Below are 144,179 nucleotides of genomic sequence, written 5' to 3' on the forward strand. Positions count from 1 at the left end.
TCTGGGAGGTTTACGATAGTCTTAGGTCAGGTTTTTTACTCCCAGACCACGTAGTCGGGAATGCGGGTTAGTTAATGATAATCATAACAGTACTGACGGGGAATTACCCACCTCTGACTTGGATGGCTTCTCGATTGACAACAAACCACTGGGCAAATTAAAATGTGTGTTAATAAATGCCAGGAGCTTGGGTAATAAAGATTTTTTAGAAACTGTGATAGTTGTGGAGGGCTTGGATCTTATAGCCATTACAGAATCTTGGGCAAACGATGGGGATGAATCTTTCTTACACATCTCAGGATACGATGCTTTTTTGAGAAATAGATCTGATAGGAAAGGGGGGGGGGAGGCTAGAGAGTGTAACGTGCAGAGAAGTGATATTGAAACCATATGGGTTGAACTTGAGAACAAAAGACGTCATAAGCTTATTGTTGGGGTTTGTTACAATCCACCGAATGGGGATCAAAACTACATCGCCAAAATGCATGATGAAACTTCCTACATGTGTAAGCGAAAGAGGGTTCTCATACTGGGGGATTTCAATTACCCGGGTATTGATTGGGAGAACCTTTCATCTGGAAATCAGTATGAAAGAGACTTTCTTAAGTTGGTGCTCGAAAATTTTTTGTATCAGAAGCCACTAGGGGTACTGCTATTTTGGATTTACTTCTTACTAGTTCTGAGGATCTAGTTGAACATGTTTCGGTGGGGGAAGAGTTTTCCTTCCAGTGATCATCGTATCGTCAGATTTCACTAACTTTTCCTCGGGTAAGGTTGATAATAAAAGACTGGTTCCTTGTTTTCGGAGAACTAACTTTGATGTTTTGAGAAGAAGGTTAGCGGAAGTTTTCAAAGACCGGTTGGAATCAGTAGGGGTGGTAAGTCAATGGGAAGAATTTAGTACGAAGCTGTCCTCTGTTTTGCACGACGTCATACCCTTTGTTCGAAAAAAGCGTGTTTCTACATCACACCCTCTATGGTTCACGGAAGGCGTGCGGAACCTTTATCTTGAAAAGAAAAGAGCATTCAGAGAGTATAAAAGTGGACGAGGTGACCTATCATTGTTTACTGATGAAAGAAGACTGTTGAAGAAAGCGATAAGGGATAGTAAAAAGGAAGTTGAATCTAGGTTGGCAGATAAAATTGGCTCTGACCCAAAATCATTTTTTCGATACGTCAATAATGGATGTAAGGGGACAGTTGGCCCCCTCTCGATAGGAGGCTCTAGGTTAGAGAGCAATGTTGGCATGTGTAATGCTTTCAATGACTTTTTCGCGTCGGTTTTTAATGGAGATAATGATATTCGATATACGGATGTTGCATGGGGTAATAAAACGCTCAACGATATTCAAGTAGAAGACGTGGAGGTCCTAAATCTTCTAAGAAATGTATGTGCAAGCAAAGCACCAGGACCAGATGATATCTATCCCAGGGTTCTCAGGGAAGGTGCTAATGAATTGTTAGGGCCAGTCGCACAGATATGCAGGAGTAGTGTTGCTGAGGGTATCGTCCCAAGGGATTGGAAACTGGCTAACGTTGTTCCGATATTTAAGAAGGATAGTAGAGAAGTGGTGTCTAATTATCGTCCAGTGAGTTTGACGAGCTCCCTCTCGAAAATTTTGGAAATTATCATCAAAAGGCAGTTTGTGAAGTGGATAGACGAGAATAATGTATTGTCGGATAATCAGCATGGGTTCAGGAAGGGGTAGTCATGTGTAACTAACCTCCTTTGCTTCTATGATTACGTGACTAAGGCTTTGGGTAAGAGCAAAAATGTCGACGTTGTTTACCTTGATTTCCAGAAGGCATTCGATCGGGTCCAACATGGCAAACTCTTGAAGCGTTTACACGAGATTGGAATAGGGGGCAACTTGCTGAATTGGATAGAATCGTGGTTAAGTTATAGGTCGCAACGAGTTATGGTGAACGGGGAATTCTCTGGTTGGACATCCGTCACAAGTGGAGTTCCTCAAGGAAGTGTCCTTGGCCCCATACTTTTTTCACTTTTTATCGATAAACTCGATCAGGGTATCGATGGGATTACTAGCAAATTCGCAGATGATGTGAAGCTAATGGGGGTAATCGGGAATGAAAGCGATAGGGAGTTGCTCCAGACCAACTTAAACAAGATTGCAGCATGGGCAAATGAATGGAGCATGACGTTTGGCGTAGATAAGTGCATGGTCGCTCATTTTGGTTCGAACAACCCACGGTTCTCTTACGAGTTGAATGGTGTCACTATCCCCGATGCAACTAGAGTCACCGATTTGGGAATTCTCATTGACGAACGACTTAAGTTTTCTGAACATTGTTCAGCGGTTGTCAAAAAAGCGAATAGAATGCTTGGTCTCATTTTCAAAAAGGTCTCTTCGCGTTCTCCTAAAGTCATTCTTCCGCTTTTTCGAGGCTTAGTTCGTCTTGGACTGGAGTATGCTGTAAGGTTTCGGAGACCATGCCTACAGAGGGACATAGACTTGGTTGAAGGGGTGCAGAGAAGAGCTACGCGTGTCCTTATTGGCACACAGGGCTTGAGTTATGAAGAGAGACTTCATTTTTTGAATATGTTTACATTGGATGAACGCAGGTGTCGAGGAGATATGATCGAAGTGTTCAAAATTTTCAATGGGATGGATAGGATGGACCATGAACTTTTAGTACACTGTCAATTGACTGGTTTTACAAGGGGGCATCAGTATCGATTGGTGAAGGACAATGCAAGGTTATGGTGTCGCAGGGAATTTTTCTCTAATAGGGTTGTTAATAAATGGAATAGCTTACCCCCGGAGGTAGTAAATTGTAACACAACTGACACGTTTAAAAAGAAATACGATAAACATGTTGGGGTAAATCGAGAAGCTGTCCATTCTTAGAATAAGACAACCTTAAGTATTCTTTATGGGCATTGTATAATATTTTATCATGTGTATATATTATTTATAATTTTTGTTAATTGCATTTTTAATTGGGTTACTGTATTTTTTTAACATATGACAACCATATTTTTATGGGCATCTTTTTATCAGCCACCTCGTTGGGCATTTTGCCTGTTGTGGCGTTGTATTTGTAAGTAATTCATTAATAATTTCATTTTTTTTTTAAGGAAACTTACACACGTGCCGTTGATATTTGTTAACATTGAATTTGGATAATAATTCTGATTGGAAAATATTTAGATAATTCAAGAAAGTGTATTCTATGTGTCATCTTGAATTTAAAATCATGTGTTAATTAATTTTTTTAATTTTCTTTGTCATAAGACGAAATTCTTCCTGTATCATTGATTACGCGTCGAAGTATGTCATGTGACCTATCATTGGAACGCGGAATTAATCCCATCTAATGATAAAATTTGATTTGTATTTTTTTAATGATGTGTGTGCGTAATTACGCATTTTCCTTTTTGTATAACATTTAGTGCATTGTCCTTGGGATCAGAAGAGTCTCCCCGTAGGAAGAAAGTTTCGTTCAGGGCGTTATTTTTGTCCAGATTTTAGACTTGCCCTTTCACCTTAATTGGTCAAAGTGATGTCGTAAAAATTTACGCCAAATCAAAGTGTGCGCATTTCGAAGCCACGCCCACTTTTCAATTTACTTATACCCACGAAACGTCGGTGGGATGGTTGTCTTCCGTTTCCACTCGTCGAAAAAAAAACGCGTTCCCTTTGATGTTAGTAATGTGAAATCGTTCTCGCGAGATGTTGCTGTTCGCTACCGCAGTCGTTTTCCCATTTTGTTGCGGAGGCGATCCTGAAGCCTGTCACCATGTCCAGAACAGAGCCTGAGAGCGTTCTATGCCAGCTGAGAAGGATCCGGAGAGTTTTGTCCTATCTTGGATAGGCCGCCTGTTTCCCGATGTCCCTCGAACTTGACTCGAGATCCAAGAACTGTGGCAGTTACCTTTAGAGGATATGAACACTGACCCCTGGGTGACAGAACGTCGAGTCATTCGGAATTTGTAAGTATGTGAAGTTATTTCTTGGTTTTCTCTCTCATTCACCATTTCTTTTTTTTTTCTCGTGGCAGTGATCTGGGAATTTGTAAATTCTTTTGTTAATATCATGATTCATTGAGGTTAGATCAAACTTCCCCCCCCCCCACGTTGAAATTTTCGGTTAAGTATAAAGTTCTTTAAGGTGTCTTAATTCTAATGATCCCTATGACAATGCAAAATTTCGGGTTGATTTTGATATGTTTGTTTCGCTGTTTAAAGTAAAGGTTTGTTAAATGTTGATGTTGGAAAAGCATTTTTTCTGCAATGAGAGACTCTTTTGAATTTGCTCAATGTCAGTTTTTGAAGTATTTTAAATGATGCTGCTGTATTGTTAAAATATCTCATTGAGGAAGAAAAGTAATTAAAATTTAATTATCTTAACTATTATAAATGTGTATGTGTGACTTGTAGTAATTTGGTTCTTTTTACTTGTTTTCATGTGGTAAAACCTAATTAAGATGGAACTCTAGCACTCCCCGTAGATAAGGGTTATTTTGTGTTCAAGGTAACCACGCTCTGTATGCCCTATTCGAATCACTGGCCTAGGTGTTTAAAGATAATCATATAAGGAGCATAATGGTCATAGTTCTCGTAAATAATATTGTTTTGGTGAAATAGTGTCTCTTTGGGAACTAACATGATATAATATATTAGTGCTGTGGTTGTGCAAGTTAAAATTTTCAGAGAGTAACTTGAGTAAGAGAACATATAACATATTGGTGCCGTGTAATTTTTTTTGTGATAGAAAAAGCAACATCAGAATAGCACTTTCCTAAATAAGATTCTATGGACTGAGGAAGCAACATTTACTCGTGAAGGCGTCTTTAACAGCCATACCTGGGATTTTTCAAATCCCTATGCAACACGTCCAAATGCTCATCAGGTTCGTTGGGGAATTTATGTTTGGTGCGGCATTATAAACAACAATCTTCTGGGACCATATCTGCTTCCACAACGTCTGATTGCTGAAAACCGCTTCCCAGATTTCCTTACCTTGGCTATCTTGCGAAATCTTTGGCTGCAGCATGATGGGGCACCGGCCCATTACGCATCGAATGTTCGCGAGTGGTTAAAATCAAGAATACCCAAATCGGTGGATTGGCCGCGGTGGCCCAATACAGTGGCCTGCTAGATCTCCTGATCTAAACCCTTTAGATTTTTTTTATGGGGCCATCTTAAAGCGCTTGTGTATAGGCATACGCTTGACTCGCAAGAACACCTCGTAGCCGCCTTGCATGCGGCAGTGACACCGTCCATGCTGGAGCGGGTTCAGTTCTCCATCCCACGCCGTGCTTCTTCATGTATCTCAATAGACGCATAGAGATATCCTTGAGAAAAAAAAATCAGAGTTGAATAGTGTGAATCAACAGACCAAATTCGAAACCAAAAATTATTTTGAATACGTCAATTCGTAATGTAATAAGTTTGATTGAAAGTTTCTGATTGAATCGTTATTATTTTACTGTTTCCACTAAGTCACACTTCGTCAAGCTCTACCACTTTTACATCCCCCGTTGAAGCTTTTTACAAGTAACTGTTTCGATGAAAGTTCAAAAAAAAAAAAAAAAAAATACTGCCGTTTTATTGATCAACATTGTAATCTGATTAAAAGAACAACGTAAAATAATGATCGCGCAGTAAACACGTACGCACCTTCCCTCAGAAAATCAGACTTAATAGTGAAGGTAAAAAAATTGCACATTTTGGCAAAAAGTGTTGATTTGTATACAAATCTTGCGATAAATTTGCCAACATAGAAGAAGCCAATACGTAATAACAAGGTTATAGTATCACACTACATGGAGAGAAAAAGTGCCAATCGTGAAGGAAGAAGGCCGAACTTGGCTTCAATGGGATTGAATATTTCAGTTCATTTTTAAGAAGTGACAACCCGCTGCTGGCAGAGAAATGCACATTGGTTCGGTGTTTGGCATATAACTGACCGTTAGAAAAAACACGTCACAAAATTTCCTAAATAAAAATTAAGGAGTCATAACATACAAGTTTTACAGCAAAAAAAAAAAAAAAAAGAGGGGCAAATAAAAATAAATTTGCATAACAAATTTTCCCTTTTCTCAAAAATATAGACGTAGAAGTGGTTCAGAAATTACAACTTTTGATGTGTTACCCAGCATCATAAGAATTCATAAAATAATCAATCCACATACATGGTTTCTGTTGCCACCAAAGTGTTCTAAAACCTTCAAGTTTCAGTCAAAAATATAACTCATAACAGCATCACATAAATTATAAAAATTCTAAAAGTGATATTCATTCCCCCTCCAATTATTCAAAATAAAAACCACAGCTGACAAAGATTTTTCTTGCAAAATTATTTATATTTGCAGCAACTCTTGATCCATTTTAAACGAGAGGTGAATAAACACATATACAAATTCTTTAAAATTAAGTTTTTCCGTTATACTCAGAAAGAAATTGTTGCAAAACGGGAGCAAATTTCAGGACATATAACACGATGTTTGGCGATTGAGCACTCGTTATTTTTCGACATTGGCGATTTAATACTTGTTATTTGGCGAAACTTACAAATGAACTCGTAATTCGGCGGACTAGCTCTTAGTCAGGAAATGAATTTTTTTCCCCCCCACGAAACATCGAGATTTGACACAATGACGATCGACCATAGTAATTTCTGCTGCTTGCAGTGGCGACTTTTTTTTTCTTTTTTTGAAAACGGAAACCGCGGTCGGCTGTTGAGAAACACTGAACTAGAGTAAACTATCTTCAGCTATAGTATTAAGGATGTGATCGGGGTTTCACGACGAGAGTCCGATAATTTGAATAAGGAGCTGCGGTTACCACAATCCGATTTTCGGGGACAAATTCGAGAGAAAATCCATACGCATTCAATTTCAATCCTCCAAATTTTGTAGAGGACTGAAAGTACTCTTTCAAATTTTACGTAACTTTTTTTTTCATGAGATAAAATACCGCTTAAAAAATAAAATTTTAATATTAATAAAAATTTTTTTTTTTGAAATACCTCCCCTTAAAATATTGGAGAGGAGTAAAATTACTCTTCAAAATCATTTTCCCGGATAATTCTAAGTGCGACTATGAAAGATGGGAGAAAGGGGTCGTGTTGAAGTACGAAGGAATAAAACACGCTCCCTGGGAAAGAATCGTTTCGTGGCACACGAAAACAAAACTTTTTTTTGTGCCCTTTTCCGAAAATCTGGGAATTTAATGCGCTGACAGCGTCATTGTACACACGAAAGAGGAGAAATACGTATATTTCTCTTTCTCCTCAAAGGCAATGGTTCTCAACCTTTTCAAGCCCGCGGCCCGGTTTCATTCATTTTTGTGAGTCGAAGGCCCGGTCAATCATATGACCAAAGGAAAATGAAACGGCAAACACTCGCGGCCCGGCATGAATGATATCAGGGCCCGGCGGTTGAGAAACACTGCTCTAAATTACACTCTAAATTTTTTAAAACAGCTTTTTTTTATAATTCAACCAATAAGATTACATTTGTGCAAATGCAACCGACAATCTATGAGATTTATTGGTTGGATTTTATCAAACTTTTATAGTGTAATCCCGGCCTAAGGTACATACAAGGCCAGGGCCGCAACTAGGGGGGTGCAGGTGGGTCTGGTGCCGGGGGCGCCGAATTCATTCTTTAACTGCTCCTTCTACATTACAAGGGATGCCGGCTTGCCCCGGATGACAAAGTATCTAGTTGCGGCCCTGTACAAGGCAGGTATAAAAGTATTTCGAGGAGTTACCAAAAAAAAAAGAAAACAAGCGCTATTTAAAGCAGAAAAATACGAAAATACACTATAGGAGCAAGATGTTAATTTTGGCGCAGAGCCACCACCACTGGTAGTATATTCTATATACATATAGATGAATGCTTCCAAGGTTAAAATATTCTATCTGCTTGCGTAACATATCGCCCCTTAGGGCTTTATGTTCCATTAACCTTAACACTAAGTGGTTCCCCGGGAGAAGACTCGTTCGAGTCACTGGATTTTTGTTTATATAATGTTTATTTGGCGATGTTTTCACTGCAATGATATATATACATTGTATGAAATGTGTTTAATATTTCTATATACCTTGTCTCACGGGCGGAAGTATCTACGGGTTTCCGTCCCGTCATCACAATTCCACGATCTCAAACTACCATAGCCTTGTAAGCAATGGGAGAAACCTGATCAACTTCCTCAATCTTGTTGAGCCTGTTTCCACCCATAGAAAAATAATACTGTTCCGATAATTGCAAGCCACGTCTCAATATGCAAATCCATCGAGTGACGTCATAGATTTCTATGTACGCCGAAGGTCAACAGTATGCCGATTGGTCCAACGAAAAACCCATATACACTTGACTGAAGCTTCAGCGTTGCATTCGTTCTTCAACAAGCAGATCTGAGTGTAGAGCAGGAAGCTCTTACCCTAACCTACTAATATCTCATGATATTGTGAGCGTACCCTAACCATGTTCGACTAATGTTTTCGAGTGTAGTGTTTCGTGCTGGTCCGGGTAGTTAGTGACGAGTTCTCACATATAGTTATACATGGTGATGAGATCTCACTAGTGTTTCTGTGTCGTTTTCCTGTCCACTAACGTCTAATCTTGTGTACCGAGTCATCGATGTGCAGATTGGTGAATCGCGATCTTGCCGACATTATCGTCCGATTCCTCGGAGAAGTCAGGATTCTCTTAGCCTGAGTGGAATTGATGCTAACATAATTGGGTGAGGTCTTATGTTATATATCGAGAATTTGGCAACTGTGTCGAATTTATTTAACGAACATAACAAAAAATGGGGAGTTGGTAATAATAGGCAATTTCCAAATTAAATCTTTTTTTTTTCCTATGAGTTTGCCAATGACTTGCATTATGGATGTACGAATCACGGGACGTAGCCTATAGGAGATGCTGCTACACTTACATAGCTTAGATGACAGAGCACTCGTCCGGCAAGTGAGTGACTGAGGTTCGAGTCCCCGTGGGGAAAGTGATGAATTTTCTTCCTTGTAATCTCCACAAATAACCAGTCATTCAATGAATCTTGTAGTTACCCATTATATAGTGCTGCCCAGTCCCTTTCCAACTGAAATTGCAGTATAATATGTATGTACTATGTGGTATTTCTGGAAAAAAATATATAAAGATGTTGGGTTCATGAAGGAAAGAGGGTCTAGCAAGAAAATTTGAAAATTTTCAGTGCTTCTGATTATCTGGAAACTAACTTTCGGGGCTCAGATTTTTGAGAGACTACTGCAAGTCTGAATTAAAAATTTTTAAGGACCATATAGCCATTTAAACTTGGGAAACTGCTTTTAACGTTTGTTGAGAATTATTCATTTGAAAGAGGAAGTTAATACATGTAAGTGAAATGTGGGCAAATTTTTATATCGCTTGATTTAAACTAAAATAAAACATCCATAAATAAAATATATTGCAGCAAAACACTTCTCTCAATAACGTACTGAAAAGCTATTGAAGTATGTTGTTTTTTTTAATAATAAATGAAACAATGCCATATGTATATAATACATGCTTATAGAACATAGAGATAAAACTAACTGAATGGGCTTTTGTCCATTTTCAGCCAATAAATGTTGCATTATTGTCGGCCACATTTTCAGATATATAAGCAGTTTGATATATAAGAGTTTTGAATTATTACTGGATGCAGCGAAGTTCTTTTAATTCTTCGTCCAAGGAGTCATCTCGAACAAGTTGCAAAATATGAACTACAAGCCGTAGAGTATCCCTTTTTCTTTTGTATTCTTCAGAGTTTCAAGTATATCCATCTGAATAAGTAAATTTGAATAAATAAGAAAAATAAAAGCTTGTGGAATACTACTGCCAATAATTAGTCTTAATGAAGCAAATAAGTTCTGAATTTAGCCATATTTAACCAGTCATCTGGCTATGACTGAATTTGTAGTTTCAGCCATACATAACAGTGGTGCCTGTGATGACATACACAGAAAATCCACATGACAGCATATCACACGACTATGACAGAATAATTTGTCATATAGCTACCACCACCTGCATAGACATCCTTCTGGTTTATTTTGCCACTGGATAAAGTTGAATAATTACATTTTAAAGTCTGGGGATATTATTACTAGTCAATGCTCGATGTAATGACCCCCTTTGTCCTGTCGAAAACAAACATATATAATGTTGGGAGGTTCATTATATTGAAAGCAAAACATATATGATAGCCATTATATGAAAACATTTGGGACTCATCCTACCGGTTGTTGTAATGGTTACCATAATTGGGGTTATTATAATGAGTGTCGACTGTATTATCTTTGCCATGCTTTGAAAGGCTGCATCCTCAAGCAATATTTTATACAGGGTGTTGCCTTGAAGTGGCAACAAATTCAGAGGGGTGATATTAAGTATCAAGAGGAACAAAAATTGCCATTAAACATGGTATCCCAAACCATGTTTAGTCAGTGAAAATCATAAAAATACTTATGAAGGGTGTGATGCCAAGTGAGGCAAAAAGGCCAATAACAAGTAGGAAAAACATTTATTTGAAAGCCTGATTATAACAGCGTGGGATGTACAAAATAAAGTAAAAGTACAAAAAAGTAAGTATAAAAAAACATACACTTGACAGGCATGATTACAACACAGCCTATGTAGCACTGTTCAATTTCAAAGTTGACAAAGAGTGATTACAGGAGTTGTTTGAAGTTGTGAAGGTCATTGCACAGCTGACAGCAATGGAGTAACTATTGTTGGATGCATTCAAAGATACTAGGTGTGCTGGCGATATCTGATGCAGTGACAACTATCCGTGTCAGAAGATCCTCCAATGTTTCCACAAGCATCTGATACATGAATGATTTAAGGAGTATCCCCAAAAGTCCAAGGGCTTGAGGTCCGGGGAGCATGGAGGCAAGCAACAGGTCCAGCACATCCAATCCACTTCCTGGGATAGGTACCATGGAGGTGGTTACATACCGCAATGGCAAAATGTGCTGGTACACCATCATGCATGAACCACATGTTCTGCCATGCTGTGGCTGGTGCACCCTGCAGCAGAAAAACAAGGTGCGGTCCAACCAGATGATCTCAGAGGATCCCTGCCAGGATGTTAACACTGAGCTTGAGTTGAACTTTTGATGGGGATTTGCAGATGATTACATGTCATAGCTGCCAACTTTTGAAAATGAAAATTCGGGAGATTTTCACGCAAACCCGTATTTTATGCTAAAACCACTCCCTAATAAATACAATAGGGATTTTTTCAAATAAAATAGGGATTTTCCAAACATAAAAGTTAAAACGTAGGGCATAAAATCCCTACTCAAAAACTGAAGTCAAATTAAAATAGGGAGTTTACACACATGGAAGTTAAACCCCTTGGGAATAAAATTCCTACGCGAAAAACAAGTGAAATTGGAGGCCAAAACTTCAATGATGTAAAAATAAATATTGTGAACAAACATTCTGCGCGAATGACCCCAAAATCATCGGAAGATGAAGGAAAAACCGTCAATTTTTGAAGAACACGTGACTTTTTGTGACACTTGCTTGATGTTTTTTTTTCACTTCACGACTGATGATGGCAGTCTTTCCATGACCGATGTTTATGTCCGTAACACAACTTGTACAAAAAGGAAAAGTCGGCCCCTCTTCTGGAACGTTTGATGAAAGTAAATTCATCATAATAAGTATCTTTAAAATTGATTAAATATGTTTTTACTGATCAGTATTCATGTTTTGTTATATCGCACGTATGTAACTTCAACAAAAGAAATTTTCACCATATGCGCGTCGCTATAATCTTGAATTATTATCCAGGACTATCGGCTGCTAAGCCATTTCCCTGCACGAAAAGACAAACAACTTTCTTGTTACCATCAGAGGGTTTGTAAAACTTCCTTAAAAAGGGAATTTCCCCATTTACGACGTGTGACGTCATTTCGAAAGGGGGAAAAACGAGGCTTCATGCCCCACAAGAAATTCCTTAGGGATTGCTTTCATAAGCGGGGATTTTTTTTTAATGAAGTAGGAATTTTTTAGGGACAATTAGGGATTTTTTGTAATTTTCGTAAAAATTCGGGAGATTTAAGAACTTTTCGGGAGGTCGAGCGATGAAGCTAAAATTCGGGAGATTCCCGAAAAATTCGGGAGACTTGGCAGCTATGACATGTGTGCATTGTGACCACGCCTACTCGCGTAAAGCTGGCTTCATCTGAGAACGAAACAAAGGCAGGAAACTGAATTCCGCAATTTGCGACATCAAGCATCCAGTACAAGAACTCTACCCAAAGGGGATAAGCGACTTTGGCTAGGAGTTCTACCTTCTGCACATGGAATTGGTACATCTTTTGAGCATACAGAACTTTCCACACCACCTCATGCCGAATACCAAGTTCAGCTGCAACCGCTTGTGTAACTATATGGGGAATCAGCAAGCAGTTACAATACAATTAAAAATGTTTTAATTATTGGCGATACCAAAATATTGACCTTCTTGACTTAAACTCTAATATTACTACTAAATATTTAAACTTATTGTGTAGTAAAGGATTCTAGCCATTTATTGAAGGCATAACTAGACCTCGATCAAATACATGTCTTGATCACATATTCACACGAAATTAATCTATTACTAATATATATTCTATTTTTTTCTGATCTGACAGCTTACAAATTATTGTATAATGATCTATGTTTCAGTATACCCACTTCAACTACTATATCAAAACAAACTAATCGTCAGTTTAAAAAATTTGATTATCGGAAACTTCATATTTTTCTTCGAAATTACAATTTTTCATTCAATAATATTGACCCTTCTAATAATTTTGAAAAATTTTTACAACTTGAAACAATAGTACACAATCACACTAGATATATTAATTGTAAAAACAATAGATCGCAGCTGAATCCTTAGATCACAACACCATGAAATTAAGCAAAAACTATTTTAAAACACAAATTTCCATTCAATATCCCATTAAATATAGCCTATAAAAATATTGTAAAACTGGTCAAATCCAAAATAAAATCTGCTAAACTTGAATATTTTTCCTACCAATTTTCAAAATGCAACACTCCCACAAAATACTGGAGATCCATTGATGGTATAATTAATAAAACTGATGGTCATAATAAACTGTTTTCCTCCGATTCTGATCCTATTTCTCGGGCCCAAAACTTTAATTCCCATTTTGTAAATATTTCCCCCACTCAATATCAACATAAATGATTATTTTAAGCAATACATGATATTGAATTGTCACTTAATATACCTTTTTCCAACAACTGCTGATAAAAGTTTAAAATTTTATTATATTTAATGTAATTTTAATAATATAATATAAAGTTTATTATTTGATTATAGAAGTTACCTCTTCATCAAATTGCAAAGTTTTTCACTTATAGTTATAAATAGGAGGTTTTGGACAGTGCGGTAAAAACCCTCCTGTCCAAAACCTTGCCAACCCTGTCTTAAATGGAAGTCATGTCAAGTACTTGCAAAAAAGATCACAACTAGCAATTTAAAAATTTTACTATCTCAAACCTTACTTGAATCAGTCATTTTTACCAACTCTGATAAAGAGTTGGTAGTTTTGTTTTACCTTGTACTTGTTGGTACCTTGTTTTACTCACTCCTACTATATGGTCTAACTGTCTGGGGTTCTGACTACCTTTCAACCCTTTCCCTATAACATAGCTGCCAAGTCTCCCGAATTTTTCGGGAATCTCCCGAATTTTAGCTTCATCGCTCGACCTCCCGAAAAGTTCTTAAATCTCCCGAATTTTTACGAAAATCACAAAAATCCCTAATTGTCCCTTAAAATTCCCTACTTCATTAAAAAAAATCCCTAAGGAATTTCTTGTGGGGCATGAAGCCTCTTTTTTTTCCCCTTTCGAAATGACGTCACACGTCGTAAATGGGGAAATTCCCTTTTTAAGGAAGTTTTATAAACCCTCTGATGGTAACAAGAAAGTTTTGTCTTATCGTGCAGGGAAATGGCTTAGCAGCCAATAGTCCTGGATAATAATTGAAGATTATAGTCACGCGCATGTGGTCAAAATTTCTTTTGTTATAACGTGCGATATAACAAAACACGAATACTGATAAGCAAAAACATACTTAATCAATTTTAAAGATACTTATTCCGATGAATTTCCTTTCATCAAACGTTCCAGAAGAGGGCCGACTTTTCCTTTTTGTACAAGTTGTGTTACGGACATAAACATCGGGCATGGAAAGACTGCCATCATCACTCGTGAAATGAAAAAAAAACCATCAAGCAAGTGTCACAAAAAGTCTGTTATTCAAAAATTGACGGTGTTTTCCATCATCTTCCGATGATTTTGGGGTAATTCGCGCAGAATGTTGTGTTCAATCAGAAACGCTGTGAACAAATATTTATTTTTACATCACTGAAGTTTTGGCCTCCAATTTCACTTGTTTTTTTGCGTAGAAATTTTATTTCCAAGGGTTTAACTTCCATGTGTGTAAAATCCCTATTTTAATTTGACTTCAGTAGGGATTTTATTCCCTACGCTTTAACTTTTATGTTTGTAAAATCCCTATTTTATTTGGAAAAATCCCTATTGTATTTATTAGGGAATGGTTTTAGCATAAAATACGGGTTTGCGCAAAAATCTCCCGAATTTTCATTTTCAAAAGTTGGCAGCTATGCTATAGTCAGCCTCCATAAGAGAATAATTAGAATCATCACAAATAATTTTACTTTATCAATACTACTTCACCATCAATACAACTTCATCAACATCTTAAAATACTCTTACATTACGTCAATTATATTTCTATAAATCTATTCTCCTATTCAAAGGTCAATTCTTGCCTTTAAATACATCTTGATCTTCAAATAGACTAAACAATATGTATTCACTTCCCTTGCCTCATAAAACACTGAAGAAACATTTTACTTATCTCAAAATTCTACAATACATTACTACCAGATATCACTCAAAATACTAATTTATCATCCTTTAAAAAATGTGTCAAGCAATATATGTTCTCACTTGATGATATAGAAAATTTGTTTTAATGTTTTTCTGTTGCTAATATAATCCTTAAATAACGTAACAGTTTAATTTAATTACATGCTGCATCTAGTCGTTTTTACCTTTATTCCAACATCCCAAAAATTTATATTTTTAGTTGCAGCATATAACTGTTTTTAAATTGCACTCTGTTGTCATGAATTTTTATTTTAATTTGAATAATTTTGATTTTTTTTAAATCTGTTTTCCTACTAATTTTTACCAGAATGGGCCATTTTTTGATTGACTCCTTGGTAAATTTTTTTTTTTTTTTTATACTGTTATATAACAATAAATTCGATTTGATTTGGAAAAAAACTTGTTCCTCCATTTCAGGTGTGAGTACATTGAGTTCAGGGTTGGTAAAAAAAAACCAAAAAACCTGGTTTTTTTATAATTACATACATTAAAAACAATAAAATTTCTTAAAAATCATTCAGAACTTCTAATAATTAATTAAAATAAAATGTTTATTAATATAATTAAAAATATTCCCATATTTAATTAATCAATAAATATTTCTTATATTTTAACAAAAACCAACTTTTGCAATTTAATTATTTTTTGCTTAACTCAATGGATTACTGTGTGTTTGAAAATTCTTTTAATATTATTAATCGTGTGTGTGTGTGTGTGTATATATATACACACACAAATGTTTTCTCCAGTTACTTTCAGTATGCTTAATTAGGAAGCTATTGTGCAAAAACTAATAAAAATTGGTGAATATAATGTATTTAATGAAGCATTAATAATTCAGATTAATTAACAATGATTTACGATATACAGGGTGATTATAACTAAGGTTCTAATTTCAAAACACTGTAAAAAAAGATTGTCAGAATGACTTGAAAATTGACATGAATATTCCTGAAGAAATATAATTTTATTAAGTAAAGGAGGAAAAAAGACTAAAATGTAATGACATCGTCCCACACATGGGAAATTTGCTTGCAGAATGGAAACAATAGCCAGTCATGGCAAAATGATAACTTAATTATAGCATTACACGATTTCATAATTCATGGAAACATAACAAAAAGTGAAGTAATTGAACAAATAACTACAACTTACTCAAGAAATGTTAAATATGTTGTCCACAGTGTTCTGGCTATGAGGTGAAAGCACAAAAATTCTTGTTCAACAACGGATCAGAGTATGCCATGGTCATGATGTGGATGCACTTCACCTTTATCAAACCAAACACGCCCCCATGTTAATATTCCTGAGGAACTTCTAACATATAGGGGATGCGCTGAAGCTTGCAATTCACCAAAGTTTGCAGTCTGACCACTGTTCATAACATTTTGAGGTTATGAACAGTGGTACCTCCCACCCCAGCCAGAAGTTGCAAGGGTTAAGGTCAAATGAACTGATGGCTGGCCAAGTGTTATGCAATCCTGTTATTGTCAGAATGGGTCTTCAGCAGCTGCTTTGCTGGTAATGCAATGTGCATCTTGATAGAAGTTGTTCTATCCACATACTGATTCTGTGGAAGTGCCGAAATGATGTGGCTGCACACAATAGATTATACTGCTGGCCATGTACAGCATCATCTACTTGCACATTTTGTAATACTTGCACTTTTTTCTTTCACCAAAGAAACTTTCATTGCTTCAGGAGTATCCATGCAAATTTCCAAGTCAGCCTGACCAATACTTAAAGTTTTGATTCAAAAACTATACAATATAATCACCCTGTATATAGCTGATTATTTTTAATAAATCTGTTACTACTACTATACAGTAGAACCCTGATTAACTGGGCCTAACAGTGAAAGTATAAAAAAAAACTATTGAATATTAAGACAGAGATATACAGTAGGAGATGTGCTGTTACTTATGGGAATGTAAATGTCTGTGAGGTAATGTAACTACTAGTACACTAGTCTTTGTCCTTTAGCGACAGCCGGTGTCTTCATTGGATTATAGGACCACCTGCCCCTAGCATGATGGTATCGTTACTGTTGCTGCTTCTTTGTGAAGGAAACAAGAAACCTTGTGAGATAATACACCATTACATTTAGATGTATGATACAATCCTTATTCATGAATTTGCTAAAGATAAATAGAGCATCAGAATGTAGCCCAAGGTTAGAAAATGTAAGAATGAGAAATTTTGGCTTCTGTATATAACTTTAAATAACTAAGATACTTCATAAAAAAAAAAAATATATAGGCCTATTCAAGCCACTTTTGTGAGACTTTTTGAAAAAAAACCCCACTTACACCATCTTATGCCATTTAAAGATATACCATCAAATTATATCCCAAGAATCTAAAATGTGATAAAAATGAAAAATTTTAGCTAATAATGAACCAATATTGGTTGATATTGATATTTTTCAAGGAAAAAATTATATTTAGACCACTTTTATTTGATTACTTGGTTAAAACCAAACAACCCTGATTGAGTTGTTGCCCTACATCACACCCTCTTGCTTGGAAGGATAGTTTCATAGCTGTGGATCAATCTTCATTAAGATGGTGTGGATAACGCCTCTTCAGATATTGCTCTTGGTACATCTGTGGTGCTAGGCACCCATTGCAACCTGCTTGGCCATAAATCAGATGCATATCCACATATTCTCATTCATATAGTCAGACATGCTGTTTTCAAATGAACTTGTAATACCGTGAATCTCGAAAAGCCTGTTTGCTGCTATTGTTTTTCCCACAGGAATGGGAAATTTGCATAGAGAGGGTTTCTTCTTCTTGACCGCGCTGCATATGCAAGGAGGAAAGGAAATACCAGTGCATTCGTTTTGCCATGCCACTTACGTCAGGCACGGTGAGCCAAGAAATCAGCGATCTACTGATAACCTCTTTCCCTATCCTCTCGACATCTATTTCTGTAATTTTCACCAACTAACCATGGTTTGTGATAACATGCTTTATGGCAATTTTTGTTTCCCTTGATGGCTAATATCACCCCTCTGAGTTTATCTGTATATATATTTTTTTCTATCTACTAATAGCATACAGTAGAGCCTTGATAATCCAATATGGACAGGGATGGGACTGAAGCCACCTTAGACTATCAAAAAACTTGTAAAACTTTTTTTGTTTAATTCATGTTTGTTTCACTTAAAAAAAATGCAAGCAAAGCTGTACCAACATACCTACTGTATTTTTAATTCTTTAATATGATACAGATGTAACAATCTGTTTCAAAAAATGAAGGATGTGAAAGGGCACTTAGATAAGGGAGTGATTGAGGAGAGTTGTGGGTGATGAGATTGATGGTGAATGATGCTGAGGCACTGATAGCTTTCAACTGTCTTCCTAATGATTTTATGTAAGCAATTAAGGGACAATGCCATTGTCGACCATAAGAAAACTGTTTAACTTTCTCAATGACCTGCCGAAAGTTGAAATGGTCTACATCCATTCAATGGAATCTAATATTTTATTCCATCAGTTACACATTATAGGGCTGGGGCTGCCTAGTCACTTTCAAACTAAGAGAAATTACTGTACAATACGTGCATACTACATAGTATTAATGGAAAAAAATTAGGAATTTGCGTTCTTCGAGGGAAAAAAAGAGAAAGGGGCTCTAAAAGAAATTAGAAAAATTTTCAGTACTCCGGATTATCTGAAAACTTGAACTTTCGGGGCTCGGATTTTTGAGATTCTACTGCACAAGGAAAAAATATAACATTTACATGTCATTTTATATAAATTCCAATACAGTCGAATCCCATTATAACGAACTCCAAGAGACAGGAGAAATCACTTCTTAATAACGAAATTTCGTTATAAAGGAATTTGAGATATTTGCATTTCTCCTATGTAAACTTATTTGCGGGATTAGAAAAGTATTCGCTAAAACGAGATTTGCGCTATAATAGTATTCATTAAAACGGGATTCGACTGCACATCATTTTTAACATGAATTGCTGAGAAATATTTTTTTGCATTAATTTTGAACTTGAACAACCCATGCTGTTATTGCATTTAGTTAATTAAGAATTCAACATTTCTACAACTTTCTTGTATTTAGAAACTAATGAGTAATTAATTTTATTTTAAATATAAAATAAAGAGCATCAATTTTCATGTTTGAATTTTTTATAAAATCAAAAAATATATTTTAATTAGCTTCTCAAACTTTCAAAAAAAGTTAATAAAAAAAGGGAAAAAGCATGTGCATCTTTATAAAAAGAGGCACACAGCAAAATTAATTAGACAGATGACTGGTTAACACTCCCATATCTTTTATTGTAGGTAAATTAACATCAAATTCAGTGGATGACATTATCTATGTATTTTAGAGAATGTAAACTCATGGGATATATAAAAAAAGGAATGAGAGAGACTATGTGAAAAAAGAACAAGCAGGTTGATATGAAGTCTCATGGGTGATGTGTTTGGTATATTCAATGAACTCTGCAGGAAAATCTGCCATCTCTGCCAGTTTAATACCTGTCATAAAAAAATACTATTAAAGACATCAACTGCATAAATTAATGCATTATCAAACCTCAATTATAATTTTTCTATTCTATGATTCCTTGAACAAATTTATCCTAATTTTTTTAATGATGTTTAGAGGTTAAGAAGACACCATCAAATCAGGCAAATACATGATAATACAAGAATCCTAATGCATTTCAACACCAATGGGTGTTGTCTTCAGAGAAAAAAATATTTAACCACTACTTCAAACGTGAACAGACATACTTTTTCCATTGAGCAACTGAGCATCAAGATTTGGTATTCAACCCAAGTGGGAAACCCGATTGTGACTAATGGTAAAATATTTTTTCCTCTGAAACACGACACCCACTGATGTCGAAATGCATTAGGATTTTTGTGTTTGCCTTATTTCGTTGGTGTCTTAATATTCTTGGGCAAAGTTGATCAACTCTTCCATGTTTAGAGGTGTCGCAAGTTCAATACTTGATTCATCCTCGTCAGAAACTTTCCTGACAGGGGGATACAAAAGAAACGGCAACATGAAAATATTGCTACTGCAGGGAGTTTAATAGTCTTATTGTAACATATCGCCGCTATGGGGTCATATGTTCCATTCATCACAAATGCCATAAATCCCTAGCAACTAACACTAATTGATCCTAAGGGAAAAGACCAGGTTGAGTCAATATTATACATAAACACATAAATTCCTTGTTATTTCATTGTGTTGAAACTTATACAGAGGGTTGTTAGTAGACATCAAGAGGAACAAGGTGTCGCAAACCACATTGAGAGGGTGAAAAACGCATGCAGGTTTCTACGTCACATGGAACAACAAAAAGTACAATAATAACTACAAAAAGATTTATTTGATTAATTATTACAAGAGTTGTTGGAAGTGGTGGCTGCTGATGTCATTACATAATCTACAACCATAGGAGGAGATAGACTTGGAAGTCTGGGGGGGGGGACACACACACACGATGATGTTAATTCATAAACATTAGATCAATCGACTCCACCTTTGTATCTCTGCCCATGTCTACAACGAGTAAAAACAATTCCCAGATGCGCTCAAAGATATCAAGTATGCTTTTGATGTCGTCTGCGTAATTTAGGTCAGCCGCAAAACATGATTCTGCACAAGCGTCTCTGCTTACATCAGATATGGCGAGTGAACACATTCAGCAATCTTTCCACATCTATCTCTTATTTCCTCTGGACTCAGAGCCTTCGTGCGTTTTTCATGATTTTCACCCTCTCAACGTGGTTTGTGATACCATGTTCCATTGCAATTTTTGTTCCTCTTGATGTTTCTCAAACCCTATAAGTTTGTCGGTCCATTAACAGAACATCCTGTATATATATGTGATGAAAAGAATTGCATTGTTATTAAATACCTTGTCTCAGAGGCAGAGGTACCCATGAGCTTTTGTTCTGTAATAATGGTTCCATGGTCTCAAATTGAAATAGCCATGTTGTAATGTATTGTTAGACCCCCGGCGCAGAAGTCCACTTTTGATTCAATCTGATCGGTGATTTGGGTTAAATATTTTGCTTATCTGTCGGAATATACATAAATATTTACCTTTTTTCCCCCGCAGGTCAGTCAGTTGCAATTATTGTACAATCGGCAATTGCGACTGACTTATCTCAGCCGTCATTTTGGAGTGCTGATTGTTTCAATTTGAAATATATAAATTTCACTGATATTCTGGCTGTGACATATTTTTTTATATCCTGAGACGTAAGGTAATCTGTTTATGCCATGAAAAATACCAGTTCTTTAATGTATAAATAATTGTTTCAAGTCAGTTGCAATCTGCTCTTTCCGATTGAAGCTAACATGAAGTGAATTTGCTAATTAATCATGCCGAGGTAGATTGGATTGGATTTTCAATTTATTGGCGCAAGGACCAATTTGGTCAAACTGCGCCAAAGAAGACATAAAAATAAGAAAGATGTCCTTTTGTCATGTCAAAAAACTAAAACATAAAAAGGAACATGAAACGTAAAACAATGACATAAATTGGTTTATATGACAAATTATAGATTTTTACAATGGCTTTGATGAATTTAAAAATGCGAGATGCATCGCTATTGTCATTTAAAATGTCATGAAGTGAAAGATGATTAGGACCGAAAGCGGTCGTAAAATGATGACGATGATGTGAACAAGTAAAAGCATGAACAATGGACTTTAACAATGAGGGCACTCTGGTTGACTCTCTCGTAATAACAAATATGATTGTGTGAGGCGACTGTGTCCTATGCGTAGCTGGGCAAGCAGAACTTCCTCCTTTCGATTACTCCTGCAGCTCGAACGCCAGTGGCCAAGTATGGGCTTGATGGCACGAAATTTATTATTTATCTGATGGTTCCAATGATCCTGCCAGCGGTGATGCATCACTTCCCGGAGGATTGAGAAGTGGTCACTGGCAGGTACCAAAAGGTTATTGTCAATGTTAGTTGTTGTTCGAGCTGCTGTGTCTACTTTTTCGTTGCCCGGTATTCCTACATGACCTGGTACCCAGTAAAATTTTACTGTGGTACCATGATGAATGAGGTAATGCAGTTCATGAAAAATGGCATGAATGAATGGATGAGTGTGAAACGTACAGGAACACAGTGCTTGTAATGCGCTGAGAGAGTCGCTATAGATGATGCATCGTCGGTGGCGTTTGCGTCGTATATGACGTAGAGGCTGAAGGATTTCGTACAGTTCTGCCGAATATATAGTGTATGTGTCTGGAAGTTTGATGTGTCTGAAGTTAGCAATGTCTCCTCGCAGCAGATGTAGGCACAACCGACATGGCCAGGGCTCTTGGAGCCGTTGGTATATATGGGGAAGTACCTGTTGTACCTACCCCTGTGCCTAAAGAATATCTGTTGATATATGACATCTGCTGTGGTGGCTCTAGGGTATAATGATAATGAAAGAGAGACATCTGGCAGAGACTGCTCCCATGGTGCCAGTTGCCAAGCAATTGTGGCCACGCGACTGATGTCTAATTCTAGTTCTTCCACAAGTGCCCTCATACGAAGACCGTAAGACGGAACACATGAAGGGCGAGCAGCAAAAAGTCTATGAAATGATGGATTGATAATGACATTATGAAGTGGATGACCTGGTAAAGATTTCATTTTAATATAATATTTCAAAGAAAGCTGTTGGCGTCTTGTTGTAATAGATGGCTCGTTGCATTCAACATACAGACTCTCCATAGGGGAAGTCCGGAAAGCTCCAGAACAAATGCGGAGAGCAAGATGATGAACTGGGTCGAGCACACTCAGATAGCTCCGAGGTGCTGACCCGTATACAATGGAGCCGTAGTCAAGCTTTGATCTTATTAGAGCTTTATACAAGTGAATGAGTGACTTACGGTCTGCTCCCCATGATGTAGACGAGATGACCTTCAAGAGGTTCATCGTCTTCATGCAACGAGCTCTCAATTGTGCAATATGAGGTTTGAAAGTAAGTTTTTTATCGAATGTGATGCCAAGGACTTTTGTATTTTCTACTATTGGTATTTGACTATTGTTTAGAAACAATTGTGGGTCATCATGTAGGTTTCGACGCCGACAAAAGTGCATAGTGACAGTTTTGTCAGCGGAGAATGAGAAGCCGTTATTATGTGCCCACTTGCTGATCTTGTTGAGTGCGGTTTGCAATTGTCTCTCGGCTGACCTCATATTCACTGATTGATATGATATCAACAGATCATCCACATAAAGTGCGCCAGTGACAGACAACGGGAGTTGGTTCAACACCCCGTTGAGTCTTAAAATAAAAAGTGTAACACTTAAATTACTACCTTGTTCTTGAATTTGGGGAGCTGATAATGTGCTTCCGATCCGTACCTGGAAGATGCGGCGAGCGAGAAAGTTCTTAATGAAAATGGGCAAGTTGCCCCGCAAGCCTCAATTATAGAGGTCTGAGAGAATTCCGTGCCTCCAAGTACGATCGTAGGCCTTTTCTATATCGAAAAATATGGCTAGCATATGCTCCCTCTTCACAAATGCTTGTCTTATTGATGTCTCAAGGCGTAACATATTGCATGTTGTGGACCTGAACCGTCTAAAGCCGCTTTGATATTTCGATAAAATATTGTTAACCTCAAGGTAGTGCATAAGGCGATAGTTGACCATGCGTTCCATGAGCTTACATAGACAACTGGTCAAAGCAATAGGTCTGTAACTGTTAGGTTGCTGAGGATTTTTTCCAGGCTTCGGGAATGCAAGAACAATGGCTGCTCGCCAGGTGTCAGGAAATGAATGGCTGACCCAGATCCGATTGAATAAAATAAGTAAATGTGACAGTGATTCTGGTGATAGATGCCGAATCATGGAATAATGAATAGCATCGGGCCCTACAGCTGAGTCAGGACATCGCTGCAAGGCCGGCGTCAGTTCATGAAGGGTGAACAATGAATTGTACCCCTCCGGTGTAAAAGGCCGGAAGGTGTACGATGTACGTTCGGCTGATGATTTAATGGGATGAAACGATGGGGGATAGTTCGCATCACTGGAGACAGCGGCGAAGGTATCCGCAATATCCCTCACATCGCTGATAATAGTGCCATTGGTATTTAAAATGGTAATTGGATGAGACTGATAATGACCACTGATTTTTCGGATCCGGTCCCAAATGACTTTAGATGAAGTAGATGAATTGATTCCCGTGGTAAACTTTTGCCAGGACTCGCGTTGAGCCTGGCGCCTGGTTCTTCTCGCTATCGCCTTTGCTTTTAAAAATGCCAACTTGTTGTCATGGGTAGGATACCGCCGGAACCTACTCCATGCTTTCTTTTGTGCTTTAATCGTAAGATTACATTCGTGGTTCCACCAAGGTTTAGGAAATTTAGGAAGTTTCGAGGAGACTTTGGGTATTGATTCATTTGCTGCAGAGATGATACAACTGGTGACAAGGTCGACACAGTGGTCGACGTCGGGTTGCGAAACCATATCCTCCGTGATTTCTGCCTTGACCGTGAAGTCTGCCCATCGGGCGGCCACAAGCTTCCACCGAGGAGGACCCTCAGGTATGCTATGGCTTCGATCAAGGCACTTAACCACTAGAGGAAAATGATTGCTCCCGTGGAGGTCCGGATCAACCGACCAGGACCAGTTGGGCAAGAGTGAAGGTGAGCATAACAATAAATCTATTGCAGTGAAACTATTGTTTGGGGCATGGAAATGAGTGAAACTGCCATCATTCATGATGGCAAGGTCCATGTCTTCTAACAGCCGTTCTACCATTTCCCCACGAGGGGTGTTGCTGTTAGAACCCCATATCATGTTATGAGCATTGAAGTCTCCAAGAAGAAAAAATGGTGGAGGTAATTGATCAATCAGATCTTCTAGATCTCTCTGTAAGATGGTGTCATTTGGTGGCAAATAAATGGAACAGATGGTAATTTTTAGGCCAGTAGAAATTTCCACCGCGATGGCCTGCAGGTTCGTGCGCAGCGTTAGAACGCGCGACGACACGTGATGTGGAACCAGCAGACCAACACCACGGCAAGCTCTACTCCCGTCATCGTAATTGATACGGAACAGGGAATGTCGCCTGATGTTCCATGTCTCCGAGGGCTTCGTAAAAGTTTCCTGGAGTGCCAGGCAAACAGGATGATAGTGATTGATCAAATCCTTGAGATCTTCGTAATTGGATCTAAGACCACGAATGTTCCATTGAATAATGTTGGCCATAAATTGCAAATAGATGTAGACGGTTCAAGGTCTTTGAACTTATTTCGGTCCAATTTCCGGCGAGTAGTACCGGATTCTGTAGGATTATCCAGATCCATGTCACCAATTGATTTGTCATCAAGAAGTGACATGTTTTGTAATGTAGGCTGCTTCTTTGCTCTCTGAATGGCTTTTCTTGAATATCCGGTCTTGAATAGTTTAATTTTAGATTTATTTCCACTATTGATTTTTGGCTTAGTAGCTGTAGTTACTTTGAATGTGTTCGCTGTTGCTTTTCCTGCTTCTTCGGAGGTGGTGGACTCCTTCCGTAATCCAGCAGAGCAACAGCAGCCACAACTATTACACGATTGGTTAGATGATGTTTGAGTTGATGTATTAGCTATTGGTTCAGTCTGAGTTGTTACGGATGCTTTGGTGACTTTGTTAGTCGTATTAGCTGTTGATGGATTTGTTACCATATTAGAGTATGATCTACTAGCTATTGGAGTTTGGTTAGAGATTATACGACGACGTGCTTCAATATATGAGATGTTATTGAGGACCTTGATCTTCTGAATCTCTTTTTCTTCATTCCATTTCGGACACTTTCTGTCAAATGCGGGGTGGTCGCCACCGCAATTGACGCACTTGAATGATGTTGAAGTGCAGTTGTCCGAAATGTGGTCCTTCTCACCGCATTTTGCGCAGGTGGGTTGACTGCGGCACGCCATTCGTGAGTGACCGTATTTTTGGCAGTTGAAGCATCGAACAGGGTTAGGAATGTATGGCTGGATTTTGAGGTTATAATAACCTATTTGGATATCTTTCGGCAATGTTGGGGATGAAAATGTCATCCCCATTATATTACGTGATGGAGCTAGATTGCCATCTTTGCGGCTCATAATATGTTTGGCAGATGTTACGCCTTGAGACGCCAGCTCTTGTGTTAGTTCTTCTTCATCCATGTTAATTAAGTTAGTATCTGAAATGACACCACGTGAATAATTCAGCGTGGGGTGGACTTTGACTGTTATGGGTATGTCCCCGAGAGATGTGAGCTTTTGAATGAGTTCGGCTTGTTTGGGAGTGTTAGTTTCGACGAGAAGGTCTCCTGAACGGAGAGCCTTCACTGATTTCAGAGTTCCAACTGCGCCATAGAGAGCTTTATCTATCAAGAATGGTGATACTTTTGACAGCTGTTTATTGGTATCAGAGCTATGCAAGAAGAAGAATGAGACAGATGATAGATTTGAAGAAGCGGTTTCTGTGACAATTGTTTCACTAAGTGCAGTTCTTTGACGTTTTGGTGTATTTTTTGTTTTTCCCATATTTGAATGGGTATTGTTCCACTCCCACCCACCATGGAGCCCTACGAGGGGACGCGCACACGTAACCGGTGAAGGTTAGTAGCAACGTCAGGTTAGGTGGGAGCTATACACCACCAAAGCAGGCGAGCAGACGCGTTCAAGATCCAAGATCGTCGTGAAGCAGCACCAACAAACTTCAACGACGTCCGGCAGGCCCGGCCCCTCTACCTGCCCAGTAGTGTAACCCCTTCAGCCACCGAGGCGACCACAGCCGATTGACCTGGACGGGGCTAATCCAAGCCTCCCGTTTCGGCTGAATCCGAGGCCAAAGATAGCGCATCAGGCTAACCAGGGTCTCCACGCACGGCAAACACGCAGGTAGACAGCGTCCCAGACAGAGCATACGCTAGAAGCAACGCCCCGTCTGGGAGGACCCCTCCCCGCCTAAGCGGGGTCCACAATGAGGGGTTGGACACAAGACAAACATGTACAGGACAAAACAAGACGCAAGACAAGTACTGCAAGATGTGTAGAAAAAAACATGTAATCTGGGCTATTGAAAGTGTAGGATATGAGCACAAATAAGCGATGACAATGATGTGTGATAGATTTAGCATTACCCAGGGTGCACCACGAGGAGGCCTATCACATTACACCCCCCGACTGGTAATTCACAAAATAATGTTTACTTTGAGCTCTATTACAGACCAAGTGGGGTGATCTCGTTGAAAACAACAGGGCCTTTTACCAATGGCAGTTGTTGCTGATGTCGAGTCATGGTGTTCGAGAGTGTCTGATGATGACTGGATATTGGACAATCCTCTACAACAACAAAGCACTAAGGCTTAGAGGTGAGACAGTTTAGTAAAACTGCCATTGGATAACCAATTGAAGAACTTGGTTAATTCATCTATAACATAGCTTCACGTCTATAACTGACGAACCGGTTCCTGAGGAAAGCCGATGATTTCACGTTGTCAAAGAGAAGACTGAAATGCTCAACTTTATATTGAGAACTGAACTACTGGACTTTTTTAGTGAAATCGGAAAAATTTATTGTAATAAAAACTTTGATTCATAAAATGTTTAGATTGGAAAAATGAATCATATTGTCAAGTAAACCGGTGAACTTAATTGTTAATAATGGTAAAAATAAATAACTTTTATTAGAAATGGCTTTTGTTTTCATTTTGCTGTCTTGCAATTTAGATCTGATATGAATCCGGGAATGCAACATTCATCGTTACAATGTAAACATCCTGGAGAAACCTGATCAACTTCCCTTATCTTGTGGAGACTGTTGCCACTGAAAATGTAATATTATTCAAAAATAATCCATGTCATGTGTCCATATGCAAATAGTTGAATGTCAAATTTTTTCATGCACCGAACGCCAGCCGTACTCGAATGGGTTTGTTTCTGGCGATTACGCTACATTATATAAGATCCAAGTAGATTGCAGTCCAGGCCCGTCATGCAGGACTCCCCCCCCCCCCCCCCCCCGCCTTTTAAAAATACACTACAAATATATGCATACCGTTAATACATGCTCTTTGCCCCTCCCCTGGAAAAAGTTGAAATGACAGCCCTGTGTTGGTCTTTTCTGGTTACCATACACTTAAACCAGGACACTTGACAAATCGAAGAAAAAAATTTGGGCACCAGCAAAATTTCATGGGCACCAAACATTTTTTCTCTGAAAAAATCTGCCCAAAATAGTGTATTCTTTGACTTCAGAACCTTTTTACATGCTACCAGACATCATTCAAAAATTTACAGTAATACACTGAAGAGCCAAAAAAACTGGTACACCTGCCTAATATCGTGTAGGGCCCCGCAGAAGTGCCGCAACACGACGTGGCATGGACTCGACTAATGTCTGAAGTAATGCTGGAGGTAATTGACACCATGAATCTGTAGGAGTAAGAGGGGGTGGAGATCTCTTCTGAACAGCACGTTGCAAAGCATCCCAGATATGTTCGTGTCTGGGGATTTAGGTGGCCAGCGGAAGTGTCTAAAGTCAGAAGAGTGTTCCTGGAGCCACTTTGTAGCAATTCTAGACGCGTGGGGTGTCGCATTGCCCTGCTGAAATTGTTCAAGTCCGTCGGAATGCACAATGGACATGAATGGGTGCAAGTGATCAGACAGGATGCTTACGTACCTGCACCTGTCAGTCGTATCTAGACTTATCAGGGGTCCCATATCACGCCAACTGCACACGCCCCATACCATCAGAGCCTCCACCAGCTTGAACAGCCCCCTGTTGACATGTAGGGTCCATGGATTCATGAGGTTGTCTCCGTACACGTCCATCAGCTCGAAGCAATTGGAGCCGAGACTCGTCAGACCAGGCAACGTGTTTCCAGTCCTCAACAGTCCAATGTCTGTGTTGTCGGGCCCAGGCGAGGCGTAAAGCTTTGTGTCGTGCAGTCATCAAGGGTACATGAGTGGGCCTTCGGCTCCGAAAGCCCATATCGGTGATGCTTCATTGAATGGCTCGCACACTGACACTTGTTGATGGCCCAGCATTGAAATCTACAGCAATTTGCGGAAGGGTTGCACGTCTGTCACGTTTAATGATTCTCGTCAGTTGTCGTTGGTCCCGTTCTTGCATGATCTTTTTCCGGCCACAGCAATGTCGTAGATTTAATTTTTTACCGGATTCCCGATATTCACGGTACACTCGTGAAATGGTCGTACGTGAAAATTCAAATTTCATTGCTACCTTGGAGATGCCATGTCCCATCTCTCGTGCGCCATCTATAACACCACATTCAAACTCACTTAAATCTCGATAACCTGTCATTGTAGCAGCAGTAACCGATCTAACAACTATACCAGACACTTGTTGTGTTATATAGGCGTTGCCAACCGCAGCGCCGTACTCTGTTTGGTTCCATATCTCTTTATTTCGTATGCATGCCTGTACCAGTTTTTTTTGGCTCTTCAGTTTAATTTCCATTGCGCTGTCCTCAGAATTTAAATTATGTTCCACACATAAAAAAATTTAGCATCATTGCCAATTTTTTAGTTACCATGGCAACCTGACTCCTGGGATATAACAAACACTGACGTGAACGATGCCAGCATATATTTTACAAACTGTCTAGTTTCAGGTATAGTAGGAAGCTTGGATTAAATACTTCAGTCATCTTTTTTTTTTTAATCTGATAAATAGCTTGTTTAAATTGTGTGACAGTAATGATTGATATAATTAGCTACATTCACATGGATGATTTCAAAAATATATTGGAACGTAGGATTTATAGCCATCAAAGCCTATCAGGAACAGCTCACCCACACTAGGGGGTTAGTGCACCAACCTCTCTGTGAGTATAAAAAAATGGCTGCCATTCAGAATCGGCAATAAATTGTACTTCCCGGTCTAATTAACCCTTGTGTGCAGAAAATGACAGTGGTGCAACAAAAATGATCAAAAACTTGATTTTTTTAAAAATAATATTAAAAAAACTTTTTACCTCCATATTATTTTCAAAAACTCATAATTTCTGCTAGAGCTTTTTAATCGTGATTATGAAACTCCAAGAAATTGAAAATAACTTGCCATAATTTTCTTCCTTGCATCTACTTCGTTCCAATGAATAAGTATAATCTGGAGCAATAATATATACAAATACAACTCCACAACAGGCAAATTGCCCAACGAGGTGGCTGACTTGAGAACATCATGGATCCCCGAGCCCTTTTTTACCCTACCTACGAGCCCTACCTACTACTGCTACACCACACATGCACCCCGCCCACAACCCCCCAATGAATCGGTACATGCGGAAATGTGCGTGTACGTGTAGTGAAACCTGACGTGAAGATTTTTTTGTTTCTCTGTAATGCTTGTTATGTGTAGTGCTGCCATCTGCCACCAGTTTTTCAAACTATGAGTGAAGTGTTATGATTGAATGATTTTTCGTTGTAGGACTGTTGCTCTCTGTGGCGAGACTTTTTAACGGGAAGATCGGCTCGCATTTGCGCCTTGAAGTTGGGAACCACAGAAAACCAACTTCAGCCGACCACACCAACTTCAGCCTCTCATTGTGTACGACGTAATGCACAGGCAAATGATAGCTGTTGAAAATGCACATAAATTATTATGTATTAATTAATAAATTTAAATAAAAAAATTATATTTGTCAGACTATTCACAATGAAATGCTGAGAAATTGATGAACTATCATTAAGTTCCGTTTATGACCTCAAATGTTCATACTATACTGTCTATACACACAGGGCCCGATCATGACAAATCGGGGCCCTGGGCAAGGATACTTTTGGGCCCCCCCCCCCTAATCTAAAATAGATTTCTCGGGTGTAAAACGATATAAATTGCATATTTTTAGAATTTTTTGTCTGATCAAAAACTTTTGAACATAAAACTGAAAATTTAAACCATTTTGTTTCACGTGTACCCTTTAGTTATCAAGAAATAATAAAGTATGAGACAAATACTAACCACATCAATAAAATCACCAGTTGCGTGGCTAATGCATCACAAAAATGTTTTACCGTGAAGTAATTCACTTTTTTTTCTGCTTTTCATTTTCGCAAAATCAAGAATTACATTACTGAAATCCAATTTTTTTGTTACTTCTCCTTCAATGCAGAGTAATGCTAAAGAGCTTAGTTTTTCCTGCAGAATACTAGAGCGTATAGGAGACTTTAGACGCTTTAACAAAGAAAAGGATCTTTCACCAGAACAATTTGTTGCTGGCAATGTTAAAAAAATTCTTATGGCACTATCAACATTGGAAAATGTCTCTTCCAGCTCTAAACATTTCAGTTTTTTAAACATATCTGCAATATTATATCCATCTTCCACAAGTGAAGAAAATTGCTGTAGCTCTTCAGGAAAAGAATCATCTAAATCCTGAGGGTAGGATTTTTGCAAAGAAATCGCTTTATCCATAAGTTTTGATTTCAACTTCATTTCACTCAGGCAAGCAAACTTTTTCGCTGTGCTATTATACGGCTCTTTACGAAAAGAAAGGTGTGAAATTAAAGCATCACAAACAGCATAATAAATACTTGATTTATAAGCTTCACGAGGTGTCAGGTCAACTTCACAGCTATGTACTGCATGAGGATCTTTGCTTCTTGGCTTTAATTTTTTTCTTGCTACATCGTAATCAACATCCGGCTCACACATATCTCTTGCTAATTTTTCATACTCCTCAAAATTGTCTCTCACATATTGAGTAAATTCAATTAAAGATTGGTACAAAAGTGTGACACGCGTTAAATTCATAGATGATTTTTGAAGTTCCACACTGGTTTGATTAAGCCTTTGTAAAAGGGTATCCCATACAACGATGTTCAGTACAGTTTCCAACTTTTTCAACGTTTTCAAAAGGGATTGTGCCTCCAATTTTGTATATGCAGTTTCATTTTCTTCTGTACCTAATCTGTTAAGAGTAAGTACAATGGCATTATAGTTCTTCCTTAATGATTTAACGGCATGAGCATCAGCACACCACCTAGTACTACTGCGGTTCTTCAATGTTGAAAAATCGCCACGTTTTTTCAGTTCTTCATTTAGTATCTGCCACCTGTGTGTTGATGAAGAAAAGAAAGTATATATTTGTTGCACAAGACAAAAAAACTGCATTGCACCACTGCATGACTCAACAGCATTAACACCAACCAAGTTAAGAGAATGAGCTGCACAAGGAACAAAATCAGCGGAAGGATTTATGCTTTTTATTCGGGCTTGTAACCCAGAATATTTGCCGGCCATATTTGATGCATTGTCATAGCTTTGGCCACGACAATTTAATACATTGATTCCAGCATCTTTTAGAGTTGTTAAAACAATTTCTGCTAGGGTTTCTGATTTATGGCTGTACATTGGAACAAATTTCAGAAATCTTTCCACAGGTTCAGCTCCGACAACATATCGAATCACAAAACACAACTGATCAAGATGAGTAATATCTGGGGTAGAATCAATAATAATTGAGTAGTATTTGGCAAGCAGAATTTCATCAATGATTTGTTTTTCCACTTGTTTAGCCATTATATGAATAAACTGATCGATACATGTTGAGGACAAATAGCTTACATTTCCTTTGCCAGGATTCCCATATCTCTCCAAATGTTTTGAAAGAAATGGATCAAATTTGGCTATCACTTCTAAACAGCCTAAAAAATTTCCATTGTGCCTAGATCCAACAGTTTCATTATCACCAAAAAAAGGTAGACCCCGTATAGCCAAAAATTTCACAACAGCAACAACTCGTTTAAGCACAGACATCCAATACTTCGTCTCCTCTTCATATTGCTGTACCAAAGATGAATCAACTCTTTGTGAGACATTTGCCCGGAGTGACAGATCCATCATGGCTTGCTTATGTGAAGAAGAGTTTTCATGCTCTTTTAATCTGGTAGCAGCATGCTTCCAGTCCCAAAATCCTTCAATTAGCTGACCTTTACATGAGCTGTTGCTATTGGCATGTAGCAATTTGCACACCCAACAAAATAACATTTTCGATGAAGCTGACAAAACCAACCATTTCTTTAAAAGTTTTTCACCATTTCTTTTGGTATGATAAAATTGAGAAATAGTGAGACTTCTCTTCACACCTCCAAAAACTCTTTCAGTCTCCGACAGCAAATCGGTATTTTGAGGAGGGGGATTACATATAAAATATTCCACCATTTCATTATTAATAACAGTCCACATTGCTGGGTCTGGATAAAGAAAATTTTCATTTTTCTCAGTAGCAGCTAGGCTTACACAACTAGGCTTACTATCATCATCATCTTGAATCTCAACATTCCTCAAACATGCTCTGGAATTATCATATTCATTAATTATTGTTTCATCATCAGATTCAGCTTTAGATTGTTCATTACATGGCGCATTGACTTTTGCATGTGCTGCAAAATAATTTTTTAATGAACTAGCAATTTTTTTTCCCCCCTCATCTTTCTGTTTTTTCAACTTTCTCTTTGCAGAGCCAGATAAATAAGTTCGAGAGGACATAATTAAACTTATAATATTGAAGTTACCATTGAGCTATAAAATGCTAAACATGCTGAAAACAAACATTGTTTGCTTTTCTCTGTTATGGATTGTGATGCCTTTACAACGGCTAGCATCGCAGCACCGGTGCTTCTTCTCATCTGAGATTTAACTTTTTTTGGTATCAACAGAAAATTCCCTGAACCGACCAATCGGAACTCATTTTTCCTTTATTAGAAAAAGTAGTATTACAGTTGAATAATAGAAGTTCAATTTCTCTCCCAATAACTGTAAAAATATTTTATTAATGTAAAAAAAAAATTATATTTATAGTTTCTATTCTTTAAAAAGTTTAGATGCATTACAAAAACGAAATTCCTTTTTTTCTAAGTATTTAAGTTTCACTTAAAAAAAACAACTTTTCAGACTTTATTATTATAGATTTGGGGGCCCCCTTCAAGCTGGGGGCCCTGGGCAAAGTCCCGATTTGCCCATGCGATAATATGGCCCTGTATACACAGTCAAATCACATTAATGTGACCACCAGCTCACATCCAGAAAAACAGTTTAGTGCAGTCTGAGCTGCATCAAGATAGTCTGGAAATGGCACTATAAGATGCTGGGACAGGGGCGTAGCCAGAAATTTCGTTGGGGGGCGACCAAAGTGACAGAACAATGGATTTGGCCATCTTTTTCCCTTTTTTCGGTCATTTTCTCACATTTCGGGGGGGGGGGCAGACCCCCAAGTCCCCCCCCCTCGCTACGCCCTTGTGCTGGGACATTATTATATTTATCTAGTTACCATATAATTAAACCAGCACTTAACAAATTGAAGAAAAAAATTTGGGCAAGCAAAATTTCATGGGTGCCAAACATTTTTTTCCCTGAAAAAAAATCTGCCCAAAGTAATGCATTCTTTGATTGGTACTGGACTTGAGAAGCTTTTTACATGCTACCAGACATCATTCTAAAATTTCCAGTAATAATTTCCATCATGCTATCCTCAGAATGAAATTCTGTTCCATACATAAAAAAACTTTAGCGTCATTGCCAATTTTTTAGTTACCATGGTGACCTGACACCTGGGATATATCAAAAACTGACTAGAACGATGCTAGCATATATTTTACAAACTGCCTAGTTTCAGGTATAATAGGAAGCTTGGATGAAATACTTCAATCACATTTTTTTAAAACTGATAAATAAGCTTGTTTAAATTGTGCGACAGTAACGATTGTTATATTTTCACGATGGTTAATTTCTTTTTATGTTATTTGCATTGAGCCAGCATGTGACTCTTCCAAGATTTTATTAGCTACATTCATATGATTTCAAAAATATATTGGGGGGGGGGGGGGCTTTATAGCTATCAAAGCCTATCAGAAACAACTCTTCCCCCCCCCCCCATGTTACTTTCTCCATATCCAAACCAGAGGTTACCAGATAGCTTCAATAAGATTTGTATATGTGTACATAGGTTATGGACTATGTATGTAGGAATGCCAAATCGCTCAAAGAAGGTAAGCTATAGCAATATGTATGTCACTACAACCATCGATATCAATTATAAGTATAGAAACATAAAATTAAAGAAATAAAAGTAAGATATGGGCCCATATATATAAAAAAAATATACATAATTTACTTACTTGAGTGCATTCGGGCAAAGAACTTCTAATTGTGTCAGCAATGAATGGTGAGTAGCAAACAGGGTGAAAGCCTAGAATACAAAAATGTTCAAACTTTTCTTAGATAACAGTTTTATATTAATTTAATAATAATAATCTTTTGAGCCAATTGCCCCATTACAAGGAAAAAAGGTGAACAATTAATAGTTTTATATTAATTTAACATAGTTTAGAAAATTACATGTTTAACCCAACTGCCAAACTGTTAAAATAGCTGAAGTTTCCTGAAGTTAAGAGAGGCTACTAATGTCTCTACTTTAGCACCTCACGCCGCAGTGCGTGAAATAAGGAGGGCAGGGTCGTGTCTCCAGTGATGTAGATGGTAGCATGCTTGTCCGGTATGCAAGAGGGCCTGGGTTCGAGTCCCGGTGGAGACAAGATGACTTTTCTTTCCGAGTTCACCTCAGCATTGTATCCAGAAAATAAATGTTTCCTTGTTAAAATAGCTATTGGTTTGAATTAAGGAGGAAGTTGAACAATGAATAAATGCAAAATTTTAAAAAAGTTCAAATACATAACATATTAAAAGACTCTCTCAAGTGACACACTAACTCGCTGGAGAATTACTTATCAAAATATTTTACATTTTTACTCTTATAGAAAAAGAGATTTTTCTCTTCATTTTAATCATGAATGAAACGAAGGTTTAACTAATATAGGTATAATTTGTTTTAATTATATTACACATACTTCAGACAACATTATTTCTTCACTTACAGCCCATGCGAGCCTCACACCTTCTTCACAGCTGGTGCCTATAATATATTTTAAAGATTATTAAGAGAGAAATGCATTTTCTATTTTTTTTAATACAATTTTTATTCAAAAACTTTTTTTCGGCTCTTTCAATATCACATTCTTATCATTAGATTAAAAAACAGTTTCTTGGTGTAAGCATCACAGTTGGGAAAAACAAGGTAAAAAATTGTTAAATATGTAATGCCTCATCTATATATAATTCCACGAAAAAATAAAGATAAAAAACATCAGAAAATGCTTATTGATGTTTCTGAACAGTTGAAATATTTAATAAATTCTATGTGATCATAAGTCAATTTTGTTTGAAATTGTATTTTTCACAACAAAAATTAACATGGTTGCCTCCTATCAGCATCCAAAATTTTGTTTTCGAAAACATAAGTGCCTCACAAAGGTTTTTTTCGTAGGAATTTGAAAATTTTTACTTCATTATTTACAGCTTCATATCACAATATGCATTTTGTGTATAACATATTTTACTGAATTTTGTATAAGCTTCATTTCATTTAATGACTTTATTCTTATTTTAACTCTTAATTTGTAAATTAAAAAAATTACTTTCATTTCATTAAAAAAAAATAAGTTTATCTTAATTCAAAAAATCTAAGTTTAAAACATAGGCTTCTTAGTACAGAATTTCAAATTTATCTGAAAAACTCTAAAATTTAAATTTATAACTTGTTTATAAATATGGGTACAAGAGGAAGAAAAGATTTTAATTAAAAATAAAAAAACTCACTCTTTCCAAGCTCATCGATGATACCCAACGAACATTCTGAAGAATTGGCTATGATATAGCTAACTTCTTTCATCTACAGGTAAATTAACCAATAAGACAATGCATTACATATTTACTCATGTTTATCAAATTAAAACATGTTTTTCAAATTATGCACATATTTAAAACATGAATTTTTTTTACTCAAAAAAGTTTCATAACTCTCATTTCTCTTTCAAAACAATAAATAAGTTTATATAACAGTTTTTAATTTTCATCTTCTCTTGCAATCTCAAATTTCATTTCAGTTCCTTTTATACTGTTTTTTTAAGAATTATATTTATGACAGTTAAAATCTATTGAGCCCTTTGCATAATATATATAAGATGTCGTAACACAAATTGCAAAAGATGGTATAGAACTACTAAAATGTAAAGTTTGTTTATATATACAGGGTGGTAACTGTCGACCGCCCAATAATTACACACGTGATTCCTTGTGAAAAACTAATATGGAAAAGTGCTTTTCGTTTTTTTGATCTGACCCATAATTAATGAGTTATAACGCTTTAAAAATTGATGAGATCACTTAAAAATCAGGCCAAATTCACCAAATGTATAACTCGGCGTTTTTTTAAACTGCACAATGATATAACCCTATGCAATCGAGAAAGTAAACCAGTTTCTTTTCCATCTTTTGTTGTTTGCACACTTTTCAAATTTTTAAGCGGGTGTTAATTATTACGATTTTATAAGGTTGCAGATGTTTTTGAGTTCATCCATAAGATTAAAAAAAGCTACTGCTACCCCAAAAATTCTGAAATTTTGCTCTAATGTGTTACTCGCCATGTTTGATAAAATGAACTTCGGATTTCGAAGTTAACCCTAGTATTTTTTGAAACAAATATTCAATATTTTCTCATATTTTTGAAAATTTATACATTTTTTCAAACTTTAAAATTCATAAAATTCTAACGGATGATCAAACAAAGTTCGAGATTCATCTCACTAAAAAATACCATATAAATATTTCTGCAAAATTTCATCATTTTCGGTGTGTAGTAGGTTTCTTTCAAGTATTAAATGGATGAGCTCAAAAACTGCAATTTGTGAAAATCGCGTTCAAAGCGTTTTTTCTTGTTCACATTTTTACACTATAATTAACTAATTTTTAGTTTTACTTTGAAAAAAAAATTAACCCGATTGACAAGAAATTTTTTGCATCTGATTTTCACGATTGAATGAAATATTTTGAAAATTAGACTTTTCAGCAGTCATGACACCCCTTAAATGAATAAATCATCTCCAACAATTTTAAGATGAGATTTTTTTTTCCAGTTCCAATTCAGAAGTTCTGGAAGATTTACATGTTGCATGGCTTTTGATTGAAATTCTGCAACACAACAAACATGTTGTGAAATGAAATCGATGAATGAAATCGATCACAGTTACAAATTGTCACGATTACAGTGTTTAACAATTACAGTTTAAAATTTTTACGCCAGCCAGGGGTGGGAAGTGACTAAGTCCATTTCGGAGCAGCAAAATTCGGGATTTGGAGCAGCAAAATATGGGATTCGGAGCAGATATTTATAAATTGGAACAGTGAAATTAACAAGAATATTTTCGTTAACCCTCAACCCTTTTCAAAATAAAACTGCACTGTCTTTTGTTATCAAACATCTTTTCGTCAGCTTGATTTTTGTGTTTTAGGCTTTTGACACCTTGTTTGAAAGAGCGGCTATCATAAAATATTTTGCACCCTTCTATTTAAGATGATTTTTGCTTACTGTGAGCACTATTTGCTGCCTTGAACAGCAGCACTTCAAATGAGATAAAATTTTTTTATAAGTTTTTAGATACTTGGAAAGAAATTGTTGCAAAATGGGAGAGAATTTCGGAACAATCAACTCGATGTTTGGCGATTCAGCACTCATTATCTGGCGAGATTGGCGATATTGACGATTTAACGCTCGTTATTCGGCAACATTAGCGATTTAACGCTCGTTATTCGGCAAAGTTTCTAAACTTTCGTAATTACGGACATGCGCTTTTTACTCCCGGAATGAAAATTTTTTTCACGAAACATTGGGATTTAACACAATGACAATCAACTACAGTAATTTCTGCTGCTTCCAGTGACCACTTTTTTTTATAAACGGAAACAATCGAATTTGCACTTTAAAGCTGAAAGGCATTGCAAGCCATCTTCAGTTCCACGATCACAGACAATATTGGGGTTTCGCGATGGAAAGCCCGATCAGGGGCCGATAGTTTAAGTATAGTGGAATAAAACACGCTCTTCTCTCGTAAAGAAACGTTTCGTGGCTAGCAGGAACAAAATTTTTTTGGCGTACTTTCCGAAATTCCGGGCATACTGAAGCAAAATTCGCTATTTGGCGCAGAAAAATGCGAAAATACGCTATTGGAGCAGGATGGCGCAAGATATTAGTTTTGGCGCAGAGTTCCCACCCCTGCGCTATCTCATTTATGTTATGAATGTGCGTATGAAACAGTAGGCTCTACTCAGAACCATATTTAGAGCAATAAACAGTAAAGACATGGTGATAAAAAATTCTCAAATTTCAAAAAAATTGAGAACCAGGAGGGGGTAATCATGATTTTTCGGAAAAAAATCAACAAAATACACATATAAGAGCAACGGGCGGCAAAATCCTGAAGTCTGTCTCTTAAGAGGGGTGTTTTGGTGCAGTTTGACCTCTTGCGCTACAAAAATCGAAGTCCAATTGAATAAATACGCCCCTGAATAAACCTTCATTTTAAAAAAATTACCAAGTTCTGCGCGAATCATGTAGGCTGGAATAAAAATTTCAAAGTAGTCCATATCTTTCTTGTGAAAAGATGAAGTAAAAATTTATTAATATTTCATCGCGATAAAAAATCAATTGCAGTCAAAAGGAAATGAAAAGTCGTCATTGCAACACGCAGAAATCGGTATGAAAATGTGACTCAATGATCAATAGAAAAATATCTGAGAAACTACTAATTATTTTGAATATGCCAATTCATAAAATGACTAGTTTGATTGAATTTCTGATCGAAGCGTTATTATTTTAGTGTTTCCACAAGTCACCTTCGTGAAGCTACCATTTTTGCAATCTTCTTTGAAGTTTATTACACATGACTGTTTCGATGAAATTTTAAAGTAACTCAAAAAATATTGTCCTGTTTTTCATTGATCAATATGTAATTTGATTAAAACGACAGCGTATAAAAACGATCGCGTAGTAAACAGAACGCACGTATGGCGTGGTAAACAATATGCACCTTCCCCACAAAATGTTGACTTGATAGTGAAAGAGAACAAATTACCACATTTTGGCAAAAAGTATTGATTTGGTTAAAAAAAAATTCAAGTAGATCTCATTTGGCTAACACTTTAAAAATCTGGTGATAAATTTGCCAATTTAGTGGATGGAACTAGTAAGTAATTACACACAACAATAAGGTTATACTATCACACAACATTGAGAGTAAAAGCGCCAATCGTGAAAGAAGAAGGCAGAACTTGGCTTCTAATGGGATTGAATATTTCAGTTCATTTTTAAGAAGTGGCAACCCGCTACTGGCAGAGAAATGCACTTTGGTTCGGTGTTTGGCATATAACTGACTGTTAGAAAAATCACGTCACAAAATTTTAAAAGCTTATAACTCACTTATAACATTCGTTCAATCGAAAAAAGGAAAACACTTTTCCATATTAGTTTTTCACAAGGAATCAAATGTGTAATCATTGGGCAGTCGATAGTTACCACCTGTATAATCATAAGAAAAAATAGAAGGAAATTGCACAATCACTCCTCACTGACAGATCATGCTATCACTTAAACAAATCAGGAATAATTTAAAAAGAAAGGATTTTGTTATTTCATCCATGATTAACTATTTTCATATATTTTTGCGAAATACAAAAAATTACATTTTTTTTAGTACACACCTCTAAAATGAATGCTGAAAATTTGTTTTCAATGCTATCACAACTTCTCATTCTTGTGAGGATATGATCTACCAATCGAAAACATGCATATTCTGCAGGAACATAGCATCCTATTTGAGCTAAAATTTGCAATAGAGCAACTTGCCTCAAATGTGTTATATCTCCATTCTACAGAAAGAAAACAAAGAAAAAAATCTGAAATTTTATTTTGTTTCATGGTGAAACTTGATGTTCTAAAACCTAATACAGCCAAACCTCGTTAATGAGTCACTCTTGGGAGAGCAAAAATATGACTTGGTAAGCGGAGTGACTCATTAAACGGAGTAAGCCATAGCTGTGTCAATTCCTGCCTGAGAACAGTTGGGACTTCCAAAAAGTGACCCGGTAAGCGGAGTGGTGTGTTAACCGGGTGACGCACTGACGAGGTTTGACTGTATTAAAAAAAGTCAAAGAAAATTAAAAAGAAGTTCAAAATGTATACCATATTAGATCCAGTGATGATGACAAAATTATTCTCTGGAGATAAAAACTGAAAGAAAAAATATACCACCCATATTGTTATAAATTCAATTTAATAAATAATCTACATTTTTAAAACACTATATTACAAATACAGGGTGATTATAAAAAAAATATCCTGACATATGGGCCCCTAACTATCATACCATTCACAGAAACTGAATGAAATTTTGGCATAAGGTATTTTGATGTATGCGCTCAAGAATGATATGGAAAACAACAGTGGCACTCTAACAGTTACGGTTACAGTGAGAAAATTTCGAAAATATCAAATGGCAACACCAAGTTCTTTGTATTGGAATGTGATCTCCATTGTGAAAAACCCTAAATAGCGTTCAAACGGCAACTGTAGCATGAAAATCACCGGCGGTAGATAGGCTAAAACTGAGGACAGAGAAGCAGCATAAAATAAAGCATTTTATTGTGTTTCACAAATTTTCCACATGACCTTGTGGAGGACTAATCAGGCTAGGATCTCAGACGAAGAAACGGTGTGACGAATGAAACGAACATTAATGCTCTGGTGCACGGCAAAGTCCTTTTTACTTTTTCCTTGCCTAGCTCCGGGGATTTTCGTGCTACAGGTGCCATTCCAACGCTATTTAGTGTTTTTCAGTATGGAGATCGCATTCCAATACAAAAAACTTGGTGTTGCCATTTGATATTTTCTCACTGTAACCGTAACTGTTAGAGTGACACTGTTGTTTTCCATATCATTCTTGAGCGCGTACCTCAAAATACCTTATGCCAAAATTTCATTCAGTTTCTGTGAATGGTATGATAGTTAGGGGCCCATATGTCGGGATAGTTTTTTTATAATCATCCCGTATTTGCCAAGAATACAATATAATGGCACTGTAAATTAATACAATTTTTAAAACTTTTTACTACATACTGTGTCATTAGAAACAACTGGTACAACTCCAACTTTTTCCAGTATAGGGTGGTGTCCACCTTTTATCACAGTACTTCCTGAAGACTTTGGTTTCACTGTGCACAGAATAATTCAATGCAATATAGATATTAGCTTTCAGTCATTAAATAATATCATTAGCAAAGCATTCAGAATAAAATCATCCACGAGCTAAAAAAAAACATGCATGAATCTTCACTGAGATTTCTATATACTACAGACTTTTTCGATAAAAGATAAACAAAATACAGGCGAACAATTTACTATCATACACAACACAACATTTTGCAAATCATTATGGATGGTGAATCGACTTTTTGTATTGATTTACAGACGTGCCAACTTTTGAAATCCGGAGATTCTCCCGAGGGGGACCCCCCCCCCCCCGACACTCAGACTCGATCAAAAAAAAAAGTTCAACCAATCAAGAAAAAATTACATTCCCCCCCCCCCCTTAAGGCAGGTTCTGCATTGCCTCTGAGCAGAATATAATTCCATGTCAGTCTTTCCGTGCAGAATAGAGAAATCACATCTACATACTGTTCAAAAAATATGCGTTTCTTTTCGTGAATGCTATCAGTGATTCTATCTTAGGTATATGAACTCTTATAAGCTTTATATTTTAGCTTTATTATAGCTTAAAGTTTTTTAACTATAGAAGTCTTTCTGAACACGTTTAATCGGAAAAAACAATTTAAGGTATCCGACTACCTTTCTTGTCACTTTTCTTTAGAATGGTTCTGGAGTGAACTTTAAATACATTTTTTGATATAAAGTGTCTCGAAATGGTGAAAACAGTGACAAATTTTGGTCTATTTATTATATTTTCTATGAAAAAGTCATTTTTATGTCAAATTTTAGGCAAAATTCATGTGATATTCGAAACACGATTGCAAAAAATTATATTAATGAAATGCTTTGTGATTTTCACAGTGCATTTAGCTAGTAATGTTGCAGGTATGAAACAAAATTTAAAGGATTGCATGATATGTTCATAAGTTACACCAAAATATGTTTAAGTACGTGTGAATTTTTTTAAATTTCATCCTACATTTTGTCTATAAAACACTGTAATTCAAAAAATATGTGATAGACCTTAGATTTTGGTTCATAACCTCAAAAATATATAGCAAAATATCACATTAAAATTTCATAAAGATGCAATGCATCAATTTTTACAAATCATGTCACAAAGTCAAGTAAAATGTCAAAAATAACATTCTTCGTAAAACACGTTTGAAGTCTTCATTCGCGTATTACTTGTATGTAAAAATGCAGCACTAAAGTGAACGCAACTTTGATTCTAAGCATCATGTAAACAAAACAAGGCTTTTATAATAAAAAAAAAAATGAAAATCCATATTTTCTTCCAAAATGACGTTTTCAACGTAGTTGGATACCTTAAAAAACTCAAATTACAAAGCTGCCGGCGAAAATACGTGTTAACAGCATGGCTGTTAATGGAATACAATAACGATTATACAGGAATTTTGGCAACCAAGGGCTTCCCCCCTGATAAATGATTGCAGATAAACGCTAGGAAAACAAAGTCGCTTCTTTGCCAGTTGCTTAAATGCGGTCACAGAGACTTTTTTAAGGCTGTGCTCTTGATGGAAATAACCAAGGCTGTTCTCTATGGGTGTTTTCCCTAACGACGATGGTAGCTAATCATTGACGCCACAGCAACGTGAAAGTTTGCATAAGATCTAATTTTCTGCTAAAATCCAGAGAAATTTTAACAAATCCGGAGAGCGGGAAGAAGGATGAAAAATCGGGAGAGTTGGCAGGTCTGGATTTAGCACAAGGATGTTCAATTGGCTGCGATTATTTATTTACTTTGCATTCAAGATTGAGGTTTTCAAGTACTGGTAATGAACTGGCTTTTATACAAATACAACGCCACAACTGGCAAATTGCCCAACGAGGTGGCTGACTTAAGACATCATGGATCCCCGAGCCACTTTTTGGAGGCCCTACCTACTACTGCTACACCACACATGACATGTGCACCCCCCCCCCCACGGAACCCCCAACCAATGTACGTGTGCTTGTAGTGCAACCTGACGTAAAGTTTGTTTCTGTGTAATGCTTGTTATGTGTAGTGCTGCCATCTGCCACCAGTTTTTTTCTAACTATGAGCTAGTGAAGTGTTATGATTGAATAATTTATCGTTGTAGGACTGTTGCTCTCTGTGGCAAGACTTTTTAACAGAGAGATTGGCTCGCATTTGCGCCTTGAAGTTGGGAACCACAGAAAACAAACTTCAGCCGACCACCACTGTGGGGTTCGAACCCAGATCCTCGCATCGCGAGTCCGTCACTATAACCACTCGACCACCACAGCGGCATTATTATGAATTTAGTTGCCTGAATAGAAATATAAATTATTTTAAGCATTTTTGGGCATTGGTGGATATAAAATTGATTTTAAAGTCTATCAGAAAATGTGAAATGATAAAAGTACATTTTTTTTAACTCACCACATTGATTGAGGGAACTGTAGCTTGCAAGGGAAAGCAGAAAATTGATAGCGAACACTGATTCAATCAACTTATATACACAACCCAAACTTTCTTGTATAACTTTCAAAATTTCGCTGACAATACTACGAGAGATTAAGAAAACTTCTTTAACATTATAAGTAACAAAACCATAAGTTCTAAGAAAAGAGGAAATTTTATTTTTTAGCCATATGAAATAATAAAATTTGGGCATTAGAGATGCAATTGGAGTGGTAGAGAATTCTTTACTTACACATTGCTCATCAAGTAAATCTCATTTAATGATTCTTTCACACGATCTTGAAAAATTGAACAAAATATACATCGGAATAAACTTTTGCAAAAAATAAACTTATTTAAAACATACAACAATAAATTAAAATAAGTTTTCAAGTGATTAAGAGTACATATATAGTTTTAAGATAGCCTATAATGCTATTAGAGATGTGCTAAATGTTTCACATGACAATATTTTTTAATGATTTATATATCAACAAGGCGGGTTTAAAAATAAATTATATAACATTTCTATCAAAGTAACAATAAAAATATACAACCCCACACAGTGAGCTTGAAGTGGAAATATTTTTTTTAAAGAAAAATGATATTTCAATTATATAATACCATTTTCTCTCTCTGGAAAACAAATGTAAAAAAAAAATTAATTCGTCAAATTTGGATTGTAGATGAAAAGTTTTTTCATAGACCGCAGCACTATACTGTTCAAGATGGAAAGTAGTTTTTTTATTGTTTATGCTCACTGATACTATCAGTGGCTCTTTGTTTGTTGTGTGGTCAAGATGTTTTTTTGCCAGAAGCAAAGCATTTTTATGATTAAGCAATATTTTTCAACTTATTCGTTTCAGATGTTCAAAAATCAATACCCAAATGTTTCTGTGCCCAATAAGACAACAATCTTTACATTGGTGTCTCATTTTTGAGAAACTGGTAATGTTGAAGTGTAACGTACCCATAGACATCCCCATGGAAGAATCCTAATCTAGTCATTTTTATTACTATTAATTTTTTTTCATCTTACCTTTGTTGTGCCCTCCAATGAATGAGAGGCCATGTACAGAATTTTCAAATTTCTTGAGTTTTTAAGGAAACAGTTATTTTCCGGATATTATGCTGAGGTGAACTCGGAAAGAAAAATCATCTTTGTTCAGAGTTTTTATTTCCCCCCTGCAGATTTTCTCCCCTCTGGTTACATACCAAAAATTGCAGTACTTTTGCAGATATTTGCTGGCATTCAAAGACAGTGTCTATACAACGTAAATTCACCTTGTTCCTATAAGATTACGAATGCACATTTTTAAAAAATCTTAAAAGGATTTGGAATGCCAGTTCAAATTGTAGAACATTTTCCGAGATTGTTAAGAAAAAAGAAACAGAATCTGTAAAAAGTCAACCTTCAATATCCACAGTTTTGTCATCTAGCTGCTATGCGGGTAGTCGCTGTTTCACATCATGAAAATCACAGACGTGTATGCAGAATCAGCTTTTGGAGGGGCACGAGGATTTCTTACACAGAAATTGAGTCACTAACACTCAAAAATAATTTTAAATTAACATATAGTACAAGAATGTATTTTTTTCAAAAATATTTTTCATTTTTGATCTTTTTGGGGGGCCTCCTCATAGCCCCCCCCCCCCAGATTTCGCCTTTGGCAAAAATTCAGGTATGGAACTTGTGATTGCGCAGTGGTAATCGGCTAAAAATACAATTTTCTCAGGTTTTCCAACTTGAGTCGGCTATTCCGTTGAAAAAAACTCTGGTTGCCATGCCGATCACAGTTACCTGCAATACATATATGTAGCCTATACATTAAATTTCAAATCCACACATTACTAATTTTGAGGATAGATACAGGGCCGCAACTGAGGGGGGAGAGTAGGCAGGTCTAGTGCCCCGGGCTTTGGACTTCAGGGGTGCTGGAGAGAATTCACTCTTCATAACTTTTTCTACATTACATGGGGTGCCAAAATAGTGCTTTCCCCGTTTGAGAAAGTATCTAGTTGTAGCCCTAGATAGATGGCACTACTTGCTGAACACAAAATGTGCCAAATGCTGGGCACGCAAGTACACTGATAAGTTTCCCCAACACAAATTTGACATAGCTCCCACACTTAGGTGTGAAAATGTGGCAGTTAAATGGTGACAGATCAGAGTGGTGGACCATCAGGGAGGGAAAATAAAAAAATTATTCTACAACGAAATTGCTTCGCAAGAATTTATATGAATAGGGAAGGATTAGATTGGATTCAAATTTTACTGGCACAAGGACCAATTAGGTCAAGCTGCGTGAAAACAAATGACCATAAAAAACTAAGACAAGACTTGTTCTTGGGTCATTCCACTTCAAATCACCTGCCAAAATGACACCAATAGTCTCAGATTTAAATGATTTTTTTTTATTTGTTGCATTCGCCATCCTTATTAACCATGTGAAATATTATTTGCATATCTCTAAAACTTTTTGAGAAAAAAAATGTTGAAATTTATCAAAAACTGATGCAGATGACTTTTCCGAGGCTCAATTTTTAAGCGGCATTGTTTGAGAAAATAAATCATAACTTTTCTAATTTTCAATATATTCAAGTGAAATTTTCACTAAAGTGTTCACAAAAACATACAGAATATGAATATAATAATGTAATATATAATAAATTTAAATAAATTTAATAAGTTATATATAATAAATAATAAATCATATATAAATCATAATTTTTATTATATATAATAAATTTCTATAATTCATACACTTACATTTGAAATTTACTTGCAAAAAATTATGTAAACTTTGTTTTTGTGGAATTTTTCGTTAGAAAAAATACAATTTTTCAAACATATTTTTAGACCAGAGGCACAGCAGTTACCAAAACAACTTTTATTTTAAATTTCTCCTAAATATATGAAGTAAAATACTGGAGAAATAAAAAATAATAATAATAATGGTTTTTTGACCGTTAATATGTTTATTCTGGCTCGTAACACAAAATTCATCGAAATAAGACTGTAGGATTGGATTGGATTTTCAATTTATGGGCGCAAGGACCAATTTGGTCAAACTGCGCCAAAGCAAGACATAAAAATAAGAAAGATGTCCTTTTGTCGTGTCAAAAAACTAAAACATATAAAAAGGAAAACAAACGTAAAACAATGACATAAATTGTAAAAACTATAATTTGTCATATAAACCAATGGCTTTGATGAATTTGAAAATGCGAGATGCATTGCTATTGTCATTTAAAATGTCATGAAGTGAAAGATGACTCTGACCAAAAGCGGCCGTAAAATGATGACGATGATATGAACAAGTAAAAGCATGAGCAATGGTCAATGGACTTTGACAATGAGGGCACTCTGGTTGACTCTCTCGTAATAACAAATATGATTGTGTTAGGCGACTGTGTCCTATGCGCAACCGGGCAAGCAGAACTTCCTCCTTTCTGTTAGTTCTGCAGCTCGAACGCCAAAGGCCAAGTGTGGGCTTGATGGCATGAAGTTTATTATTTATCTGATGGTTCCAATGATCCTGCCAGCGGTGATGCATCACTTCCCGGAGGATTGAGAAGTGGTCACTGGCAGGTACCAAAAGGTTATTGTCAATGTTAGTTGTTGTTCGAGCTGCGGTGTCTGCTTTTTCGTTGCCCGGTATTCCTACATGACCTGGTACCCAGTATAATTTTACTGTGGTACCATGATGAATGAGGTAATGCAGTTCATGAAAAATGGCATGAATGAATGGATGAGTGTGAAACGTACAGGAACACAGTGCTTGTAACGCGCTGAGAGAGTCACTATAAATGATGCATCGTCGGTGGCGTTTGCGTCGTATATGACGTAGAGCCTGAAGGATTGCGTACAGTTCTGCCGAATATATAGTGAATGTGTCTGGAAGTTTGAAAGATGTCTCCTCACAGCAGATGTTGGCACAACCGACATGGCCAGGGCTCTTGGAGCCGTCGGTATATATGGGGAAGTACCTGTTGTACCTACCCCTGTGCCTAAAGAATATCTGTCGATATATGACATCTGCTGTGGTGGCTCTAGGGTATAATGATAATGAAAGAGAGACATCTGGCAGAGACTGCTCCCATGGTGCCAGTTGCCAAGCAACTGGGGCCACACGACTGATGTCTAATTCTAGTTCTTCCACAAGTGCCCTCATACGAAGACCGTAAGATGGAACACATGAAGGGCGAGCAGCAAAAAGTCTATGAAATGAGGGATTAAAAATGACACGATGAAGTGGATGACCTGGTAAAGACTTCATTTTGATATAATATTTCAAAGAAAGTTGTTGGCGTCTTGATGTCAGTGATGGTTCGTTGCATTCGACATACAGGCTCTCCATTGGAGACGTCCGGAATGCTCCAGAACAAATCCGCAGGGCGAGATGGTGGACTGGGTCGAGCACACTCAGATAGCTCCGAGGTGCCGACCCGTATACAATGGAGCCGTAGTCGAGCTTCGATCTAATTAAAGCTTTATATAAGTGGAGGAGCGACTTACGGTCAGCTCCCCACGATGTAGAAGAGATGACCTTCAAGAGGTTCATCATCTTCATGCAACGAGCTCTTAATTGCGCAATTTGAGGTTTGAAAGTGAGTTTCTTGTCAAATGAAATGCCGAGGAATTTAGTATTTTCTACAATAGGTATTAGATTGTTATTGAGAAACCATTGTGGGTCATCATGTAGGTCTCGACGCCGACAAAAGTGCATAGCAACAGTCTTGTCAGCGGAGAATGAAAAGCCGTTATTATGAGCCCACTTGCTAATCTTGTTGAGAGCGGTTTGTAATTGTCTCTCGGCTGACCTCATATTCACTGATTGGTAAGATATCAACAGATCATCCACGTAGAGTGCGCCAGTGACTGACAACGGGAGTTGGTTCAACACACCGTTGAGTCTTAAAATAAAAAGTGTAACACTTAAAATGCTACCTTGAGGTACACCTTGTTCTTGAATTTGGGGAGCTGATAACGTGCTTCCGATCCGTACCTGAAAGATGCGGCGAGCAAGAAAGTTCTTAATGAAAATGGGCAAGTTGCCCCGCAAGCCGCTATTATAGAGGTCAGAAAGAATTCCGTGCCTCCAAGTACGATCGTAGGCCTTTTCTATGTCGAAAAATATGGCTAGCATATGCTCCCTCTTCACAAATGCTTGTCTTATTGATGTCTCAAGGCGTAACAAATTGCATGTTGTGGACCTGAACCGTCTAAAGCCGCTTTGATGTTTCGATAAAATATTGTTAACCTCAAGGTAGTGAGTAAGGCGATAGTTGACCATGCGTTCCATGAGCTTACATAGACAACTGGTCAAAGCAATAGGTCTGTAACTGTTAGGTTGTTGAGGATTTTTGCCAGGCTTCGGGAATGCAAGAACAATGGCTGCTCGCCAGGTGTCAGGAAATGAATGACTGACCCAGATCCGATTAAATAATATGAGTAAATGTGAGAGTGATTCAGATGAGAGATGCCGAATCATGGAATAATGAATGGCGTCGGGCCCTACAGCTGAGTCAGGACTTCGCTGCAAGGCCGTCGTCAGTTCATGAAGGGTGAACAATGAGTTGTACCCCTCCGGTGTAAAAGGCCGGAAGGTGTACGATGTACGTTCGGCCGATGATTTAATGGGATGAAACGATGGGAGATAATTCGCATCACTGGAGACAGTGGCGAAATGGGCTGCGATGGTATCCGCAATATCCCTCACATCGCTGATGATAGTGCCATTGGTGTTTAAAATGGTGATTGGATGAGACGGATAATGACCATTGATTTTTCGGATCCGGTCCCAAATGACTTTCGATGAAGTAGATGAATTGATTCCCGTGGTAAACTTTTGCCAGGACTCGCGTTGAGCCTGGCGCCTGGTTCTTCTCGCTATCGCCTTTGCTTTTAAAAACGCCAACTTGTTGTCATGGGTAGGATACCGCCGGAACCTACTCCATGCTTTCTTTTGTGCTTTAATAGTAAGATTACATTCGTGGTTCCACCAAGGTTTAGGAAATTTAGGAAGTTTCGAGGAGACTTTGGGTATTGTTTCATTTGCTGCAGAGATGATACAACTGGTCACAAGGTCGACACAGTGGTCGACGTCGGGTTGCGAAACCATATCCTCCGTGATTTCTGCCTTGACCGTGAAGTCTGCCCATCGGGCGGCCACAAGCTTCCACCGAGGAGGACCCTCAGGTATGCTATGGGTTCGATCAAGGCACTTAACCACTAGAGGAAAATTATTGCTCCCGTGGAGGTCCGGATCAACCAACCAGGACCAGTTGGGCAAGAGTGAGGGTGAACATAAGGATAGATCTATTGCAGTGAAACTATTGTTTGGGGCATGAAAATGAGTGAAACTGCCATCATTCATGATGGCGAGGTCCATGTCTTCTAACAGCCGTTCAACCATTTCGCCACGTGGGGTGTTGCTGTTAGAACCCCATATCATGTTATGTGCATTGAAGTCTCCAAGAAGAAAAAATGGTGGAGGTAATTGATCAATCAGATCTTCTAGATCTTTCTGTAAGATGGTGTCATTTGGTGGCAAATAAATGGAACAGATGGTAATTCTTAGGCCTGTAGAGATTTCCACCGCGATGGCTTGCAGGTTCATGCGCAGCGTTAGAACGCGTGACGACACGTAATGTGGAACCAGCAGAGCAACACCGCGGCAGGCTCTACTCCCGTCATCGTAATCAATACGGAACAGGGAATGTCGCCTGATGTTCCATGTCTCCGAGGGCTTTGTAAAAGTTTCCTGGAGTGCCACGCAAACAGGATGATAACGATTGATCAAATCCTTGAGATCTTCATAATTGGATCTAAGACCACGAATGGTCCATTGGATTATGTTGGCCATAAATTAGGTAGAAGTAGACGGTTCGAGGTCTTTAAATTTATTCCGGTCTAGTTTCCGGCGAGTACCACCAGATTCTGATAGATTATCAAGATCCATGTCACCAATTGACTTGTCATCAATTAGTGACACATTCTTGAGGGTGGGACATTTTATTGCTCTCTGTATTGCTTTTCTTGAATATCCGGTCTTTTTAGATTTATTTCCAGAATTAATCTTGGGTTTAGTAACAGTAGGTTTTTTGAATGTGTGCACTGTTGCTTTTCCTGCCTCTTCTTCGGAGGTAGTGGACTCCCTCCGTAATCCAGCAGAGCAACAGCAGCCACAACTATTACACGGTTGGTTAGATGATGATGTTTGAGTTGATGTATCAGCTATTGGTTCAGTCTGAGTTGTTACGGATGCTTTGGTGACATTGTTAGTCATATTAGCTGATGATGGATTTGTTACCATATTAGAATATGATCTATTACCTATTGGAGTTTGGTTAGAGGTTATACGACGGCGTGCTTCGATATATGAGATGTTATTGAGGACCTTGATCTTCTGGATCTCTTTTTCTTCATTCCATTTCGGACACTTTCTGTCAAATGCGGGGTGGTCGCCACCGCAATTGACGCACTTGAATGGTGAATTAGTGCAGTTGTCCGAAATGTGGTCCTTCTCACCGCATTTTGCGCAGGTGGGTTGACTGCGGCACGCCGTTCGTGAGTGACCGTATTTTTGGCAGTTAAAGCATCGAACAGGGTTAGGAATGTATGGCCGGATTTTTAGGTTATAATAACCTATTTTGATATCTTTCGGCAATGTTGGTGATGAGAATGTGAGAATTATGTTTCGTGTGGGAGCTGGATTGCCATCTTTGCGGCTCATAATATGTTTGGCAGATGTTACGCCTTGAGACGCCAGCTCTTGTGTTAGTTCTTCTTTATCCATGTTAATTAAGTTAGTATCTGAAATGACACCACGTGAATAATTCAACGTGGGATGGATTTTGACTGTTATTGGAATGTCTCCGAGAGATGTGAGCTTTTGAATGAGTTCGGCTTGTTTGGATGTGTTAGTCTGGATGAGAAGGTCTCACCAAGCCTTCACCGATTTCAAGGTACCAACTGTGCCATAGAGAGCTTTATCTATTACAAATGGTGATACTTTGGCCAGCGGTTTTTCAGCATCTGAAGAGTGCAGAAAGAAAAATGAGACAGTTGATGAATTTGAAGCAGTTACATTGACATGTGTTTGGTTTGAAGCAGTTACATTGACATGTGTTTGGTTTGAAGCAGTTCTTTGACGTTTTGGTGCATTTTGATTTTTTCCCATATTTGAATGGGTATGGTTCCACTCCCACCCACCATGCCCACCATGGAGCCCTACAAGGGGACGCGCACACGTAACCGGTGAAGGTTAGTAGCAACGTCAGGTTAGGTGGGAGCTATACACCACCAAAGCAGGCGAGCAGACGCGTTCAAGATCCAAGATCGTCGTGAAGCAGCACCAACAAACCTCAACGACGTCCGGCAGGCCCGGCCCCTCTACCTGCCCAGTAGTGTAACCCCTTCAGCCACCGAGGCGACCACAGCCGATTGACCTGGACGGGGCTAATCCAAGCCTCCCGTTTCGGCTGAATCCGAGGCCAAAGCTAGCGCATCAGGCTAACCAGGATCCCCATCTCCAGCCTCACGGGTCTCCACGCACGGCAAACACGCAGGTAGACAGCGTCCCAGACAGAGCATACGCTAGAAGCAACGCCCCGTCTGGGAGGACCCCTCCCCGCCTAAGCGGGGTCCACAATGAGGGGTTGGACACAAGACATAAACATGTACAGGACAAAACAAGACGCAAGACAAGTACTGTAAGATGTGCAGAAAAAAAACATGTAATCTTGGCTATTGAAAGTGAAGGATATGAGCACAAATAAGCAATGACGTGTGATAGATTTAGCATTACCCAGGGTGCACCACGAGGAGGCCTATCACATTACACCCCGGTGGGGGGGGCAGGCAGTTTAGTTCTAACACTTTTGTTTTAGTCTTCCCAATGAAGCAGCAGCAATTACTCTATCACCTGCTGGGATGATAAAGTCTTATAATTAAATAAGACACCAGCTGCCCTCTGAAGGAGAAAGACCAATTTGCCATAGTTCATATCTTCACAGAAGCTATTATTATTTTTTACAATCATCATCACAACAAGAAACATCACATCTTATATATCACCACCAGGCATTATATACATTAGGTTTTCAATTCTACTTTCTTCCATCTGCCTCAGCTACAACAATTAGGTTGTAGCTGGTAATTATTTCATTCTTTGTGATTTAATGCCTCATATTCTGGCTTTTTATCAGCAATTTTAAATTATTTCTTGGGAAAAATATATAGAGGCTTGTGTAAATATTATAATGTAGATTTTTTTTTTCACACAAGTATAACCATTTGATATTTATCATATACATTAAATATATGTTTATTAAAATATATGCTGTAAAAATCAAAGTAATTAAAAAAAATTTAACACTGTTGTGGTAAAATAACTTTATAATTAAGCATGTTAAAAAACTTCAAAAATTAATCTATATATATGATTAATATTATCTGGATTTATCAAATAAAAAATAATTCTTTATGCAAAAATACACTGCTGGCCACCGTAAATGCAACACCGTGAAGGAAGCATGCAAATAATATGAAATTTACAACATGCATTAGCGGAGGTGAGATATGCAAATGATTAGAATTTCAGCGCAGACGCACATCACGCGCGCCTGTGGCGCCACTTCAAAGCGCTATTTAAGGCTTGGAGATTTCGACGATTTGAAGTACGGCAATTGTGTTTTTCTTGTGGTTTTTTCAAAAAAACGATCAATTATGCCTCGTAGAAAACAGCGATCATCTTTTGATCAAGTATCCGAGTTCGACAGAGGAAGGATAGTGGCCTACCGAGATTGTGGATTATCTTTCAGGGAAATTGGTAGTCGTGTTGGACGAAACCAAACAACTGTAATGCGGATATGCGATCGTTGGATGCAGGAGGGTACGACGGACCGACGTGTTCGATCGCATCCACCTCAGTGCACCACTTCACGTGATGACAGGCGTATTGTTCATATGGCAGTGACGGATGAGTGACAGATGGGTATGGAGTGACAGATCGCTCAGCCACATCACGAACCATAGCACAGCACATTCAGTCTGTACCGCATCATCCAGTGTCTGCGCGTACCATTCGACGTCGTTTACAGCAGAGTGGTCTGTCCGCAAGACGTCCATTGCTTCGTCTACCCTTGACGCAGAACCACAGACGTCTCCGCCGCCAATGGTGCGATGAAAGAAAGATGTGGACGGCACAATGGAATGAAATTGTCTTTACTGACGAGTCACGCTTCTGTCTGCAACACCACGATGGTCGGATTCGAGTCTGGAGACACCGTGGAGAGAGGATGCTGAACAGCTGCGTTATGCACCGCCACACTGGTCCTGCACCGGGTATTATGGTATGGGGCGGTATTGGATATCACTCTCACACTCCTCTAGTACGCATTGCCGGTACTTTAAAAAGCCAGCGCTACATCTCCGAGGTGTTGGAGCCAGTTGTCCTTCCTTACCTTCAGGGCTTGCCCACAGCCATATTTCAACAGGATAATGCGCGACCACACGTGGCACGCATTGTCCAAAGGTTCTTCGTCAATCGCCAGATTGAATTGCTTCCCTGGCCAGCTCGCTCTCCGGATCTTTCGCCGATAGAAAACATGTGGTCCATGGTTGCTCAACGATTGACCCAGATTACATCCCCAGCTGCCACACCAGATCAACTTTGGCAACGCGTGGAAGCTGCTTGGTCTGCTGTACCCCAAGAACACATCCAAAGTCTCTTTGAATCAATGCCGAGGCGTGTGGCAGCAGTGATCTCCAACAATGGCGGCTACTCTGGCTACTGATTTTGGCAGGAACCACACTTCACAGAAGTCTATAAATTTAATCATTTGATGCTTGGTCAACATGTTATCTACAAAATAAATATTGTTGCGATATCTCTTGTCTTTCTTGGTGTTGCAATTTGGATGGCCAGCAGTGTATATCAGATTGCAAAAGTTCGTCTTTGTTGCATCATAAGAAATATTTATAGATCAATTAAAAGTGAAATTAATTATTTGGAATTTGAACACTTCTAAGAATCTGAACATGAAGGTTTAATTTGAAAAATTATTTTATTCACCCAAAACCTTTTTTTTCCACCAACTCCCATTTGACACATTACATTAACATTTCTAATTATTTCACGAATTCATTTAATCCTAGAATTTTAAAATTTATTAATTGTTTTGAATTATTGCATTAACTACTCATGAAACTTAATTTAATGAATACTGTAATAAATGTATAAGTGTACATGAAAAATAAAATATAAATTTCTTTTTACTAAGCATGAATCATTATATTAAGTCAAAATGTACAAATATAATTAATGTAGTCATATAAGTGCAATTGTGTTTTGTTACTCGAATGTATTAACTGTCAAAATAATGTTTACTTTTCTAGTCTTCTTAATATATTAATAGGATTAAATTTTAAAAAAATTGAAAATTCATGCTGTGCATCCAAAAAAAAAAGTGTGTAAAAAATTGTGTTAAAAATAAAAAAAATAATAAAAAAATTAAATTTAAATGACTTATTCCCCTCTAAGGTTTGCATTTTTTTTATTCATAATCTGCATTTTTTGTGAGCATTTTAGTGGAAATTTCATTTGAATATATTGAAAATCTGCAAAGTTATATATTTTCACAAATAATATTGCTTGAATGGGGTTAGCCTAAGAGACGTCATTCGTGAGGTTAGAAAACATTTTTTTTTCTCAAAAAGTTTTTGAGATATGTACATGAAACTTTGCATGGTCAACAAGCATGGTAGAAGCAATAAATAAAAAATAATAATTTGAATCTGGGATGATGGGTTGCATTTCAGTATCTAGTTGAATGATTTGAAATCGGAACGATACAGTCGTATTTCGATGAATTTTGTGTTGCGAGCGAGAATAAACATATTAACGGTCAAAAAACCATTATTATTTTTTTTTTTTCCTCCAGTATTTTACTTCATATATTTAGGAGAAATTTAAAATAAAAGTTGTTTTGGTAACTGCTGTGCCTCTGGTCTAAAAATATGTTTGAAAAATTGTATTTTTTCTAACGAAAAATTCCACAAAAACAAAGTTTACATAATTTTTTGCAAGTAAATTTCAAATGTAAGTGTATGAATTATTTTTATTCATATTCTGTATGTTTTTGTGAACACTTTAGTGAAAATTTCACTTGAATATATTGAAAATTGGAAAAGTTATGATTTATTTTCTCAAACAATGCCGCTTAAAAATTGAGCCTCGGAAAAGTCATCTGCATCAGTTTTTGATAAATTTCAACATTTTTTTTCTCAAAAAGTTTTAGAGATATGCAAATAATATTTCACATGATAAATAAGGATGGTGAATGCAACAAATAAAAAAAAATCATTGAAATCTGAGACTATGGATGTCATGGCTGGGTGATTTGACAAGGAATGACCCTCTTGTCATGTCAAGTCAATAGGTGAAACTATGTATGAAACGTAAAACAATGACATGACGCAATGGTCAGATAAAATGTCAGGGAGTGAGAGATGATTCTGACCAAAAGTGGTAGTAAAATAATGACAATGGTGTGAACAAGTAAAAGCATGAGTAACGGTCAATGGACTTTGACAATGTGGGCACTCTGGTTGGCTCTCTCGTAATAATAAATATGATTGCGTGAGGCAACTGCGTCCTATGTGCAACCGGGCAAGCAAAACTTCCTTTTGGTTAGTGCTGCAGCTCGAATGCCAATGACCAAGTGTGGGCTTAATGGCATGTAATTTGTTATTTGTCTGGTTACTCCAATGATCCTTCCAGTGGTGATGCATCACTTCTCCGAGAATTGAGAAGTGGTCACTGGCAGGTACCAAAAGGCTATTGCAAACGTTTGTTGTTGTTCGAGCTGTAGTGTCTGCTTTTTCGACTTCCGCTCCTGATGGGTTTCTGAATTGTGAAACCCAGAGAAGTTTCAGGGTATCCGGCCTATTGACTGCTGATGGGGATGCCCAGTTCTTCCCCATCTTTCAAAATCTGTGTTTTGAAACCCAGAAGCTCTAAGTTCAGGTTGTAAACATGGCAGAAGTCAAATCAAGATGAAGGAACGAACCAAGGAACAGAGTCCTGGAGTTCAGGTCATTGGCAGTCGGCATCCACTAAAAGATCTCCAAATGATCGATGACCAAGGATCAAACTACGGAGATGTCAGAAGGCGGAGAAGAACTGGGTATCACCATCAGCAGTCAATAGGCAGGATACCCTGAAACCCCGGGGTTTCAGCATTCAGAAACCCATCGGGAGAAGCCATCGCCTGCCAGAGCTGAACTGCAAAACTTAGATTTTTTCTTTAGAAAAATTGAAACTTAGTTTATTCAGTTCACAACATTTTTTTAAATCTATGTTATTGTTCCCAAATGGTCCAGTTGAAATGCTTTTAACTAACTTAATGACCTAAGCAGAGAATGATAAAACTACCTAAGCGGTAGAGTAAGTAGTAGTTGACACAGTTTCAAGTAGTTTTGGAAATGTGCTCGTGACAGCATACAACCAGTATTTAAGGGGGAAATTCCCAGCCGCACATGTCAGACAAGCCAATCAACTTCAAGGTCAAATAATTTACATGCAGAAACAAATTTTTGGGGAAAAACAACATTCCAGGATGGCAACACTGAAAACATTAACATTGAAGGTCTATCGGTGGCATACGATCCCGCGGAGCAGTTCCGGAGGGCACAACAAAGGTAAGATGAAAAAAATAAATAGTAATAAAAATGACTACATAAGGACTCTTCCGCGGGAGGAAGTCAATGGACACGTTACAGAAGACTACAGGCGAAGTGGGTGTCTGTCTGTACTGAGCCAGCATGGAATGTGTGAACTAAAGGACAAAACGTTGAAATGTTATACTCTTCACAGAGCCCTGAAGAAATTAGAGTTTAGCACCTGTCATGTTCTGGAGTTGAAAGCTACAGATCAGATCAAATGTCAGAATTCAGTGCACCAAAAACTCATACGTTTGAAAAGTCTCTCAATTTCATGCCAAAAGAAAGTGTGGGTACATTTTTTTTCGAAATAGAGGATGGGAAACTACAAAGATATTTTCCAGTAATTCATTGCACTGTTGGATGAAAATGAACGTTTTTGATTTTTGCAACAGAATAGAGCAACCTGCCATACGTCTAATGAGAAAATGGATTCCCCCACACACTTTTCGATGATCACTTTATTTCAAAAGGATTGTGATCTGGTGATCACATTTCCCCTTATTTTCTTCTTGTGGGGACACCTGAAGACAAATGCACAAGAATAACCCCCCATTTCATCAACTGAAAAAAAACATCTTTTCTGCCCATCATCCCCCTGAGAAAAGTGGTCAGAAACCAGGCAAAAAGAATGCACACTTGCATTCACGCAAAACGCTCACAATTTGATTACGTTGTAACATTTTGAAACAAACTTTGTTTTTGTATCCACAAATGTTGTCTTATTTAAACTATATAGTTTTGATTTATTTCTTGAAAGCATTTTAAAAATAAAATATTTTAAAATGGGTTGCGTGAATTTTATATCACCCTGTATAAATCAACACTTAAAACATAAATTGATGAAAATTTTGTAGTAGGGAGGAATTGAGTGTTTTTCATCTTTAAAGAATATTTCTGTACTGAATTACCTGATATTAAACAAAAACTGTATACTCTAGAACAGCGGTTCTCAACCTTTTCTGACTTGCGGAGCCCTTTTCAGTGAATAATTTCTATGGCGGAGCGCTGCTTAACAAGAGGATTGGATTGGATTGGATTTTAAATTTTCTGGCGCAAGGACCAATTTGGTCAAACTGCGCCAAAACAAATTATAAAAATAAGAAAAATCATCCTTTTGTCATGTCAAAATACTAAAATCATGCATGATAAAAAGCAACGTAAAGCATAAAAAAATGACATGAATTGTAAAAATCTATAATTTGTTATAAAAACCAATGGCTTTGATGAATTTAAAAATGCGTGATGCATCGCTGTGGTCATTTAAAATGTCATGAAGTGAAAGATGACTTTGACCAAAAGCGGTCGTAAAATGATGACGATGATGTGAACAAGTAAAAGCATGAGCAATGGTCAATGGACTTTGACAATGTGGGCACTGTGGCTGACTCTCTCGTAATAAAAGATATGATTGTGTGATACGACTGTGTCCTATGCGCAACCGGGCAAGCAGAACTTCCTCCTTTCGGTTAGTTCTGCAGCTCGAACGCCAATGGCCAAGTGTGGGCTTGATGGCATGTAATTTGTTATTAATTTGATTGTTCCAATGGTCCTGCCAGCGGTGATGCATCACTTCCCGGAGGATTGAGAAGTGGTCACTGGCAGGTACCAAAAGGTTATTGTCAATGTTAGTTGTTGTTCGAGCTGCGGTGTCTGCTTTTTCGTTGCCCGGTATTCCTACATGACCTGGTACCCAGTAAAATTTTACTGTGGTACCATGATGAATGAGGTAATGCAGTTCATGAAAAATGGAATGAATGAATGGATGAGTGTGAAACGTACAGGAACACAGTGCTTGTAATGCGCTGAGAGAGTCGCTATAGATAATGCATCGTCGGTGGCGTTTGCGTCGTATATGACGTAGAGCCTGAAGGATTGCGTACAGTTCTGCCGAATATATAGTGAATGTGTCTGGAAGTTTGAAAGATGTCTCCTCACAGCAGATGTAGGCACAACCGACATGGCCAGGGCTCTTGGAGCCGTCGGTATATATGGGGAAGTACCTGTTGTACCTACCCCTGTGCCTAAAGAATATCTGTCGATATATGACATCTGCTGTGGTGGCTCTAGGGTATAATGATAATGAAAGAGAGACATCTGGCAGAGACTGCTCCCATGGTGCCAGTTGCCAAGCAACTGGGGCCACACGACTGATGTCTAATTCTAGTTCTTCCACAAGTGCCCTCATACGAAGACCGTAAGATGGAACACATGAAGGGCGAGCAGCAAATAGTCTATTAAATGAGGGATTAAAAATGACACGATGAAGTGGATGACCTGGTAAAGACTTCATTTTGATATAATATTTCAAAGAAAGTTGTTGGCGTCTTGATGTCAGTGATGGCTCGTTGCATTCGACATACAGGCTCTCCATTGGAGACGTCCGGAAAGCTCCAGAACAAATCCGCAGGGCGAGATGGTGGACTGGGTCGAGCACACTCAGATAGCTCCGAGGTGCCGACCCGTATACAATGGAGCCGTAGTCGAGCTTCGATCTTATTAAAGCTTTGTATAAGTGGAGGAGCGACTTACGGTCTGCTCCCCATGATGTAGAAGAGATGACCTTCAAGAGGTTCATCGTCTTCATGCAACGAGCTCTCAACTGTGAAATATGAGGTTTAAATGTAAGTTTCTTGTCAAATGTAATGCCGAGGAATTTTGTATTCTCTACAATAGGTATTTGACTATTATTTAAAAATAATTGTGGGTCATCATGAAGCTCACGACGCCGGCAAAAATGCACAGCGACGGTTTTGTCTGCGGAGAAAGAGAAGCCGTTATTATGAGCCCACTTGCTGATCTTGTTGAGTGCGGTTTGTAATTGTCTCTCGGCTGACCTCATATTCACTGATTGATATGATATCAACAGATCATCCACGTATAGTGCGCCAGTGACTGACAACGGGAGTTGGTTCAACACCCCGTTCAGTCTTAAAATAAAAAGTGTTACACTTAAAATGCTACCTTGAGGTACACCTTGTTCTTGGATTTGGGGAGCTGATAATGTACTTCCGATCCGTACCTGGAAGATGCGTCGAGCGAGAAAGTTCTTAATGAAAATAGGCAAGTTGCCCCGCAAGCCGCAATTATAGAGGTCGGAAAGAATTCCGTGCCTCCAAGTACGATCGTAGGCCTTTTCTATGTCGAAAAATATGGCTAGCATATGCTCCCTCTTTACGAATGCTTGTCTTATTGATGTCTCAAGGCGTAATAGATTGCATGTTGTGGACCTGAACCGTCTAAAGCCGCTTTGATGTTTCGATAAAATATTGTTAACCTCAAGGTAGTGCATAAGGCGATAGTTGACCATGCGTTCCATGAGCTTACATAAACAACTGGTCAAAGCAATAGGTCTGTAACTGTTCGGTTGTTGAGGATTTTTGCCAGGCTTCGGGAATGCAAGAACTATGGCTGCTCGCCAGGTGTCAGGAAATGAATGACTGAGCCAGATCCGATTAAATAAAATGAGTAAATGTGACAGTGATTCTGGTGAGAGATGCCGAATCATGGAATAATGAATAGCATCGGGCCCTACAGCTGAGTCAGGACTTCGCTGCAAGGCCGTCGTCAGTTCATGAAGGGTGAACAATGAATTGTACCCCTCCGGTGTAAAAGGCCGGAAGGTGTACGATGTACGTTCGGCTGATGATTTAATGGGATGAAACGATGGGGGATAGTTCGCATCACTGGAGACAGTGGCGAAATGGGCGGCGATGGTATCCGCAATATCCCTCACATCGCTGATGATAGTGCCATTGGTGTTTAAAATAGTGATGGGATGAGACTGATAATGACCATTGATTTTTCGGATCCGGTCCCAAATGACTTTAGATGAAGTAGATGAATTGATTCCCGTGGTAAACTTTTGCCAGGACTCGCGTTGAGCCTGGCGCCTGGTTCTTCTTGCTATCGCCTTTGCTTCTAAAAATGCCAACTTGTTGTCATGGGTAGGATACCGCCGGAACCTACTCCACGCTTTCTTTTGTGCTTTAATAGTGAGATTACATTCGTGGTTCCACCAAGGTTTAGGAAATTTAGGAAGTTTCGAGGAGACTTTGGGTATTGTTTCATTGGCTGCTGAGATCATACAACTGGTCACAAGGTCGACACAATGGTCGACGTCGGGTTGCGAAACCATATCCTCCGTGATTTCTGCCTTGACCGTGAAGTCTGCCCATCGGGCGGCCACAAGCTTCCACCGAGGAGGACCCTCAGGTATGCTATGGCTTCGATCAAGGCACTTAACCACTAGAGGGAAATGATTGCTCCCGTGGAGGTCTGAATCAACCGACCAGGACCAGTTCGGCAAGAGTGAAGGTGAGCATAATGATAAATCTATTGCAGTGAAACTATTGTTTGGGGCATGGAAATGAGTGAAACTGCCATCATTCATGATGGTAAGGTCCATGTCATCTAACAGTCGTTCAACCATTTCCCCACGAGGGGTGTTGCTGTTAGAACCCCAAATCATGTTATGTGCATTGAAGTCTCCAAGAAGAAAAAATGGTGGTGGTAATTGATCAATCAGTTGTTCTAGATCTCTCTGTAACAATGTGTCATTTGGTGGCAAATAAATGGAACAGATGGTAACTCTTAGGCCTGTAGAGATTTCCACCGCGATGGCTTGCAGGTTCGTGCGCAGCGTTAGAACGCGCGACGACACATGATGTGGAACCAGCAGAGCAACACCGCGGCAGGCTCTACTCCCGTCATCATAGTCAATACGAAACAGGGAATGTCGCCTAATGTTCCATGTCTCCGAGGGCTTCGTGAAAGTTTCCTGGAGTGCCACGCAAACAGGATGATAGCGATTGATTAAATCCTTTAGATCTTCGTAATTGGATCTAAGACCACGAATGTTCCATTGAATAATGTTGGCCATAAATTTTAAATGGATGTAGACGGTTCAAGGTCCTTGAACTTATTTCGGTCTAATTTCCGGCGAGTACCACCGGATTCTGTGGGATTATCGAGATCCATGTCACCAATTGATTTGTCATCAAGCAGTGACATGTTTTGTACTGTAGGGTTCTTCTTTGCTCTCTGAATGGCTTTTCTTGAATATCCGGTCTTGAATAGTTTTATTTTAGATTTATTTCCACTATTGAATTTTGGCTTAGTAGCTGTAGTTACTTTGAATGTGTTCGCTGTTGCTTTTCCTGCTTCTTCGGAGGTGGTGGACTCCTTCCGTATTCCAGCAGAGCAACAGCAGCCACAACTATTACATGGTTGGTTAGATGATGTTTGAGTGGATGTATCAGCTATGGGTTCGGTCTGAGTTGTCACAGATGCTTTGGTGACATTGTTAGTCTTATTAGCTGTTGATGGATTTGTTACCATATTAGAGTATGATGTACTAGCTATTGGAGTTTGGTTAGGGATTACACGACGGCGTGCTTCAATATATGAGATGTTATTGAGAACCTTGATCTTCTGGATCTCTTTTTCCTCATTCCATTTCGGACATTTCCTGTCAAATGCGGGGTGGTCGCCACCGCAATTGACGCACTTGAATGGTGAATTAGTGCAGTTGTCCGAAATGTGGTCCCTCTCGCCGCACTTTGCGCAGGTGGGTTGACCACGGCACGCCATTCGTGAGTGACCGAATTTTTGGCAGTTGAAACATCTTACAGGGTTAGGTATGTATGGCCGGATATGGAGGTTATAGTAACCGATTTTGACATCTTTCGGCAATGTTGGGGATGAAAATGTCAGGATTATATTACGTGATGGAGCTAGATTGCCATCTTTGCGGCTCATGATATGTTTGGCAGATGTTACGCCTTGAGACGCTAGCTCCTGAGTTAGTTCATCTTCATCCATGTTAATTAAGTTAGGGTCTGAGATGACACCACGTGAATAATTCAGCGTGGGGTGGATTTTGATTGTTATGGGAATGTCCCCGAGAGATGTGAGCTTTTGAATGAGTTCGGCTTGTTTAGGAGTGTTAGTTTCGACGAGAAGGTCTCCTGAACGGAGAGCCTTCACTGATTTCAGAGTTCCAACTGCGCCATAGAGAGCTTTATCAATCAAGAATGGTGATACTTTTGACAGCTGTTTATTGGTATCAGAGCTATGCAAGAAGAAGAATGAGACAGATGACAGATTTGAAGAAGCGGTTTCTGTGACAATAGTTTCACTTAAAGTAGTTCTTTGACGTTTTGGTGCATTTTTTGTTTTTCCCATATTTGAATGGGTATTGTTCCACTCCCACCCACCATGCCCACCATGGAGCCCTACGAGGGGACGCGCACACGTAACCGGTGAAGGTTAGTAGCAACGTCAGGTTAGGTGGGAGCTATACACCACCAAAGCAGGCGAGCAGACGCGTTCAAGATCCAAGATCGTCGTGAAGCAGCACCAACAAACCTCAACGACGTCCGGCAGGCCCGGCCCCTCTACCTGCCCAGTAGTGTAACCCCTTCAGCCACCGAGGCGACCACAGCCGATTGACCTGGACGGGGCTAATCCAAGCCTCCCGTTTCGGCTGAATCCGAGGCCAAAGCTAGCGCATCAGGCTAACCAGGATCCCCATCTCCAGCCTTACGGGTCTCCACGCACGGCAAACACGCAGGTAGACAGCGTCCCGGATGGAGCATACGCTAGAAGCAATGCCCCATCCGGGAGGACCCCTCCCCGCCGGAGCGGGGCCCACAATGAGGGGTTGGACACAGAAGACAAACATGTACAGGACAAAACGAGACGCAAGACATGTACTGCAAGATGTGTAGAAATAAACATGTAATTTGGGCTATTGAAGGTGAAGTATATGAGCACAAAAAGCGATGACAATGACGTGTGATAGATTTGGCGTTACCCAGGGTGCACCACGAGGAGGCCTATCACATTACACCCCTTAACAAGAGGAGCCCTTTTTAGTATATTATTTATATGGCGGTACCCTTTAGGCCTCTTTCCTTGTTTATCTATCAAATTTATTGATTTATTTTATTATTCTCGAGTGGTCGCAGAGCCCCTGGGAAGTGCAAACGGAGCACCGGCTGAGAACCACTGCTCTAGAACTATAATATGCAAATGTTTGAGGGTATAATTATAAGTAACAAAAGCAGATACACTTATGTCCAATGTGTCAGTATGATATTTAGTCTAAATTAGAAGAGGACCAACGTAACAGTCAGCCACGGCGTTGCAGACTGCACCTTCCGGCGTATAAGCCATACCAGTAAAATGACAAAGAAAATACACAGATTTGTATACGCCATAAGTAAAAATAAAAAACCGGCACTTTATACATTTAACTTTTACCTTGGGCATTGTAATCTTTTTCATAACCTGACAATTATTCAATTTTTATCTGGTTGTGTTTCCAGCTGGAGTGCATTAAAAATTACAGATTAATTTGAAAATTTTCTATCCAATACATTCATAGTTTAAATTTTACAGACAAAACTTTTTTTTTCCCTTCAAATTTTTTTTTGCAATTCTTGTTTTCCTTAGTCCTGATTTGGAAACTCGTGTGGCCACACAGGTTATTACGAGGGATGGCTTCATGCAGACTTCAAGGAGTTTTATTATCACGATAACAATCTTGCTAAAAAGCCAATCACGTGGATCGTATTTACCATTCGCTCCGAAGGTACCTGGAATGGGTAAACGCATGATGGTACCATGATAAGATAAACCAGGCAGATTACCTGTAAATGTGAAAAGTCGCATGCTCAATATTGCCTGATACTCCTATACATCTATAAAATTACACAGAACCTGATTCACCCATACACATATTGTTATTACTTGAGCTACTTTTTTTAACCAGAATATCTGTGGCTCGGCTTGAAGAAATGCCATCTGGTGCCATGTGTAATGTCATCAACTTGCCATCTTAAAATTTAGAGATGATTTCTTCTCTGTTTGAGAAGAAATGCTTCCCTTTCTTTTCGTTGCAACAGATCATGTCCAGGTGTGGAACTCCTGTCAAAGGCACAATAAGAACCCAACTATCCAATACAACAAATTTTTACCCTTGAGAACTATTTGGGTCTTTCTGGCCTAGTCAGTGGAAATTTCGAGGTGTCAATGAGTTCACACCCCACTTCAGAAAAGTTTCAGTACAGTGAGTTGAACCCCAAATATGCATTCTGCTACAATTACAGAGGCCACAACAAAGTAAATTCCCAATGAGATGGTGAAAAAAAATCTTATTACAAACTTTATGAGCAATCTGTGTGCTCAAAAAGGTAGTATGGCGAGAACATTGTAAATCATTTTTGCCATTAACAATAATGCATACAAGTAGTTTATTGAATAGGAAGTCTGCTGCTTGAACCAATAGCTCAATAATGATCCCACATTTACTTTAATACACAATATGTTAACCTTGTCCGCAGGCCGCACAAAATAACCTCGAGAGCCAGCTGTTGGCCACCCCTGGTCTAAATGTAAGGGGCTGAATGCTTTGTATTTATATATATATTTAGAAACCATGATTTGCGCGAGCAACTTTCCGTTTTTCCATGAATTGCATTCTTCTCTGAATTTAAAATGCCAATATTCTGATTATGAGAGAGAAAAAAGAGAGAATTGATAAGTTACACAATCACACTTACCATAGAGTTTTATCTGAAATAACAAAAAATAAAGATAATAAATATAATGCATATACATCTAAATTTCATTAGAGAAAGAGTAAAATATTTATGTGCTACCAAAAAGTGTTACTCATAAAAATAGGCACACTTAAATCACAGGAAATCAAATGATTTACAATTAAATCTAGTTTTTTTTTTTGTCTCAAATGCAACCACACTAATAACATGTCACAGAGGCAAGCCCTGACAAGATTTTCAATCTGGTAAAAAGGCACTTTCATCTATGTAAATAGTATAATCTATAACAGTGGTTCTCAACCTTTTTTTTGTCCATGGCCCCCTTTCAACCATTTCTCATTCCTGTGACACCCTCTTGCGAACATGAATAATTTTCTACTCCCCTTCCCCCCCCCCCGTTTTCCCATTAAAACATAGTTATTCACAAATTGTCTGAAGTATAAATGTTTGAATTTAATTTGATTAATTTTTAATTTATGAAAACAATGAAAAAGCAAAATAAACATAATAGAATACAGTGAAAAAATAGAATAAATTATTTTCGCTCAATGTCATCAAGTTACTGTACTGGATAAAATTTGTATTATTTCTAAATTAGTTTTTTTTTTTTTGTGTAAATGATTATGGTTTCATTGAGAAATGTCAGTTGAAGCTTCCAAAATACGCATTCTTATAATGATATTAATCGCAAAATTCATGCAGATAAAAGTAGTAATGAAGTAGTAGCCATATCAATGAATCACAATTGAAAAGTTCAACCTTTCACATCACTTTCAACAATAATACATGTATCAAGGATATAGGTTCATGATGTAGCCCTACTAAAAAAGAAAAAAAATGAACTAAAATACGTACGAAAATTTTTAAAATACACTGCTGGCCACCGTAAATGCAACACCCTGAAGGAAGCATGCAAATAATATGAAATTTACAACATGCATTAGCGGAGGTGAGATATGCAAATGATTAGAATTTCAGCGCAGACGCACATCATGCGCGCCTGTGGCGCCACTTCAAAGCGCTATTTAAGGCTTGGAGATTTCGACGATTTGAAGTACGGCAATTGTGTTTTTCTTGTGGTTTTTCAAAAAAACGATCAATTATGCCTCGTAGAAAACAGCGATCATCTTTTGATCAAGTATCCGAGTTCGACAGAGGAAGGATAGTGGCCTACCGAGATTGTGGATTATCTTTCAGGGAAATTGGTAGTCGTGTTGGACGAAACCAAACAACTGTAATGCGGATATGCGATCGTTGGATGCAGGAGGGTACGACGGACCGACGTGTTCGATCGCATCCACCTCAGTGCACCACTTCACGTGATGACAGGCGTATTGTTCATATGGCAGTGACGGATCACTCAGCCACATCACGAACCATAGCACAGCACATTCAGTCTGTACCGCATCATCCAGTGTCTGCGCGTACCATTCGACGCCGTTTACAGCAGAGTGGTTGGTCCGCAAGAAGTCCATTGCTTTGTCTACCCTTGACGCAGAACCACAGACGTCTCCGCCGCCAATGGTGCGATGAAAGAAGGATGTGGACGGCACAATGGAATGAAATTGTCTTTACTGACGAGTCACGCTTCTGTCTGCAACACCACGATGGTCGGATTCGAGTCTGGAGACACCGTGGAGAGAGGATGCTGAACAGCTGCGTTATGCACCGCCACACTGGTCCTGCACCGGGTATTATGGTATGGGGCGGTATTGGATATCACTCTCGCACTCCTCTAGTACGCATTGCCGGTACTTTAAAAAGCCAGCGCTACATCTCCGAGGTGTTGGAGCCAGTTGTCCTTCCTTACCTTCAGGGCTTGCCCACAGCCATATTTCAACAGGATAATGCGCGACCACACGTGGCACGCATTGTCCAAAGGTTATTCGTCAATCGCCAGATTGAATTGCTTGCCTGGCCAGCTCGCTCTCCGGATCTTTCGCCGATAGAAAACATGTGGTCCATGGTTGCTCAAGGATTGACCCAGATTACATCCCCAGCTGCCACACCAGATCAACTTTGGCAACGCGTGGAAGCTGCTTGGTCTGCTGTACCCCAAGAACACATCCAAAGTTTCTTTGAATCAATGCCGAGGCGTGTGGCAGCGGTGATCTCCAACAATGGCGGCTACTCTGGCTACTGATTTTGGCAGGAACCACACTTCACAGAAGTCTATAAATTTAATCATTTGATGCTTGGTCAACATGTTATCTACAAAATAAATATTGTTGCGATATCTCGTCTTTCTTGGTGTTGCAATTTGGGTGGCCAGCAGTGTATTTGTTTGAACCATTAATTCCAGAGAAATCACGTACGCAGTAACAAAACTGTTTATGTGAACATAATGATTCATTATCAGGATTTCAAGCCCATCGGAAAATATAAATAATCAGATTTCCAAATAAGAAAATAATCATGAAACAAAAAAGGCTTTCGTGGCCATCGTGTACATTAGTACCAGGGTTGGTAAAAAAAACGTTTTTTTTGGTTTAAACCGGTTTTTTTATTTTAAATAGTATTAACATTAAAAACAATAAAATTTCTGAAAAATCATTCAAACTTCCAATAATTAACTAAAATAAAATGTTTATTAATGTAATTAACACTATTCCCATGCTAATTAATCAATAAATATTTATTACATTTTAACAAAAACCAACTTTTGAAATTTAATTATTTTTTGCTTAACTCAATGGATTACTGTGTGTTTAGAAATTCTTTTAATGTTATTATTAATCATATAATATATAAAGGTTTTTCTCCAGATTTTTAATGTAGATCCAGATGCTTGACAAGCTTCTGATTGCTTTAAATATTCCCATCTCTTTATTTTTTACTACCATTGCATCTTTCATTTTAATATTATTCCACGTCTTTCTGTGACATCTGAAAAAAAAACTACTTCGAAAGTGTCCGTAATATCACTAGGGCGATAATAGAAACAACCTTTCAAAAATGGCGGCTTCCACCCTCGGAATCAAATCGCAAACCAAGAAACAAACTACACCAAAATGTAGCATGTTACTGTCGCTACCACTGCCTCAAATGATATGACACTATCACTTGAACTTTATTACATATACTAGCAGTGAAACGCGTAAATGAGTAGCTTTTGCATATTAACTTAAGTGTTATATTAGATTCTCTCGCCTCTCTGACACTTAACTTCCGATTCCTTATTAATACTTTAGTTTTCCTGGTAAAATGATTTTTTATTTTCCCTCCCTGATGGTCCACCATTCTGATCTGTCACCATTTAACTGTCACATATTTTAAACCCTAAATATGGGAGCTATGTCAGATTTTTGTTGGAGAAACTTAACAGTGAGCTTATGCGTGTGTGCCCAGCATTTGGCATGTTTTGTGTTCAGTAGGTGGTGCCATCTATCTCACGCCATAACTAGATACTTTCTCAAACATGAGGGTGAATTTGGTGTTCCCCTCTAGTCCAGAGCCCAGAACACTAGACCCGCCTGTCCCTCCCTCTCCCAGTTGCGGTCCTGCATCTATCCTCCAAACTGGTAATGCATGCATTTGAAGTAGTTTAATGTATGCATATTTGTGTTGTAGGTCTGTGTGATCGCTGTGGCAACCAGAAGTTTTTCCAAAGGAATAGCCAACTCAAATTTTGAAATCTTTAGAAAATCACATTTTTTGCTGATTACCATTGTGCAATTGCAAGTTCTAAACCCGGATTTTCACCAAAAGCAAAATTTGATTTGGGGAGGGGGTTATAAAGGGCCTCCCTCCCCCCCAGAAATCAAAAATTAGAAATATTTTTATAGAGAATTAAAATATTGGAATAAAATAATTTCTTTTATACTATCTGTGAAGAATTAGATCCTGGTGCCCCTCCAAAAGCCGATTATGTGTACACACCTATGATTTTCGCGATGTGAAACGGTGACTACCGCAAGCAGCTAGATGACAAAACTATGGATATTTAAGGTCTCAAGTTTTTACATATTCGTTTTTTTCCACGATATCAGGAAAGTTTTACAATTTCAAGCGTTCCAATCCTTTACGATTAAAAAAAGTGTGCATTTCGCAATATTGTAGGAACAAGACAAATTTACGCCATATAGACGCGGTCCTTGAATATAGGCAGATTGCCGTGAAAGTACCGTATTTGCCCGTATATAACCGGAAGGGAGAAAATCCGCAGGGGAATAAAAAAAAATCTGAAATTTGAAATTTCTGTACACAGCCTTTCATTCAGAGAGAGAGAGAAGCAACTACATATTCCTCATCTTATTGTTCAACAATCCGCATGTATATTAATACAGTACAGTGTGGAAAGTAGTAAAACAAGTTTGTCAAGGTCGCGCGATGATACATAGTGGAAAAAAAAGTGAGGTTTTCCTCTCTAACTTTTTCTTCTCAGAAGTATAAAAGAATGCGTCTCGGAAGACGTGAGAACAAAATTTTTATGTCCTTTTCCGAAATTCCGGGTATTTGACGCGTTATAACGTGACAATGGCATCTCTGCATCACAGCTGAAGATCATGGATTGCCTTGTGTAGTGGTGCTATCTATGATTGAAAAGGAAAGTTCAAAGTAAATGGTAAACCAATTTTTATCCATTAATAATTGAATTTAACGGTTTGAGAAGCTAGTCAAGTTGGGCGTTCCATGCAGTGGCACACTGAGCAACAAAGGGTTAAGGTGAAAACAACAACTGATGGGGAAAGCTTTGTAGTTCCGGTAGTGGCTACCAGCATTAATCAAGAACAAACTGTGGTACGCGATATTAGGAACATAGGCAATAATTGAGCCCCTACCATATATAAAAAAATTGTAATATGTAATTAAAACATGTAAAAATATATATATAGCCCATGTCTGAAACTAACAAATAATATGAAATATTATTCAAGTCACAAGTTAAATTTATAACTTGGAATAAATTCTAAAAAATGAAATTCTGAAAAAAAAATCAATTTTATCTTCCAGCCAATAAACTATTTGTTGGATTGCATACTTTTATTTATGTGTTTATATACAGTGAAATCTCGCTACATCCATAAATCCCTCGCCAATGATATTTTCTTCAAGTCTTATTTAGCAATGCCTATAGCCTAATATTAAACTGTTGCCTCTTGATACAATGATAATCTCTCTGTAACAATATTTTTCGTGGTCCACAGAGTATCTTTATATCGAGATTTTAGTGAATTTGAAATTAAAAAAAAAAAAAAACATTTTTCCAGAAGAATTTTAATGTACAGCTTTGTGTTTCGCATACTGTGAATATAAGCGAGGGGAAAACACAGTTCCTCCTTGAAAAGATAAATAGTTTCACTGCACCCCTCCCTAATCCCATTCTAAAAATCTTGCATTGATGGTATTTATTGTGATGGTCTAGAACCGATTCATTGTAATTTTTCAATCAAGTGCTTCATTCATTTGAAAGAGCTTTTACAAAGTGAGGATTAGTAGTAGTTGAAGGTGTCGGTCAAGGGGGAAGGAACAGGTCTTTCCTGAAAAAGATCTTTGTCACCACCGCTCAAGGATTGGAAAAAGCTTGACGAATATCTTTGTCATTTCCACTTGACCAGATAAGCACACATACACATTTTAGAGCTTTTTTTTTTGTTCATTATATATTGTATCGTACACATACCGTTTTCCCAATATGTTATGTTCAGTTTTTTTTTGTTGGAATATTTCATTTGGAATTTGTTCTCAGGATTGCACACTTTGATTCAGGTTGTACATTTCATATTTCCATTTTAATTAAATTTTTTGCATACAAGCTGTTATAATTCTACTTCCGCAATCATGTTTTTATTGAACTCAGACTGTTTTTGACCAAACCCAAAAATTATTTTTTGCCCTGACTTGCATTATTTAAAAGATAGACAGGGTTTTTATTATTTTGAATCCCAGGGTAATCAGATACTTGCCTAAAGTACAGAAGGATGTTTAGAAGTGCTGCAAGTTCGATACTTGGCTCGTCCTTGTCAGAAGCTTTCCTAACACAGGGGTACAACAGAAACAGCGATACCACCACAGAAAAATATAGCTACCACAGGAAGTTCCACATCAAGGGGTTCGCGCACCAACCTCTCAAGGAGTATAAAAAAGGCTGCCGTTCGGAATCAGCAAGAATTGTAGGCACGGTCTAATTAGCCCTCATTTGCAGAAATTGACCGCGGTGTGACAAAAATGATCAAATTTCAAATCCCATATCTGTGTTCTAAGGATATTATATTTTAAATCTCGACCATATTCAGTCTACAATATATTCTATTTTTAATTCTGATCCCTTATTTAATCTAAAAAAGGATAATGCCATGTATGGCGTTGAAACGGTAAAAAACAAATAACAAAAACAACATTCTTAGTGATAGGTTATCAATGCTTTTGATTGGCAAGAAACGACATCTAAAAGCATGACTCCATTTCACTTAGCGACTTCTCGTCATGCTGTCGAAGGTTTTTCAAGCCAAAGAAAACATTTTCCAACACATTGCCAAAAGGGTATTATACTATCGCTGTTCCTAAATAGATAAGAATAGCATGTTGACTTAAAAAATATTATGGTCATCAATGGAAAATTTTGAAAGAACCAAAACACCAAGGTAACCAGTTGGTAACAAAAAATCATCAAATTTGTCACTACTCTGCTTATGGAATCTTAGCCACTTTTGGAATGCTTATTTTGGTTATAATGGTTTATCCATTTGTACTGCCACTTTTTCAATGACGCCAGTATATGGAGAATACGCCCGAGTGACATGGTGGTAAGGTGTTCGTCTACCACAGTGAAGGTGCCTTTCACAGTTCCAAGTACAAACTCTGAGAAGGATATAGATAAGATATTTTCCCTAACGAGCTTGAGGCGACAACCGATAGATAGCGTCTTCATTTCCAACCCATCTCATTAATAGCAGTAAATTGCAATATAGCGATATGGCCAGAGTGTGTTTGGTGAAATAGTATATAAAGAAAGATATAGCCTATAGGCTGCATAGCTAGGGTATCATAGACAGTTTCAATAAAAAGCTTTTAGACATGAACAAAAGATCCTTAAAGGAAATTCATGAACACACATTTCATGAAGGTGTGTGAAAAAATGATTTCCACAAAAAAAATATATTAAGGTATTGTCATTATAAGCACTTGAGGTATGATCGAATTTCATAAAGAAACTAATCAAATACAATTAAAAATATAAAATATCACAAGACATTGCTGGTTTAAAATTAATTACTTGGTCCATTGAAATTTGAAGAGGTGAAATGATCATGCAAGGAGGCTAATGTCACGCATTCGCTGCAGTTCTATCTCCTTATTCCTGACTTTTTCTTTTGCCATGAAGAAAAAACTACAACTCAGAAAAACGCACATAATAAGCATTATCAATGAAATAATACTAATCAACACGTAGCCGATGATTCGCAACGACATGCTTTTGGTTTTGCTTGTAACAGACAAGATGAAACTGCGCGCAAAACTTCGTTGCCATACAGTACAAGATAATAATATTTTACAATCAGCTTCGTTGCCACCATCGAGTTATGAATCCCCGTAGTTAGTTTCACGAGCATCAATAAGATGACCATACGTTCCACATTTTCCCCGGGATATTTCCGTTTGTTTGGTTTATGTTGCATTGCTGAGAGCCGCTGTGACGGGATGCTTATAAGAAAAAAAAAACAATCCCTACATTTTTAAATTTCTAATCACCTAAGAGCAGAGGCACATCTCCCTGCCTACGTATATATATATATATATATATATACGTATATAAACATATGTAGTTTCATTTCACGTTCAATTTCTGTTTAATGAGCATAATTCAAAATAACAAATTAATATCACATGAATTTTAAACTTCAAAAATATTTTTTGAAATCGTGTAGAAATATCTTATTACTGTTGGGGTTAGAATTTTCATTACAGAAATACTGACGAAATATGCTTCATATGCATTTATGTCTGAAAAAAACTGATAATGCCTTAAAGAACTAAAATTATCCCGTGTAAATATCAAAGAAACAAATTACCTAAACTTTTCTATTTCTGGTAAAAATAATTTTGGAAAAATAATGTGAGAATGAGGAGTAGTAAAATGCAATTAATATTATTTACATCATCAGTTTTTGCTAAATATGAAAAGCGAAATATGCAAAATCATAAGCATCAAAGTGTTATAATTATGTTCGCATCTAATTATATTGTTAATGTATTATAATCATCAAACAATTATCATTGTTAAGCTACTATTATGAACAATGATTGATTGATACTATTGCTTTCTTGAGAAGCCTAGTAATGAATATACATTTTTTTTAAATAAAGGTTCCCTCTTCGAAACCCAGAAGTTCTTAAACAATGGGTGGAAGCTGTGAAAAGAAGGTCTTGACATCCTGCTAAAACATTTGTTATTTGAGCTTAGAATTTCGCAGCTGACAGCTATAAGTCCTCTTCCCAACGCTATTTGAAAGAACATGCTGTTTCTACTATATTCAATTTTCCACATCGCCCTCAACCTTTGCAGAAGCGACGCTGATCACTTAATATCTTACCAGTGGAGGGCGTTTAATAAGTTATTTTTCTTTGTTTAAGTGGTTTCAAACTTTAAGTACAATCGGCCCCACTTAAATGGTTATCAACAGTTCTGGCACATAATATTGGATTAACCAGTGTATTCAATTATGCAGCGAACAATCAAATTGCCATTGTGCACCATAGTACACAGCTTTTATATTGCAATATGTATATATATATTATTATATATAGTTATAAATATATATATTTATATAATTTTCAAAATCTTTGGCAATTTCTGTGTTTCGCGTAAAAATTAGAAACAATTTTATTTGCAAACTCTATAATGGAAAATTACAGTGAAACCTAACAGCGGCCACTAACAAGACCATCCAAAATAATTTAAGCTTTCTTTCCAGGGCATTTTTATGTTCAGTCCGATAGCTAAAGACGTTCTTGTGAAAAAACTGCCTTGAAAATCAACTTGAATTGTTTTAAAAATTTTTCTCATTGTGTTAATTATATTTTTTCAACTCCGTGTCAAGTGTTCGTTCGGAAATAGTTGATCGGAGGTTACTTGTAATGCTAAGTCTGAGACGGAATCCTTTGGTTTCAACAAAATATGGCAGTAGTTCGGAGGTGGCCATTATAAGAGGTTAACTGTATATGAAATTAATATTTTAATTAGGATTTTTTTTTCTGCAGATTTTTAAAAGGTTGAAAACTGCTGTTCACAATCATGACAACATGGCGAACACTGATGAATCAGATGTTAAAAATGAATTTGAAGCAGCTGCTACAGCATTATCCTTTGTCAACAGTCTACTGGCTACAGTCACTTTGTTAAGGGAGGATTGCTCTAATTTTCCAGGCCAGATCAGTTCTGAAAAGACGAAGTCAGATAGTCCCACCAAAGCTGAACTGAGGCGCAAAATAAAACTGCTCCAGTAAAGATTGAAACGGAGGGACAAGAAAATATCAGATCTTACGTCAATGTTAACAACGGTGCAAAAAGTATGTGGAATGCCCATGCAAACTGTTACTTTGTTAAAAGACACTTTTGGAGTTGTCCCATATGAACTCCTAGTATATCAGCTAAAAAATAAAAATGTGAAACCGAGTAGGAGACGATACACATCGTGTATGAAAGAATTTGCACTTACTTTATATTTTTATTCTCCTTGTGCATATAATTATATATAAATTTGTGAAGAAAGTTTACTCTTCTCCACCCAGCGATGCTGAGATCATGGGTGAGCTCTACCGAATGTTACCCAGGTTTCATGAGCGAAGCTTTCTCATATGTTGAAAATTTTACAGCACAAGGAAGCACTCCTCTGGATTGTGCTCTAATAATTGACTGTCTATTAGGATAGGTCCTGTAAGATTTGATTTGTGTGACTTCATGTTCTTCCATGTCAACTCCCCAATTAATGAATACACAATGCCCTGCTTTCTTCATGTTGGCACCTCTGCTCCCCCCTTGAGCTTCGATTGCATAATTGTGAAAATGCCAATTTAATGCAGTTTTTTTTGGATAGTTTCAAGTTCATTTAAATTCTAATGTATCGCCTGTGAAATATCTTTATTGAAATTTTGGGCCATCACCTGGTCATCTTCCTTAATGTGTTGATTACTGCTGAGCTATGTATGCAATAATTATTACAAAGTCTTAATTAGAGGAAAAAGTGTTCATTTCTGGTACCCTTGCAATGTGAGAAAACATGGCAGTTGTAGTCATGATGAAAATAAATCTAATGAAAATGTTAAAGAATGTTGTCTTATATATGCTGTGAATAATTGCATATGTTGGAAAGGGAAAAATCCCTTCAAATTTAGAGTTTGTCTGTGTAAAATACTAGACAAGGGTTTGCATTGTAACTAAGTAATTATTTGATAGCAAACATAGAGTGCTCTTGTGAATTGTGATTTCAATATTCCAAATTATTCTCTGTGGACCTGTTTGTAAATTGTTTATTGGAAAAAACTTGTATGTGCACATTGTTGTATATATGTTTGAAAAAAATATTAAATACTTTTTTTTCTCTCTAATTTTTATTTCATTTCTTGCATTGAAAGTTCTTTTTTCAACAGTTAATTCGCGGAAATATTCACTGATACGAATTTTCGTAGTGGAAGCCTTCACCAAAATGAAAAACACAATATTAGAAATGTATGTTGTTGTTTTTTTATAAAAAAATAGTTCCTCTTAAGTTTTGGAAAAGAAAGGGCATTTCGTGTACGAAAGTAAGTATTCATTTTTATACTTTTTTTTGAAGATAAAGAATACATAATTATTGGCAGAGAAGTGAAGAAAAACGGAATGTACATGTCTCGTATTTGGAATTGCCCCATTGCATTACCATGGTCAGGAAATGTTTTGCCCGGTTCGCTCCAAAAGGGTGGCCGTGTAGGACGACAGCTCGCGCAGTCCTCACTCCACTTTACTTATAGCTCAGTGGATCAGAAACATACGCTGGAGGGGGTCATAGGGGCTTATGCGCCCCACCCCCAGATGAATTTTTTTTTTTAATTAAAATTTCGAAAGCAAATGCCTTTATATGTTATTATAATCAATTGCTATTAATATTTCAATGCTATTTGAAGGGTAAGAACTCAAAATTTCTCTTTAAGAAATTCATTACGACCCTCTCTTTAAGCCATATATGGTACACCCTTGACCCGCGGACCAAATGTGGCCCTGAAAGTTATCTGATGTGGGTTGCCCCCCTCCAACCCAATTTTGTAAAAACGAACTAAGTGGTACATTGAAAGATCGCTTAAATGGCTCGTGGCACAATTCTCCAGAGCATATAAGTGGCCCGTAGCACATTTGCAGATCACTGAAGTAGGATTTTGGATTTTGAATTTTCCCTGGCGCAAGGACCAACCTGGCCAAACTGCGGCAAAACATGACACAAAAATAAGAAAAATGTCTTTTTGTCGTGTCAAAAAACTAAAACATATAAAAAGGAAAACAAACGTAAAAAAATGACATGAATTGTAAAACTATAATTTGTTATAAAAACCAATGGCTTTGATGAATTTAAAAATGCGAGATGCATCGCAATGGTCAGATAAAATGTCACGAAGTGAAAGATGATTCTGACCAAAAGCGGTCGTAAAATGATGACGATGGTGCGAACAAGTAAAAGCATGGGCAATGGTCAATGGACTTTGACAATGAGGGCACTGCGGTTGACTCTCTCGTAGTAAAAGATATGATTGTGTGATGCGACTGTGTCCTATGCGTAACCGGGCAAGCAGAACTTCCTCCTTTCGGTTGGTCCTGCAGCTCGAACGCCAGTGGCCAAGTGTGGGCTTGATGGCATGAAGTTTATTATTAGTTTGATTGTTCCAATGATTCTGCCAGCGGCGATGCATCACTTCCCGGAGGATTGAGAAGTGGTCACTGGCAGGAACCAAAAGGCTATTGTCAATGTTAGCTGTTGTTCGAGCTGCGTTGTCTGCTTTTTCGTTGCCCGGTATTCCTACATGACTTGGTACCCAGTAAAATTTTACTGTGGTACCGTGATGAATGAGGTGATGCAGTTCATGAAAAATGGCATGAATGAATGGATGAGTGTGAAAAGTGAAGGAACACAGTGCTTGCAATGCGCTGAGAGAGTCGCTATAAATGATGCATCGTCGGTGGCGTTTGCGTCGTATATGACGTAGAGCCTGAAGGATTGCGTACAGTTCTGCCGAATAAATAGAGAATGTGTCGTGAAGTTTGAAAGATGTCTCCTCACAGCAGATGTAGGCACAACCGACATGCCCAGGGCTCTTGGAGCCGTCGGTATATATGGGGAAGTACCTGTTGTACCTACCCCTGTGCCTAAAGAATATCTGTCGATATATGACATCTGCTGTGGTGGCTCTAGGGTATGATGATAATGATAGAGAGACATCTGGCAGAGACTGCTCCCATGGTGCCAGTTGCCAAGAAACTGGGGCCACACGACTGATGTCTAATTCTAGTTCTTCCACAAGTGCACTGATACGAAGACCGTAAGATGGAACACATGAAGGTCGAGCAGCAAAAAGTCTATGAAATGAGGGATTAAAAATGACACGATGAAGTGGATGACCTGGTAAAGACTTCATTTTGATATGATATTTCAAAGAAAGTAGTTGGCGTCTTGATGTCAGTGATGGCTCGTTGCATTCGACATAGAGGCTTTCCATGGGAGAAGTTCGGAAAGCTCCAGAGCAAATGCGGAGAGCGAGATGATGAATTGGGTCGAGCACACTCAGATAACTCCGAGGTGCTGACCCGTATACAATGGAACCGTAGTCGAGCTTTGATCGTATTAGAGCTTTATATAAGTGGAGGAACGACTTACGGTCTGCTCCCCATGATGTAGAAGAGATGACCTTCAAGAGGTTCATCGTCTTCATGCAACGAGCTCTCAACTGTGAAATATGAGGTTTAAATGTAAGTTTCTTGTCAAATGTAATGCCGAGGAATTTTGTATTCTCTACAATAGGTATTTGACTATTATTTAAAAATAATTGTGGGTGATCATGAAGCTCACGACGCCGGCAAAAATGCACAGCGACGGTTTTGTCAGCGGAGAAAGAGATGCCGTTATTATGAGCCCACTTGCTGATCTTGTTGAGTGCGGTTTGTAATTGTCTCTCGGCTGACCTCATATTCACTGATTGATATGATATCAACAGATCATCCACGTAAAGTGCGCCAGTGACAGACAACGGGAGTTGGTTCAACACTCCGTTGAGTCTTAAAATAAAAAGTGTAACACTTAAAATGCTACCTTGAGGTACACCTTATTCTTGAATTTGGGGAGCTGATAATGTGCTTCCGATCCGTACCTGGAAGATGCGGCGAGCGAGAAAGTTCTTAATGAAAATGGGCAAGTTGCCCCGCAAGCCGCTATTATAAAGGTCGGAAAGAATTCCGTGCCTCCAAGTACGGTCGTAGGCCTTTTCTATGTCGAAAAATATGGCTAGCATATGCTCCCTCTTCACAAATGCTTGTCTTATTGATGTCTCAAGGCGTAACGTATTGCATGTTGTGGACCTGAACCGTCTAAAGCCGCTTTGATGTTTAGATAAAATATTGTTAACCTCAAGGTAGTGCATAAGGCGATAGTTGACCATGCGTTCCATGAGCTTACATAAACAACTGGTCAAAGCAATAGGTCTGTAACTGTTCGGTTGTTGAGGATTTTTACCAGGCTTCGGGAATGCAAGAACAATGGCTGCTCGCCAGGTGTCAGGAAATGAATGACTGACCCAGATCCGATTAAATAATATGAGTAAATGTGAGAGTGATTCTGGTGAGAGATGCCGAATCATGGAATAATGAATAGCATCGGGCCCTACAGCTGAGTCAGGACTTCGCTGCAAGGCCGTCGTCAGTTCATGAAGGGTGAACAATGAATTGTACCCCTCCGGTGTAAAAGGCCGGAAGGTGTACGATGTACGTTCGGCTGATGATTTAATGGGATGAAACGATGGGGGATAGTTCGCATCACTGGAGACAGTGGCGAAATGGGCGGCGATGGTATCCGCAATATCCCTCACATCGCTGATAATAGTTCCATTGGTATTTAAAATGGTAAGTGGATGAGACTGATAATGACCATTGATTTTTCGGATCCGGTCCCAAATGACTTTAGATGAAGTAGATGAATTGATTCCCGTGGTAAACTTTTGCCAGGACTTGCGTTGAGCCTGGCGCCTGGTTCTTCTCGCTATCGCCTTTGCTTTTAAAAATGCCAACTTGTTGTCATGGGTAGGATACCGCCGGAACCTACTCCATGCTTTCTTTTGTGCTTTAATAGTAAGATTACATTCGTGGTTCCACCAAGGTTTAGGAAATTTAGGAAGTTTCGAGGAGACTTTGGGTATTGATTCATTTGCTGCAGAGATGATACAACTGGTCACAATGTCGACACAGTGGTCGACGTCGGGTTGCGAAACCATATCCTCCGTGATTTCTGCCTTGACCGTGAAGTCTGCCCATCGGGCGGCCACAAGCTTCCACCGAGGAGGACCCTCAGGTATGCTATGGCTTCGATCAAGGCACTTAACCACTAGAGGAAAATGATTGCTCCCGTGGAGGTCCGGATCAACCGACCAGTTGGGCAAGAGTGAAGGTGAGCATAACGATAAATCTATTGCAGTGAAACTATTGTTTGGGGCATGGAAATGAGTGAAACTGCCATCATTCATGATGGCAAGGTCCATGTCGTCTAACAGCCGTTCTACCATTTCCCCACGAGGGGTGTTGCTGTTAGAACCCCATATCATGTTATGTGCATTGAAGTCTCCGAGAAGAAAAAATGGTGGTGGTAATTGATCAATCAGTTGTTCTAGATCTCTCTGTAAGAATGTGTCATTTGGTGGCAAATAAATGGAACAGATGGTAACTCTTTGGCCTGTAGAGATTTCCACCGCGATGGCTTGCAGGTTCGTGCGCAGCGTTAGAACGCGCGACGACACATGATGTGGAACCAGCAGAGCAACACCGCGGCAGGCTCTACTCCCGTCATCGTAGTCAATACGAAACAGGGAATGTCGCCTAATGTTCCATGTCTCCGAGGGCTTCGTGAAAGTTTCCTGGAGTGCCACGCAAACAGGATGATAGCGATTGATTAAATCCTTTAGATCTTCGTAATTGGATCGAAGACCACGAATGTTCCATTGAATAATGTCGGCCATAAATTTTAAATGGATGTAGACGGTTCAAGGTCCTTGAACTTATTTCGGTCTAATTTCCGGCGAGTACCACCGGATTCTGGCGGATTATCGAGATCCATGTCACCAATTGATTTGTCATCAAGCAGTGACATGTTTTGTACTGTAGGGTTCTTCTTTGCTCTCTGAATGGCTTTTCTTGAATATCCGGTCTTGAATAGTTTTATTTTAGATTTATTTCCACTATTGATTTTTGGCTTAGTAGCTGTAGTTACTTTGAATGTGTTCGCTGTTGCTTTTCCTGCTTCTTCGGAGGTGGTGGACTCCTTCCGTATTCCAGCAGAGCAACAGCAGCCACAACTATTACATGGTTGGTTAGATGATGTTTGAGTGGATGTATCAGCTATGGGTTCGGTCTGAGTTGTCACAGATGCTTTGGTGACATTGTTAGCTGTTGGTGGATTTGTTACCATATTAGAGTATGATGTACTAGCTATTGGAGTTTGGTTAGGGGTTACACGGCGGCGTGCTTCAATATATGAGATGTTATTAAGGACCTTGATCTTCTGGATCTCTTTTTCTTCATTCCATTTCGGACACTTTCTGTCAAATGCGGGGTGGTCGCCACCGCAATTGACGCACTTGAATGGTGAATTAGTGCAGTTGTCCGAAATGTGGTCCCTCTCGCCGCACTTTGCGCAGGTGGGTTGACCACGGCACGCCATTCGTGAGTGACCGAATTTTTGGCAGTTGAAACATCTTACAGGGTTAGGTATGTATGGCCGGATATGGAGGTTATAGTAACCGATTTTGACATCTTTCGGCAATGTTGGGGATGAAAATGTCAGGATTATATTACGTGATGGAGCTAGATTGCCATCTTTGCGGCTCATGATATGTTTGGCAGATGTTACGCCTTGAGACGCTAGCTCCTGAGTTAGTTCATCTTCATCCATGTTAATTAAGTTAGGGTCTGAGATGACACCACGTGAATAATTCAGCGTGGGGTGGATTTTGATTGTTATGGGAATGTCCCCGAGAGATGTGAGCTTTTGAATGAGTTCGGCTTGTTTGGGAGTGTTAGTTTCGACGAGAAGGTCTCCTGAACGGAGAGCCTTCACTGATTTCAGAGTTCCAACTGCGCCATAGAGAGCTTTATCAATCAAGAATGGTGATACTTTTGACAGCTGTTTATTGGTATCAGAGCTATGCAAGAAGAAGAATGAGACAGATGATAGATTTGAAGAAGCGGTTTCTGTGACAATAGTTTCACTTAAAGTAGTTCTTTGACGTTTTGGTGCATTTTTTGTTTTTCCCATATTTGAATGGGTATTGTTCCACTCCCACCCACCATGCCCACCATGGAGCCCTACGAGGGGACGCGCACACGTAACCGGTGAAGGTTAGTAGCAACGTCAGGTTAGGTGGGAGCTATACACCACCAAAGCAGGCGAGCAGACGCGTTCAAGATCCAAGATCTTCGTGAAGCAGCACCAACATACCTCAACGACGTCCGGCAGGCCCGGCCCCTCTACCTGCCCAGTAGTGTAACCCCTTCAGCCACCGAGGCGACCACAGCCGATTGACCTGGACGGGGCTAATCCAAGCCTCCCGTTTCGGCTGAATCCGAGGCCAAAGCTAGCGCATCAGGCTAACCAGGATCCCCATCTCCAGCCTTACGGGTCTCCACGCACGGCAAACACGCAGGTAGACAGCGTCCCAGATAGGGCATACGCTAGAAACAATGCCCCATCTGGGAGGACCCCTCCCCGCCTGAGCGGGGCCCACAATGAGGGGTAGGACACAGAAGACAAACATGTACAGGACAAAACGAGACGCAAGACATGTACTGCAAGATGTGTAGAAATAAACATGTAATTTGGGCTATTGAAGGTGAAGTATATGAGCACAAAAAGCGATGACAATGACGTGTGATAGATTTGGCGTTACCCAGGGTGCACCACGAGGAGGCCTATCACATTACACCCCCACTGAAGTAGGCACCGTAGCACATTCAAAGATCACTTAAGTAACCCTCGACGCAGTTCCAGAACTGCAGATGATCCAGAACTGCAAAATTATTTTTTTTTAAATATTTTTGAAAAAAAATTAAAATTTCGAAAGAAATTGATATACACTGCTGGCCACCCAAATTGCAACACCAAGAAACACAAGAGATATCGCAAAAATATTTATTTTGTAGATAATATGTTGACCAAGCATCAAATGATTAAATTTATAGACTTCTGTGAAGTGTGGTTCCTGCCAAAATCGGTAGCCAGAGTAGCCGCCATTGTTGGAGATCACCGCTGCCACACGCCTCGGCATTGATTCAAAGAGACTTTGGATGTGTTCTTGGGGTACAGCAGACCAAGCAGCTTCCACGCGTTGCCAAAGTTGATCTGGTGTGGCAGCTGGGGATGTAATCTGGGTCAATCCTTGAGCAACCATGGACCACATGTTTTCTATCGGCGAAAGATCCGGAGAGCGAGCTGGCCAGGCAAGCAATTCAATCTGGCGATTGACGAATAACCTTTGGACAATGCGTGCCACGTGTGGTCGCGCATTATCCTGTTGAAATATGGCTGTGGGCAAGCCCTGAAGGTAAGGAAGGAAAACTGGCTCCAACACCTCGGAGATGTAGCGCTGGCTTTTTAAAGTACCGGCAATGCGTACTAAAGGAGTGCGAGATTGATATCCAATACCGCCCCATACCATAATACCCGGTGCAGGACCAGTGTGGCGGTGCATAACGCAGCTGTTCAGCATCCTCTCTCCACGGTGTCTCCAGACTCGAATCCGACCATCGTGGTGTTGCAGACAGAAGCGTGACTCGTCAGTAAAGACAATTTCATTCCATTGTGCCGTCCACATCCTTCTTTCATCGCACCATTGGCGGCGGAGACGTCTGTGGTTCTGCGTCAAGGGTAGACGAAGCAATGGACGTCTTGCGGACAGACCACTCTGCTGTAAACGGCGTCGAATGGTACGCGCAGACACTGGATGATGCGGTACAGACTGAATGTGCTGTGCTATGGTTCGTGATGTGGCTGAGCAATCCGTCACTGCCATACGCCTGTCATCACGTGAAGTGGTGCACTGAGGTGGATGTGATCGAACACGTCGGTCCGTCGTACCCTCCTGCATCCAACGATCACATATCCGCATTACAGTTGTTTGGTTTCGTCCAACACGACTACCGATTTCCCTGAAAGGTAATCCACAATCTCGGTAGGCCACTATCCTTCCTCTGTCGAACTCGGATACTTGATCAAAAGATGATCGCTATTTTCTGCGAGGCATAATTGATCGTTTTTTTGAAAAAACCACAAGAAAAACACAATTGCCGTACTTCAAATCGTCGAAATCTCCAAGCCTTAAATAGCGCTTTGAAGTGGCGCCACAGGCGCGCGTGATGTGCGTCTGCGCTGAAATTCTAATCATTTGTGCATTTTACGGTGAACACCCTGAAGGAAGCATGCAAATAATATGAAATTTACAACATGCATTAGCGGAGGTGAGATATGCAAATGATTAGAATTTCAGCGCAGACGCACATCACACGCACCTGTGGCGCCACTTCAAAGCGCTATTGCGCCACCACACGTGGCACGCATTGTCCAAAGGTTCTTCGTCGATCGCCAGATTGAATTGCTTCCCTGGCCAGCTCGCTCTCCGGATCTTTCGCCGATAGAAAACATGTGGTCCATGGTTGCTCAACGATTGACCCAGATTACATCCCCAGCTGCCACACTAGATCAACTTTGGCAACGCGTGGAAGCTGCTTGGTCTGCTGTACCCCAAGAACACATCCAAAGTCTCTTTGAATCAATGCCGAGGCGTGTGGCAGCGGTGATCTCCAACAATGGCGGCTACTGATTTTGGCAGGAACCACACTTCACAGAAGTCTATAAATTTAATCATTTGATGCTTGTTCAACTTGTTATCTACAAAATATTGTTGCGATATCTCTTGTCTTTCTTGGTGTTGCAATTTGGGTGGCCAGCAGTGTATTTGGAGGCTAAGAACTCAAAATTTCTTTCTAAGAAATTTAGTGTTACCAACCCCCCCAAGTAGTCGTCTGGCGTCATTTCCGCTGAATGACGTCAGTTACAAAAAAATCACGTCATTTCAAAGTCATTTAATGACCACGAACAATAAAGGTCAGGAAATAACGTGATTCTTGATAGGACCCGTTGCAGAGTAAAGTGAGCCTATTGTTCTCAGGAAAAAACAGTCCCAGAATCCTTTGCGTTAGTTCCAGTCAAGGTTACCACAATAAATAGCTTATTGCATGGGCTTTTGTCGCCAAGAAAGAGAAAGATGATTTGTTGCCAATTCTCATTCTTCCTTTTATGCTATACTGATGGTGCCTTCGATAGAAACATTTCGACTGCTTTTCCATTTCCACAGATCAAAATCTGCAAAAAAAAAAAATCATCAGTTTTAAAATTATAACTTCATACATCTGTCATTTTTAAATACTATAAATTGATTACCTTTACCAAAATAACCAAATTAGCAATGAAAAACAACTTGGTGTTGGAGTATTTAGATTAGGGGTCTTGAGCCTTCCTTGAGCAGTGAGCACTATTTATGCCCACAATGAAATGAAGAGCACCCTCAAGGCAATTTTGACATAAATATGCCTGAAATTAACATAAGTATAATCCTTGGATGCAATTTCCAAAGGATGTTTTATTTAAATGCTTATCAAGTACCTGCGAGCGCTGAAATCGGACATAAACATTGACACTTAGGTGTTTCGGGGAGCAACAGGTTGGAGATAGCTGGTTGTTTAGATGATTTAAATAAGCTGAAACAATTGTTTTGTTGTACACCTCACATACTCGAGAAAAGAGAAAGAGCCCACTCAACAAGGTGTGGGAGTCAAAAAATGCTTGTTTTCACCGCGAGGTAAGGATTTTCTCTATCTACTGATTGGTTCGCTTCTCCCTTTTTTTTCTCTCCCCCTCTTCTGAGGAGGTATCATCATCCCCTTACATTTCAGAACAGCTACGGTAATTTTTGCTCTTTCCCACCTTGTTTACTATGTGTCGGCACCTCGTCCTCTGCCCTGATGCATTTTCTACTTCCAAATCACCCGCTTATCTCTTCGCTCTACTATAACTGCAGTATTGGAGCTATGCACTGTGCAGCTACACGGTGCAAGAGTTGCCTTTGGAAAGGAGGGTGGCATTTAAATCAGACACTGCAGAGTAAATAGCTGTTTACATCAATTAAATATTTCTCTGGTTATCAATGTGGAGGCAAATATTGAAGGGTATGGGGGGGGGGGGAGCCTTGAGACAATTACAAGTTTTTAACCTTTTTGAGAGTGTAAACAGAGAAATCATCTGGTCATCTAATTAGATTTCTAATCACCTAAGAGCAGAGGCACACCTCCCTGCCTACGCCTCTATAATAAGGAATACAATCGACAATCAATCAAATAAACCCACCTTAGAGTATGAGGAGCACGTATTTTCATCCATCCATCACTAGACCATGATTTTCACGTAGATGATTGCGGAGAACATGATGCCGACCGAACATGGCCTCACATTCGGGGCACTTCAATTAACAGCTGTATCCGAAATTGAATGGTTTGTTCGCATATGCCTTTTCAAGGTATTTGCCCAGGAAAACACCGACGGGCACAAATTGCATCGTAATTCCGAGCGATTCCCCGTATTAGAAGAGGTACTTGGTCCTGATAAGGCCGTTAATTTATATCATCGAATGACATAACAAGGACGGCAATAGAAAAAAAATAGCGGAAAACAAGCAACAAGAAAACGACGACAAGCGAAACGAAAAAATTTCGGAAAAAAGCAGAATACGATTTTCTTTGCCAACCTTCAATTCTAACGGCCGTATTCACCGTCCAGTTTCAGAACGCGATCCAGGTTCTAAACCGCGTTTGAAGGGACCAGCTTTTCGAGCCTGAAACTGAACCTCCGATTTCGATGATCCAGCATTATCGTCGCCGCAAACACAAACATAGTAATGGCCGTCGTGCTGAATTGTTTTTACGATGAGCCGGAATGAAATAGGGAATTTAAAATAATTTATTAATTATAAGGTGATGAGTGACCGCGTTAGGTATTTAATATATGTTAAGCAATTATCCCCGATCAATGAAAACTTTTAACTACTTCTTGAAGCCATGAACAAATGACGAAAGAAGGTGAGTAATGATACTTTTCTATGATTTCCTTGAAATCTGAACTTTATTCGCTAACAAAATGATCATTATCAAATAATGATAGAATTGTATGTGCAATATACTCATGTAGTATATTTTTGAAGGCCCGAATATATGTGCCTTCGTAGAAATCAAGATCAACTGTGGACTTGACTTTGTGAAAAACTCTCGCTTCTTGAAATTTGAATTTATGGTCTTCTTGCCAACAGTGAGTGGCGATGGTCGATTTTTCACATTCCTGATTCTTAACACAGCGAGCGTGTTCATTTAATCTTGCTTTTATGGGTCTCCTTGTCTGTCCTATATAACCAAGAGAGCAATCACCACATGGAATGTAATAAATGCCCCATTGTTTATTCTGCGGTATAGCATCTTTAGGGGGCATGAAACCAAAGTTTTTAGTGGGCACATCTATGGTTGTTAGATTAAACTTTTTAAGAATCGGTTTGATCTTCAGTGAGAGTATTGGATCGTAGGGTATGACTACACTTTCTCTGAGTGGTCTCTCGTGCCGGTTTCAAGAATTTTCTACTTAATTCGTCAATGATCTTGGTGTTGAACCCCCTGTCTATCGCAATTGCTCTGATGGTTTCAAGTTCATGGTCTAATGTGTTCCGATCTGAACAGATGTTAAATGCTCTCGCTACATAGGTGCGAAAAGTCGAAAGTTTCTGTTGCATGGGATGGCAAGATCTGAAATGAGGTGATAATGAGACCGCGAAAGGCTTAAGATAGACCGAGGTTTGGAACTGTGATTTCTGTTCCGTTACTAATACGTCCAAGAAAGAGAGTTCATTGTTAGTTTCAAATTCGGCTGTGAACTGAACATGAGGGTCTATGTCATTCATAACGAGTAACAATTGTTCCAAGTCATCTTTAGAGCCGTCCCAAAGCACAAAAGTATCGTCCACGTATCTTCGATAAAATGAGAAGGGCACAACGTTCAATAGCTTACTCTCAAAGTCGTCCATATATATATCACACAAAATCGGCGAGATGGGATTGCCCATTGCTAGACCATCTGTCTGGGTGTAAAACTTGTCATCGAAACTGAAGGCTGTTTGTGAGATACATGTGAAGGTGAGATTGCAAATTTCTTCTACTTCAGGCTGTGAAAAATTGTGGGTTTTAAGTCGTCTTTCTAGACAACTGATACTACCATCTATGGGAATGTTCATGAACATTGACACTACGTCGAAAGACACCATGTTGAGCTGTTTGGGTTCAATTGTACGTATTATTTGAGCGAAGCTAGATGAATTTCTAACTGTATTATTATTTGATTTATTGAGTGGAGAGAGAATTGGGACAAGGAATTTAGCGAGCTTGTATGACTCTGTACCAATGTTAGAGACTACGGGACGGAGAGATAGTGTTGGTTTGTGCACTTTAGGTAGGCCATAGATCCGTGACGAAATGGCGTTGGGGTGTAATGTGATAGGCCTCCTCGTGGTGCACCCTGGGTAACGCCAAATCTATCACACGTCATTGTCATCGCTTTTTGTGCTCATATACTTCACCTTCAATAGCCCAAATTACATGTTTATTTCGACACATCTTGCAGTACATGTCTTGCGTCTCGTTTTGTCCTGTACATGTTTGTCTTCTGTGTCCAACCCCTCATTGTGGGCCCCGCTCAGGCGGGGAGGGGTCCTCCCGGATGGGGCATTGCTTCTAGCGTATGCTCCATCCGGGACGCTGTCTACCTGCGTGTTTGCCGTGCGTGGAGACCCGTAAGGCTGGAGATGGGGATCCTGGTTAGCCTGATGCGCTAGCTTTGGCCTCGGATTCAGCCGAAACGGGAGGCCTGGATTAGCCCCGTCTGGGTCAATCGGCTGGTCGCCTCGGTGGCTGAAGGGGTTACACTACTGGGCAGGTAGAGGGGCCGGGCCTGCCGGACGTCGTTGAGGTTTGTTGGTGCTGCTTCACGGCGATCTTGGATCTTGAACGCGTCTGCTCGCCTGCTTCGGTGGTGTATAGCTCCTACCTAACCTGGCGTTGCTACTAACCTTCATCGGTTACGTGTGCGCGTCCCCTTGTAGGGCTCCATGGTGGGCATGGTCGGTAGGAGCCGAACACATTATCTCCAAAATGGGGAAAAATCAAAATGCACCAAAACGTCAAAGAACTGCTATGAGCGAAACTATTGTCACTGATCCTACTCCTGCTGTTTCATTTTTCTTCCTGCATTGTACTGACACTGATAAACCGCTGGCCAAAGTATCACCATTCATAATAGACAAAGCTCTCTATGGCGCAATAGGCACATTAAAATCAGTGAAGGCTCTTCGTTCAGGAGACCTTCTAATTGAAACTAACACACCTAAACAATCCGAACTCGTTCAAAAGCTCACATCTCTCGGAGACATTCCAATAATAGTCAAAATCCATCCCACGTTGAATTATTCACGTGGTGTGATTTCAGATACTAACTTGATTAATATGGATGAAGAACTACTAACAGAGGAGCTGGCGTCTCAAGGCGTAACATCCGCCAAGCATATCATGAGCCGCAAAGATAGCAACCCAGCTCCATCACGCAACATAATCCTTACATTCTCATCGCCAACATTACCGAAAGATATTAAGATCGGTTATTACAGCCTCAAAATCCGGCCATATATACCTAACCCTGTAAGATGCTTCAACTGTCAGAAATTCGGTCATTCACGAACGGCGTGCCGAAGTCAACCCACCTGCGCAAAATGCGGTGAGAAGGACCACATTTCGGACGACTGCACTTCAACATCATTCAAGTGCGTCAATTGCGGTGGCAATCACCCCGCATTTGACAGGAAATGTCCGAAATGGAATGAAGAAAAAGAGATCCAGAAGATCAAGGTCCTTAATAACATCTCGTATATCGAAGCACGTCGTCGCATAACATCTAACCAAGCCCCAATAGTTGGTAAATCATACGCTAATATGACTTCACAATCACCGACTACTAACAAGATTAACAGTGTAACAAAAGTTTCTATTACAACTCAGACCGAACCAATTGCTAACACATCCACTCAAACTTCATCCAATCAACCATGCAATAGTTGTGGCTGCTGTTGCTCCGCTGGATTCCGGAGGGAGTCCACTACCTCCGAAGAAGAAGCGGGAAAAGCAACAGCGAACACATTCAAAATATCTACTGCTACAAAACCCAAAATAAGTTCTGGAAATAAATCAAAAAAGAAACCTTTCAAGACGGGGTATTCGAAAAAAGCCATACAGAGAGCTTTGACACATCCCACCGTTAAAAATGTGTCACTTATCGATGACACATCGATTGGTGACATGGATCTTGACAATCCCACAGAATCCGGTACTACTCGCCGCAAGATTGACCGGAATAAATTTAAGGACCTTGAACCGTCTACTTCTATTTGAAATTTATGGCCAACATAATTCAATGGAACATTCGTGGTCTTGGATCCAATTATGAAGATCTCAAGGATTTGATCAATCGTTATCATCCTGTTTGCGTGGCACTGCAGGAAACTTTTACGAAGCCCTCGGAGACATGGAACATCAGGCGACATTCCCTGTTCCGTATTGATTACGATGACGGGAGTAGAGCCTGCCGCGGTGTTGCTCTGCTGGTTCCACATCACGTGTCGTCGCGCGTTCTAACGCTGCGCACGAACCTGCAAGCCATCGCGGTGGAAATCTCTACAGGCCTAAGAATTACCATCTGTTCTATTTATTTGCCACCAAATGACACCATCTTACAGAGAGATCTAGAAGATCTGATTGATCAATTACCTCCACCATTTTTTCTTCTTGGAGACTTCAATGCTCATAACATGATATGGGGTTCTAACAGCAACACCCCTCGTGGGGAAATGGTTGAACGGCTGTTAGACAATATGGACCTCGCCATCATGAATGATGGTAGTTTCACTCATTTCCATGCCCCAAACAATAGTTTCACTGCAATAGATCTATCCTTATGTTCACCCTCACTCTTGCCCAACTGGTCCTGGTCGGTTGATCCGGACCTCCACGGGAGCAATCATTTTCCTCTAGTGGTTAAGTGCCTTGATCGAAGCCATAGCATACCTGAGGGTCCTCCTCGGTGGAAGCTTGTGGCCGCCCGATGGGCAGACTTCACGGTCAAGGCAGAAATCACGGAGGATATGGTTTCGCAACCCGACGTCGACCATTGTGTCGACCTTGTGACCAGTTGTATCATCTCTGCAGCAAATGAAACAATACCTAAAGTCTCCTCGAAACTTCCTAAATTTCCTAAACCTTGGTGGAACCACGAATGTAGTCTTACGATTAAAGCACAAAAGAAAGCATGGAGTAGGTTCCGGCGGTATCCTACCCATGATAATAAGTTGGCATTTTTAAAAGCAAAGGCGATAGCAAGAAGAACCAGGCGCCAGGCTCAACGCGAGTCCTGGCAAAAGTTTACGACGGGAATCAATTCATCAACTTCATCCAAAATCATTTGGGACCGGATCCGAAAAATCAATGGTCATTATCAGACTCATCCAATCACCATTTTAAATACCAATGGCACTATCATCAGCGATGTGAGGGATATTGCGGACACTATCGCCGCCCATTTCGCCGCTGTTTCCAGTGATGCGAACTATCCCCCATCGTTTCATCCCATTAAATCATCAGCCGAACGTACATCGTACACCTTCCGGCCTTTTACACCGGAGGGGTACAATTCATTTTTCACCCTTCATGAACTGACGACGGCCTTGCAGCGAAGTCCTGACTCAGCTGTAGGGCCCGATGCCATTCATTATTCCATGATTCGGCATCTCTCATCTGAATCACTCTCACATTTACTCATATTATTTAATCGGATCTGGGTCAGTCATTCATTTCCTGACATCTGGCGAGCAGCCATAGTTCTTGCATTCCCGAAGCATGGCAAAAATCCTCAACAACCTAATAGTTACAGACCTATTGCTTTGACCAGTTGTCTGTGTAAGCTCATGGAACGCATGGTCAACTATCGCCTTATGCACTACCTTGAGGTTAACAATATTTTATCTAAACATCAAAGCGGCTTTAGACGGTTCAGGTCAACAACATGCAATCTGTTACGCCTTGAGACATCAATAAGACAAGCATTCGTAAAGAGGGAGCATATGCTAGCCATATTTTTCGACATAGAAAAGGCCTACGATCGTACTTGGAGGCACGGAATTCTTTCCGACCTCTATAATTGCGGCTTGCGGGGCAACTTGCCTATTTTCATTAAGAACTTTCTCGCTCGACGCATCTTCCAGGTACGGATCGGAAGTACATTATCAGCTCCCCAAATCCAAGAACAAGGTGTGCCTCAAGGTAGCATTTTAAGTGTAACACTTTTTATTTTAAGACTCAACGGGGTGTTGAACCAACTCCCGTTGTCAGTCACTGGCGCACTATACGTGGATGATCTGTTGATATCATATCAATCAGTGAATATAAGGTCAGCCGAGAGACAATTACAAACCGCACTCAACAAGATCAGCAAGTGGGCTCATGATAACGGATTCTCTTTCTCCGCCGACAAAACCGTCGCTGTGCATTTTTGCCGGCGTCGTGAGCTTCATGATGACCCACAATTATTTTTAAATAATAGTCAAATACCTATTGTAGAGAATACAAAATTCCTCGGCATATCATTTGACAAGAAACTCACTTTTAAACCTCATATTTCACAATTAAGAGCTCGTTGCATGAAGACGATGAACCTCTTGAAGGTCATCTCTTCTACATTGTGGGGAGCAGACCGTAAGTCGCTCCTCCACTTATATAAAGCTTTAATAAGATCGAAGCTCGACTACGGCTCCATTGTATACGGGTCAGCACCTCGGAGCTATCTGAGTGTGCTCGACCCAGTCCACCATCTCGCCCTGCGGATTTGCTCTGGAGCTTTCCGGACATCTCCAATGGAGAGCCTGTATGTCGAATGCAACGAGCCATCACTGACATCAAGACGCCAGCAACTTTCCTTGAAATATTATATGAAGATGAAGTCTCTTCCAGATCATCCACTTCACCGTGTTATTTTTAATCCCTCATTTCATAGACTTTTTGCTGCTCGCCCTTCATGTGTTCCATCTTATGGTCTTCGTATGAGGGCACTTGTAGAAGAAAAACAAATAGACATCAGTCGTGTGGCCCCAGTTGCTTTGCAACTGGCACCATGGGAGCAGTCTCTGCCAGATGTCTCTCTTTCATTATCGTTATACTCTAGAGCCACCACAGCAGATGTTATATATCAACAGATATTCTTCAGGCACAGGGGTATGTACAACAGGTACTTCCCCATATATACCGATGGCTCCAAGAGTCCTGGGCATGTCGGTTGTGCCTACATCTGCTGTGAGGAGACATCTTTCAAACTTCACGACACATTCTCTATTTATTCGGCAGAACTGTACGCAATCCTTCAGGCTCTACGTCATATACGACGCAAACGCCACCGACGATGCATCATTTATAGCGACTCTCTCAGCGCATTGCAAGCACTGTGTTCCTTCACTTTTCACACTCATCCATTCATCCATGCCATTTTTCATGAACTGCATCACCTCATTCATCACGGTACCACAGTAAAATTTTACTGGGTACCAAGTCATGTAGGAATACCGGGCAACGAAAAAGCAGACAACGCAGCTCGAACAACAACTAACATTGACAATAGCCTTTTGGTTCCTGCCAGTGACCACTTCTCAATCCTCCGGGAAGTGATGCATCGCCGCTGGCAGGATCATTGGAACAGTCAAACTAATAATAAACTTCATGCCATCAAGCCCACACTTGGCCACTGGCGTTCGAGCTGCAGGACCAACCGAAAGGAGGAAGTTCTGCTTGCCCGGTTACGCATAGGACACAGTCGCATCACACAATCATATCTTTTACTACGAGAGAGTCAACCGCAGTGCCCTCATTGTCAAAGTCCATTGACCATTGCCCATGCTTTTACTTGTTCGCACCATCGTCATCATTTTACGACCGCTTTTGGTCAGAATCATCTTTCACTTCGTGACATTTTATCTGACCATTGCGATGCATCTCGCATTTTTAAATTCATCAAAGCCATTGGTTTTTATAACAAATTATAGTTTTACAATTCATGTCATTTTTTTACGTTTGTTTTCCTTTTTATATGTTTTAGTTTTTTGACACGACAAAAAGACATTTTTGTGTCATGTTTTGGCGCAGTTTGGCCAAATTGGTCCTTGCGCCAAAAAAAATTCAAAATCAAATCAAATCAAATCAAGACTCATAGAGAGGAAACAGGCAGTTTTTCCTTTAATTTTTTTTTTGTGTTCGATATTTACGGGGAAAAAATCTATAGGGATCTATCTAAATCTAGAGAAAAATCTATATAGGATCTATTTTTATTCCTGAATCAATTCTGTGGGTGCTCGAGCACCCCCGGCTCCGACACCACTGGATGTGGACTCTGAAATCATGAACCCTATTTTATCACCTACACAAACTCCTATTGAATCAGATGTGAAGAATTCTGATTTTATTACAGAAAGAAATCACACTCCAATATCCAACACTGATATTGAATGCATACTTACAGATCAGGGAGTGCACCCTGAATCTTGTACATCACAAAAAAAAGCAAATTATGAACTCTGTTTCTTCACTGATTTTTTGAAAGCTGCTGGTTTCACCACACACAAAATTAATTTAACACTACAAGCTTTGATTCACATTCTTCTTCTCCCTAATAATTAGGAACTCAAGAGATACACTACCACGCCCCCTTGTAGTTATGGCGTGGAATGCCAATGGCATTAAAAACAAAATTCAAGAATTAAAAGAGGAGATGTACAACAATCAAGTGGATATTATATTATTAAGTGAAACATGTCTATTGCCTAGTCAATCAATAAAAATCAATGGATACACTGGGGTACGAAGAGATCGTACTCACAATCGAAGAGGAGGAGTCGCAATTTTTGTGAGAAACGCCTTTTCCTTTCATGAGATCACCCTCCCCTCATCTACTCAAATGGAAGTGATTGCGATTAATCTTCAAATTAACAGATCAAATATGACCTTTTGTGCAGTCTATAAGCCCCCAAGAAATCATCTAGATATCTCACACTTGGACAATATATTCAGTACCCAGTTACCCATATTTATTGGGGGTAACTGAAAGAATGGCATCTTTTACAGTATTGGTTCTAATAGATATGGGCAGAACGCTTAGAAGATATTGCCTCAACAACTTTCTTAGCATTCATTCATCAAAAACTCCCCCTCACGTCCCACCTCAAGCGAGGTACCGGCCAGACGTTATTGATTTTGGATTATCCAAAAATTTTCTTCACGATATCAACACATTCACAGAAAAAAAGTGTTTCGCAGACCGAAGCAGTTTTTCCACCTCAGGTGGGAAAATCTACGGTAGATGGACTTTTGTACATTTTGTAAATAACATTCGCATAATACTCGCATTTTACCCGCATATATTCGTATTTACATCAAAACCTTAAAAAAAAACAAAATCTTTTCTACCCTGGCGGAAACTTTGAACTGCTTAAATCTGATGGTGGACTTGGTTTTTTTGAACTCGCAATTTTTTACATGTACAATCCAATTACCATTCTCTTGCAGCTAACCTCATCTGCTGCTTCTTGTTGATGGATCTGTGAGGTGTGGTGGCATTTTTTTTTTGGACTTTTCCGTACCTGGCAAAAATTTCTCTCAGCCATGACTCCCTATTTTTGTCCAAACTCCTTTTCTTCACATACACACACTTATACATACTAACATTCATATCCTTCTTCGCCTTTCTGGGCCCGTCTGGATATCCCAACATCAGCGCTCTGGAGCTGGGAATGGGGGTAAAGCTCTGATGCTGGTCTGGTCTGGCGGTTTCTAATCGTTGCATTTGCTTCAGATACCGAGGCTTCACTTCGTGTGATTGGTTTTTCTGCGTCATCATTCGTGATAAGAGTAAGAGCTTCTATTAGTTCATTCCAATCTTTGTTCAGGCTTTTACAAGCATCATGACGAGCTGACCAACGAGTTTTGGATAAGTTCTTCAAACTCATGTTTTCTTTTTTTACTAGACGTTTCTGGAGAATGTCCCACCTTTTGGTAGAGCATGAAAAAAAATTATACAGATTTTGGAGTAGCAAGAAAAAGTTATTGCTTTCTTGACAGCAAGTAGCTTCATGCTTCCCGACCAAATTTGAGTGGGCTGCGCAAGGTGTGTAGACAGCTGTGGGACTGACCTCACGTATTCTCATCTGCAAACCACTGTATTTCCCGGAAATATGGGAGGCTTATCGTATGATTGACCTCTACAGTTTTAATATGTCTATATCATGGTCTGCCAACACGGTGATCACAGCGTCAAAAAGTGCTTTTGATCCATGACCAACGCATGGAAGGAAAAAGAGAAATCTTTCTATGGGATTTCCATTCTCCTGAACGTATCGGATAATGACCGCCAGTTCATCGATGTGAGTCATGTCTGGGCTTGAATCAACAATAACTGAAAAGTATTTTGCAGCCTTTACCTCTTCAACTATTTGTTTCGTTATTTTCTCTGCCATAAGCCTAATAAACTGTTCATATGTAGTGTGAGAGAGGTATGAAGTATGGCCTTGTCCTGGATTACCATACTTAGCAATGTGCTCTGCTAAGAATGGAACAAATTTAGATATTAATTCAAGGCCCATAATGAAATTGTCCTTGTTTTGCCTCTCAAAGGCAACCCAGCAGCGGCTAATGACTGAACAACCGAAGCAATTCTCTTTAGATCTTGCGCCAGTACTTTTTGCCTTCAATCTGATTAAAAATATGTAAACTGACTTTCCCAGAAGAGCTTGCCCTAGACTTCATAATTAGCACACATGATTTATGTTCAGAAGAGTTCTCATGTTTTGTTAGACTTTCGCCGTACTTCCGGTGATCGAAGCCTTCTTTTTCTGCCAAATAACTGACATGGTACACAAAGTTTACCAGTACTTTCTGAGTACATCAAGTGATCCATGATCTCTTTACTTCTTGGCCATCGACTAGCTTAGTTTTGAAAAATGGAGTGAGATAACGATATTGTGCTCCAATAAGTCGTTTTGAGAAATTAAAATTACTAATGCTTTGATTGATGCCATGCTTTATAACATGGTCGCGAGTACTGCTATTCCCTTCCCATAATGCTGGAGTAGTGTACTAAACACTTGACTGCCGCTAGATGGCGCCACTGGAAATGTTTATGGTTTTTTGACCGACTCGAGTCTCTGTCGCCCCTTTTTTTTATATCTACCGACGTTAGCTTGACCAAGAGATGTTTTCGTTCTCACGGGATGTTTGTTTTTTCCTACAATTACTATACGCTCAAGCTTATCTACAGAGACGCTATATGTGCCCCCGTCAGCAAGAAAAGACCATTATTCATAGTTTCAAGCTCGATCGAGATGGATACCGCTGCTGTTTTTGATGAAAACCCATTGCCTAGCGATGTTGACAGGGATCTAGAGGAAGAGGTATGTTATGCGATACCTTTGTTCATTTGTATTTCTCGCTTTATTTTTCATGTCTTTTTAATGCAATTTTGAACAAGTTTTTATTTTTTTTCTAGAATGCATTGATCTTCGGATCGGATTTCCATATTGATGAGGCGCAGTGGATTATGACCGAGAACCCTTTCTCTCAAGAAATCAATTGGACTCCGGTCAAAAAGGTTGGTTCATTTGTCTTCGATTATTTAACTTATCTTTTTTCATATATATATATCATTGTTTCTTTCTCATAGGACGCCATCCTGGTGAGGGAACGTCGAATTCCGTAAGCATTATTAATTGTTTTTACATGTCTTTTTTTTCAACGCTCATTCTATTTTTCCTTTTATAGACCCGGCGTCCATACTTGCTGCAGGAACATTCCCGCAAGCTGAACAAGAAGTTCAATACGGAGCAAATCACTTATGCTGCCAGGATACGAACCGAAGCCCTGGTGGATCCATCCACCCATCTGATAGCTGCTATGGCTTTCTTGAGGTCAATGTTGAGGCAGCTGATAGAGGAGACGACCAGAGGTTTGCACGCCGATGGTCGGATTAGGTAGATTCAGAATGATGTGAATTATTTTTTCTTTTTTTCAGGAATTTTTTGTTACTACCTCACTATGTTATATATTAGATGAAATAAATAAATATATATTTTTTAATGTAGGTTATGTTCAAGACATCCAAAAAGGACAAAAAAATATTTTTGTTGTTCAGTAATGGACACTACGACCTGATTACATCTCCCAAGGGATTTCACGGCTCTGACTGTGACAAGGCCTACAACACCATCCAGTATCATAAATGTGCAACGAGATGCAACACGTGTTTTAGCGAGACGTGCATCCCCACCAGCCCACAGCCCTGTGCTGACTGCCACAGAATATGCAGGTCCGATGATTGTTTTGCAAGGCATAAGAGTATTGGAGGCAAGAACAGCGGCTTTTGCCAACAATTCTATGAGTGCCCGTCCTGCAAGAGATTTCTTGTAGAAAAAGAGCGGTCTCGAGGCAAACACGTCAGCGGGGAAAAATTTTGCAGGAACTGCAAAAATTTCCATCTACACGAACACCATCTCTGCTCCTTCAAGATCCATCTTTTGGATGTAGTGTCTGGACCGACTTCTTCAGGAAAAACCCGATAAAAATGATTGATCCTTTTCCTACGGTTCTATTGTTGTCTGGTTCTATGGTATTTATCAATCGTTTTATGAGCAGATTTCAGGTGTCACATTCGTAGGTTTACTTACAGATTACGAATCTTATATAGGTTCGCGAACGTTATCGATGATCTGATGTCCGAGCTAGGCAATGACAAGCGATTTACTAATTTGTTTATTCGCGGAAGCCACCACAGAAACCTTTCTGTGATATTCATCGTTCAAAATTTCTTTCATAAAGGCAGTCAGATGCGAGAAATATCTTTGAATACGCATTATCTGGTCTTGTTCAAAAACCCGAGAGATAGAAGCCAAGTTCAACATTTAGCTAGCCAGATGTATCCGGGTAGACAGGCATTTTTTCAAGAGGTTTTCAACGATGCCTGCTAAAAGCTTGAATGGCCCCATTTAAGGCACCGCCTACATTGTATTGGGGCTGCGTGCCCTCTATACCTTTCCACTATTATAGGCATTCCTGGCAGTTCAGTGGCGTCAATGATGTGCTTTTGCACCTGTTTGACTTCTACCAGAAATAGTGGGAGGGCGCGTCCTGTGGCATTATTCCTCATGTGCCACTGTGATACTTTTTCTACTAAAATTTGTTGGGTGGCAAGTTGTGTTTTGATTTCTTCAGGGTTTATGTTTGAGGGAAGCCTTCTTATAACGAATTTGAGTGTCTTGTCGTCTAGTAACGGGTAAGTGTGAAAAGTAAATTTTTTCTCATCGAAGAGCTTAGTTATTTGTCGATGATCATTCTCTGAGTGAACTTGGATCACTATTGTGTTCAGGGTTTTTTGTCAGCCATGTTTTCCCCCAGTCAGTTAGGATTATCGCTGGTATCTTCTGAAATCTGTGTGTTCGGGGTTCTTGTGGGCTGCGGGGGTTTACGTTGTCGTGTAGGAACCACTTGGCGTTGGGGAGGCGGGTTTCTTACGCCCCGCTGCTTATTTTTATTGACATTGAGATGACAGGTCGATTGGGGTCCATACCCCCTTCATCATTTCGTCGCCATCTGCGTAGCGATTAATGCGGAGTAGCCATAACTGTTATGCAGATTAATTATATATATATATTGTTCTCCTTATGAGAACTAGCGCCCCCTTACGGGGAATACCAGGGTTCAGATAGTTTTATTCATCGTACAGTGTGGATAGTGTAAACCTGTAGCAGTATGTGCGTGATCATGATCGTTAATTTTGCTCTATTTGCTTCCGACGCCTGTTACGAGGGGGGGGGGCAACTTGCCTAGTCATGATTTCCTTTTCAAAAACGGATTCTTCTAAGGGCCCAGGTGTTTGAGCACCTGTCTGACATGTTAATTAATTCAGTCTTGCATTGTTTGTTCTACAATGCATTTGGTATATAGTTCCAATAATTTAAAATTCAAAAATTAATTATATTCAAAAAATATTTATATTCAAAAGGGTATCTACAAGTTTAATTACAACAATTAATCCCATCACCATTAAATATATATGTTACCGGCAAAGTATGAAATCCAGGCATTCTATAGAATGCCTAGGCATTCTATACAATGCCTGGTCGTTTCAGGCAAAGTATGAAATACCGGTTTTATTCTATACTTTGCCTAGGCATTCTATAGAATGACTAGTCATTCTATAGAATGCCTAAACACAATCCAGGCAAAGTATGAAATATCTTCTTCCAACAAATCTCTTTAGGGGCGGTATAAAATATTACATAAAATTAAAATTTCACAGAATTTTCGTCATTTTTCCCCTGAAACGTTTCCCTTTCGCTCTCGTGGAAAAGGATCTGATGAGGGGCGGTATAAAATATTACAATTTCATCGAATTAAAATTTCACAGAGTTTTCGTCATTTATTCCCGGAAACGTTTCCCTCTCGCTCGCGTGAAAAAGGATCTGTTGAGGAGCGGTATAAAATATTACAATTTCGTCGCATTAAAATTTCACAGAATTTTTGCCATTTTTTCCCGGAAACGTTTCCCTTTTCGCTCTCGTGAAAAAGGATCTGTTGAGGGGCGGTATAAAATATTACAATTTCGTCGCATTAAAATTTCACAGAGTTTTCGTCATTTTTTCCCTGAAACGTTTCCGTTTCGCTCTCGTGAAAAAGGATCTGTTGAGGGGTGGTATAAAATATTACAATTTCGTCGCATTAAAATTTCACAGAATTTTCGCCATTTATTCCCGGAAACGTTTCCCTTTCGCTCGCGTGAAAAAGGATCTGTTGAGGGGCGGTATAAAATATTACAATTTCATCGAATTAAAATTTCACAGAGTTTTCGTCATTTATTCCCGGAAACGTTTCCGTTTCGCTCTCGTGAAAAAGGATCTGTTGAGGGGTGGTATAAAATATTACAATTTCATCGAATTAAAATTTCACAGAATTTTCGCCATTTTTTCCCGGAAACGTTTCCGTTTCGCTCTCGTGAAAAAGGATCTGTTGAGGGGTGGTATAAAATATTACAATTTCGTCGCATTAAAATTTCACAGAATTTTCGCCATTTATTCCCGGAAACGTTTCCCTTTCGCTCGCGTGAAAAAGGATCTGTTGAGGGGCGGTATAAAATATTACAATTTCATCGAATTAAAATTTCACAGAATTTTCGTCATTTTTTCCCGGAAACATTTCCGTTTCGCTTTCTTGAGAAGGGATCCCTTGAAGGGCGGTGTCGTCAAATTAAACTTTCGCACAGTTTTCAATTTCAAACGTTTTCCTTTAGCTCTCTTGAAATGGAATCCCTTGAGGGACGGTGTCGTCAAATTAAATTTTCAAACAGTTTTCTTCGATTTTTCCGGGAAACGTCTGGCTCTCTGGAAAAGGGATCTGTTTATAGGGGTGGTATAAAATATTCAATTTATACGATTACAATTTAATATAATTTTTCTTAATTTTTTTTCTGTAAACTTTTCCTTTGGCTTTCTTGACAAGGGATCTGTGGATGGACGATATTAAATGTCGCATTTTCGTCAAATTAAAATTCATTCGTCAAAATAAATCACAACTGAATTTAACCGGGTAATTTCTTTTTGGAATTTCAAATCGGATACGGACAACAACATTTTATCGCTTTCGGACGTTTTTCGTGGAATATGTTACTGTAAACAAAATGGCATAAATCTGTAATTACGCATAATCGCCGGATTTATATCGATTACTATGGATAATCACTGATCAAAACGGATGAAATTATTGTGCATAATAACCGGCGATTATGCATAATCACCAGATTTATCATAATTACTGTATTTTATACATGGCATCAACCTGTAAATGCTGTCAAAATTAGTGCTCAATGATAACAATTCTGAAAAGTGCCCCGCGACGTAAAAAATTTTGGAACCAGTTTTCTATCACTTTGGTCCCTCCCCATGAAATGAAAGTGATCCCCCCTTGACCTTGGAATGAAATTTCTGGCTAGGGGCCTGATGAGACACATAACGTCAATTATTTCACCACTGACGTAAGCTCCCAAAGCTGAGGTAAATGATTTCATTGCTATCCAAAGAATTCACGTAATTTTGGTAGATTGTAAAAACCGTGTCACTAAGTTTTATTGCACATTTAGGCTAACCAAATTTCTTCGAGAAAAATACCGGAACTCAGGATTTCAAATACGGGTGAAATACGGAACATCGCCAATCATCGCCATAACTGCCGCCGAATGTAAACAAAGTTGCCAACTTTTGCAGAAATCACTAAAAAACACCAATGGCAGGAATAAAAACATTACTCTGAGAGAATTGCAGTGGACAAAACTGGATTCCACGAAGTACATTGTAAAATAACGAAATAAAACGTTTGAAGGGGCAAACAATTAAATCAACGTTTAGTATTTGCCGTCTTGCAGTGGAGTAGTTTGGAAGCTAGCGTTTTACTGTGGAAGTGTTGGTTCGAACCCTGATTCTCTCGGGCATGGATGTTTATTAACATTAACAAATTCCCTGGACAGATCATACAGGATCATACAGAACATATTTGAGGATCACTTTATCAAGAAAGTAAAAAAGCCATGACGTATGTGAGGTGAATATTCTTATTCATAGTTGTAATTATAGTGATATAATTTATGCGTCGAAATATAATTTCAATAGTTGATTTTAATAAAGTATATCCATAATAAAACTATAACCATCTAAAAGTAGGCTTTGTAGATTCTTCAATGTAGAACATTCGCGACAAACCACGGCATTCTTGCAAAAAAGTCGGGACAGCCAAAATAAAGTGAAAATGTCCCTGGAATGTCCCGGGAAATGCGTGACATATGTGTCATATGCATAAGGTCACCACAAAACGTTTGCTAAAAAGGCCTATATTTTGCTATTTATCTTTTATTTTCACCGTCCCGAATTTGTTTTTCAAAATGTCCCGTATTTGTTTTTCAAAATGTCCCGTATTTTCGACTAAACTCACTTGACTCACTGAAACTTGACTGAAAACGTGGAGGAAGATAGTTTTAATTTCTTACAAATCACGGTACGATTAATTATGATTGTAAACATAAACGTTTGTGTCGTATATTTGTGACGTGTTTCTTTTTTACATAACAAAAACAAGACATTTAAAAAAAAATATCAATAACATAACATTTATTTCGTGAAATACATTTTTATTTACTGCAATTTATTGTAGTCCTTCTTCGTACATACCCATCAGCATTTCTTTCCCATCAATTTTAACCATAATTAGCAATTTTTCAACATTTGACAATTTTTTGAGAGATAGAATAGCAATAAGCAGGGTGACCATACATCCCGTATTTCTCGGGACAGTCCCGGTTTTTTTCTGTTTTTTTGCTGTCCCGACTTTTTTGCAGAAATGTCCCGAGTTTTCAAATATTTTCAACGAAGTCAACTTGGCTTTTTATTCTTCAAATCAACGATTAAAATTATCTTTCCACCTTAGAAATTACATCACGATAATGAGGCTTTTGGAATAGATATCATAATCATCATCAGCATTGGCGCACTCAAAGGGGGGGAAGGGGTTCTAACCACCCCCCTTCCCTCCCCGAGCCAAGATTATAGTGTTATTTTACAGGAAAAAAGGTAAAACTCCCTCAGAGGGTAAACAAATTTCAAATCCCCCCTCGAGAAAATTCTGCGTACGCCTATGATCATCAGTATCACTTGGAGGGACAAGCACAGCATGTTTTTCCCATGGAAATCAATGTTAAAATTGCCGAATTTACCGTAGAAATGTGGATATTTAGTAGGGTTTTCCGCCTCATCAATAATTTTAAAAGTTGAACTGAATTCTCGATTTTCGAAAAATTGAGTTCGCTTAGAAATATGAAGCACAGAAAATTAAATATAAAATAATTAGCCGGACCTACTTTTGAGTTAGATATTCATGCAATAACATTTACTTATATCTTCTCAAGCACAAAAATGAGAATTAATACTTCTGTATTGTTTTATAATATTCAATATCATCAATCTATATAGTTTAGGATGTTTTGAAGTTAATTATGGGCCCATAAATTACACTGAAGAAATTCCGCAGCTTTAATCAAGCATTTTTTGAAGCAAAAGCAGGCAAATCCATAACTTGATCTTCAAGAAAATTTTCGAAATATCTAGCACCCATCAAAAAGAAAAAAAAAACAATTCATTTCTACGTTTCTTTAATTTTGATTTATGTCTTTCACGAGTTGCGCAGGAAGTCGCCATATTGGTTACCATGTATGTCCCTCCAGAAAAAGGAAAATATAACGTGATTCAAAAAGCCTCATTAAGAGACTAAAAACAAGAATATTCATCTCACACATTTGTCATGTTTTTTTTTAATTCACTGTAATTTGAAGTGGCACTTTATTTCTCGCGATTGGCGAATTTTCTGTGATTTTAGCACGAGTTAACAACTTCGCTTACTTTTGGCATCATTTAGCGATAATTGACATTGTCCCGCATTTTCCCGTATTTCGAATCCCAATTTCACGTATTTTTCTCGAGCAAATATGGTCGGCCTAACAATAAGCAATTCTTTACTTAGGATCTCTATCTCCCGTATTTCCACCGATAAAATACGGTAAACCTACGTATACCAATTTGTTTTCCGTGACCGACATACCACGGTCACTTTCCCTCGAATAGATGAGTTAACGGGCGCTTTATACATTATATTTTTTGTTCATAAATGCGTAGATGAAAATTTCTGTTACTTCAAGACAAAATGATATCGCATAATCCGCATTTGCAAGTTCCATTTATCAATGATGAAATATTAACAGTAGGAAGACGAAACGGGGGTCTTTTTGACCTTGCACGCTGTTTAAGCTTACATATCTCTGCTAAGAATAAACGAACCACCTGGAATTTCTGGACTTTTCCTGAATTAGCATGTTCTTATTGTATACCAAAGCTTCCTTTCGTTATCTTTTTTAACAACGAAGCTACGAGCGGATATACCTAGAAAGACCGAGGCGGGGTCATAGTGACTCTTTCTTATATTCTAGCACATTATGCGGTAAATACTACTATCGTCGTCACAATTGATTTCTAAGTAGGTTATAATCCTTCTGAAAGTCTTTTTTGCATTTGACCTTGTGTGTGACCTTTCTTTTCCTCTCATTCTTATCTGCAAGTGTCGTCAGCAGGTGTGTCATTTTTGGTTTTTGTCAAGCATTCTTGCCATATTATCCGTTAAATTGTTTATTCTTGGACGTAGAAAATTTGAGTGCATGTGATCTTTTCAAACAGTTAGTTTAGAACATAGTTTCCCAAACTTTTTGTTCCACCGCCCCCTTTTTCAGATAAATTTTTCCCTCACCCCCCCCCCCCAACTCAAGCGAACCCATAGGATCCTCTGTTATACCCGTGGCTTCTATCGCCCCCTTGGCCCTTTCTATCGCCCACCAGGAGGCGATATTGCCCACTTTGGGAAACATTGGTTTAAAATGACGAGAAAACGTATATTTACTGAAGAAATACTCCAGGAGATGTAAAGATTAGATGAGAGAAACTCTGGAAGCAGTTATGATGAAAGTGCAGAAGAGCATAGATCTACCCTATGTCGAACTGTAGTGAAGAAAGTAGCGGTTCTGATGACGAAGATTTAAAGATTTAAATCAATATAAAATTATTTCTCGGGCGCGGTAGCCCAGGTCGATAAGATACTCGCCTAAAGTACCAAAGGATGTTTAGAGGTGTCGCGAGTTCGATACCCGGTTCGTCTTTGTCAGAAAACTTTCCTGACACAGGGGTACAACAGACACGGCGATTTGACTGCAGAAAAAATTGCTACCGCAGGAAGTTCCCCATTGAGGAGTTAGTGCACCAAATTCTCGATGATGAGCATTGAAACACGCTTGCCGTTCGGAATCGGCAATAAATTGTAGGTCCCGGTCTAATTAGATCTCGTGTGCAGAAAATGACCGTGGTGTGACTCATTATAACTCGTTAAAGCCACAGAAATGATCTAAGAAAATGCAGCAGATGGGAGCATATGGAAAATCATAGAACCTTCATCAACTTTAGGATGTCGGGGATCGCAAAATATATTGAGAGAAAATCAAGGCCCCACATTTTATGCGTTCAAAAAACATAAATGAAAGTGTTCTGGGTTCGTGACGCCTTATTTTCTGCGACAAAATGATTCGACATATATATGGGCTTCAGAAGCTGAAGCCCATCCTCGTCTGAATGAAACTTCTTGGTCAGTTTCTTTGCTTGAACTGGATGCAACGATAACCATTATGTATGCAAGAGGTGCAAAAAACTTCCTACTGAATTCATTGTGGTCGTCGAGATTTGGGGTCCCCTATTTTTTCCCCAAACAATGACAAGACATCGTTTCAAAGAAATTTTGAAATTCATGCGATTCGATCTGAAATCTGAAAGGTCTGAAATATTAAAAACTGACCAATTTTCTCTTGCATGTTCACTATGGATTTCATTCATAGAATACAGTGTGACTTGCTACAAACCAGGGCCCAATCTAACTATGGACGAACAACTTCTACCCTCAAAAGCAAGATGTCCATTTACACAGTATATCCAAAGTAATCCTGATAAATTTGGGATAAAATTCTGGCTTGCCTGCGTTGATTCCAAATATATTCTGAATGGACAGAAAATCAGTTTCGATTACACTGGGGCAGATAATACCAGACCAGCAAATCAACTTGTCTATGAACATGTAATTCGAAACAAAACAACAGATGATTATTTTACATCACTGAGATTATGTGCATTTTTTAAAAGGACAAGCTTGGTTGGGACCCTTCAAAAAGACCGTCGTGAGGTACCTCCGACTGCAAAAACAGGAACTGATATTACACTGACATCTTATCAGAGAAAAAAGATTAAAAATGTTCTAGTTCTGAGTTCACTTCATACTGATGTAACCAGGGCCGGTCTTAGGCCCAGCGGCGCCCGGTGCAAAAAAAGTAGTCAGCGCCCCCCCCCCCAGGCGTAAATCCAGAGTGATGTGCCAGAGGAGGCAATTTTTGCTAGTCATACGGGACAGATTCATTCTACCATATTATCAGACACTCTTTGTGTTGTGACACCCCCCCCCCATCCCCGGCACACCGCTATTTAACTTGTAAACAAGCATAAAAACCCAACTTGTTTGATTTAATTAACAGATTTAAAAACATTAAAAAAGCAAAACGTCACACATTTGTGCAGGATACTCATCACGGAGGATCAATCTTCTTCATACTTATGTTAATTGAGTAATTGAGTTTTATGGTAAAATTCGTGTAGCGCACGCATCACGTACGGGCTAAGATGATAATAAAAGTGGTTAAATTAAAGTGATATTTCCGTATGATTTCTTTTCATATTTATAAAACACATGAACTTCATTTGAAATTACCCCTTTCAGTACCAGTACCAAGAAACGGAAGGGACAGGCTAACACCAGCTAAAGCACCGGGCCCTGCAACTTGGGCAGGCCCGTAACTATTCTGAGGCAATTTGGGCGGTGCAACGAGCCGAATGGGGGGGGGGGGGCTTGTAACTCTTCCTTTTTCTGAGCATAACCATTTCAAGGAGACTCCAAGAAAAGACTGCCCCCGAGAAAGCACGCTACAGCCCTGGGGAAGGGGCCATATTATGCACTGCACAACTGCCCATCGATTATTTCCGTTTCGAAAAATAACTAATATTATACACACTCAAATCTTTGTTTTTTTTTAAATTCATCTCGGTCATTTTTTTCATACATATTTTACAGTTTTTTTATAAATACGTATCTTAAAGATATTTTTCTAGTAATGTATATTTAACGCGTTTCGGCGCCCCTTCTCATTTGCGCCCGGTGCAATTGCACCGGTCGCACTGCCCTAAGCCCACCCTGGATGTAACTATCAACGAAAACGTGAAAAAGACCCCAGAAATAGTTGCCTACAATAAAGAAATTAAATAAGGAGTTTACATCGTGGATCAAATGGTGCGATTATACACCAATAAGAATAGAAGTCGTTGATGGCCAATGCATGTTTTCGGAAAAAATTACGAACCTTACTCAACAGATCCTTTTTCAAGAGAGCGAAAGGGGAAACGTTTCCGGGAATAAATGGCAAAAATTCTGTGAAATTTTAATGCGACGAAATTGTAATATTTTATACCGCCCCTCATCAGATCCTTTTTCACGCGAGCGAAAGGGAAACGTTTCCGGGAAAAAATGGCAAAAATTCTGTGAAATTTTAATGCGACGAAATTGTAATATTTTATACCGCCCCTCATCAGATCCTTTTTCACGAGAACGAAAAGGGAAACGTTTCCGGGAAAAAATGGCGAAAATTCTGTGAAATTTTAATTCGATGAAATTGTAATATTTTATACCGCCCCTCAACAGATCCTTTTTCACGCGAGCGAAAGGGAAACGTTTCCGGGAATAAATGACGAAAACTCTGTGGAATTTTAATTCGATGAAATTGTAATATTTTATACCGCCCCTCATCAGATCCTTTTCCACGAGAGCGAAAGGGAAACGTTTCCGGGAATAAATGGCGAAAATTTTGTGAAATTTTAATGCGACGAAATTGTAATATTTTATACCGCCCCTCAACAGATCCTTTTTCACGAGAGCGAAAAGGGAAACGTTTCCGGGAAAAAATGGCGAAAATTCTGTGAAATTTTAATGCGACGAAATTGTAATATTTTATACCGCCCCTCAACAGATCCTTTTTCACGAGAGCGAAAAGGGAAACGTTTCCGGGAAAAAATGGCAAAAATTCTGTGAAATTTTAATGCGACGAAATTGTAATATTTTATACCGCCCCTCAACAGATCCTTTTTCACGCGAGCGAAAGGGAAACGTTTCCGGGAATAAATGGCAAAAATTCTGTGAAATTTTAATGCGACGAAATTGTAATATTTTATACCGCCCCTCATCAGATCCTTTTTCACGAGAGCGAAAAGGGAAACGTTTCCGGGAAAAAATGGCGAAAATTCTGTGAAATTTTAATGCGACGAAATTGTAATATTTTATACCGCTCCTCAACAGATCCTTTTTCACGCGAGCGAGAGGGAAACGTTTCCGGGAATAAATGACGAAAATTCTGTGAAATTTTAATTCGATGAAATTGTAATATTTTATACCACCCCTCAACAGATCCTTTTTCACGAGAGCGAAACGGAAACGTTTCCGGGAATAAATGACGAAAACTCTGTGAAATTTTAATTCGATGAAATTGTAATATTTTATACCGCCCCTCAACAGATCCTTTTTCACGCGAGCGAAAGGGAAACGTTTCCGGGAATAAATGGCGAAAATTCTGTGAAATTTTAATGCGACGAAATTGTAATATTTTATACCACCCCTCAACAGATCCTTTTTCACGAGAGCGAAACGGAAACGTTTCAGGGAAAAAATGACGAAAACTCTGTGAAATTTTAATGCGACGAAATTGTAATATTTTATACCGCCCCTCAACAGATCCTTTTTCACGAGAGCGAAAAGGGAAACGTTTCCGGGAAAAAATGGCAAAAATTCTGTGAAATTTTAATGCGACGAAATTGTAATATTTTATACCGCTCCTCAACAGATCCTTTTTCACGCGAGCGAGAGGGAAACGTTTCCGGGAATAAATGACGAAAACTCTGTGAAATTTTAATTCGATGAAATTGTAATATTTTATACCGCCCCTCATCAGATCCTTTTCCACGAGAGCGAAAGGGAAACGTTTCAGGGGAAAAATGACGAAAATTCTGTGAAATTTTAATTTTATGTAATATTTTATACCGCCCCTAAAGAGATTTGTTGGAAGAAGATATTTCATACTTTGCCTGGATTGTGTTTAGGCATTCTATAGAATGACTAGTCATTCTATAGAATGCCTAGGCAAAGTATAGAATAAAACCGGTATTTCATACTTTGCCTGAAACGACCAGGCATTGTATAGAATGCCTAGGCATTCTATACAATGCCTGGATTTCATACTTTGCCGGTAACATATACATAGTTTACAATTTATTTACACCGTCTTACGACGGGGGGTCCTGTCGGGGAGGGGGAAGAGAGTTCTCTTCCGTTCTCTCTTTCTTTCCCTCTCGGGAGCGGAGGAGTCTTTTCTTATCTCACCCTGTGGGGGGGGGAAGGGTTCCCTGTTATCTATTGATCTTTCTTCCGTCTATTCCTTTTGTGTGTTCTCTTTTGCGCCTATTGTTGAGTAGCCTTCTGCTCCCATTGAGGTGTAATAGGGCCTCGGGCGAACCTTTATCTGTTCTATTCTATTTCTCCTGCTTATTCTCTTTTCCCTTCTCTCTTCGGAGTTTGGGTTAGTGCCCTTTTCTTTTCCTCCCTCACTGAGGTGTAAAGGAGGGGGGGGGGGGTTGAGTCTTTACAAGTGGTTTCGTTTTCAGAAAATACTTTGCTCGGGTCTCGTCATGTGCAGGATATTCTTCGGTCGTCTCCTGACCAAGAATTCTCCGCTGTCGTAGTTCGAAATCTGGGCCAAGTGCCTGTGCTCTGATTTCTCTAGTGAATCAAAGAATCTTGTGGCCAGTCGAAGGTTATAATCAAATATGGTTTCCAATTTAAGGTCATCTCTAATATTTCGGTTTCTGACATACCAAGGGACCCTTAGAGCTTTCCTGATAAATTTATTTTGCTCCCTTTCAATTTTGACTATGATTGTGTCGCGATTATAGAGCTAGCATACCGACCCTTAGGTCATTACCGGTCTTATAACCATTTTGTATAATATGATCTTGTTCTTAGTCGATAGAGCAATTCTGTGACGGACTATCTTGTTCATATCGCAAATTGTTCGAGTAGCTCTTCTGATCGCTTCGCTGCAAAGGTTCGTGAATCTGAGGTACTTGTCGAGGACAATTCCGAGGTATTTGGCCCTTAAGGACGGTTCAATCTGTGTGCCGCTGACGGTCAGTACTGCACCTTGTGGTAGATTCTCTGGGCGCACTCCGGTGATCCATAAGAATATTGTCTTGGAGGCGTTCAGTTTGGCCCTGCTGTCAGTGCACCATCTTTCGATTTCGCTTGTCGTTTCCTGAAAGGCTTCCAATGCCTTCAATGGGTTCCAGTGGCACTGGGCGACCGCGCTGTCATCAGCGTAAAGTCCCGCGGGACTTACGGGGAAGTCGTTCATATGATAATTATGAAGTGCCGGTCCGAGAACGCTTCCTTGGGCTATAGATGCCCTTAATGGTCGCTCGGACGAGTAAGTATCATGAATTTGGACTTTGAAAGTTCTTCCTTCAAGATAATTTTAGTAAAGTTAACTAAGCTGCGGGATATATTCATACCAATTAGCTTATGCAATAGCCCATTATGCCAGACCTTGTCGAAACTTTTAGATAAATCGAACTTGGCTATTGCTGCGGTTTTACGATGCATGCGGACCCATTGAAGGTATTCGATGACCCTCAGGAGCTGTGTCGTCGTGGAGTGTCCACTCCTAAAGCCGTGCTGTTCCGGAATTATGATGTTGTGATCGTCGTTGTATTTTTGATATCTTCTTCTGATGATTCTCTCGAACACCTTACTCAGGCAACTAAGTAAGGATATCGGGCGCCAATTGGAGGCGAAGACCAGGTCTTGACCGGCTTTAGGATTCAGTCTAATGATTGCGAACTTCCAAGCTGCAGGATAATGCTGGTGGCGCATCATCTCGTTGAATAGCCTGGTTAATGTTTTTACAAAGTTCTGTGGGAGCTCTTTGATTGCCCGGTTCGTAATTGTGTCGAAGCCGGGGGGCCTTTTTAGTTTTTAGCCCTTTAATTACCTTCTTAACTTCCTCTTCATCTGTGGGGTACAGCGCTGTGCCGTACTCAAAGTTGGCCGAAGCGAAGAATCTGGCAACACTTCTGTCTATTTTTCGTATCCTTTGGATCGGAGTATTATCATTTGGGCTGAACTGGTCCTCAAGGGAGTCAGCAAATACCTCGGCCCTGTCCTCGTCAGAGACCACAAGTCTGTTGGGGCCGTGAATTGCCCTCATCGTCTCAGCCCTAGGCTTACATATTTTATAGACCTTAAAGAAAGATCCATCTTCGCAGTTTGCTTCTTCTATAAAATCACGGTACCTCTCTTGAACGAAGTTGCGAATTTCTTTTGTGACTTCTCTCTTCAGGTTCGTGTATGTCCTATGGTTCTGCCTGGTTCGGGCATTCTGCCAAGCTCTTCGTTTCCTGTTCTTTTCTTTAATCCTGAGCTTCAGCCATTGAGGCAATGCTAAAGGGTTTCCGGCCCGAGAGGGAATCTGCGATGCATTATCAACGGCGTTTTTGATAGTTTCCGTGATGTTGTCCACAGCTGTGTCTAATTCTTTGGGGGTTCGAAACCAGCAGTCTGGCTCGGGGATGAGCGCAACATGGCGCTTGTATACCTCCCAGTTTGTGCGTTTTTTAGGTTTATGGCCGTCAGGCAAAAGAAAGTCGATCTTCATTATGATTGGGATATGATCCGAGGACAAAATATCCTTTACCTCGATCGACATTGCAACGTTTAGATTTTTCGTAAGGGCAATGTCGAGTGTATCAGAATACATGTTGTTGTTATCTGGGTGGTATGTGTGGGCGACTGTGCCAAAGGGGCGTATATTCTTACTTCTGCAATATCTTTCGAGAATCTTGCCGTGTTTATTATAGCTTCTGCTATTCCAGAACTTAGACTTGCAGTTATAGTCACCCGCCATTATGGCTGGGTGCCTACAGTTGAAGAAGAGGTCGAGTGGGACAAAGTCCAAATTATTTTGTGGGGGCTTATATATTGCACCTAATCTAATGACTTTACGGTCCTTGCAGTGAATGCCCACGGCAAGAGTTTCTATGTGAGTGGAGTCTGGGAGATCGACGAGCGTGTAGGCTAAGTGCCGTTTAATAATTATCGCGACCCCTCCCCCGTGGTCGGAGACTATCTTTTCGAATGACATCGCAGTTTGCCACTCTGATGGTATCGTGGGGGCGAAGCCAAGTCTCATTTACCAATAGGACAGCAATGTTGAATTGCTCCATCGACTCACGAACTTTGACCATATCATCTTTTACACTACGGGCGTTCCACGCCATTATCGTTAGATTTTTAAATTTTTGAATACTTCTACTGGCCATTAAACAAGATTTTTTGTATTTCCACTAGAAAAAATATTGAAGATGATGTTGATTTTTTCTTCTTTTGATTTTGCGAGCGCAATTTTCAGCAGACAGTTAGAAACTGTGGTCATAAGAGACCCGATTGGAAAATCGTCCACCTTGGCACTGGCGTCGCTTTGTTTACCAACACTGGCCTCGTTGCTAGGAGAGGTTGTTATGGTCACCTCTAATTCCTTCTCTTTCCTAGCTGCGGGGGACGGTCTGTTTACTGCTCCGACTCCTTGGGCAGTTGTTGGAGGTTGCCAGGCAACCGTTCTCGCGGAGCGCGCCGGGGGGGGGGGAGAGAAGAAGCAGAGGTAGAAGGGAGGGGAGAAGCTATTGTTTGGTGCTCCTCGCACTCTGTTATCTCCTTCTCGCTAATCCTGTCTCTCTCCTCCGCTCTCCCTCCCGGGGGCTCGGATCTTCTCTCCTGACTGCTTGGCGCCAAGGGTTGCTCTCTCTGGATTTCTTGGCGCTGTTCTATCTGGCTCATTAGGGATTCGTGGCTGATTGCCATTATCCTTCTTCCCCTTGCCTCTATTGTTTTTGGGGAACTGCTTACAGCCCCTGTAGGAGGCGGGATGAGGGCTGAGACAGTTGACGCACTGTACATTACTCGACCCCTTTTCTTTATCACATTCCGAGGAGTGGTGATTCCCGGTGCATCGGACACATTTTGCCAAATTCCAGAAATTTTTGGCGACGTGGCGCCACTTCTGACAGGAGTGGCATTGGACCACGCCCTGTCTCTTCTTGTAGGGTTCGACCTTTATTTTCAGGAAGTTCAGATTATCCATCTGAAAAATTTCCTTGCTTTTTGCATTTTTTGGCAGCTCGATTAGCCAAATCGGCAGAAGTACTTGTTCCCTATTTGGGTAGCGCCCTCTGTAGCTTTTTAGCTGAGATACCGAGTTGGGGACGAAGCCCAGCTCGGCGAGGGCCTCCTCAATCTCTTCTTTTTTCGCCCCTAGTTCGAGGCCCTTAATGACCACTTTAATTTCCCTGTCGGATGGTAGAGTGTAAGTACTGAACCGGATCCCGACAGCTTCGAAGGCCTTTGTGGCAGATCTATGATCCTTTTCACTGCGGAGGTTGAGGATCAGCTCCTTACCTGCTGTCCTGCCTGAGTATGGGACTTCGCAGATACCCTTAAGGATTTCGTTTACTTGCCGCCAGTTGCCATACTTCGTAATATGCAACGGCGGGATTTTTCCCTTTGATCTCCTGCCATTCGTTGGGGTCGTCGGTCTGAGTGTCCGGGGCTGCAATGTTTACATTAGAGTGGGCGTTGTCACCCTCGCTAGCAGCGCCGTCGTCGTTTACATCTGCGCTCTCGGGGGTGCCGTCTGCGCATGCGTTGGCTTTTGCGCTTTCTCTCTCAAGCATGATGGGCGTGAATTCTCCTGAGCGACCGTCGTGGGGGCGCTTTGTAACTTACCCTTTTCTGGCGGGTCACCTCTATCTATTACTATTTTTTCACTAATTATCTCGACCGTTTTCGGTCTGTCTTTACCCTCCCCCTTTTTGGGGTTCTTTTTCGGTGCCCTGGCCCGGGTCTTTGCACTTCTCTTCTTTTTTGAACTTCCCGCATTTCGTGAAATCATCTTCAACCATCACTCTGAGAACCCCAGGTCATTATCGGTTGTACAGCCCTCAACTACTATCATCAACTCGAGGACCTTCCTGAACAGCACGGGACGCTGTCCTCTTTGATCAATTCTACGGCCCTGTTCATATTCGGGCAGTACGTTTTCACGATATCAAGCACATCTGCTGTGGCATTTTCGAGATCGTCGATTTGCTCTTTTGGAGTCTTAAAAAAAATGCTCGTCAAGCACGTACTTGACGGCATTCCAGCGGTCTACACTATCCTCGTGGATGATATTTGTGTGTACATAACATTCGCGGACTCGTACGGGAGTCATGGCTACTCGCGGCATGAAATACACTACGCAGATTGCGGAGAAATAATAAAGCGGGTATTTTAAATTTGGGACTTACCCATTGCCGCCGGAGCACACCTGTCACGAAGATATGGCTGCCAAGCGACAAACACGCGAGTGAAATGGGTAAAACCTTTTATGCCCTCAGATGTTATTTACTACGCCTCCGTCGTCTGTGTATTTATTCTGCAGATCCTCAATTACTAGCCAGCACTAGGCCATGCTAGGGGCGAGTAGCTCTGTACTGCGCCCGGTGGATGATTTTCATCATTTTTTTTGTTTTTTCACGCTATAAATTCATCATAAAGGGGCCCGGAAAAGATCCCAACCTAGGGGCCCTGCTTCAGGATGTGGGGGGCAATGGATCTAGTAACAAGACCCTGACACGTTTCCTCTACAAAAATTCAGCATGGCGATTTTAAATGTTCAATCGGTAATCAAGCCCACAAATCATAGATTTTGTTTATTTGAGAATAATTTATTTTTTGAATGAAAATCTTGATTTTTTCACATATTAAACAATTAAGTGTTCCCTCCAAGTTTTCGCGGCAATATTTGGTTTAGAATGTGCTTTGGTATTATAGATTGGATTGGATTTTAAATTTATTGTTGCAAGGACCAATTTGGTCAAACTGCGCCAAAACAAATATAAAAATAAGAAAAATGTCTTTTTGTCATGTCAAAAACTAAAACTGTGCATGATAAAAAAGCAACATGAAACATAAAACAATCACATAAATTGTATAAACCAATGTCTTTGATGAATTTAAAAATGCGAGATGCATCGCAATGGTCAGATAAAGTGTCACGAAGTGAAAGATGATTCTGTCTAAAAGCGGTCGTAAAATGATGACGATTGTGCGAACAAGTAAAAGCAATGGTAAATGGACTTTGACAATGAGGGCACTGCGGTTGACTCTCTCGTAGTAAAAGATATGATTGTGTGATGCGACTGTGTCCTATGCGTAATCGGGCAAGCAGAACTTCCTCCTTTCGGTTATTTCTGCAGCTCGAACGCCAATGGCCAAGTGTGGGCTTGATGGCATGAAGTTTATTATTAATTTGATTGTTCCAATGATCCTGCCAGCGGCGATGCATCACTTCCCGGAGGATTGAGAAGTGGTCACTGGCAGGTACCAAAAGGCTATTGTCAATGTTAGTTGTTGTTCGAGCTGCGTTGTCTGCTTTTTCGTTGCCCGGTATTCCTACATGACTTGGTACCCAGTAAAATTTTACTGTGGTACCGTGATGAATGAGGTGATGCAGTTCATGAAAAATGGCATAAATAAATGGATGAATGTGAAAAGTAAAAGAACACAGTGCTTGCAATGAGCTGAGAGAGTCGCTATAAATGATGCGTCGTATGTGACGTAGAGTCTGAAGGATTGCGTACAGTTCTGCCGAATATATAGTGAATGTGTCTGGAAGTTTGAAAGATGTCTCCTCACAGCAGATGTAGGCACAACCGACATGCCCAGGGCTCTTTGAGCCGCCGGTATATATGGGGAAGTACCTATTGTATCTACCCCTGTGCCTGAAAAATATCTGTCAATATATGACATCTGCTGTGGTGGCTCTAGAGTATGATGATAATGAAAGAGAGCCATCTGGCAAGGACCGCTCCCATGGTACAAGTTGCCAAGCAACTGTGGCCACGCGACAATGTTTATTTGTAGTTCTTCTATGAGGGCCCTCATACGAAGACCATAGGATAGAACACATGAAGAACGAGCAGCAAAAAGTCTATGGAATGACGGATTGAAAGTGATATTATGAAGTGGATGACCTGGCAAAGACTTCATTTTGACATAATGTTTCAAAGAAAGTTGTTGGTGTCTTGTTGTAAGAGATGGCTCGTTGCATTCAACATACAGACTCTCCAAAGAAGATGTCCGGAAGGCTCCAGAGCAAATGCGGAAAGCGAGATGATGAACGGGGTCGAGCGCACTCAGATAGCTCCGAGGTACTGACCCATATACAATAGAACCGTAGTCAAGCTTCGATCTTATTAGAGCTTTATATAAGTGGAGGAGCGACTTACGGTCTGCTCCCCACGATGTAGAAGAGATGACCTTCAAGAGGTTCATCGTCTTCATGCAACGAGCTCTTAACTGTGCAATATGAGGTTTGAAAGTAAGTTTTTTATCGAATGTGATGCCGAGGAATTTTGTATTTTCTACTATTGGTATTTGACTATTGTTTAGAAACAATTGTGGGTCATCATGTAGGTCTCGACGCCGACAAAAGTGCATAGCGACAGTTTTGTCAGCGGAGAATGAGAAGCCGTTATTATGGCTGATATTGCTGAGTGCGGTTTGTAATTGTCTCTCGGTTGTCCTCATATTCACTGATTGATACGATATCAACAGATCATCCACGTAAAGTGCGCCAGTGACAGACAACGGGAGTTAATTTAATACCCCGTTGAGTCTTAAAATAAAAAGTGTTACACTTAAAATGCTACCTTGAGGTACACCTTGTTCTTGAATTTGGGGAGCTGATAATGTGCTTCCGATCCGTACATGGAAGATGCGGCGAGCCAGAAAGTTCTTAATGAAAATGGGCAAGTTGCCCCGCAAGCCGCAATTATAGAGGTCGGAAAGAATTCCGTGCCTCCAAGTACGGTCGTAGGCCTTTTCTATGTCAAAAAATATGGCTATCATGTGCTCCCTCTTCACAAATGCTTGTCTTATTGATGTCTCAAGGCGTAACATATTGCGGTCCTGAACCGTCTAAAGCCGCTTTGATGTTGGGATAAAATATTGTTAACCTCAAGGTAGTGCATAAGGCGATAGTTGACCATGCGTTCCATGAGCTTACATAGACAACTGGTCAAAGCAATAGGTCTGTAACTGTTAGGTTGCTGAGGATTTTTGCCAGGCTTCGGGAATGCAAGAACAATGGCTGCTCGCCAGGTGTCAGAAAATGAATGACTGACCCAGATCCGATTAAATAATATGAGTAAATGTGACAGTTATTCTGGTGAGAGATGTCGAATCATGGAATAATGAATGGCATCGGGCCCTACAGCTGAGTCCGGACTTCGCTGCAAGGCCGTCGTCAGTTCATGAAGGGTGAACAATGAATTGTATCCCTCCGGTGTAAAAGGCCGGAAGGTGTACGATGTACGTTCGGCCGATGATTTAATGGGATGAAACGATGGGGGATAATTCGCATCACTGGAGACAGTGGCGAAATGGGCGGCGATGGTGTCCGCAATATACCTCACATTGCTGATGATAGTGCCATTGGTGTTTAAAATGGTGATGGGATGAGACTGATGATGACCATTGTTTTTTCGGATCCGGTCCAAAATGACTTCAGATGAAGTTGATGAATTGATTCCCGTGGTAAACTTTTGCCAGGACTCGCGTTGAGCCTGGCGCCTGGTTCTTCTCGCTATCGCCTTTCCTTTTAAAAAGGCCAACTTGTTGTCATGGGTAGGATACCGCCGGAACCTACTCCATGCTTTCTTTTGAGCTTTAATCGTAAGATTACATTCGTGGTTCCACCAAGGTTTAGGAAATTTAGGAAGTTTCGAGGAGACTTTGGGTATTGTTTCATTTGCTGTAGAGATGATACAACTGGTCACAAGGTCGACACAGGGGTCGACGTCGGGTTGCGAAACCGTATCCTTCGTGATTTCTGCCTTGACCGTGAAGTCTGCCCATCGGGCGGCCACAAGCTTCCACCGAGGAGGACCCTCAGGTATGCTATGGCTTCGTTCAAGGCACTTAACCACTAGAGGAAAATGATTGCTCCCGTGGAGGTACGGATCGACCGACCAGGACCAGTTCGGCAAGAGTGAGGGTGAACATAAGGATAGATCTATTGCAGCGAAACTATTGCTTGTGGCATGGAAATGAGTGAAACTGCCATCATTCATGATAGCAAGGTCCATGTCGTCTAACAGCCGTTGTACCATTTCTCCACGAGGGTTGTTGCTGTTAGAACCCCATATCATGTTATGAGCATTGAAGTCTCCAAGAAGAAAAAATGGTGGTGATAATTGATCAATCAGATCTTCTAGATCTCTCTGTAAGATGGTGTCATTTGCTGGCAAATAAATGGAACAGATGGTAACTCTTAGGCCTGTACAGATTTCCACCGCGATGGCTTGCAGGTTCGTGCGCAGCGTTAAAACACGCGACGACACGTGATGTGGAACCAGCAGAGCAACACCGCGGCAAGCCCTACTCCCGTCATCGTAGTCAATACGAAAGAGGGAATGTCGCCTGATGTTCCATGTCTCCGAGGGCTTCGTAAAAGTTTCCTGGAGTGCCACACAAACAGGATGATAACGATTGATCAAATCCTTGAGATCTTCATAATTGGATCTAAGACCACGAATGTTCCATTGAATTATGTTGGCCATAAATTAAGTAGAAGTAGACGGTTCAAGGTCTTTGAATTTATTCCGGTCTAGTTTCCGGCGAGTACCACCAGTTCGTGCCGAATTATCAAGATCCATATCACCAATTGACTTGTCATCAATTAGTGATACATTCTGGAGGGTGGGACATTTAATTGCTCTCTGTATCGCATTTCTTGAATATCCGGTCTTTAACTGTTTCTTTTTAGATTTATTTCCAGAATTGATCTTGGGTTTAGTACCAGATTTTTTTAATGTGTTAGCCGTTGCTTTTTCCGCTTCTTCTTCGGAGGTAGTGGACTCCCTCCGTAATCCAGCGGAGCAATAGCAGCCACAACTATTGCACGGTTGGTTAGATGATGTTTTATTTGATGTATCAGCTATTGGTTCAGTCTGAGTTGTTACGGATGCTTTGGTGACATTGTTAGCCATATTAGCTGATGATGGATTTGTTACCGTATTAGAGTATGTTCTAGTACCTATTGGAGCTTGATTATGTTATTGAGGACCTTGATCTTCTGGATCTCTTTTTCTTCATTCCATTTCGGACACTCACCGCAATTGACGCACTTGAGTGGTGAATTAGTGCAGTTGTCCGAAATGTGGTCCTTCTCACCGCACTTTGCGCAGATGGGTTGACGACGGCACGCCGTTCGTGAGTGACCGTATTTTTGGCAGTTAAAGCATCGAACAGGGTTAGTAATGTATGGCCGGATTTTGAGGTTATAATAACCTATTTTGATATCTTTCGGCAACGTTGGTGAAGTGAACGTGAGAATTATATTATGTGTTGGAGGTGGATTGCAATCTTTTCGACTCATAATATGCTTGGCAGATGTTACGCCTTGAGACGCTAGCTCCTCTGTTAGTAGTTCTTCATCCATGTTAATTAAGTTATTATCCGAAATAACACCACGTGAATAATTCAACGTGGGATGAATTTTGACCGTTATTGGAATGTCTCCGAGAGATGTGAGCTTTTGAATTAGTTCGGCTTGTTTGGATGTGTTAGTTTCGATGAGAACGTCTCCTGAACGAAGGGCCTTCACTGATTTTAAGGTACCAACTGTGCCATAGAGAGCTTTATCTATTACAAATGGTGATACTTTGGCCAGCGGTTTTTCGGCATCTGAAGAGTGCAGAAAGAAAAATGAGACAGTTGATGAATTTGAAGCAGTTACATTGACATGTGTTTGGTTTGAAGCAGTTCTTTGACGTTTTGGTGCATTTTGATTTTTTCCCATATTTGAATGGGTATTGTTCCACTCCCACCCACCATGGAGCCCTAGGAGGGGACGCGCACACGTAACCGGTGAAGGTTAGTAGCAACGTCAGGTTAGGTGGGAGCTATACACCACCAAAGCAGGCGAGCAGAAGTGTTCAATGTCCAAGATCGTCGTGAAGCAGCACCAACAAACCTCAACGACGTCCGGCAGGCCCGGCCCCTCTACCTGCCCAGTAGTGTAACCCTTTCAGCCACCGAGGCGACCACAGCCGATTGACCTGGACGGGGCTAATCCAAGCCTCCCGTTTCGGCTGAATCCGAGGCAAAAGCTAGCGCATCAGGCTAACCAGGATCCCCATCTCCAGCCTTACGGGTCTCAACGCACGGCAAACACGCAGGTAGACAGCATCCCAGACAGAGCATACGCTAGAAGCAACGCCCCGTCTGGGAGGACCCCTCCCCGCCTAAGCGGGGTCCACAATGAGGGGTTGGACACAAGACACAAACATGTACAGGGCAAAACAAAACGCAAGACAAGTAGAAAAAACATGTAATCTGGGGTATTGAAAGTGAAGGATATGAGCACAAATAAGCAATGACAATGACGTGTGATAGATTTAGCATTACCCAGGGTGCACCACGAGGAGGCCTATCACATTACACCCCTTGCTGTTAGCAGCAATTGCCATGCGTTTTACCGCTTCCTTCCCGTGCAATGTGAACGTGAGTCTCCTGTCGAGGATAACTCCGAGGTATTTGGCTCTGTCCTTCGCACTGATTCTTGAGCCTTCTACCTCCAGGTATGCCTGGGGGGGGGGAAGGTTGTTAGGTCTCACTCCAGTTATCCATTGGAATACTGTCTTGTTCGCATTTAGCCTGGTTCTCCTGTTGACGCACCAGCGCTCGATGTCTCTTGCGTTCTCCTGAAGGCGTTCCAATGCGCGCGATGGGCTATGATGGCACTGGGTGACCGCGCTGTCATCAGCGTAAAGGGCCGTGAGTCCTGTTGGGCTCACCGGGAAGTCGTTCATATGATAGTTATGAAGTGCCGGTCCGAGAATGCTTCCTTGGGCTATAGAGGCCCGTATCGATCGCTCGGAGGATAATGTATCGTTAATTTTGACTCTGAAGGATCTACCTTCTAGGTAATTTTTGATAAAATTTATTAAGCTATGTGGCAAATTCATGCTAATTAGCTTATGCAACAGCCCGTTATGCCAGACCTTATCGAAACTTTTAGCTAAATCGCAAAGGGCCATTGCAACTGTTACGCGCTTGGCTCTAGCCCATTGCAAGTATTCGATCACCCTCAGGAGTTGTGTCGTCGTCGAGTGCCTGTCTCGAAATCCATGCTGTTCTGGTATCAGAATCAGGTGGTAGTCATTGTAGTCGTGGACTCTTTTGACGACCACCCGTTCAAATACTTTACCAGCGAGCTGAGTAAAGAGATTGGCCGCCAATTAGAGGCAAGTGATAAATCCTGGCCAGCCGTTGGAATAAGTCTTATGATGGCGAATTTCCAGATTTTTGGGAAGTATTGGTGTCTCATAAGCTCATTGAAAAGTCTGGTCAGGATTTTAATCATGTTGGGTGGCATCTCTTTAATCGCTCGATTGTTGATCTCGTCAAAGCCTGGGGCCTTGTTCTTCTTTAGCCTTTTGATGATGTTGTTCACCTCAGTTTCATCGGTTGGTACTAACGCTGTGTAGTTTTCGAAATATACCGACGAAAAGTACCTTGCTACTTTTCTATCTACGAGATTTATTGTTCGAGCTGGCGTGTTATCGTTCGGGCTAAATTGCAGTTCCAGAGAGTCCGCAAATACCTCGGCTTTATCCTCGTCAGTGACCGCGTCCCCGTTCGGCTCTCGTATAACCCTCATGGTCTCAGTCTTGGGTTTCGTCGTTTATAAATTTTATAGAGAGTCCCCTCTTCACAGCTGGCATCGTTGATTAGCCTTTCGTATCTCTCCTGTATGTAGCTTCTTATCTCCGCTGAGATCCTATTTTTCATATTTTTGTACGTGGCATATGTTGCTCTGTTTCTTGTTCTCTGTCAAATTCTTCTGTACCTGTTTTTCTCTCTTATTTTGGCTTTTAGCCAGTTTGGCAGAGCGAGCGGATTCTGTTTGTTGGTCGAGACTCGAGATGAGGTTTCGACGGCAGCTCTGATTCTATCGGTCATTGACTCTATGGCTGTGTCAATGTCATCTGTGTTGGTAAAAAATAGATCCGGAATGGGAAAGTCAGCAAGTGTACGCTTATACATTTCCCAGTTCACGATTCTTTTCGGTTTTTGGCCGTCCGGAATCGTGAAATCTATGTCGAGCAGATCCTTCAAGATGCTCCGGGCGTTCCAGAACATTATCCTTAAGTTGTTGATGTTCATTACTGTTCTGTTAGACATTAATGAGGATATTTTGGATCTGCTTCATGAATACGTTAAAGAAGATATTGATCTTCTCCTCTCTTGACTTCGCAAGGATGATCTTATGTATGCAGTCAGAGACGATTGCCATTAAATCTCCCAAGGGGAAATGCTCGTCACCGTTGCTGCTCTTTTCGCTGGGGTGGGCGTTGTCCCTTTCGTTTGTTGTGTCAACAAACGCTTCTGCCTCCTCGTCAGCGTCCCCGATTACAGGGCTGTCTTGTGATTGGTTGGGAATCGGCTTCGTGGCTGTTGCCATAGTGATGCTCTGGGAGCGATAGCCGGGAGGGAGGGAAAAGAAGACTGCGAAGAGAGGGGATTAGTGGGGCCACCCGTCGTGGCAGCTCCTATTGTCACCGCTCTTGCGGTGTTCGCCTCCTTAATCCCTGCTCCTATTGTATTCGGGAGCGCTCTTTTCTTCGTCTGTCTTTCCCTCTCCTTGACAGATCGCCTCTTTTTTCCTTCCTCACCTCCTCCTGGGGGCGAGAGGCCGTCTTGTTTCTCTTTTCGCCAAGAGACTCGCCAGCCGAGCTTGGCGCATTTTCAGCTGAGCTACCCTTAGCTAATTGTCCATTGTTTTTGAGCTCATTCTTTTTGTTTTTCGGATAGAACCTGTATCCCCGGAAATTAGCTGGGTGCCTTTCTAAGCAGTTGGTGCATTGCACCTCAGCATCCTTCGGCCTGTCGCATTGGGACGTGTGATGAGGCCCTATACATTTTACACAGCGCGAAAAGTTAAAACAATTTTTCGCGACATGATGCCAATTCTGACATGCATGGCATTGAATTACACCTTGGCGATGCCTAAGGCTCCATACCCTTAATGACAACTTTGATGGTCCTGTCTGACGGTAGCGTAAAAGTGTTGAAGCTTTTGTTGCTTTTGTTGTTGCAAACGCTTTTGTGACCGTTCTATGGTCGTCCTCCGACTGTAGCTGAAGGATTAGATTTTTTCCCGCTGTTTTCGCGGAGAACGGCTGTTTGCATAGCTCCTTGAGCCTGCCGGATATTTGGGTCCAACTCCCGTACTTGGTGATGTGCAGGGGTGGAATCTTGACTTCCCCTTTACGGGCTGGGATCCAGGGGTTCGGATTGTTTGGGTCTGGGTCGTCTATTTCTGACTCGCCCACTACAGCTGTCTTTTCCCTACTCCCTGAGGCGGCGATGTTCACATCCACATTTGTAGGGGCGCCATCTGTTGGATCGGTCGGGAGTGACGTATTTTCAGCTTCGGCTGATTTTTCCGGAGCTCCCTCCTTTACCGAGATTTTAGCACTTGTAATCGCATCTTTTTTGGGCTTTTCTTTTCCCTCTTTCTTTGCAAATTTTCTGGGAGCTTTGTTTTTGGGGTCCTTCCCCTTGCGGAACTTACCGCATACGGTAAAATCATTCTCCACCATAACCCTGAGCGCGCCTATTAGCTCCATTTGGTTAAGGCCTAACTCATTGTCCGTGGTGCTGCCCTCGACAGCTAGCATTAGCTCGAGCACCTTTCGGAAAAGGACATCGAGAGCGCACGGTACATCATCATCTTTGATGAGCTCTACAGCTCTTTTCATGCTTGGGCAATTTGTCTTCACGATGTCGAGGCAATCCATGGTGGCGGCGTCCAAATTGTCGATTTGGTCTTCCGCCGACATGGTGAAATGCTCGTCCAAGACATATTTTACTTCGTTCCACCTCTCATGGGTGTCTTCATGAATTATGTGCGAATGCACGTAGCAGGGTTTAGATTTAACGGGGGCCATGGTTATACGCAAAAAATAACTCTAAACGTTATCGCAACGCTAACATATGACTGTAGACTAAATAAAGCGGGCACCTTAACTGGACTCACCCATTTCTGCCGCCGCAGCCTTGACCTCTCGGAAAAATGGCGCGGTGCGACAAAAACGCGTAAAAGTGCGGTAAAACCTTTTAGACTGCCCTCAGTATTCTGCCGTCGTCAGAGAAATGTTAGCTGCTCCTCAGTTACTAGCCAGCCTCACGTAGGTTCCAGACCAGACTCAAAATTTCACGATGGTGACTGGCCCTTAAAGCGGGCCATTAGCCAACATAAAGACTGGGGCCCCTTGAGGACCCCCGGTGAAGAGAAGGACAAGTGAGAAATGTACGTGTAGTTGTGTAAGTGCATGTATGAGAAGGGAAAAATTTGGGAATAAATCCTCTTTTTTAAAAATTCATGGTCACTTAATGGTCTGTCGCTTATTAATTTTGAATTTAAAAATTTATAATGCCACCACTTCCTTACGTTATTAGTATTATTATTATTAGCTTCGCTTGTGAAGAAGCCCGGTCGGGCAACGCTTTGATGTTGGCCTGCGCGTCTGGGATTGGCTTAGACGCCTCCTCGATTCCGTATTGGCTGGAATCTGAAAATAAAACATAGTATGCACAAAAAAAATATTAGTGGCAAGGAGTGGGAAAAAAAGAGATAACTACACATCAATCAGAGAGCCCCAGATTCTGAAGGGGACGGTCGTGTTTTTTGCTCGCTCTAACTTCGGAGCCATTTTCTTTTTCTTTTCAGTTCCCAACATGGCGAGATCAAAGAGGAAGTCGCGTCAAGGCACGGTATAGACGCCAACCTCTCCGGTGGATCCCAGCTACCGATGCTTTCTCCATCACCATGCATTTAGGAAGCATGAATACAAATGGACGGCATACTTCGCTGAAGTCGAAATCTCAAGGCGTGAAAAGAAATCGATCACCAGAGATTAACTCGCAGTGGATCCGCATCTTCAATGCCAAGCGATAGGCTTAATCCTGGACCACGTGAAGGACCACCAGGAACGAACTATCATCGCGGTCAACTGTGAGCTAGAAAGGCAGTTCATAGAAATTATCACGGATCACCTCAACTTCAAGTATGAGAATGATCTAGTGGTGAAACTTATGGACTTTGAAGGGATCAGCTGCTCTCTGTATGAGAAGGCCCCCCGCACAAAAAATCCCCACGGCCCGTCCGAGGTCCCTGTTTCCTCTATTTGCAGATCTGACGAAACTCTGAATTCTCGGGAAGACATGTGCTCATCGCTGACAGAACCCTCCCGATCCTTATCTCTTTTCAGGTCCTCAGATCCGGAAATCATTTCCGAGGAAATCGCTGTCTCAAAAGATCCCGTCCTCGAGACGGAGGAAATCGCTGATCAACCGATGGACTTATCTACGAATACAAGCGTAACCGTCCCGTATGTTTTTTCAGCGGGTGATATGGTATCATCCCCAAGAGAAATCCCAGCTCTCCTGTCATTGGCCAATGCTCAGAGCCAAGCCAATCGGATGACCCCAAAGAAAATCTCTCGATCCGAAGCAACAGGAAGTGGATGCATACAGATGCCCAGCTCTCCCGAATTTGCCACAACCATTACTCAGCCAAGCTGAACGGCAACCAGATTACTTTCCGAACAACTGATGATCTAATCTCAGCAAGAATTCTGCTAGAGTCTGAAAACCTTGTCATCCCACCGAAAAAAAAAATCAGACTTCTTTGCTGTGCTAATTCGGGGCCTCGAACCCAGCACACCCCCGAAGGACATCCAATCTGCCCTTAGCCGACTTGGTTTCACCACCACCAAAGCGGAAATATTCAGGAAGTCCAAATCAAACGCTTGGAGAATCTCTCTGGAAAAAAATGAATCCAATCTCCAAATACTCCAACTGACCGAAATTTCTCATCTTGAGATCTCCGTCGAGAAGTATATCCGGAACTTTGACGAATTTAAATGTAGGCGGTCTCTTGGATTCTCGCACTTTGCTAAAACCTGCGTAAATGACTACAGGTGCATCAAATGTACGGACACACACGAGCCCGGAATGTGCAGTAAGGTGCGAGACCAAGATACCCCCCAGTGTGTCCTGTGCGTAGGACCACATCCAGCGAACTTCAGAAAGTGTCCGGAATTTCTCAAGATCCGGAAAAATAGGAACTCTACCAACAAGAGACTTCCCAAGGACTCTCACATTCAGCCCATGACCATCGGGCCGAGCAAGAAAAAATCCACTAGAACTTTCTTACCAAGACCAGTACAACTGAAGTTTAGTGCATTTCTACGAAAACAGCAAACTTCTCTCCTGGCACCACCGACGGCAACTCCGGCACACATCGAAGCCGAACCGCCTCAGGCCAAGACACCGGTAGCGGCTGACTCCTTGACCGACGTTCCTGTGATGTCATCACCAAGGGGCCGTCCTAAGAACTTTGAGAAGCTTGCCCAGAAGTCAGTGTTAGAACTGAGAAATCTCGTCTCGAACATGACAGAGGACAACATCACTGACGGCGTAACTCTGTCACTATACCGTGACTTCTCAACTCTGGCCGAAAAACTTTGTGGGAAGATCGCCGGATCCTAAGCCTTTTTTAGGATCAGGTCCTTCCTACTCTTTCAAATTTTCACACTATCCTCTTTCCAAAAACCCAAAAATCTCTTCAAAAAAACTTTATAATTTAAAAAAAAAAAAAAACTTTCCATTTTCCTAACAACTTTGCCTTCCAGCCAGACCAGACCAGAATTAAACTTTTCCTCCCGGGCCTGGTTCAAGGGAACCATCTGCGGGCTTACAAATTGTAGCCACGGAGACTACGTATGAAGAGAAAGACAAGAGAGTATGTGTGAGTTAAAAGTGCATGTGTAAAAGAAAGTTGACAAATTCGGGTAAATATGAAAGGGTCCTGGTCATGTTTAAATTAAGTTAAATTTAAACGAATTTTGCAGAAAAGATGCCGGCACAACCCCAATTTTTTAGTACGATTATTATTTTAGTGCTTTCTGCTGTGAACCAATACCAATACCATACGTAGTGGGTACGGGGTGCCAATTGTCACTGCAGTAGTGACACATACCCCCTTTATTTATCTTCGCCGTCTGCTAGCGTTTAGATGCGTGTAGCCATAGTTGTTTACAGACTAAATTATATTTAGTACTTCTCTTTTGTGAAGTTATTGCCCTTGCGGGCTTGGCACGGTTCAGTTGTTTACTTTCTCGATCGCTTGGGGAGCCCTGTGGCGCCGCTGCGAGATTCGTTATTTGATTATGCCTTGGGCCATTAGCTGTATGTCTTCTATTTCCTGGGGGAACGAGTATTTGCGAGTAAAAAACGGGTCTTCTAAGGGCCTGCTATTTACAATATTTACACTTGCATGTTTTAGTTTGTTTGCAAATTTATCTTATCACTTTCTATTTATATATATTTACATTTACATAGGTGCATTAAAAGAAATAATAAGAAGAATATAAAGGGTTAAATAAACCTCCACCGAATATATACACGTTTGGGTTGGGCGGGCCCATTCCCTATCTATTTACAAGTGTAGGTGGGTGGGGGCGTTGCCCCTTGCCCCTTCACTGTTTATTTACTATTGAGCTGCGACAGCAGCTCCCCCTGGTGGGAGAGCTGCTCTTCGCTTTAGGGTTTCCACTTATGCTCTTTTCCCTCTTTTTCTCTTCTTTCTTAGCTGCTCCTGATAAGAGCTCCTTCCTCTTATCTGCGGTGTATTTTACACTGCTCCTATTGTTCTTTTGTCCCCGCGTTTCTCCCCGGCTTTCGCAGTGGGGGGGGGGGATGTGCTGCTCCTATTGTTTCCGGAGTGAGGTTCTCTCTCTTTTCAGAGTAGTGCTCCTCGCTTCTTTACCTCATTTTTATTTTTATTTCGCTTCTCTACTCTCTGGGCGTTGTCATGGTGATCTTGCTATGCGCTTTTTAATTACGAACGAGATGGGAGCTCTTTAGAGTCCTGGGACGTTCGGGCGTGTTAAGCTGAGAATATTTTTCGGTCTCCTTCTTGAGAGGATTTGGCCACTATCATATGGTGAAATCTGTTTTAGGTGCTCAAAGTCGGAGCTGTCGATTTTTTCATACTGGCGCTTGGCCAGTTTTTGGATGAATTCGAAAACAGTTTCTGTTTTCATATCTTGTCGTATGTGGTGGTTCCTCACGAACCATGGTGCCTTGAGCACTTTACGTAGATATTTATTTTGTTCTCTCTCTATTTTTATAATGATGCCATCCCTATGAAAGAACCAGGCGATGGCACCGTATGTCATTGTAGGTCTTACGACCAATTTGTAGAGAATTATTTTGTTTTTGGGTGAGAGAGATACCCTACCTTGGCATCTCTTTTTCATGATCGCTGCAGCTATATTAGCTCTTCTGATGGCCTCATTGCAGTGGGCCCGTAGGGAGAGCGGTCTGTCAAGGATAATTCCGAGATATTTGGCTGTATCGGACGGAGTGATCCTGGTACCGTTTATTACCAGAGCTGCATTCTGTGGTAGGTTCGTCGGTCTTTTCCCTGTTATCCACATAAAAATCGTTTTGCTAGCGTTGAGCTGCGCCCTCCTTTTTACGCACCACTCTTCTATTAGCCTTGCATTCTCTTGAAGGGCATTCAATGCCCCCATAGGGGACCAATGACTCTCGGCGACTGCGCTGTCATCCGCGTAAAGGGCCGTGAGGCCTGTGTCGCTCACCGGGAAGTCGTTCATAAAGTAATTATGTAATGCCGGGCCTAGAACGCTTCCTTGGGCAATAGATGCCCTAATGGGGCGAGCGGACGACATGGTCTGGTTAATTTTGACTGCGAAGGTTCTCCCTTCGAGGTAATTTTTGGTAAATTTAATTAAGCTGTGGGGCAAGTTCATGCGAATCAGCTTATACAATAGCCCGTTGTGCCAAACTTTATCGAAACTTTTGGAGAGATCGTATAGGGCTATTGCGACAGTTTTTTGTTTAAGTCTGGCCCTTTGGAGGTATTCAATGACCCTCAAGAGTTGCGTCGTAGTAGAGTGGCCCTCCCTGAAGCCATGTTGCTCCGGGATCAATATGTTATGTTGCTCGTTGTACTCGTGATACCGACGTACAATTACTCTTTCGTAAAGTTTGCCCAGTGAGCTTAGGAGCGAGATTGGGCGCCAGTTTGTGGCAATATCTCGGTTCTGGTCTGCTTTCGGGATCAGTATAACTATTGCGTATTTCCAAATTTTGGGAAAGTGCTTATGTCGAAGCAGCTCGTTGAAAAGTTGAACTATTATTTTTATGATATTGGGCGGCAGCTCTTTGATGGCTCTATTAGTAATTGTATCGTGTCCGGGCGCCTTATTTTTCTTAAGTTTTTTGATGAGGGCCCTTATTTCTGTTTCGTCGGTTGGATAAAGCGCCGTGCCACTTTCGAATGATGTGGAGGCAAAGTATCTGTCCACCCCTCTGTTGACTTTGGCTATCTGGTTAGCTGGGGTGTTTGTATGTGGGCTGAACTGCTGTTCAAGTGAGTCCGCAAATATCTCGGCTCTATCCCTGTCAGACGCTGCTAACCCGTTGGGTCCTTGGATTGGGCCCATGGTCGGGGACCTGGGTTTACATTGCTTGTAAAGCCTGTAGAGCGACCCATCTTCGCAACAGGCCTCATTGATGTAATTTTCGTATCTAGCATTGACGTAGTTTCGGATTTCTGCAGAGACTGTGTTTTTTAGCGTTTTGTAGTCTCTGTATTTTCTCCTGTCCCTGGTTCGCTGCCAGCATCTTCGTAGCCTGTTTTTCTCCTTTATTCTCTCCCTGATGTAACTCGGAAGGGACAACGGGTTGTTGTCCCGGGAGGAGACTCTCGTAGCATTGTCGATGTTGGATTTAATGGTGTCTGTGAGGCTTTCTACAGCGGATTCGATCACCTCAAGTGGTTTGAGTATATAATCCGGGCTGGGAAGTGTCGACATTTGTCGTTTAAAAATTTCCCAGTTCACTTGTCTCTTCGGTGTTTGACCGCTGGCCACAAGGAAGTCCAAGTCAATGAAGAGAGGGTCGTGATCAGATGTAAATAATTGCTTGACTTCAAGAGACAAGGCGCAATTAAGATTTTTGGTGAGAGCAATGTCCAAGGTATCTGATGGTTTGCGGTTATCCTCCGGATTATATGTGTGGGTAAGCGTGCCGTGTGGTGTAATGTTGTTGCTTCTGCAGTAGTTTTCAAGCAGCCTCCCACATTTGTTGTATTTACGGCTATGCCAAAGTGTCGATTTACTGTTATAATCCCCTGCGAGAATTGCCGGGTGCCTACAGTCAAAGAACCTGTTAAGTAGGCGGTAGTCAATATTGTTACGGGGGGGCTTGTATATGGCGCCCAATCTAATCACGTTGTTGTTGTTGTTGTGAATGTCTATCGCGACTGCTTCGAATTCTCTCGAGTCTGGGAGGCTGACAATTCTGTATGCTAAGTGACGTTTGACAATCACTGCGATCCCCCCTCCCGAGTCAAAAAGCCTGTCCTTCCGAATTACATCGTAGTTGGCTATTCTAACGTTATGCTGAGGTTTCAGCCAAGTTTCGTTGATTAGTAGCACGTCAATGCTATACCGGTCTATAACTTCTCGTAGTTCCGCCATATCACCAAGTATGCTTCTGGCGTTCCACGCCATTATCTTCAAATTTTTGTGCGTTGTGACGTACCTAGTGGCCATTGAAGATTATCCTCTGGATTTCTTTCATAAAAATATTAAAGAAGATTGTCATCTTCTCGGCTTTAGTTCTGGCCAGGGCAATTTTAAGGAGGCAGTCCGACACCGTTGACATTAGTTCCCCTAACGGGAAGTCATCGGAGTCGTCTACCTCAATGGTTTCGCTTTGGAGACGCCCCTCCCATCTGATGCTGTTGTTATTTATCTTGGCAACCGTTGCCACCTCTTTTTCCTTTCCCTCTCTGACTGTTGCCACCGGAGCTGGGCGTGTTTCGTCCTGTCTCCCTGCGGCGACCTTAGCTGGTTGCTTAGCAACAATCTTCTTGCGCGGCGGCAGGGGAGGAAAATTTGCGGAGGTAGACGGGAGGGGGGAGGGGTCGTTTCGTGCTCACTGGGGGGCACTACGTTATCGGTTTCCTCCTCCGCTGGTCTTTTCTCTCTCGTCTCCCTGCGCTCCTTTTCTTTCCCTTTCGCCTCGCGCGGGTCTTTTTCTTTTCTCCTCACTTCTGTGGGGGCGTTCCTTATGTTCGCGGGCGCGCTTACGCCACTGCCAGTTCCTTGGCGTATCTTATCCTGCCTGCTGGTGCTTCGTTTCCTCCCTCCCTTGATATTCTTGGGATATTTTGGGCAGCCGCGGTATGAGGCCGGGTGCCGGCCGAGGCAGTTACAGCACTGTACATCCGCGGCTCCTTTCTCTTTACTGCACTGCGTCGTATGGTGGCTTTCGATGCATTTGACGCAGCGGGGGGCGTTTCAACAATTTCTCGATACATGTCTGTATGACTGACATGAGTGACATTGGACCACGCCCTGTCTACGCCTATAGAATTCTATTTTAATTTTTAAGAAATTAATACAATCTATGTTGTAGATTTCTTTGCTTTTGTTCGTGCGTGGCAATTCGACGAGCCATATTGGCAGAAGCACGACTTCTTTATTTGGGTGTCTCCCACGGTAACTCTTAAGTTGGGAGATATTAATTGGGTCGAACCCAAGCTCTTTTAGGGCTTCTTCTATTTCTTCTTTTAGAGCGTTATGCTCCATGCCCTTTATTACCACTTTGATCGTACGATCCGATGGTAATGAATATGTACTAAAGCGGATTTGTTCTGCCTCGAAGGCCTTGGTCACCGCTCTGTGATCGTCCTCCGACTGAAGTTGGAGTATCAGGTTTTTACCCGCGGTTTTGGCCGCAAAGGGTTGTTGACAAATTTCTTTTAATTTGCCCGAGACTTGTGCCCAGCTGCCATACTTGGTGATATGGAGGGGGGGTATCTTTCTTTTGGACCTTTTGACTAGGTTCCAAGGGTTTGGATTGTCCGGGTCCTCCTCGGTCGTAACGCTCTTTTTTGGCGCTGTGTTGATGTTTACATCAGCTGTGACCGTGACGTCATCGCTGCTGATGTTTACGTTCGTCGGGGCGCTTGAAGCGCCATCTGTCGATGTTGCTGGGCGAGCTAAACTGTCGGCCACTGGGGTTACTTCGGGAGCTCCCCTCTCGATCGTAATTTCGGCGCTTTGGATTTGGTCCTTATCCTTTTTTGCCTTTTCCTTCGTTTCCCCTGCTTTTTTCGAAAATTTACGGGGGGCTTTATTTTTTGGCTCTTTGCCCTTATCGTTTTTGCGAAATTTTCCGCACGTGGTGAAATCGTTGGCCACCATTAGTTTGAGGGCCCCGATTAGTTCTATCTGGGATGCCCCTAGTTCGTTATCCGAGGTACAGCCCTCGACTGCTATCATTAGTTCTAATACTTTGCGGAAGAGAACGTCAAGTGCGCAGGGCACGTCGTCTTCGCGTATTAGATCCATGGCTCTGGACATGCTCGGACAGTTAGTTTTCACTATGTCTAGGCAATCCATAGTCGCCGCGTCGAGATTATCTATTTGATCCTCAGCGGACATTGCTGAGTGTTCATCGAGGAGGTATTTCACCTCGTTCCATCTATCTATCGTTTCCTCATGAATTATATGAGAGTGCACGTAGCACGGTTTAGTTTTCGCGGGTGCCATAACTTCACGCGAGCATGAAATACAGTTACCTACGCTACTGGCTACTTATCGAAACGCTAGCGGATAGTTACTACTAAATAAAGGCGGGTACAGTAATGGGACTTACCCGTTTATCGCCGCCGCAGCCTCGTCCTCGGAGGAGAATGGCACGGAGCGACAAAAACGCGTAAAGTTGGGTAAAACCTTTTACAATGCCCGGATTATTGCTTTCGTGTCATCAGAGAGTATTTCCTCTATGCAGCTATTCCTCTGTTACTAGCCAGCTCAGGGCCGGCTAGGGGCGAGTAGCTCTGTACTGCGCCCGGTGGATTTGCGCGTTCACCAGAGACGCTGTCACGCCACGCTGTCGAAAAGGCTTAGTGCTTGTCCACGTTGAGAAATAGGCCTAGATTTCCGTTGACCGGGAGAGCTTATTTTACACGTCTGTCCACTTCGGTGGTCAGCGATCGATCTTCTGCTGTGAAGAAAGCTAGAAAGGCGGTTTTTCTTCAGCTACGCCACTGCTTCGCATCTGATTGGCTGCGGAGTCCTGGTCATCTCTCATTGGCTGGACCTGAAATCGATACTATTAGTAGAAGAAGGGAAAATTTAGAGATAGAGTTAATCGATTATTTCAAAGTTAAATAAATTTCAAAAAAAAAGAAAAAGAACAACAAAAACCAGATTGGTTCGAGACGCCACAGCGTGCAGACATGAGGTTCTAGCTCTCGCACATTTAGATAGCCTAGCGTTTCGCATGCACCGTTCTTTCTCTTTTCAGGTATGACGACCGGAATACTGAAGTGCTGTGTTCTACATACTAAGATCATCCCGAAATATGGGGATGCTTGGAAAGCCCTGGAGCACGGCTTCTGGAAGTACGTCGGAGAGGACGGAGACAAACCTACTGACCAAGCCGAGTTCGAAAGATTACTTGTGGAAACTGGCGATTTCTTCAAAGGGATCTCTGAAACAGCAGAAATCTCGAAGCGGCCAGACACCAAGCGAACCTGCCGAGACGATGCCCTCCTCAGGGACACCCTCTTCCGAACCAGGCTGATGTTCAGACTGAAAGGCCAACTCAGTAAAGATACCAAGCAGCGTGTTTTTGAAAACATGTACACTCTCACGAACGTTGTGGATCCTAATTCCTGCAACGTCAAGAGAAAGCGAGGCAAGGGCCCGGACAAAACGCCAAACCCTAACATTGCTATTTCAGGTACCAGGACCACCCCGCCGCCGCTGTTCTCGCCGGTGCCCTTCCCGCCCTCGGGGAACACCTCACTGAACGATACGACGGCCAGTCAAGCGGAGCAACTAGCCCCGCCCTCACCAGATGAAGAGCCAATGGCGACCCCAGCTACGACCGGCCAATCCAGGAGAAGGAAGATTCCACCGATCATCATCTCTTCCGGTGGAAAATGGCGGCAGATCTCCTGCGAACTTGAGACGGTATGTGCCGGCATCATCAAGGCCGAAGTCAGAAGAGGGAAGATCTCGGTCTTTCCCGAGTCTGAAAATGACCACCGGGCAATTACCAAACATTGCACCGAGAAAAAAATCGAGTTTCACTCGTTCTTGCTGGACAGCGAGAAACCTGACAGTTATGTCATCAGAGGACTAGACCCAAACACGTCCGACGAGGATGTGCTCTTTTCTTTACAGGAAGCAGGACATCAGCCTATAAAAGCCCAGCAGATCAGACGACGCCGAGACGGGGCTAAACTACCGCTTTGGCGGGTAGACATGCCCCAGGAGCCGCGATCAGCCAAGCTGCTTGAACTGAAGTCTATGGACTGTCTCCGAATCAGGGTTGAGCGATTCCGGACTCACCGCCCTCCCAAGCATATCATGTGCTTTCGCTGCCAGACGTGGGGGCACCACTCCTCCGGCTGCAAGGCAACAGAAAGATGCGTGAAATGCATCCTACACCATGCGTCCCGAGATTGCCCAAACGTAAGAGGCATCGACAAACCGCAGTGCACAAACTGCAAGCTGTTTCACACAGCGAATTACAGAAAATGCAGCTTCTCTCCATATTCTAGGTCCGAGAAAACCGATGACAGCAGAAAGAAACCTGTCTCCAAGCCAATCCAAGGGGTCGAGAGAACAAGCTCTCCTTGGGAAAACGCGACAATGGTGCCCAAGAGCTCATCTCCATCCTTCTCGCCAGACACAAGTGTCGAGGAAAACAATGCTGATCCTGTTGAGGAATTCGCCATCTTGTTCCAGAACAGTATAAATCTGAAAAATCCTGCTTTCATCAGGAAAGACAATGCATCACCTTCCCCGAGGCAAAACTTTCCCTTAAAAATAAACTTCTTCTTTACAGAACCATTCTTCGCCCTGTTGTCACGTACGCAGCCCCGGTCTGGGCCTCGGCCCACAAGGTCACTAGAAAGGGTCTGCTCACTTTCGAAAACAAAACTCTCAGGAGATTTGCCTCCTTAAGTAAGTTCCTTACTATATCAGAAATTCTGATATTAGAAGAGATCTCCAATTTACTGAAACAATCGATGCCTTCATTCTAAAAATAGCCACAAACTTCTACGAACAAGTGGAAAATTCGGAATATCCACACATAAGAGACCTCATCACATATCCATCGGATGAAATCCTGAACTTCCCCAGGCCAAGAAATATTCTGTCCCTAATTTGGGAACAGAACCTCTAGTATACTTCTCCACCTAAAGAGGGCGCTGTAATGACACTTTATATATATGAATGCATTGTTGACTTTTGGTTATGGCTGCTCCTGCAGAAATTGTATATAAACCTATCTTATTCTTTTCCTTATATATAAAAAAAAAATAAAAAATCGTATATATGCATATACTCAGTCATATATACAATAAAAACTTTGAAAAATACAAAAAAAGTCCCTATTCTGTCTTTTAACACGTTATCTTTCACTAATCTCTAACATCCAGGAAGGTCACCGATCCTAACCTGCAGAACCAGAATTGACCAACCACAAGCCTTGCCACAGCGGGCCAATAAAAACACACCTACTCTCTTCTTTCTTCAACGTTCCCATAGACACACTCACTTTCTTTTCTAGGTAGCTGATGAACGGACGTGGACCTGCCTCGCTCTCCAGATAACCTGTCGCATTGTATCCGGACTTAGAAAGATCATCACGGCTCTTCACAGCTCATTCTTCTAACCTACTAAAAAGACTAACATCGAAGGTTGTGTTGGCACTCTACCTGCAGAAATTACGAAAATTCTAAATTTAAGCGGATTCGACCCTATCTTGACCGTGGCCCTTGGGTCAGGAAATTTATTTCTTGGCCCATTGACATTTAGCTGCCAGGCCTTTCGTAAGCCGCTGTAATAGCCCTGAGGGCAGGACTCGGCGTGAAAATCCTTGCATTCCGCAGGTCATGGTGGCATTTTACCTGTGATTAAGTTAGGCCGGAACTTGAACTTTAAACTCCCAATTTTGTCCTTACACCACAGCTTACACACACTTTGCATACACTCACACACACGCTCCAAAATAGGTCACTCCCTTAGTGACCCGCGTCTAAGACCAGTAGAGCGGCCATCAAAAATTGTGCCGCGGAACTGGCAAATTAATTTTAATTCAGTTCAGTTATTTCAAAGTTGGGAAACGATAGTAAGAGAAGAATAAAAAATATTATTTTTTTTTTTTTGAAGAGAATTTTTCAATTTTTTGACAGCAAAAGATGGTGAAAGGAAATGAAGAATTAGAAGATTTTCCGATAAATAATTTTTAAATTGAGATGAAGTCGCTTATTTTATGAGAATGTTCCCTGCTTCAGTCAGGAACTTATCCAGGTTTCCTGATCTTTTATCCTTTTTTGAAGCGCACTTCATAATGTCCTCCATGCAAGACTTAGCGAATTCAAACATGTCGTAAGTCGAATTTGAACTGGCCGCCGAGTCATCCGAGAAGGATATCATTGTGGAGCCGTCTTGGTCAGCTTCCTTGGCCGGCATCTGGGTTGGCGGAGGTCAGTTCTGCATCGGAAGGAATTTTTTCTAAGTTTTTTCTGGAGTCCGTAGATTGATTTTTCACCAAGTCCGTAGAGCGGAACTCTGTTTTTTCTTTGGACGAATTTTGACGGCCCTTTTTCCCGGGTTTGTCCTGCTTTTTCGGCGTGGGATTTCGCGGACTTAGATGACGTCTCGCTGATTTTTTTATCATTTTGTAATTTCCTGTGACTTCGGAAATTTTCCCACACGCTACGAGGAAGAAAAGTTGTGTTGGTGTAGACTACCAGACTTTTCGTAGGTGGCAGTCCGCACTTCAACGCTCGATTTCTTGTGTCTTGGTTGAGCAATATTTTTGTCGTGGACATCCAGAGGTTTCCCGTATATTTCCGCGTGTATTTTTCCAAGGGCTTTCTTGTAAGCGGCACATCCTCGGTAGTTACTGGGGGGACCAACCGTCCCGCAATTACAGCATTCTGGTTGATCAATCCCTCCTACCTTCTTACACGTCCGAACTGCATGAAAGTCCTTACATTTGAGGCAGCGCTGAGGTCTGTCACATGGGTTCCCCTCACATTCCCATGACTGGCACCGATAGCACTGTCTCGGCGTAAGTCTATTGGGGTTCCTTTTGAACCTAGAGATGGTGACAGCTACGAAGGCTAGCTGTTTAAGATCGAAGATGGCCTTTGACTCTTCGTTATCTGGCAGTTCAATTTTCCAAAGCGGGAGGTTTCGCATCCGGGCACGTCTCCTTCTAGAACGGAGTTGTTCGATGGATTTTGCGCAGAAACCCGCTTCCGCTAAGTCCTCGCGTAAGTCCTCTGCTGGTGTCTCCGGATCCATTCCTCGAAGCAGAATGAAGAAGGAGTCGGCACCAATTGCAGATTGTCTGCTCACCTCAATGTTGTTTTCCCGAAAAAATTTTAGTGTAAGTTGACGGTCACCATCATTTTGGAACCATATTTTGTGTTGACCGCCACTAAACTTGACGCGGAAGTCACTTTCACAAAAATCACTGATTTTTTTCCCAACTTTTGACCACTGGCCATGGCATCGGATCTCAAGAAAAGATGTCCCGTATGCTAATTCGTGTTTACTCTCCGGATCAGGTGAAGGGGGTATCTCGTCCTCGCAGATCCATTGCGATTGGGTGATCAGGACGTCAGTCTCCGTCGGGGCGGGGCTTTCGCAGGCAGTCCCGTTTCGGCACCGCTCTTCTGGATTCTCCTTCCCATCCCCTGATCGCCCAGGAACGGCAGACGTGGGTACCACTTTCTCCGTCGAGGAAGGTGGGTCCTCTTTGGTGCTCTCGACGCGTGATTGGTCGATTGGAGCCTTGGCTTCAGCATGGGCGGAGCCTTTGGGAGACTTTTCCTGGCTGTCTCTTGGGCTTGGCTTGGGTCCCTTTTTTCGTTTTTTTCCGGGAGTCTTGTCCGGGTTTTTCGCAAGAGAGTTCACAAATCTTTGGCACAACAGGATGTCAAGTCTGTTGAAGAGTGATGTCGTTTCAGTGAGTTTGCATTTATCGTGGACCGAAAGATCCTTGACAGCTTTCCATATCTTGTGGTTGTGCTGATCCCTCTTTTCTATGACGGGAATTTCTTTAGTCAACCAGATTAGCTTGTCAAGGATGTTGTCACTGGAGCAAGGCTTGAACTTGTTCTTGCTGGTTTGTAGCAATCTATAGAAGGCTTGGAAGTCATGTTCAGCTATATGTATCAGCTGTTCTGCTGCTGCGGCTATGTCGTCAGCTTTGGCTTCCTTGTCCCAGCATAGCTTTTCCAAGTCAATCCATCTCCAGTTTTGGGGGTCCAGAAAAATGTCGTGGAAGTAACAATTAAAATGGGTTCTATTACAAGTCATTTCTTATAGTATTAAGTTATCCGACTGAGTACGGATTGTGTTTCAAGCTTAGACTGAAAATTATTTTAATTTAAGGATGGTTATTTAAAATTTTTAAGTCCGATATGCTTGGCATCGGAGCGAATTTTTTGCGTGACCGTCCCGTTCAATGACTGGGACGCGTGTTCAAAAGGACTTTGCCTTCCGATTTTCTCTTTTCAGATCCTAGATTGCAGAGAGGTCCAGCCAACCACAGGGCTTGAAAGCAGCGGTCCAATCACCGAGGTCCAGTCTCTCCGGCTTTCTTCCACAGCAATACTTCTTCACTAAGTGGTGGACGGACGCACGAATTTTTAGCTCCCCGGACGACGAAAAACGTGTTAAGCCTTTTCTTCAACGTGGACAGCTAAGTCTTTTTGCGACGACGTGACAGCGTGCTCTGGTGAATGCGCTCATCCACCGGGCGCAGTACAGAGCTACTCGCCCCTAGCCTAGCCTAGAGCTGGCTAGTAACTGAGGATTGCTGCATAAATTCACGGACGACGAGGAAATAATACATAACATCAAAGGGCATTTCTAAAAGGTTTTACCCAATTTCACTCGCGTGGTTGTCGCTTGGTCGCCATTTCTAGTGTCTGGTGAACTTCAGCGGCAATGGGTAAGTCCCAAATTTAAATACCCGCTTCTTTATTTCTCCGCGATCTGTGTAGCATTGAATTTTATGTCGCGAGTAGCCATGGCTCCCGTAAGAGTCCGCGAGTGTTACGTTCACACGCATATCATCCATGAGGATAGTGTTGATCGTTGGAACGCCGTCAAGTACGTGCTCGACGAGCATTTCGCAAAGTCTCCAGAGGAGCAAATTGATGACCTGGAGAATGCCACGGCAGACGTGCTTGACATCGTCAAGACGTACTGCCCAAATATGAGCAGGGCCGTGGAACTGATAAAGGAGGATAGTGTCCCTTGCGGGCTCGACGTTTTATTTCGAAAGGTCCTCGAACTAATGATCGTGGTCGAGGGCTGCACGACGGATAATGACCTGGGGGCCAGCCAGATCGAATTGATCGGAGCCCTCAAAGTCATGGTAGAGGACGACTTCACCAAGTGTGGAAAGTTCAGAAAAGAGGAGAAGGGGAAAGACCCCGCGAAAACCCGGGCCAGGGCCCCGAAAAAGAACCCCAAGAAGGGGGAGGGAAAGGAAAAACCGAAAGCGGTAGAAATAATTAGTGAAAAAATCACTATTGATAAGGGCGACGTCCCCGATAAGGAGAAAAGACCAAATGTCCCCATGACGACGGCCGCCCAGATTACCTCACGCCAGCCAAACCGAACAGATGGCGCTGCGAGTGCTAGCACATCTGCGAGCGCATGCGCTAACGGCGCCTCCGGGAGCTCCGGAGTAAAGAATAACAATGGCGCTACGAACGAGGGCGACAACGCCCACTCCGATATAAACATTGGAGCCCCAAATACCCAAACGGATGACCCGGATCCCGACAACCCCAACGAACGGCAGGAGGTCAGGCGATCTAAAGGGAAAATCCCGCCACTACACATAACGAAATATGGTAACTGGCGACAGATAAATGAAATATTGAAGGGGATCTGCGAGGCCCCGTACTCAGGCAGAACAGCTGGTAAAGAGCTGATTCTCAACCTGAGGAGCGAGAAAGATCACAGATCGGCCACGAAGGCCTTCGAAGCTGCCGGGATCCGGTTCAGCACATATACCTTGCCATCCGATAGGGTAATCAAGGTGGTAATTAAAGGCCTAGAACTAGAAGCCAAGAAGGAGGAGATAGAGGAGGCCCTCGCAGAACTGGGTTTCGCCCCCATAGCGGTCTCCCAGCTCAAAAGCTTCAGAGGGCGCTATCCCAATAGGGAACAAATACTCTTGCCAATTTGGCTGATAGAATTGCCAAAAAATGCGAAGAGCAAAGAGATTTTCCAAATGGACAACCTGAACTATCTAAAGGTTAAAATCGAACCGTACAGGAAGCGGCAGGGCGTGGTACAATGTCACGCCTGCCAGAAATGGCGCCACGTCGCCAAAAATTGTTGGAATTTGGCGCGCTGCGCCCGTTGTATCGGGGAACACCACTCCTCAGAATGTGACAAGGAAAAGGGGGCGAGCAACGTACAGTGCGTAAACTGTCTCGGCCCCCACCCCGCCTCCTATAGGGGCTGTAGGCAGTTCCCCAAGAACAATAGGGGCAGGGGAAATAAGGACAATGGTAATAAACCACGAAGCTCTAACGAGCAAGGCAGACCATCGCCAAGAAAGCCCGAAGGAGCAACCCTTGGCGACAAGCAACAAGGAGTGAAGATAAGAGCCCCCGCGAGGGAGAGGGAAAGGAGAGCGGAGGAGAAAGAGAGGACCAGCGAAAAGGTGATAACGGAGTGCGAGGCGCACCAAACAATAGCTTCTCCTCTCCCCTCTACCTCTGCTTCTTCTCCTCCCCCCCCCCCGGCACGCTCAGCTAGAACGGTTGCCTGGCAACCGATAGCAACTGCCCAGGGGGTAGGAGCAGCGACTGAGCTGCCCCCCGTTGCGAGGAAGGAGAGGGAAATAGAAGTTTCCATAGCAACGCCCCCAAGCGAAGAGGCCAGCGCTAATAAACAAAACGACGCTAGCGCCAACACCGAAGATTTCCCAATCGGGTCCCTTATGACCAAAGCTGCATTAAGAGTTAAACTTACAAGCATTAAAACTTACAAGCGGCTTTGCTTATGACCACGGTGTCAAATTGTTTGCTAAAAATAGCACTTGCCAAGACGAAAGAGGACAAAATTAACATCTTCTTTAATATCTTCTTAGTCGAGATTCAAAGAATCTTGTTCAATGGCCAGTAGAAGTGTTCAAAATTTTAAAAACTTAACGATAATGGCGTGGAATGCACGCAGTATAAAAGACGACATGGTCGAGGTTCGTGAGTCGATAGAGCAATTCAACATTGACGTTCTACTAGTCAACGAGCGTGTCCGGAAAATTCACCGCCAGCAATTCACCGACAACAATTCACCGCTAGGAAAATTCACCGACCAACAATTCACCGCTAGGAAAATTCACCGACTAGCAATTCACCGACAACAGTTCAATGCGAGGGAGTGAGCGATTGAGTTACTGAGTGAGTGAGTGAGTGAGTGAGTGAGTGACCGAGTGAGTGAGTGACCGAGTAAGTAAGTGATTGAGTGACCGAGTGACCGAGTGAGTGAGTAAGTAAGTGATTGAGTGACCGAGTGAGTGAGTGACCGAGTAAGTAAGTGATTGAGTGACCGAGTGAGTGAGTGACTCAGTGACCGAGTAAGTGAGTGAGTGACCAAGTGAGTGATTGAGTGACCGAGTGAGTAAATGATTGAGTGAATGAGTGACCGAGTGAGTGAGTGACCCAGTGAGTGATTGAGTGACCGAGTGAGTGAGTGATCGAGTAAGTAAGTGATTGAGTGATTGAGCGAGCGAGTAAATTGGTTAGTGAGTGAGGGAGTGAATGGTCAGTAAGTGAGTGAGGGAGTGAGTGAATTGGTTAGTTAGTTAGTTTTTAACCTAGTAGTGTCACAAATGATTAAAAAATCCGATTGTTCCGATAACGAATTTATGATGAAGTATAGATTTAAAGACACTTGGATCGGGCGTCCTCTTCGTCGT

The 144,179-nt window shown here is 40.6% G+C and overlaps 1 protein-coding gene across 2 annotated transcripts; it reads right to left on the reverse strand.

Annotated features, from left to right (window-relative positions):
• Positions 1-9,519: 9,519 nt before the first annotated feature.
• On the reverse strand, positions 9,520-74,212 carry LOC149074077 (mutS protein homolog 4-like). 2 transcript variants are annotated; one of them, XM_089246566.1, is made up of 10 exons: positions 73,989-74,212; positions 44,730-44,775; positions 44,456-44,580; positions 41,959-42,053; positions 41,026-41,073; positions 40,545-40,712; positions 36,609-36,681; positions 35,828-35,865; positions 35,072-35,142; positions 9,520-9,782 (listed from the first exon to the last, which is right to left on the reverse strand). In XM_089246566.1, the coding sequence occupies exons 2-10, from the start codon at positions 44,738-44,740 to the stop codon at positions 9,761-9,763; spliced, it is 651 nt and encodes a 216-aa protein (XP_089102692.1). In that variant the 5' UTR covers positions 44,741-44,775; positions 73,989-74,212; the 3' UTR covers positions 9,520-9,760. The 2 variants fall into 2 exon arrangements, with proteins under 2 accessions (XP_089102692.1, XP_089102691.1); XM_089246565.1 differs by having other exon boundaries at positions 35,801-35,865.
• Between the last annotated feature and the right edge of the window lie 69,967 nt (positions 74,213-144,179).

The sequence above is a fragment of the Pholcus phalangioides genome, unplaced genomic scaffold, assembly GCF_987345545.1.
Source record: "Pholcus phalangioides strain wild (caught in Gottingen) unplaced genomic scaffold, Ppha-v1.0 ptg000017l_1, whole genome shotgun sequence".
Lineage (NCBI taxonomy): Eukaryota > Metazoa > Arthropoda > Arachnida > Araneae > Pholcidae > Pholcus > Pholcus phalangioides.

Excerpts from the sequence above, each read along its gene's own strand:
- LOC149074077 (XM_089246565.1), bottom strand. Across the intron at positions 36,682-40,544 it reads TTTCAGCATTCATTTTAGAG|ATGAAAGAAGTTAGCTATAT; the intron begins GTGTGTACTAAA and ends ATTTACCTGTAG. Across the intron at positions 35,143-35,800 it reads AAGAAATAATGTTGTCTGAA|GCTTTCACCCTGTTTGCTAC; the intron begins GTATGTGTAATA and ends TTTGTATTCTAG.